The sequence below is a fragment of the Rhipicephalus sanguineus genome, chromosome 2 (genome assembly GCF_013339695.2).
Source record: "Rhipicephalus sanguineus isolate Rsan-2018 chromosome 2, BIME_Rsan_1.4, whole genome shotgun sequence".
NCBI classification, from domain to species: domain Eukaryota; kingdom Metazoa; phylum Arthropoda; class Arachnida; order Ixodida; family Ixodidae; genus Rhipicephalus; species Rhipicephalus sanguineus.
In genome coordinates this window covers 147,334,232-147,478,410 of record NC_051177.1, presented here as the reverse complement: position 1 = coordinate 147,478,410, position 144,179 = coordinate 147,334,232, and the positions used below count along the sequence as shown (strand labels likewise).

The window sequence follows — 144,179 nt, the reverse complement described above, 5'->3', positions numbered from 1 at the left end:
TCCATCTTTGTGATCATTATTCCCCCGATGTTATTGCTTTACAAGAAACTTGGCTTTCAGAGGAAAAGTGCTTTAAAATTAAAAATTACCGCACATTTAGATTAGACCGGCCTTCTCGCGGTGGCGGTTTGGCAATTTTTATATCCTCCAAAATTGCTCATAGAGCGAAAATTACATATCAGTTAATGACTTCAGATAGCGAGGTTCTAGCATTAGACATTACTATTCCGGGATACCTCCCATTTTCGTTAATTAATTCATATTTTCCAGCGGGTGTTCAAAATTCTGCCGTTCTAGATACCGTAGTTTCAAATTGCCGCAAAGATATTATATTAGTGGGGGACTTCAATTCTCACCATATTTCGTGGGGTTTTAAAACTGACTTGAATGGGAAGCGTCTGTCGGATTGGGCTAATAAGAATAACTTGATGTGTATCAACACCAGAACTCCCACGTTTGTGTATAATCAGTCTTATTCTGTGCTTGACCTGACTTTTTCTAGTGTTAATTTGTCCATCTCAACATGGTCTGCTATTAATTCTGGCACAAGTAGCGACCATATGCCTATATTTTTTGAGATGGTATGCCCAGTAACTTCCATGATTCGACCATCGGTTACGCATGTAAATTTCAGTACATTTGGAAAATTACTACGAGCGGCTATATCTAACCGAGCAGATGATAGGGAACCAGACGCTATCAGATTAAGTGACATCCTAAAAGAATCGTTGAATAAGTCCAAATTCACTATACACAGCTCCAAAAGCGCTTCGACCAACCCTTGGTGGAATGCGGACTGTTCGCGGGCGTATAGACTAAGAAAAGCTGCATGGAAAAAATTACTTTTCAACCAGTGCCCTCGCAACTGGAGTGACTATAAGTATGCCGCCGCGAGTTTTAAAAGAACCGTTGCCATTGCGAAGGACAAATTTGACAGTGAACGTTCTGAGTTTCTCTCAAAGACAGCAAACAGAAAAGCACTATTTCGCTTTCTGAGAACCAAGAAAGTTCTTCCAGTACTGAAAACCGTAGAATCTGTAGTATCAACACCAAGTGAACTGAAGTCCTTTCTCGAAGACATCGCTCAGGGCCTAGAGAGTCGCTTTACGACTGTTCTCTTATACCAACCCCAGACCCCTAAGAGGGGTGAGGATTTTGAGGAGGTCACAGCTGCTGAGCTAGTAAATGTGGTAAGAACGCTGCCTAATTCCGCTCCAGGTCCTGATGGTATCACGACGTCGGTAATAAAAGCAGTACATAAGATATACCCCCTTGGCCTACTCGAAATTGTGAATCACTCAATTAGAAATTCTTGGATCCCAGCTGATTGGAGAGTTGCAAAAGTTATTCCGTTATTAAAAAAGCAAGGCGCGGGGTTTACCTTAGATAATATCAGGCCTATAGCACTCACATCAAATCTAGTAAAACTCGTCGAGAGAATTTTACATAGCCGGGTACATCGCTGGATGTCAGAAAAAATGACACTGAGCCCATGTCAAATTGGTTTCAGGCGTGGTTGTTCCATTTGGTGTGCACATGTTGATCTAGAAAGTAGAATACAGCTTGCTCGATATCAGAAACAATATTCAGCTTTAGTAACCTTAGATATCACCAAAGCCTATGACAGTGTGGAGCATGTGAAACTGATAAATTCGCTTCAGAACTTAGGACTGCCAGAATACTTTGTGGCATGGGTCTATGCTTTCTTGAGGGATAGAGAATTTTATTGCTCGCAATCTGGTGTCAGTTCTTCAAAATATAAGCAAACGAGAGGCCTCCCGCAGGGTTCAGTGTTATCACCCGTATTATTTAATATTCTGCTATGTTCTATTCCCATACAGCAGAACGTGCAGGTGTATGTGTATGCCGATGATATCGCATTTTTCGCTACGTCAGCAGACATTCACACTCTTTACCAAACCCTGCAGAAATATATGAATAGCCTGGAAACGTGGCTAGAGGGTATTAATTTATCGCTAAATATTAATAAAAGTGCAATTGTTGTTTTCGCACAAAATGTACCAGTGCAAATTTCATTACTTTACCGACAAGCCGTGATACCTCAGGTCGAGTCAATTAGGTATTTAGGAGTAACCTATACCGACAAACTTGACTGGAGACCCCATATAGAAAACATGGCTACTAAGGGAGCACGCGCAGTAGGGATGCTGCGTAGGCTCAGCAATAAACGTGCCGGTTTGCGCAGAGACGTGCTCGTCATGATTTATTGCATGTACATTCGACCAATTCTAGAATTCGGCTGCGTTTTGTTTTCTGGCTCTCCGGCTTATAAAGTTCGACCATTGGTTTTGTTAGAACGTGAATCATTACGATTATGTCTGGGGCTACCAAAATTTGTTGCAAACAATATTCTATACGAAGAATCACGCCTGCCGTCTCTTATCAAAAGATTTCATATTTTAACAGTACGTACATTCCTAAAAATCTATGCTTCTCCACAGAGGAGGTCACAGTATGTCTTCATTAACCAGCAAGCCTCATTTTTTAACCACCAATGGTCTAGATTACGTTGCCCCCAGGTCATTTTTACACAGAGACTTTTGGACCCATTAAAAGTTCACCTCTGGGAAGTACAGATACTCAGCACTGTAGAAACAATTAGGATTGAATTTGATGATATATATCCCAAGAACGCGAAAAATTTACCATATAAATATCTAAATTGCATTTTGGAAGATCATCTGGCCACTTTAGAAACTAATACTGTGATAGCGACTGATGCGTCCGTTTGTGAAGAGAAGGCAGGTGTGGGAATTGTATCATTCTCTCTAGACTGGTCATTCTCGATTCGGTTACCGGACTTCACCCCTATTTACCAGGCTGAATTGCTGGCAATAGTCCTAGCATTGAGTAAATTGCCCCAGTGTCTATCAGCAGTGGTTGTACTAACAGACTGCCTCTCTGTCTGTTCTGCGTTAAGTGCACCTAATTTATCGAGTACCATACAGACGTTCTATTCGATGATTCCCAGGCATGTACGGCTGGTTCGATTAGTGTGGGTACCAGGCCATAGAGGGCTAGCACTCAATGAATATGCGGATGCACTGGCAATATCATCCCATGATGGCCCTATTTTGTCTGTATTGCCCACGTCAGCGTATGTCACAGCAGCGAGATTTGAAAAGCGTACCACGGCCAATAACTTCGATAAATCTCCTTTGTTTTCATCAGATTTCCCACAGCTAAAGTTTCCTTGGAAGAGCAGATGGTGTTCATCTAGGAAGGAAGAAATACAAATTACAAGGCTACGCTGTCGAGTCCCACCACTGAACTTTTACCTTCACAGGTCGGGTCTGGCTCAGTCACCGTTATGCCTCCACTGTAATGAGAGGGAATCTCTGGAGCACTTCTTTTTGACGTGCCGAAGATTTAAAACACAAAGAAAAAGACTACTAGAAGAACCCCTGCGGAAGTTGGGCTTGAATTTGTCACTTCCGGTGATTCTTTCATTTGGGGCAACCATATTTGGTTTTAGCCACAGGAGCGTTTTCAACGCTGTCTCTAATTTTTTACGAGAATCCAAAAGAATTGAATGTTGAGTGTAGCCTCAGTTGTCTTATATGCAACTGTATATATATATATTTTTTTATTGTTCTTGTTGTTGTTTCTATATAGGCGTTTTTTTTTTCTTTTTTCTCTTCTTTAAATCTTGCGAGTTTATATGTAAAGGCTAAACATTTCATTTCAGCTTTTTCCTTCACGAAGTGAATTAGTTTCCTAAGCAAAGCACCGTCCGCTTCATGGCCTATCCCCCGCAGTGGGTTGAGCCAAAGTACTGAGGAACCAACCAACCAACCAACCAACCAACCGAACGAAGCAGTCGGAGGGTGAAGCGCTCGTCGGGTCCTGGTCCCGAGGCCTACCCCTGTGCCTGGTGACCGATCGAGCCTGGCTCCCGTCTACCAGGCGCTCCAGCAGCTGGCGCCGGTCCGTTGTTCTCGGACCCGGGCGTACTCCAGACCTGGGCCTACTACTGGCTGTCCGGGACGTCTTTGCCACATCGGCTTTGCCGCACGCTCCGCTCCGACCATGCCTGTGTCATCGCTGCTGTCGGCGTAAGATGCAGCACAACTCATCGACTGATCCGCCCTCGACCGTCACACGGTGAAGTGATCACACAAATCTTGTGTAGTGCAGTGGGGGACTACGCTGAGGGTCAGACCTTGAGTCCTGCAAGAACGTGTGTCGTGCTAGTAGCTATAGGGCAGTTCTTCGCTGTTGCATTGTAACGCGCCAAGCTTCATCATCATTTTGTGGCATTAAAGCCTTATAACGTCAAGCTGCAAATGTCTTCGTCCTTCTCGGCAACAATTCTTTAAGTTGCCGTGATTACCCGAACCTTATCCCTCACAATTGGCGTCCGCGAGGCAGGACGAAGCCGTTTGCACTGAGTTAAAACCTTTGTAGTGAAGATGAGTGAGCAAGAGCTTATAACGCTAGCGGAACGCATGGGGCTTCAAGGAGCCGAGCTAAAGACGTGGGTAGATGCGCGGTTAGAGCGGGCTCATGAGGAATCTGTGCAAGCGCGTCAAGAGCGTTCCGCGGAAAGGCAGGCGGCGAAGGAACGTTTGGAGATAGAAGAGAGAACTCTTCAACTGCGAATTAGACTAGCTGAGGTCGAAGGTAGCCGAGAACCTGAGAGAAGTCAAAGCCACCCGTGCTTGATCAATCCTCACAACCTGATTCCAGTGTTTGACGAGAGGCGTGACGATCTCGATGCGTATCTCAAGAGGTTCGAACGCGTAGCTGTTGGTCAAGAGTGGCCTGAGGAGAAGTGGGCTACAGCGCTTAGTTTATGCCTCAGTGGGGAAGCGTTGAAAGTCTTCGGTCGTCTGTCGCCGGAAGACTCGATGGATTACCAGAGTACGAAAATGGCCTTGCTCCAGAGGTTTCGTTTCACAGCCGAAGGCTATCGCGAAAAGTTTCGGCAAAGCAAGCCGGAAGACGGCGAAACTGGTAAACAGTACGCCACGAGATTACAGAGCTTCTTCGATAGATGGCTGGAAATGTCGAAAACGGACAAGGACTTTGCATCCGTGCGCAACCTTATTGTAGCTGAGCAATTCCTGAATAACTGTCACGATCGCCTGGCACTTTTCCTAAGGGAGAAGAAATGCAAGACCGTAGAAGAGATGGCAGAAGCGGCTGATACCTTCTTGGAGGCCCAGCGGCAAACAAACTTGTTGGTCTTTCGTAACAAGTCCGGAAACATTACCAAGGAGCAAGATGAATGTACATATACCCAGCCTCCTCTTAGATGTTTCGTCTGTGATCGACCTGGGCACAGAGCATCTGATTGCCGCACGAAACCCCAACGAGTCTTCTGTGGGCACTGTCGAAAACCAGGCCATGATGCAAGAGCATGCCCAAACAACGGTGGGTCAAAGACGACGACATCTTGCATCGTGTCTACCGAGCAGAAGTCGGAGCTACCGGGATGCGCCAATGATTCGTCACAAGATGATTACGTTGCCAGTGCGCTCACAGAACTCACCGCAACAGCAACGCGAAACTCGCCGGTGTTACAGGGAGAAGTGTTTGGACATACTGTATCTGTCTTGAGGGATACTGGAAGCAACACCTTGGTCGTGCGCCGTTCTCTTGTTCCCGATGATGCGCTGACGGGTACTACCGCCACGATTTTATTGGCTGATGGTAGTTGCATCGAGGTACCGGAAGCAGAAGTACGGATTCTATCGCCCTATTTCAGCGGCAATGCGATAGTCAAATGCATGACGTCACCACTTTACGATGTCATCGTAGGAAATGTTGCCGGCGCCCGTGGCGCTAATGACCCTGACTCAACGTGGAAGGAGTCAGCGATCCAGAAGTCGGCGACTAATCAAACATTGAAGTCTGAAAAGAAACCCGAGGATGGATACGGGACAAATAGCACCACCATGGTTGGTGTTTCAAGCAAAGGACATCGCCGGAAGCTGACGACTGCTAAGTTTAGAAGCGTACAGGTGACACAGGAGTCATTCCGCCAAAAACAAGAGGAAGACCGGTCGCTGGATGGTTGTAGGGCGAAAGTCGACACCATCATACGCGGCACAGGAGCCATATACCACTCATTTATGTTTGAGAAAGAAATCTTGTACCGCGTTTACCACTTGGCTCCTGGTAAATCATTTCAACAGGCGGTGGTTCCAAAGGCGTTGCGTGCCCAAGTGTTGAACTTGGCACATGAATCTCCGATATCTGGTCACCAGGGTATCAAGAAGACGAAGGACCGAGTTTTGGAGTCGTTTTATTGGCCCGGTATACAAGAGGAGGTCCGAAGATTCGTCAAATCATGCGACGTATGCCAAAGGATATGTCCCAAAGGCAAAGTCGGCAAAGCGCCTCTTGGACGAATGCCTTTGGTTGACACGCCCTTCGAACGTGTGGCCGTTGATATCATTGGACCATTGACGCCGATTTCAAAGAAGGGCTATCGATATATTCTTACCCTTGTGGATGTCGCCACTCGGTACCCGGATGCGGTGGCTTTGCCCGCAATTGATTCGGCAACAGTAGCAGATGGGCTACTGGAGATGTTTTCCCGAATAGGATTTCCGCGGGAGATCCTCTGTGACCAAGCATCCTGCTTCACGTCAGGCCTGATGGAGGAAGTGAATGCTTTGCTTGCTATTCGACATTTGAGCTCGACGCCTTACCACCCGATATGCAATGGCTTGGTCGAAAGGTTCAACGGCACCATGAAACAGGTGTTGCGCAAGTTGTGCCAAGAGAAGCCGAAGTCATGGGACCGACTTCTTGCGCCTCTGTTATTCGCCTATCGAGAAGTACCTCAGACCAGCATGGGCTTCTCACCTTTTGAACTGATATACGGCCGGCACGTCCGAGGACCCCTGGATATTCTTAAGGAACTCTGGACAGAAGACCTAGAAGAAGATATCAAGACTACCTACGGATATGTGCTTGATCTTAGAGAACGTCTTCAACACACCTTGAAGCTGGCTCAAGAGAATCCTCTCTCCCAAACTCAAAACACGCAGAAGTATTATGACCGAACCTCCAAGACACGACAACTCGAAGTTGGTGACCGGGTTCTTATATTACTCCCAACCAGGGAAAACAAGCTTCTCGTGCACTGGAAAGGGCCATTTCTGGTTACAGGAAAGAGAAACGACCACGACTATTGGTTGGACCTCGGACACGCCACGAAACTGTTTCACATAAACATGCTCAAGCGTTACGACGAACGTCAACCACAAGTCGTGACTCAGGCGTCTTCAGTCGTCGTGGTCCAAGAAGGAAAATGTGAATCACCCCTGCGTACATGTAATGTGAATGAGGGCAAAGGCAGTAAGACACTCGGTATCGAACAACAACTCCAACGTGCACGACGTTCAAGACACCTTCCGCCTGGAAGATATCATATAGGTTCAGGGAATGACACTGTGGTGGATATGTGTAGGTTGCAGATGCAGGCGCTAGCCATGTACAGACCTCGTATTGTTTGCAGACTTCAGTGGATAGATCTAGTGTCGCAGTTCAACCGTTTGCCTACATTTGTTTGTCATAGGTCTTGTCTCCCGCGCACTTTGGACAGTTTTTTTTTTTTTTGAAAAAAAAAACTTTCGAAAGGGGGGGCTTTTGTCATGATGTGCGCGGTATGCTCATCTGGTGCGTTGTGTTTGTGGGTTTGTGCTGTGCCGTGCGCCGACGAAGACGACGATGAGATAAGAAAAGGCGGCATCGTGTCTTCTAAGTCAAGCCAAGCCATGGGAGAAGAGAGAAGTGGAAGAAGACGAGGGGAGCGTTCGAGAACGGAAACCGAACGAAGCAGTCGGAGGGTGAAGCGCTCGTCGGGTCCTAGTCCCGAGGCCTACCCCTGTGCCTGGTGACCGATCGAGCCTGGCTCCCGTCTACCAGGCGCTCCAGCAGCTGGCGCCGGTCCGTTGTTCTCGGACCCGGGCGTACTCCAGACCTGGGCCTACTACTGGCTGTCCGGGACGTCTTTGCCACATCGGCTTTGCCGCACGCTCCGCTCCGACCATGCCTGTGTCATCGCTGCTGTCGGCGTAAGATGCAGCACAACTCATCGACTGATCCGCCCTCGACCGTCACACGGTGAAGTGATCACACAAATCTTGTGTAGTGCAGTGGGGGACTACGCTGAGGGTCAGACCTTGAGTCCTGCAAGAACGTGTGTCGTGCTAGTAGCTATAGGGCAGTTCTTCGCTGTTGCATTGTAACGCGCCAAGCTTCATCATCATTTTGTGGCATTAAAGCCTTATAACGTCAAGCTGCAAATGTCTTCGTCCTTCTCGGCAACAATTCTTTAAGTTGCCGTGATTACCCGAACCTTATCCCTCACAATGCGACAGCATTTACGACAAACAGCGCTAAAAGCAGGATACTTCCACGGTCCATTGCTCAGACGAGGTCAGTGCTTCTCTGCAACACAAACTGAAATTTCTTTATTCACTGTCGTTGCTTCTCTACATTTCTCACTCTTGAGTTTCTTCAAGGTGTCGTAGACAGCATACCCTGCCATATACACCAATACCGGGATAATGTCCGTCATGTTTTACAGCGTTTCCTCGGTGACAACTACGTTGCAGCAAGGCCGTGAACAGTTTGCTTCTCTCTGAAGGTCATGCCATTCCTCATCCTCGTCACTGGCGTTTCTAGAAGTGGCGACCGTCGTACTTCTAATCACGCTTGGAAGTATATGTAGAATATTCTGCAGGAAAACTCACCCTGAGGTTCTGTGAAGGAGTGAAGTTGTCACACGAAATCGCGCGCAGCCATTTTCAGCGCAGCTCCGCATCTTGGAAAATCGAAAAACGCACACCTTGCACTTCAAGTCGCAATAGCTACTGCACTGAAGGACACAGCACTTGTTCGGTTTGACGAATTCAATGCCCCACACACGCTGCAGCACGCACGACGTTCTCACAATTCGGGAAAAACGGCACACTGCACTGACAGAACCGACGTACCACGTGTGGCAGCAAGAAACAAACTGACGTGCCGGTGTGCCGCCGCACTACTCGCCCTCCGTCATTAAATACAGCGCGCTTTTGAGTTGAAAGTTATCTCGCTAGGTGCTGATATTGCATTTAAAAATAACTGTCATAGGGTTATTGCAGGTTTCTGCCGCCGATTGTATTAGTTTATTCAGAAAAATGGCACGACTTTCTTAATGATGACCAGTGACACGTGTTTCGAGTTGTATCCATCCGCGTGTGAGCGGGCCACCGGGAACGGGGGAAACCGGATTCCCGCTGCCGTCGCCGCCTCCACTTGGTGACGTCAGCACTTCGAATGCGGAGAGCGCTTCGGCCTGGAGCTCCGCCGAGCTCCCGCGATGCGAGCGCGCTCACACGCCAGAGCGCGCTCCTCCCCTCAACTCACTCTCCGCTACTCCGCCAACTCCGCCCGCACCACCTGCTCCGGTTGCAAGGGGCGAGGAGAAGCGCGCGCGCCCGCAGCTGTTGCTATGGGAGAGGGAGTGAGAGCGAAGAGGCGCGCGGACAACGCCGGATGCCTGACATAGCCCGACTAAGAAATGCATTCGCATTTAAAAAAAGAGATAGTGTATTCGTAGCACATGATTTTCAGTTCCTTTTGTTAGTACCTTATGATGTATAATACCTATCAAGGAGAAAGGAGATGATAAACAGAGGTAAAAATATAACAATACATTGGCTTAGATGCCGAAACTACGGAATAATGAATCGCGTTACTTATTGCATGCGGCTCCGAGAATCAGTTAGCGTCAAAATAAGTCAAGTCTCAAAGTTCATGACAACCGGAGAAAGGAGGCGTGAGCGTGGCCATTTATAGCGGATCCAAACGGAGTTCATCTATGTATTCCGCAACGAACGGCGCACGATGTGACGACCCGCCGTGTATGCCCGCATTCCGTCCAATATCGCAATGCCCACGAACTATAGGTGGCGCGCCGTGCTTTTTCAAGATGGCGCCAGGAGGAGGGTCAACCCGTTTGTTAGCATAGGAACAGATAGGACGTGCGGACGTACGGACCGTGCCACTTTCACAGGATGAAGTCATGAGCTGCGCTGAAATGGATATGAGACTAAAATACTTTCCCAAAACCATGGAAAGTGCTAAGTACTCGCCACCTAATTATTTGCTGCGAAGTGAAAGGTTATATTTCAGCTCCGTTACCGTGCATAACGATGCTTTGCGAAATCCTGTGCGTGCTACATAAACCTGTATGAACTAGAATTGACGTATGAGCTGAACGGCACTCCGAGGTAGTACGTACCGAGCCTGCCTGACGGATTTGCCGCAGTAGTAGGCCGCCAGCGAGTAGCGCCATCGCTGCTGCGCGTGATGATGGCTTGCAAACATAAAAGTGTTCTGTGATAAAGCCCCGTCGTCATTACTTGCGCAGTCGAAAACGCGGAGTTACGTCTTCAACGGAACACAAGCATTTACCATGCCATTCAGTAACACTTGTGTCACAGCCATGCTGAGACTCTAGCCGTGTGTACTTCACTCGCATGTTGCAGGTTCGATCAGCACGATCGAAACATGAATATCGAAAAGAATAAACACGAACGCTTTTCGCAACGTCGAAAAAGTTCGCCGAGAGGCGTGGATTGTGGCCGTGACTGCACGTTCCATCGCTCTAACCATTTCGCTTCGTTGTCGAGCTCGAGCGTGTTGGCGGCATGCGGCGCTCCATAATATCCACAATAATTGTGATACATGCAATGCACAAGAGGAACTATGCTTTTATTTTGATCTCGCTCAAGGATATTATAGATTAAATACAATCAAAGTGACTTACGAGCGTGAAAGAACATTAACGCACGAGGGGACGTGAAGTGCAACTCGCTCCTCGTGAGTTAGCAGCTGGTGGTTCATCGTCGCTGTCACTCTCGGTGCTTTCACAGTCTTCTACGTCCAGTGAAAAATCCTCGTCGTCAAGATGGTTTCTTTCAACATCACTGCTGAAAGCAATCTGAAGAATTTCCTCCGCCGAACGACTTCGACCACTCCGCGTCACCACGTTTACAATTAGACAGACGTCTGGGCGCGGAGAACGTTTTGCTCTCCTCTCAGACCGGTCAACAAGCAAATCGCTTGCAGTGTGATGCCACCTATCAACAAACGTACAAAAACAAGCGGCGCAGCGGTGGCTATGAAACTGGCGAAGGACGGCGTGGATGGAAAGCGTTCGCTCCACGAAAGGCGTCGAGCAGACGCGTCCTCGAATGATTGAAACGTCGCTCGCACGATTCGTAACAGCGCTTTGCTGACAAAGGATAGAGGCCCTGTTTTAATGTATCGCCAACTTGAGATCGCTCAGTTATACATGAGCACATCGCGAGCCCGCGCGACCTCCCTCCCGCGTGCAGTACGTGTTATGGGACTCATGCACTGCAAGAAACACTGACCAATTATATATGCAAGTAAAACAGGGTGAGCTTCAACTGAATATGTCAGACGATAACATTTAACTCACCTACGTGGCTACAGAAAGCCTCGCGAAGCTGATAGTATGTGTACACTGTGGGCTAGCCTTGAAAGCGCGAGTTGCCACGTATTTTCACGAAAACTTCGCGTCTCGCAAGAACGAATCAGATTTCTCGTGTCGCGGAGGGCCCGGTTTGTTCACTGATGCAGGGAACATGCAAAGTCGTAGTGTTCCTTTCTTGCCAACGCGTTAACACTGAGGCTAGCACAGCCGAACAAGGGAGCGACTGCATAGTGCCGCCATTTTGTCGTCTACTAACCCTCCTCGAGAGGACGCTCCTGAATTCCGCTCGGTGGCGCGACAGTCTATGGGCATTGCGAATACATAGTTTTCACGTGACGTCATATCCGGCGTGCGGGACTTTTGTTGGGCAGTCGCCGCCATCACCGGGCGCCTACGAGCACACGCCGTAGCCGCAAAGCCAGCGTGCGGTTGCATCAGCGCACGTTCCGGCGGCATTTTCGCGGGCGACACTTGTGCACGAAATGGAATTTTTGCCCCGGTTACTTCGACGAGCTCGTAGGACCCACCAGAGTGCGTTACGAAGCGAAAATTGCCATGTGCAGCGGTGTGGACCCGTATACGCTGCGCGTAGGAAGAGACGCGACCACGGATGCCGAGGTACTGCGGTACTGCCACCAACGACGCACGTGGATATTATAAACTACCTGGTACTGTCAGCCAGCTACATTTCTTTGCAGCAAATGAAGTCTTACAAGTCCTTAGATGCGCACAATTATTTTACGAGTGGAAAGTTGCAGTCACAACGTGTCGTCGTGTTTGCCGATGTGAGTGTGTAAACAGCTTCTTGCCCAGGCCGCTTCTTGCGAGTGTGCGCGCTTCAGGCCCGTCGCAGTCTGTTGAAGGCTCTCCGTCCCCAGATACTTTACAGGACGTGACACTCGCTGCAGTGGCTGCCGCTTTTTTTCGCGGCACGCCTTGCGTCGGGCGTACCGCGCAGACAATGTTGAAGCCGCACCTCATTCACTTGGGTATCCTAGGTGAAGTGTGGGCGCCCAGTCCGGATTCGTTTCATCCATCAGTTGAGATGGTTTGCGTGCAAATTCGCGAACAGGCTAGTAGCTTATCAAGTGGCATTGCGCGTACGGAAAGATGTAAACTGCCCCATAATCTTAGGAGCTTGAGAAATCGGCGGCGCGCGACTCGCAGCCGTAAGTATACTAAGTATACTTAGTAGCTATCGCTATAGCGATAGCTTTATCAAAATAATTGAAAAGAAAAAGAAGTCCGTTTAAACTACTGCAATTAAAGTTTTACCTGTAATAAAGTGGCAACCACAGATGCGAATGTTGTCCAAGTTCTTCAAGTCTTCCCGATTTATGCGGGCCAGACAAACGTTCCGGCGCCTTTCTGAGAGAGCCCGCGTTCTCTCGCACTGCTTGGTGATAACCTTCGGCAAACAAAACATGCCGGTGCCTGACTCTCTGTGGGTCGGTTTCGCAGAAGTCTTGCTTCTGCTACCACAGCCGAACATCGCACGAATCGTCATGGCTGTGGCGCTAAGTACAACCCTGGGAAATGTGCGCGCCAGCTGCCGCAACACGGTAGGCCGGGTTATCCGCGTCTCGAAAGGTTCCCGAACATGGCGGCTGAGCAAAGCGGAAGTGGCTGTGGTGACGTCGCGTGACGTCCGTGAAAACTATGTATACGGACGGGATATGCATGCCAAGCTATTTTTCACATCCTTATTTGGATGGTTGCAGGCAGCAGATTTTGGTTAAAGTAGAATTTGTCTGTCTTGTAACATGCGCTGTTTTACAGCTGTTATGAGATCACAACAGCCTATTTTTGTGGCGTAGTTGTGCGGCGCCGCCGCAGCCGCCTCCGGTGTGCGTAAACAATGCAATAAGTAACGCGATTCGTAATTGGGGAATTTCGGCATCTAAGCCAATGGTATTGTTATATTTTTACCTATGTTTATCATCTCCTTGATGTGTATTGTACATCATAAAGTACTAAGAAAAGGAACTGAAAATAATGTGCTACGAATACACTACCTCTTTTTTTTATGCAGTAAATTCAGTCGGTTTGCATTGTCCCCGTAGCAAAATAATGCAATGGTGGGACTAAACTTCAAAAACTTTTTCTTGCTAAAACTAAAACTACTTCGATTAAACTTTCTGTGGACGAAGTTGTTATGATGCTTATTTTTTCTTTGACTGCATTTTCGATGGAGGCGAAAATGTCTGAGGCCCGTGTACTTAGATTTAGGTGCACGTTAAAGAACCCCAGGTGGTCGAAATTTCCGGAGCCCTCCACTACGGCGTCTCTCATAATCATATCGTGGTTTTTGGGACGTTAAAACCCAGATGTTATTTTTTCTTTGACCACCTTAGGGTGCGCCTACAGACGTCTGAAGGCCAATGTAGCGTTTTTTCGAAGTTCAGGATTTTATTTTAGAGCCTGTGCGCCGCACACAGGCAAAACAAAAACTTTAGGAGATATATTTTATGGAGAGTTCTATAAAAATAATTGATGTATTTGGTCTACAATCTTCTTTTGTAAAAAAATTCCCGAAAACGCTGCAATTTACTCAATTTTACCTACGCTAAGGAGTGAAAAATATAAAGCTACTCTAAGCAACTGTCTCATAATAAAATCGCGATGCTCTAAAAACACAAAAAAAACATGGCTGATCCCTCCGTCGTAGGAATCGGTATAACACGAAAGTGAAACATGTCCTCACAGAAGTAGTGTTTATTGTGTAGTGATATATGAGAGCTTGTACAATGTCTATTCGTGTTTGGCAGCTATAGCACCGCTTGACGTGGATGCACCCGTGTTGACAGCATATCTCTATCGCGACGACTAACGCCCATGATCATGATTAAATTTCGTTGTGGTAACTGACGGTGTGAGCATATATTCGGACACAGCGAATCGTGAATCCCGCGTAAGGATGATATCAACAAGCTCATAATCAACACTGGTACCCTCTATGCACTTCTTCAAAGCGTCGTCAATTAAGGAGAGAAACGGCACGGTGTGCGCTTTCTAGTAATGGGTAGCCGACGCCTGTGCTCATGCATACATTAACACACACTAACACACAGCAACACGGGAGGTAGAGGTTCGTAGCCTGAGCCGCAAACGCGTGCGTCCCGCTAGCCTCTGTCTCGCAGGCGCTGGTCTCGCTCCACCAAGGCACGACATTCGCCCGTCGAAACTGCGTCCTTTCTGCAACGCGTATTCCAGCAGTTTTGTTAGTCGGTGCTCTTGCAATCGAAGCAGTCGGCGGCGGAGAAATCCCGCTGGTGCATGTGTAAGCTGCACTACTCCGATGAGCCGACGCACGCTAAGACGCTAACACGAAGCGAAAGGTAAAGAACGTAACTGCGTCAACGGTGCCTCGGCGACGCCAGCTCGACCAGTGTATGTCGCTAGTATCGAGACGCTTTAAAGGGGTCATGAACCACTTTTCCAAGTAATGATCTAATGACCTTAGTATCGGAGTTTACTGCCTCCCGAATCGATTGCCGCAAAAATTTCTCGAATCCGTCAAGAATCAGCGGAGTTACTGGCGCACGCTCCCAGCGCTTTCTCTCTTTTCTCGTGCCGACGAGCGCACTCGAAGCTAGACAGGGAGGGATCACACGGGGGAAAGAAGTTACGTCAGTGCGCGTCATGAAACGCGATCGCTCTCCCGCTGTGATTCGCTTGCGCGAGAGCGGCTACCGTGTACTGAGGAGTGCGGCGCCGGCAAGTGGCGGCACCCCGCGGCAAGAAGCGCATCTGATCCGAACGCCGCTCTCGATTTACGTCGGCTATCGGCCAATAAGCATGCTATTGACTAAAGTGCGTTGGCGGGCTAGTTGGTTGTTCATGCTTAGTTTCTACAGCGCGACTGGACGCGGACGGAGAAGGAACACGCAAACACACACACAGCGCTGACTTTCAACTGGAATGTTTATTTTTCATATGCACGTGACGCTTATATAGACACACGCGAGCAGGTGCACACAAAACAAGAAACAAAAGCAGGACCCAAACGCGCATGTTCTGCCGCAATCACAACCAGTTGCCACCAACCTAGAGTGACGCATCCAGATATCTCTTTTCCTTATCTGTTAGAGACAAGGATGGCATGCTGACACATGTATCATTCATTTTATCTATTTCATACGCTTCAATAATTTCTCTAGTCAATCGATCTCTTGCCCTGTTGAGAATACTAGTTTTATCAAAAATGGGAAAACAGCCACATCTTTGGCAGTGAATGGCAAGGTGTCCGGAAATAACTTTCGTGACATTGTACTTATGTTCGCGCAACCTTTGATTCACACACCGGCCGGTCTGGCCAATGTACACACGGGAACATGACAGCGGGACGGAATAAATAACGTCTTTAGCGCAGGCAACAAACTTCTCGCTATGTTTAGTGGAACACGAAGCATTTTCTTTTTCCCTTTCGGCGTTCACTCGCCTGCAAAGTCCCTGCAGTCGCACGGGCGCGGAAAAAACAACGTCCACACCGGACCTTCTCGCAATCCTTTTCAGGTTGTGAGATACGGTGTGGATGTAGGGCACTACTGCGAGCTTTTTCCTTCGAGTACGCTGATCGCAACCGCAGCCTGCAAAGCTAGAGTGCTAGGCTTCTGCATCCGACACAAGGTTCTGCCTCCAGAGATTGTGGCCTTATTCGGCTATTGCCTACCTTCAGTGAACCATGGGGTTCGCATTTGTAAGGTAATGCGCTCTGAATGGCAGAGGCAGGTACGGCTGTACAGAGACCAACTGAGGCATCTTCTTGGACCGTCTTCAAGCCCCCACACTCGGCGGGAGTTCTCCAGGCTTACTAGCAGCTCAACCGAGTTCCTCTGGCAGCAGGTGCTCCCGGGCTTAAAGGGACCGACAACCGATTTTTCTCGACCCAGTTTTTTACGGCGCGACAGGAAGCTTACCCTTCGTAGCGTTTGTAGCTGCAGTGGTTTATCCTAAAAGCACGTAGTTATTTTATAAGCAGTATTTTTCGATCTGAAAGGCTCCAAGCACGCATGAAGGCTTGCTCCAGCAACGCTGAGAATTGATAGCAATGCCGCTAGCCCTTGTGAAAGCTGTTGTTGTTCTGCTTTCGCAGGAGTTACTGTACCTATGCTTAACCACCATTATTTTGAGCTTTCCAGCCATTTTTGAAAATAGCAAGCTGCTACAATGAGATGATGTGGCTTTATACACCTTCTAGGTATTTGTACAGCGTTGTGCGCGCCTGCGACCAAGGTTGCCTGCGCCTGTGTCATGGATGGCTTTTCGCGGCATGGGATCATTACGCCAAGCGAAGGCAGCGCCACTTTGTTGCATACAACTAACGCAGGCCTATATGCACATTTTTATGGAGTAATATCTTTTAATATAAAGAAATGAACAATATTACAGTACTAACAGAAAAGTCATCGAACGCGTACACCAATCAATGGTCACGTGACCGGCTTCATCGGACCGTGTATGATTTTGTCGCCAGAGGCGCCAAAGGTCATTTTTCGCGACTTTCAATGAAGAAATAAAAATATAAATCCGCCTCTCACGAGATAAACAGGGTTGGTTTGAGTCAATGCGACGGACAATCTTTCCATCAGTGCAGTCATCTCATTTCATGTTCTGGGCAGTTGTCGGTCCCTTTAAGAAACCAGGTGCAGAAGTCTCCGGTTCCAACGAATCCCATTCACGTCGTGGGTGACGTGACACTGCCGGAACATGTGCAACGCGTCCTCGGGTGTGGACCCAAGTTCGCCGTCGAACCTCAGAAGTCGCGTCCTGAACTGCTCTCCATGGTCAGGCAAGTGTCCAAGGAAGTTCCCGAAGCCGAGTTTGACAGGAGCATATCTGAAGGCTTGGATGTACTGTGTCGCTCCCGTCCTTCAGGTGAAAAACTTTCGTTGGCCAGTACTGTTAGGTACATGAAGGATAATTTTCTGTCTTTGTTATCCGCGGACAAAGAAGGTGGCTTCGCGGTAATGCCCAAGTCCGTGTACTTGACAAAAGCCTCGGAGTCTGTATCCGCCGTGTTCAATGCGCATGACGACGTGTCGCTGAGGAAACTTCGAAATGAGGCAGTAAAGTTGTGCAAAAGATATAATCTCGAAAGCCTAGCTTGATCGTTAGGAAATAGCAAAAAGTTGCAGTTAGAAATATTTTTTACAGCTAAAACGCATAAAAGTGACTGTCCTCTCCGTGTGATTTTGTCCGAAAACGACACATGGCAGAAGTGTTTGGCATTGTTCTTACAGAAGCACTTGAAGATGCTTCCTGTTGACGATCCTTATTTGGTAGTTAAGTCGGAGCAAGTTGTTGAATTCTTTAAGGTTAGGCAGGACCAGAACCTAGCCGTCTTTTCAATCGACGTTAAAGATTTGTTTTATTCACTTCCCCAGGCGGAATTGATGACATGTGTTGCAGATAGCATCGACAGGTTGGGAAGTGTCAATTTCCAGAACGCTTCCGGCTTGTCCTGTGATCAGTTTTTAGAGCTCCTTCACTTTTATGTAAACTCAACCTACGCAACTTGGGACGAACACATTGTGAAACAAAAAAATGGCATATGTATTGGGTCTTCTATCGCTCCCTGTTTGAGCGACCTATTTCTGGCTCACCGCAACAAGCTCCTTCGCGATCGTTTGACCAGTACGGACGTCGTTGACGTCTTCAGATTCGTAGACGACTACCTAATTGTTTCACGCCTTGACTCTAACAACTTTGACGCAGGGGTCGCTAGAACCCTGAGCATTTTTACTGACGTGTTGTCCCCTCTTTTATTGACGCATGAAGTCCCGAAGGACAATTTCATAAGATTTTTGGACATAGGGTTGTATTGCCATCCAAGAGGTGTTTGCTGGAGCTACGAGCCTAGAGGTAACAAGCCGGTGTTGCCATTTGCATCGGCGCACTCCAAGTTAGTCAAACGTGCCGTGATTCAGTCGTGTTTCCACAATTCTTTGTCCAAGTCTTGTGAGCATAAGATTGAGGAAAGTTTGTGGGGCCAGGCCAAGCGTCTGTGCGACTCCGGTTACCCCATGAGACTGTTGTCAGCGGTGGCGGAGTGCCTGAACAAAAAGTACAGGTCTAATCCGAGTGAGCATCAGAGTGACACTCGAAGGAAAAAGCTCGCAGTAGTGCCCTACATCCACACCGTATCTCACAACCTGAAAAGGATTGCGAGAAGGTCCGGTGTGGACGTTGTTTTTTCCGCGCCCGTGCGACTGCAGGGACTTTGCAGGCGAGTGAACGCCGAAAGGGAAAAAGAAAATGCTTCGTGTTCCACTAAACATAGCGAGAAGTTTGTTGCCTGCGCTAAAGACGTTATTTATTCCGTCCCGCTGTCATGTTCCCGTGTGTACGTACATTGGCCAGACTGGCCGGTGTGTGAATCAAAGGTTGCGCGAACATAAGTACAATGTCACGAAAGTTATTTCCGGACACCTTGCCATTCACTGCCAAAGATGTGGCTGTTTTCCCATTTTTGATAAAACTAGTATTCTCAACAGGGCAAGAGATCGATTGACTAGAGAAATTATTGAAGCGTATGAAATAGATAAAATGAATGATACATGTGTCAGCATGCCATCCTTGTCTCTAACAGATAAGGAAAAGAGATATCTGGATGCGTCACTCTAGGTTGGTGGCAACTGGTTGTGATTGCGGCAGAACATGCGCGTTTGGGTCCTGCTTTTGTTTCTTGTTTTGTGTGCACCTGCTCGCGTGTGTCTATATAAGCGTCACGTGCATATGAAAAATAAACATTCCAGTTGAAAGTCAGCGCTGTGTGTGTGTTTGCGTGTTCCTTCTCCGTCCGCGTCCAGTCGCGCTGTAGAAACTAAGCATGCTATGTCTCTTGCGACGTAAACTGACAGATCCGCGACGTAAACTGACAGACGCCCCGCCCACCGACGAGAGTGAGAACCAGCCTCTGTTTGAAAAGAGGGCGCCTGGGGAAACGGCAACTTCGCGCTCCGCTTGTGGCCTTTACGCGGCGCGCACGACTGTAGTATTTGGCAGAGCAGTTCATAGCCGTGTCAGCTTTCCGCAGGATGTGTTTTTTCAACAAGCCCAAGGGGTGCTTCATGACCCCTTTAACCATGACCTCCGATATCGCGCGTAGTCTCGGAGTAAGCGCTAGTAAGTGTCGATCGTGAAGCATTACTTCTTTTCACCTCTCACAGACGGCGGCACCGCCCCGCTCCGCCCCGCTCCGCCCCGCTCCGCTCCGCCCCGCAGAGAGCACCGTGCGAAAGAGAATGTGTGAGAGATATAAGGCGCGTTCGCGCCGTGTCCACCATATGCCGATCCGTCAGTCAGGGCTGCCCGCTTAGCCCCCTATTGTTCAGCATCTACATAGAATCTCTGTGCTTGGCAATAAGTGAAAACAGCAGCATTCACGGCTTTAGGTTGCAGGCATCAGAAGTCAAAATTCTGGCATACGCGGACGATGTCGCAGTTTGTTGCACCGACAAAGAAAGTGTTGCACAGGTTATCACTGTAGTAAAGAGTTTCACCAATGCAACTGGTAGTCTGGTAAATTGGGGAAAGTGCTTGGGTTTTTGGCACGGAGTGTGGTCATCTAGACCAGAATTTTTCGGCAATGTTTAGTGGGGGACGACACCTGCCAAATATCTAGGTGTACCGCTCGAATATTATAAAGACAGTGGTAACTATTGGCAAGAACAGGCAAGAGCAATTCAGTTGAAAGTGAATAGGTCGAAGGGTAATCACCTATCAATGTTCTCAAGAGCTACGGTTTGCAATTTATTCTTCGCGTCGAAACTATGGTACGTGATGCAGGTATTGCATTGTTCACGGGCAAATATACAGAAATTTCATCGTGTCTTCGCAGTTTTTGTGTGGGCCTCTAGTTGGGAACGATGCAGTCGATCCAATCTGTTAAGACGAGTAAAGAAAGGAGGTCTGGGTCTGCCACATCTTTTCATTCAGCAAATGATAAACAGGTGGTTCTTTTTCCGTAATGTGAGTGACCCTTTCCTGCGCACGGTGTGCCAACTGAGGCTGATCAGGGCTCTACCTGGATATGTAGTTGGTACAGATCACATGAATGGCGCGGTCTGCGGGTATCTCAAGGAGGTGATTCTAAGTATTCGCTTTTTGTCTCTTAGATTTTATAATGAGTATCTGTTCTCAGTGACACGTAAAAAGCGGTACAAAGATGTGTGTGATGCAATTGTACCCGTCCCTCTGTACAGGGCCATGCACAGTAGAGGCCAAGGGCAGGACGTGCTAAAAAGGGTTAAAAGAATGCAAGTGGCGCCTTCCACGAAGTCCTTCTTTTTTAAGCTTCACACAGGCACATTGCATGTCAAGGTATTTCTTGAGGAGCGTGGTTTTTTCTTACTTTGGGGCTCAGACTGCCTTATCTGTAATAAGCCAGATTCTATTGACCATGTTTTCTTGCATTGCTGGGAGGGCGTGTACTTTTGGGATGTACTACAGAGGACAATCAAAAAGGAATTCCCGTTAGATCAGTACGGTATCAGGTTTCTCCCAATAGATAATGAGGATGGATTGCCGTTAGACTTAATCATGTTAACCGGCCTCCACTGTCTATGGCGGGCTCGTATGGCGGGATTTTACCGCGATCCAGATGCAAGGCCCGCAAGAATGTACTTTCGAGAGTGTATGTCGAAATTTGTTGAATTGCAGAAAACGCAGCAGATTGTACCTGAGTGGTTATCGAGGGTGGAACCCTTGACAGTGCTCAATGAATTTTAAAATTAATGTCTGTCCAGTAGGACGGACACCATTTGTTATTTATTCTATGTGCTTGTGATGTAATTTATGTCTGGAAGCAGGCAATAAAGCAAAAAAACAAAGTTAGCTTAGTCGGTAGGGCGTCGGACGCTTGCCGTCACGGCCGCAAGGTTGTGGGTTCGATTCCCAGCGGGGGATCTTTTTCTTGGTTTTCTTTCTCGCCCGTTGGCGGTACATTTTATCAACGTCATATCCGTGACGGATGTACTTGGTGGACCCCGGCATTAAACACTTTCGTAATAAAAAGCAAGTTTCGAATGAATGCGTGAAATGGCCCATTTATAGCAACTTTTTTCTTTCGTACCTGGTTTTCCACCATATCGAGAAGTTCAAATGGCGCTCACGTGCCCGAAAAAATTTTGCCGCTCAAAATATTTTGGGGAAAATATGTAGAACTAATGTTTATATGTGCGTTATTTACTCAGATTGGGATTGGGAAGTGCATTAGAGAAATTGATTTTTGTCCAGCGCCCCGGCTGGGACAGTTGGTGTGGAATGACCCATATAGCATTGTCGTGCCTGAGGTTCTCAATCCAGTGAGTCAACTAATGCTATTTACTTTGAGCTCAGATATCTTTAGGCCATTACGTCCGGCATTATTTTTGACAAATAGTTCCCACGATAATTTCATTTAATGCTTGATTGGATTGGCACGTAGAAATATTATATATTATATATATATATATATATATATATATATATATATATATATATATATATATATATATATACACACACACAATGAAAGTTCACTGAACTGAAAATAGCTATGTTGCAACTTGTCATCGGGAGCTAAAGAAAACATCAGTTGTTGAAATGACATTCGAACGCTTTTAAGTGCAATGCTGCTTATGTAGTATGTTTTGAAAAATGAAATTATCTTGTTCTGTACTTGTGCACTCACGACTTCAGAGGTCATGAATTGAGTCACTGTGTCCAAAAATTTTTTCCGGTACATCACTCTGCTGGGCAGTGAAGGACTTCACTTTTTCCAAGTACAGTGCTTTTTTAGCTGAAATTCTTGGTGCTTCCTCTACAAGGGTCACTTCCTCCTCCTCCTCTCCTTCTTTTTGAGGTAGGACGCTCGCTACAATCTCTTTCGTAGACAGAGTGGCGCATGTGTGAATGCGAGAGTCACGGGTGACATAGTTCTGAAAACGCAAGGTGCTGTCTGCACCCAGTCTTTCAGAAAATTTCTGATCAATATGACGTGAGAGGCATTGGATGGTGTCATACAATATGTTCGCAGAACTGAAATTCGCTCTGCACTAATTTCGTTAAACAGAAATGTGTTGGCATTGGGTCCAATAGTGGCGGGGAATTTAAAAAAGTTCGTACAACTGAATAGTTCGTTCAAGTGGTATGGTACTGTGTGTGTGTGTACATATATATATCTATATATATATATATATATATATATATATATATATATATATATATATATATATATATATAATGTGTGTGTGTTGCCGCCTTATGAGGTCCCCCATTCCAATGAAGGGAGGCTTTAAGCCCTGACAGGTAGTAGCAGTTGCCAACCGATACAAGCGTATGCGTGTATTCGTGTTTTTACTAAAACTAATCCGTAACCTGCTGTAGTGATTTATAGGGCAACATGACAGGCGATAGCTGTCCCTTCCTGTGCGAAACTTGACGTTTGCAGGGTGTGCTTGTTGCCTGATGTGGTTGTGGTCACCTGATCCGTTGTTACTGGTGCCCAATAAAATTCCGCATGTGGATGCTCGATGCGAATGGTTTTAATGCCTTAAGGTGCACTTGGCTTTTCATATTACATGCTTAAGAACTACAATATCCGAAGGTGTCACACCTAGGGACGAAAAACAAATGTTGGCCTCCCCCCCCTTGAGAGGAATAATGCTTTCATTGACCATGCTTTCCACTGTGCAGTCGCTTTGCAGTGTATAGCATATTGTTGTAGTTTGCGCAACATTGCGTCTAGCATTTGCGTAAGTCATACCAACGCAAGTGATGAGTGTTTAGTGTATAAGCGCCTGTAGCGCTACGTCTATTGGTTGAATCAACTTTCCTTTGTGGACGTCTGATGTACGTATGGTGTGGAACAGCTTGCTACTTTCCCGTAGTCATTTGCGTAGTACTATAAATTGCCTCTGTTGTAATGCGAGAGCATTACTTGGCTCATTGTGCGGCCCAGCATGCTGTCTCCAGAAAGCTGTTACACATAAGTGGAACATAAATTACGTACATCATTCTCGAGAGCGTGTACGCGGCCGATCGAAACTCGAACTTTCGGAAAGTGTGCTTTCAAATGCTGAACGTTGGCATGCGATTGCCTAGATGGTGCCTAAGTCCCCGACAGCGCCAAAGGCAGAGCGAGCGGCTGCGATGCGAGCCCCGCGGCTTGCAGCGCGGCGGCATTCTGGCCTATCAGTGGTCGGTTACCTGCTTTAATTGATTACCGATTAACCTCCTCCTCCTTATGCTTTGCTACCTCAAAACGTGCGCCCATTTTTCCGGCAACAACTCTGATGGGCGAGAGAATCAGTGCTGAAGGAGAGAGAAAGATTGAAAGTGAGAGAGAAATTCTTGGTGAGGCGAGATTCAAACCCGCGTTCCCACCATCCAAAGGCAACCGTCGTAACCACTCAGCTATCCAGGCACGCTAGCAGAGCATAGCATAGCCTTGCACAGTACAGCATAGCAAGGGGGTGGGAAAGGGAAGTGACGGTGAGGAGGCGCCCATTTGTCCGGCGTGGGATGCAGGAACTCGGATGGGCGAGAGAACGAGTACACAGAGAAATGGAGAATATATATATATATATATATATATATATATATATATATATATATATATATATATATACGCGCACACACAGAGAGAGAGAGAGAAGGGAAGTGAGGGTGAGGAGTGGAAGGAAAGGAGGAGAGAAACGACACCAGCTCCGCTCTTTCCTCAGTCTTCGCACCACGAGTGCACAGCTGCCCTAATTTTTTGTTACACTTGAGCTTGACTGTTAGTTGCAAAGCATGGTGTCCTTATTTCTACCACAGTCTCATACTTTGGCATGGTTTTGGTCTATCGAGTAGTCATTGCCTGTACTTTTTGATGACCTTCAATTGCTTTCTCTGCAAGAGCGGTTACAGCGTCGATGCTTACAGTGCAGAAACATCTTGCAACACTTCTGTTTCCCATGACTCAACCATCCGACCAAGCAAAATGATATGCAACTTCCCAAACACACATTTAAAAAAAAATCAAGTGTACTTTCCATTTTTATTAACCTTAAAAACACTTACTGAAGTGTCAGATTCATTAAACATTGCCCATAATCAAATTTAGACACAGAAATACTTAACGTCTACATTCACTGTGACAGTACCAACACAAAAAACATTCACCAATAACCTCATTTTCGATCTGACATAGGACAGCACTTTTCAATCAGACTAAAGTACAGTAAACAGCCTAGGTCACTTCAGCATAACAATATCACCGTGACGCTGTTAAAAAGTGTTCACTCCATACAATCTCATTTTTCCTCTTTGACAAGAGCATGAAACTTTGGTATTTCAGCAAAGCCAATAGACATTACTATAAAATATGAAACCACTACTATCCAGCCACCTGAAAATGCACGCCTTTTTTACTAGTAGTACTCTCAACATCTGCTTCGCGCAAGTGATAGCTCTGCTGCATAAGACACACAAATCTAAGTGCAATTAAAATATTTTGGTTTGCCTCGTACGCAAGTTATTAAAATAAAACGGTGGTGGCCATCCGGTCTTGCATTTACAACTATGTAAAAAGAAAAATTAAATGGATGCTGTTTCATGACAACGGTACGAAAACTTTCCACGTTTCCTAGTGTAAATTAAAGCGATAGTCACGACATACACAAACCTACGTGCTATAATCAACAGTCTGATGTGGAATGCATCAAAAATCATTCACCTACTACAACACAGGCCTCACTGCAACGGAGACTAAGCGCGAGAAAAAAAAGACAATGCGATTGCAGAGAGACGCTGTCATCACTATAACATGATGCCCCGTAAAACACGTTAATAATGGACCATGTGTCCAAATGTGAAACACTCGCCCGGCCTACGAAGGAGGGGGAAAAAAGGAAAGCAGCGGCATGGAAGAACTGCTCAAACAAACGTTCCAACCAAATCAAGCAATGGGCAGTTTGTGACGCACTTTGCAACGAGCCCGCATTGTGGTGGCAAAGTGTCCCACCTTAGACGGCGAGGCTCGTGCAGTCGGCACGGCAACACCAAAATCCCTTTGCTCGCTTATCACAGAATATTTAAAAGAATGACTTACACATCGTACACGCGCATACATGTAATGTGTATACAACACGCTCACCGCCTTTGAACGCTTGACAAGACCTGCAATCCTACTTTGTCACACAAAGTTCAGGAAACCGGCATTGCAGCAGCTGCTCTGAAGCTACTCGCATGATACGCTTTGGAATGTTTCGAAGTGCAATAGCCGTAAATGTGCCGCACTCAGTCAGACATCACCAGGCGCAAGATTGAGTTCCCGCTGCGGAGTTGGGCTGAATGTACCGACGGTGGCAAGAGAGAGCAAAGGCATCCCCTTCCGTGCAGTGAAAAGAATGGACACAGAAAAAAAATGCCAGCTGCCTAAGCCCGTTGATAGTGTAGCCTTTCACTGCACCGAAAGCAAGTGCGAGGGGAGAGAGGGAACCGGGACTCTTGCTTCTCCCAGCTAAAAAGCAAGCTAAACACCGTTTTTGCGTAGCCTATGCGGACAACCTTAGTTCGTAAAAGCAACCATTAAATTAAAGCGAAATAAATCTATCTCGGAAGTGCAGAGTTGCCAACAACAAACAATCGCTTCTCTCCACGGTGACAGCTTGTAAGGCACCAATCAAGAAAGGAATGACTGCCGCGTTGGCATCGCATGTAAAGCGGTGGCACGAACGCCGCGTAACAGTACCCATTCCAAATGATGCATGCGAGTCGATTCTGCAGCGGCGCAATGCTTCGCAAGACGACACGACACGGAACATGGGTAAACAGGGAAAAAAGAAGTCAGAAACAACACACAACAACTGTGCATGACACGCTCCCGTAGAGAGTTCAGAAAGAAAATGGGGCGCAGCAGCAGTACAGAGCTTTTGTCCGACAGGCGACGACGAAGTCTGCTCCTCCTCTTCGATTTGGGCAAGTCTCGGCACGAGGGCCATTTTTTTGCTCGGTGGCAAATGTAACACTGACGTCTCGGCTCGGTGCGACTCGAGGTGGAGGTGTTCCGAGCCGGCGCACGCCGTGCACGGTGCTTTAGCCGCGACTTGCAGCGCGGGGGACCCACACGCAGAGGGGGGCCACCTGGGCGCAAGTGCGGCTTTGCCGGTTCGCTTCCTGGACGACAATGCCTGGTGTTTGCTCATTTCCACCGTTCCAGAGCTTCGTTTAGTTGTAGTCGAAACCAGGCCGACAGTTCCTGCCACTGTTTGGCAGCGGAGACGATGGCCAGGATCAGAAGAGCAGTCGTGATAATTCGTAACCTGCATACAATAATGAAATGAAGGCAAAAAACGGCAAAGATTTAGAACAAGCATGCAGTTGGTAGGTAGGAAGCATGGTATACCATAGGGTTAGTACAGAGTCTAGAGGAAAAGTTCCTCATAGGGCCCGTGCATTAACATCTCTCACCGCAGGAGCACCGCCTTAATGCAACGTTATAAAGGTTTCCAGCCCCTTAAAAGCCCCAACCACACGTACGCGTTATAATGCATCAGCGCATGCCATGTAGACTCGACGTCGTACCGTGTTCCTATGGAGGGAGAGGGCACACAGCTACACTCAAACCTCGATATAAAGAACACGGGTATAACGAATTATCGGTTATAACAAAGTAAATGAAGAATAGTGTTGTCATAAACACAGTGTTACAGATACATAATCGTTTATAACGAATTTTCAGATATAACAAAGTTATTTTCGTGGCAGATGTGACTTTAGTTATAATGAGGTTTGAGTGTACACGCTTCACGAGTTGCCGTGCGTCACCGTGGCAAAGGCAATCGAGACATTTGCCAGTATCACCACTCAGGGTGACATGAAAAGGATTGCCTACACTTTGTTTCTGACACAAAATAAGTCCCAATGAAATAAAGTGATGACTAAAGTGTGTCTCTTCAGCAAAACACAGTAGTAAAACCACTCACGAGATCGGGAGCCCCGACAGCCCCGATGCGAGCACATTTTACCTGTAAACAGGGGCACCGGCCATCTCAGCGAAGCAGCTCAATCCGCTTCCGTGTTTATTCTTCACATCGAGGACATTGAGAAAACTAATTGCATATATTAATGGACGACATTGCTGATTGCGTATATTAATGAACAAAGTGCACGTCAACACGCAATCCGGCCTCCTCGACTGATGCTGACGCGGAGCATCGTGTGCTGGCCCATTCTCTCGCGTACGTGTGTTTGAGGCTTTAGGCACTTTCTAGATTTGATGCAGCAGTACTCGGTTTCAATTGGCTAACCTAAGCCCATTAGCTATAAGCTGTTTCTTTTTCTATAGCTGTGTGCACCGTTCCTTGCTGCGTGCAGTTTCGTTGGTGTAGCATTGTCCATGCAGTTGACCTAAAGGATGACAATATCAAGATTTCCAACCGTATGTGCATGGTTTTCAGGGGCCAAACACACTAGCGATAATGTTTAGCGCTTCTCTGTTCATTGTCGCAAACGTCACTCGACATAAAGCTTGAAGCAGGGACTGCAAGCCGCGGACACATGGCTGGTGTTTCAACTAGCAAGGATGAGATATTTTACAGGCGCCTGCGTCCATAAGCTTTCAACTCAGTGTAGAGAGCGCAAAGGTGCCTGAAGCAGTGGTGTGTGCAAGTGGTGGCTTACAGATACATCACTGCAATAGAGTGCAAAACTTGGTGAATAGGCTGGTTTTCATTGTAGTAGCAGCACAGCAGGACATCAGCGTTAGAAAAAGAAATACACAGGGCACTACACCTGTCCTGTGTATTTCTCAGCCTTGTGTTCCCATCCCTTCTGCGCTGCTTCACATGCATTCGACACACATTCAGCCGCCACACACACCGACTAAACGCAATCGTTCATTCATCTCAGGTAAATGCATAATTAATGCATAATTAGTTGGTAGTTTCATAATATCTTATGCTTTGTATCATTTGCTGATCAAGCACAACATGCGACAGCTGGTCGCATTTATGGAATGACTGAAAATTGCCAACAAGTAAGAGGTACGAACACACTGAGCGGGCAAGCCACGAAGCGCCTTCAATCAAAACAAACAGCCCCATGTCAGATTTTGAGTGTCGACTGCCCATAAAGTATACTGCTACTTCCAAAATATCTGTGAATAAAACTATTTCGTCGAGGCAGTCCTGAAGAAGGGTATGCTCTTGATAACTCGGATAAAAGGTTTTGAATGCTTCATGTGAGCAAAGCTACTGTTAGTAATAAAGACTGCACTTATAAGCTGGAATTCGAAACTAACGTTACACAACATGACTGTACAGTGACGTTCCACACAAAGATTCATCGGAGAACTGTGTCACATGGAGTACAGTTGAATTGAGTGCATGTAACACAAGGTACAGACGAGGAACTGCAATTCAGACAAGGCGTGCAAGCATCCACAATCTCGAACCTAGCAGATATGGTGGCGCACTGAGCCAAGGTGCCTTGAAATGCTCCTCATTACTCACAGTAAGTTATATAAGTACAGTTGCCGACCGTTTATTCAGACGCTAAAAATTCGGACATACTCGTTTATTCGGACACCTTCACTAGAGTGTACTAGAATATTTTGAGTCACGCAACCGGCTGCCGTGGAGCGGCCCATTTTGTGTAGAAAATAGCGGCGGTGCTGCAGTCGACTACTCTTGAAAGTGTCCCCCGGCATCACAGGTGGCTGCTTGCTGGTGCGTTTCACAGGCGGTGAAATAGAATAAAAAGAATGTAGAAATGAATGCTCCATCGCAACTGTACTACATTAACGTGCCGGCTACAACTAATATGCGCCGTGCGAGCCCCTGGCAGACTCGAGTTCTTTTTTTTTAAGAGCAAAGCTCCTTAGGCCCGCACCCCACCGTCGCGGCTCCCTGCAACATAGATGCAGCAAAGGCGCAAAAAGACAATAAAACGCCGCGCACAGCACAAAGAAAATTAAAAATAATAAAAAAAAACAAGGTGCACGCGGCGTTCGGTGCGCGTTGCACAATAAACAAGGGGCGCGGCGCAAAGGAGCAGTTTCAAAACGTACATATTCGTTTTCGCCCCATTTCTAATGAGCTTTGCTCATCAGTTGTATTCGCACACGGAACTGCTTATCTCTTTTTTAAATATATTTTTAAGATGCGCAGAGTGATTGTACCTTGTCGTGCTGTGGTAAACGCGACAACAATGTAGTTCTAGCAAACACTGTTGTTAACCTGGCGTTTCTTGAAATTTGCTCTAAGCATTGCTTGAACTTGCATGCACACCGTTAAGCTCAGGGAATTGACGCACTGCCCACGACGTCAAGGGAACGGCGAATTTGGCTACCCTCTCGGCTTGCTCAGAAGCAAAGCCCACGATTGCGCCCCCGTTTCACTTTACGTTTCACCGCCTTCGTTCGCAGTAGCGACTGTTGAACATTCGTCGCGCGACGATGCATTGCCCTGCTCGATGCGACGTTGTTTCCTTTCACTGTGATCGTCAGATGCAAGCTGACGCCGTTTTGTCCGAGGCTGCGGCGCCGGTGTTTCCTTGGAGAGGCGACGGTAAAATTGTCGGCACCGCTTCAGGCTTTTTTCTCGGCACTCGAACTTCCGCTCCGTTAATTACATGCACGTAGTCTCTCTCGATGCAGTGAGGCTCAAAGTGATATTCACACACAGCGCAATCGGCACCGAGGAGCTTGTGAAGTCGGCACAAATTTCTTTCCCACACAAGTTGTCGCTCTTTATCATTGGGAGAAGAGTGCCTTGATGCGCTTTTTCTCCGCGAATCAAGACACACAAAACTGGAGCTTTACAAAGCGATATCTTGCGGCGTTGGTTCATGCGGGCATACAGTCTTGCACCCGGGCACGTAGCAGTGATTTAAACGCTGTCCTTTTTTTTTGTATTTAGGTCACTGATGCACGGCGCAACTCATAGACGCGAATGCAAGCGAGTCGGAGCATGCCAACTTTCCTCGGTGCAGCCGGGCTAGAGGGGAGACGCGCACATTTCTTCATTTGCGCGTCACGTCCCCGGTCGTATTCAAGATTATGCGATGCCAGTGCCGCCGCTACTTTCTTCAAAAGAGAGAGGACACCGGTTTGCAAGGCGCGCCGGCTGCGGTTGCACCACTCAAAATATTCTAGTACACTCTACCTTCGCAGCACCGCCACTCGTTCAACTGAAGTAATGTAAACTCGCAACCGGAAATTGGGACGCCCTACATTGCACCGTCCAATTTTTTTCGGACTCCAGCTGGCTGATCGAGTGTAACGTCATCGTCGTATGCCGTGACAAGCTGTCAGTAGAAAATTTGTGCTAAGTTGCCAGCACTGAAAGCTTGCACTGGCTATGGCTGGAGGTCATGCCAGTTTAAAAATCCATGCAGAAATTACAACTGCCAATCTCAAAGGCTATGTTTGTTGGCTATAAGCAATGGTTGCTGTGGCATGGCGCCTCGCCTACTGTAACACGCACGCGCCGCGTAGTGTAAACGACGGACAGCCCAGCGCGCCCTCCCGGTGCGCGGATCGGTTAACACCCCGAGAGCAGGCGCGTCCGGGCGCCTCTGAAATAAACGCTTTTTGTTACCAGCAAGCCGTGTGGAGAGTCGCTTTCTTTCGTGCTCCTCGAGCACACGACATGGTGTCAGAAGTGGGATCCTGCTGCCGTCTCTTCTAGCCTCTGCTCTCGTCGTCCTCAACGGTCTCCAACGACCACGATGACGGACTCCGCTACGGCAGCTACGAACGCCGCGACAGGCTTCTCTTTAAAGCCTCCTCAGCCATTTATGTTTGATCAAGCCTCCGAGTGGCCTGCATGGATCCTCGAGTTCGACGACTACCGCTTTGCATCGGGTCTCGTCCACCAAGAGCGTGAAATGCAGGTGCGAACTCTGCTCTACGTAATGGGTCGCCAAGCGAGACAAATTTTCAACACGTTCTCGCTCTCCACGGAAGACAGCAAAAACTTTGACCTTGTCAAGGCGAAGTTTGACTCGCACTTCGTCCAAGCGAGAAACGTCGTGTACGAGTCAGCGTGCTTCAATCGGCGGGAACAAGAGCCCTCTGAGACCGTCGACCAATACGTCACAGCCCTACACAACATGGCAGACAGGTGCGACTACGGTGACTTGCGAGATCGCCTCATCCGCGACCGCTTTGTACTGGGACTCCGCGACAAGAAGCTCTGCGAAGCCCTACAGATGGACGCTAACCTCACACTCGCCATGGCGCTCGCTAAGGCACGCCAAAAGGAGGCCGTGCACAAGCAGCAGCAGCAGCAGCTCCTTCAGGCCTCCGGGGAACCGTCCTCTTTCAAGTCAGAGTACACCGGTCTCGACGCCGTCTCCCACAATCACCGCAGCAAAGGCAAGAACCTGCCGCGACCGCATAACAACGCCACGAAATCAAATATTCAATCGTGCGACTACTGCGGTGGAGCGCCTCATTCTCGTTCTCTGTGCCCAGCAAAGACTGAGAAGTGCTCAAAGTGCAACACAACGGGACATTTCGCTCGTGTTTGCAGAAAAGTTCCGTCAAGAGACATCTCAACGCTCGAGCAAGGAACCTCAGCGATGTTTCTTGGGGCCGTAAACCAACCAGCCGACGCTCAGCACGACTCAAGGCTTGTCGAAGTCGACCTGAACGGCTATCCACTGATCGCAAAGATCGACACCGGTGCTCAAGTTTCTGTTGTCCCGTCTACGTTTCCTGGAATTCCTGAACATCTCCAGCCAGCAAGCGAAACCCTCTCAGGACCGAGCGGCAGGGCACTTCAGGTCGTCTGGAAATTTGACGCAACGATCACGTGGAGGTCGCGAAGGTCGAACCAAGTCGTCTACGTTGTGCAGCAGCTGAAGCATCCACTCCTTGGATTACCTGCCATCGAAAGCTTGGGACTCGTCAAGTTTCTGTGTGCCACGGAACGCGTTGATGAACGATATCCCGAACTTTCAGACGGTCTGGGTCTGCTGCCGGGTGCGTACACAATTCGCCTCAATCCCGCGCAAAGAGCTGAGCCGCTTCTGCCGACAGTTACACCAGAGCTTCCATGGCAGATGGTGGGGATCGACTTATTCCAACTTCGGGGAAAGAACTACCTGATATGTGTGGACTATCACTCACGGTACCCCGAGATTGCACTCCTGGCTTCCACCTCCGCAGACGCCGTCATTAACCACCTCAAAAGCATTTTCGCTCGTCATGGCATCCCTGTGACAGTGGTATCCGACAACGGCCCGCAGTTCTCGAGCTCGGCATTCGCAGAATTCGCTAAAGCATATGGCTTCAACCACACCACGAGCAGCCCTCTTCATCCGCAGGCCAACGGGGAAGCGGAACGCGCCGTTCAAACAGTGAAACATCTGCTCGCGAAAGCAGACGATCCGTACCTCGCCCTACTGGCCTACAGAGACACGCCGGGGCCGACAGGCTTCAGCCCGGCTAAATTGCTCATGGGACGCAAGCTACGCTCTCGAGTTCCTGCATTTCCTGCCCTCCTCGTTCCCGGAAACGTCGACAACAAACAAGTGACGTAAAGGGACCTCGAAGCAAAACAATGCCAGAGGCGAAACTTCAACCGTCGTCATGCAGCTAAGGACCTACCAGCTCTCTCTCCAAACACCAGTGTCTGGGTGCGAGACCTCAAATGCGAGGGGGAGATAACAAGCAGACACTCCCCACTCCTACTGGGTCCAAACAGAGCGCGGACACGTGCGTCGCAACAGAAAGATGCTCGTCCCATTGCCGGCCTCACAGAAGAAAGCGCAACCGCTTCCCTCCTCATTATTCTCTGACACTGACGACGAAGATTTCGAGCCGTCGACAGTCGCAGGACCGCTAGCTGCCCTCTACAATGGAGCTTCGTCCCAGCAAGGTGACCCGCTGCGGGCCGACAGCAATAATTCACTGCCCAAGCCAGACGATGCTGTAGCAGAGACATCGAGGGTTCCAGCAACCACCGCCCATTCCGGCCGCAGAGTCTTTGTGCCTGAACGTTACGGTGTAGTCACTTAAGGGAGGGAGATGTGGCATGGCGCCTCGCCTACTGTAACACGCACGCGCCGCGTAGTGTAAACGACGGACAGCCCAGCGCGCCCTCCCGGTGCGCGGATCGGTTTGCACCCCGAGAGCAGGCGCGTCCAGGCGCCTCTGAAATACCGTATTTATCCGCATAATTTGCGCCCTCGCATAATTTACGCACCCCTAATATTTAGCCAGCTTTGCTAAAAAAAAATATTTACTCGCATATTTTGCGCTCCCCGCCCCGCTCGAGCCAGCTCGCCGGCCGCGAGCACGGGGAAACTTTGAACGGCCGCGCCCCCGCGGCCCTCACCGAGCAGGCAAGCGCAGTCATACGCAAGACAGGCCGCGAGTGCGAAGTCCCTTCTTCCGATTACTTCGTTCTATTCTCCGGAAACCGCCGAGACCGTACCAACCGTACCCGAACACCCAAACCTGTTCACGGGTTGTCGGAACTGTTCGAGCGTTCTCTCGCCGTGAGAATGCATGCACGCGACACGGCACGGACTACTTTCTGCATCGGAGGCGTGCGAGGGCCAGTCGCGCCAACATTTCCCCTCGCTGACCCTCCTCCTCTGCGTCCGCGCTGCGACGCAGCCTTCGTTGATTTCGGAAGTTTAGGTTTCGCGATCAGCCAGTTGCGTCGTTGCGTTTTCACTGTTCTCTTGCGGTGGGCTACAATAACTATTCGGCAAAATTCAAGCTCACTGTTATAGAATTTGCCTAAGGAAACGGGAACCGTGCCGCAGAAGAGTTCGCTTTTTAATACAAGACCGGGAAGGAGATCGTTCCGAGGATCGACCGAAGCATGGAAAGTTTCCTGCCATTGAAGAATACCTTTTCAAATATGTGCGAGAGCTTAGGCCCACCGGTATCGCCGTGCCGTGGCACCTTGTTACTCCCAGCATTGTCGCGAAGAGCTTCAAGAAGACGCCTCAACGCACTCGACGGAACCAAGGACGGCGCGCTTTGGGAGGGCGGGGACAGCGGCCGCGGCGATGATTCTCAGTCGGACTTCTCAACCAGTGATTCTGACTAGACCATGCATGACCGAATCTGGCTGGTTAAAGTACGTGCTAATTCTGTTAAAAACCCTTCGTTTGTGCTATAATTTATTTTCTTCTTTAATGTATTATATCGCGCGTGTTAGGACTATATATTGTGCGTTATTTCAGATGTGCTCGTGAAATCTCCGTGTAATTTGCGCACCCCCTTTTTGGAGCTCCAAATTCGCGAAAAAAAGTGCGCAAATTATGCGAGTAAATACGGTAAATGCTTTTTGTTACCAGCAAGCCGTGTGGACAGTCGCTTTCTTTCGTGCTCCTCGAGCACATGACAGTCGCCTTTCGGCTTTAGCCAGTCGAGTATCCATTGAATGGCTACCACGGCCAAACAGCAGGCCAAGCAAAGCCACGCTCGGAGTCAGCTCGGAGTGATGTTTGAGAACAAATGCATGTACGACATGGACAAAGAGAGAACTAGTACACCATTAGTACACCATTAGTACACCATTAGTACTCTATGACTATACCATGAGCGCTGCAGAATGGTCCAGCCCGACGTCATTCACTTTTGGCATTCGAGGGGTTGTGTTGTCCGTTGTTTCTGCGGCTAGGCCTGATCTGCGTCTCGCGCTTTGTGTCTCGCCCTCTTGTCTGTTGCTTGGCGTACAAGGCCCACCCATTCCATCTGTGCCGTCGGTACTAATGAAGAAATGCAACAACTACAAGAAACTGGCGAGAGTGAAATAAGCAGCAATTTTTTGCCAAGTGGAAGGCGGCCGACCTCAATCCGATGTTGCTCGAGTTTTCGCCGAGTTGGACGATGATGAGATCGTCTGTCAGGTCCTCGAACCAGCGCAGGTGGATAGCGACTCCGATGATGCGCCGCTCACACCACAGTTATCAAATGCGGATTAAGCGCAGGTCGTAACAGTGCTATTGACAACCTTAAACAATGGCAAAACACAGGCTGACATAAAGGCCGACTTGGTCGTGCGTGAGCAAGCTTGTGTGCAGACAAGTTTTTCGGCCACTGGGCCAATAAAGGTGCCTTTTTTCTGGTGAATCCCTTTTTTTTCGGACTCTCGATGATTCTGACCTGTTGGCGGTTCCCGTAGAGTCCGAATAAATGATCAGCGACTGTAGCCATGAGAGCATTCCCAAAAATATTTCAACCACTTCGCAACGTGTCTGCACATTCATGGACATGTCTTCTTAAAGGGCCAGTAAACAAACCTGTGGTCAGAAATGAGTGATTGAGCGATAACTGCGCACTTGTACGATGTGAACATGCTGCTGCGAGAATTCTGCAAAATAAGTGTTGTGATAAGGAAATTACAGGGCATAGAACCACCCACTTCAACTGGTTTCGGTTTCTCGCTCGCCCTTGCCAACCTTCTCTGCAGCGAAGAGGGGGTAGGCGCAGCCCACTGTCCTGACTTCGCACGCTTCAGCAGTGTAACATGATGTCAGTGATTGCCATCAGCATGCAGCCAACAACTAATCAAGGCTTCCTCCACATGCCGCTCATGTCAGAGCGGTGCTAGGGTCACCCTAGTGGCGTAGTGAAGTAGCGCAGGAAATGCGTGGCCAAAACCACATCACCACATGGCCAAGGCACCGTTTCGTGGTGCAGAGGACCAATCGATGAAGTCAGTGCCACGTAAAGTTTCCCATAGTTCCCCATGGGCAACTTTACATTTCTTCGCATACAAGGAGGATTGGACAGGTGCTGGAGAGAGGCACGGGAATTGTTTTTCAAAATGGAGTGTCTGTACAGCCCGCAGCACAGTGATATTCATGATATGTAATTTCCCCGTATTTCTGAATGAATTTGCAAGCTTGTTGGGGGGATGTCAAAAAAAAAAAGTCGGAGCCTGTTTACTGGCTTTTTAGGCAAACTACATAAGATCAAACTGCTCAGAATCATTGAAAACTCGTGCCTTCGTCGTTTAGAGTGTCCTTTACACATACTCCAAGAGTGAGCAGCTTACACAGCGCAATGCTGCTTAGTCCTCACTACTTAAAGTTTCACAATATATTTTGTTTTGTACAAAGTAGTGCAAACCAAAGTTACGCTGCTGGTCTTTGGGAATCATCAAAAAATATTTAAAGCACTGAAAGTCAGAATCTGCATTTATCGTGGATTTTTTTACCACGTTTGCAAGTACCTAATGTTCCTGTTTGTGGACACCCATTTTTACCTTTTGAAAATGAAAATTTTCTCGCAATGCTTTTAGGGGCGAAGCTCCTTAGGGTGTGGGTCGTTCCCTCCTCTGTAGTAGTAGCAGTAGTATGCATGTAGCCAGCTCTAGTTTAATGAATTGCTCACTAGATCAGCAATTCACTAGATATCATGATTTACAAGACATCGTAGTGTTCCTTGATTTAATCACACTGAAAGACATACTTTGCGGGCGATATACTCTAGTGAACTTTCAACTTTTCATCTTAATGTACATGATAAAGAAATTATTTCTACGAAAAACGCAACGCACACCTTGAGCAAGATGTTTGGCTAAATGGGACCATGAGGCGATGCGAAGCCGGAGCACCTGCAGGATCGTGTTCCGTTGGCTTTCGTTGGGCATGCTACCGACCTCGCGTCGTGGAACGCGAAGAGGAACGCTACGTGCGTCGTGTCTTCCCTTTAGCCTTGCCGTTAATTCTCACAGGGCGAGCGGGGAACGCGGTCGCTCTTGCGCGCTTTCTCTTTCGCTCGGGAGCGGACACTTTCCCTGCATTTCACCGATCACAAAGCGGTGATAACGAAGGGAACACGTAAACCAACAGTACAATAAAAGTTTGATGTTGAATATATACACGGTGTTTCACACTCTTTATATGATGTACTGGGTGAATTTCACGGAAGAGTTTCACGGTTTACCGATGATTCCCTCCGGAGCTTCGCCCCACTCATCATCATTCACCCCGTGGATATGCTGTGAATTTTTTCTTTGCACTTGTGCAACCATTTAAAATATTATTTTGCAAACTGCCTCTCTTTTTCTTGCCTACATATTTTTCGATAGTGAAGGGTAAAATCAAAAACGCTGTCCACATATTTTTAATACATTCAAAAACTCTTTTTTTCAATACTACGAGCACTGCTACAGTTATGCAACTCCAATTGTAGCCTTTTCATAAATGGCAACAACATCAACAAGTTTTATCATACCAACACTCTCGTGGTCTGTGCTTTTCCTCTAAAGTCTGTATTAACTATGTGCATGGCGCCTTCATAAATACTACTGTGAAAAAGTATGCAAGTGCACATAGCATGATGGCATGACTGGAGGCATGAGCACTTGGGGAATTGTGGGGGGAAGAAGCACAAGGGCATATTCGGTCTTGCGTACCATTATTTTCCAAGCAGCCCATGGAAGCTCATATACCTGAACTGAAATGATAACGCAAATGTGCTGAAATATGTAATTAAATCCATGTTCCAATGGAATGAATCTGCAATTTGCGTAAGGAAGCTCACGGTGAGCTTACATTTAGTGTGTAATGGGCGATTACTAAGCAACTACTAGTTAAGTGCCCAACACTGTCTGCACCTACCTGGACTGTAGGAAGGGCATGGCGATGTTGGCTATGGTGGAGACGAGGAGCAGGGCCAGCTGGAGCAACATGAGCAGGACGTTGACAAGTTTGAGGCCCAGGGCACGTGCCTGCGAGTTGTCCAGGGCATCCAGGCTCACCAGCTGCTGTAGCTGCTGGTGCTGCTGATGCTCCATGCGGCTGATCTGCACAGAGCAGGAACACAGTGTACCGTTTATAACACAGTGTACCGTTACATCACGTGATGCGCATGCTGCTTTCAGTGGCAAGTAGCAGAGAGCTCTTTGGAAGCTTCACACCATAGAGTTTCATACAATAACCTAGAGAGGAAACTGGCGCTGCGATCGTTCAACCACCATGGAAATGATGGGAAGTACAGACTTCGGATTGGATTCCGTTAGTTAGCGAACTGTCTACGGATCTTTTTCTACAGTTTCAGTTTCATTCTTTGCGAGGCGTGGGCAGTGGGGTGCGTTGCAAATCACTCAAGCAGTGCCTTTGTTGTTCAAAGATGCTGAAGACCGCTAGGTTTCCTGGTTTGCTGCCACGTTGCGGCTTTACAATCTGTACTTGACAGTTTTAGCAAAGCGTCGTACACTCCCCGCTGCGCATAGATGTAGTGTCCCATGCCAGTGCAGGAAATTGCTTAGAGTTCACGTTTTGTGATAAGCGCTACTTGTCGAAACGCTTTCAATCGACTGCAAAACGACGGCGAAGCTAAGCAGACGCACCGTAACGCTCTTCTGACTCGACTTCACAACAAAACAAGAGATGCGTTGGGGGCAGACCACTTGGACAGACGCGCCTGGCATCGTAGCAGATGATACGTTAAGTGTTTCTCATGTAATATGGTACTGCTATTTCCATAAATAGATAATGCGTACTTTCAAGGAAAGACAAGCGTGTTTGTTTCAAGTGTTGTAAAAAAAAATAATTCATTATATTGTGATGCCAAATCTGGAACACAATTGCAGGGCAATGCATACCCTGGTGGTTGAATTTGCCCAGGTTTCCCTTCCATCTCACGGTCACGCAAACATTTTTCAATAAGTTTTACGCACAAAAAAATGAAGCAAGTTTTAATTAGAAATAACTTCATATCGCTTTGTTTTACACTCGGCAAACAAGCGTCGCGAATCTCAAGAACCTAATCCATCTGAAGCAAATCCGAAGCCTGTACTTCCCATCATTCCCATGGTGGTTGAAGTGCCTCTCAAGGAGCCCGCTTAGACACTAGCGCCAGATTCCCCTCATGGTATTATTGTAAGAAATTCTATGCTTCACACGAAGGGCGATGCAATGATGGCAGTAGCAATGTCATAGAGCCAACAGCGATTAACACGACACACGAGAAAAGATAGACACAGGACGATGCGCTTTTCATCATGAACCAACACCAACTCGCCCAACTTTTTATTATACTGCCTACAGCAACTGTCATAGCTGCAGCCTAACTGTCGTAGGATATTTATTAGAGCTGTGCGAATAGCAAAATTTTGGGTGCGAAGCGAATTCGAATATTGAATTGTGAGTGCGAATCGAATCGAATATTTTTCGAATATTTCTAGAATATTTCTAGAATATTTTTCGAATACTTCAAAGTGAAATTGCAGTTAAAGAGGATTCCTAAGCATATTCTTATGAGAGCAACAAGAAAGTGTTTCTTTTCGCTAGGTTGACAAAGCACTGGTGGGGTGGTGTTACATATTTGTCTTATCTAGAATGAGGCAATGTAGAGGCCGAATTCTATTTATGTACATCTTAACACAGCGCACACACACGAACACAGAAGAATAAGGAAACGACGACACGAGCGCATGCCCAATTATCCACCTTACTCTATTTATGTACATGATTTGGTGCAACTAAAGTGTAAATAGTAATATTCCAGCGCGAATCGAATAGCAAACAATATTAGAAAAATATTCGAAATTTCGAATATTCACAGACCTCTAATATTTATTTCAAGAAATCACAGTTTCGCCGCAAGGGTGAAGCAATGAATGCGATAGCAAGGAACTAATGCTATACGAAGTGAGGCTCGCCAATGGATACTCTCAGCTTGAACAGCGCTCCTGTTACAAAGGCGGCCGAAGCAGCGAAGGAAACTAGCGTGCTTCAAGTGTCGAGCTGTGACACTTGATAGTTCGCGCTCATCTTCTGTTTGTTCGTTTAGCGGCGTCTCTTGAGCTCGAGTGACTTTCGTACGCTCGGTAACATGAGCGCGGACATCACGGTGAAAGCGTGAAACATCCCTCTTCCCCTCACCGCGAGAAAACCGCGCGAGCAGACAACGGAAGGGCAAGGTTCTCCCTGTGCAAATATAAGAAGAAGCGAGCGAGCTCGCCGACGACTTTTAAATGCGCTCGTCGCGCTCCTAGCGCCATCTCGCTGGTAATGAAGAAATGCTTATGAGCGCCGGCCATCTCTGAGTCCGTCCAGCGGCAAAGGGTGTGTATATAACGCTCGCCGTTAGCTATGCGGAGGACCTGCGTTCCGTGGCGTAGTGGCTAGCGCCACTCGCTGCGGAGCAAGAGGTCCCTGGTTCGATTCCGCGCTTCGGAAGCATTTTTCTGAATTATTTTTCTTTGGGGCTTTTATATATATATACATACTTATACATATACGGTGCATGACGGCGACGGGGACGGACATTTTCCAGCCGAGACTGTCCATATAATTGCTATCGCAATAAAATTTGCATTGTATAAAAAGAAAAAATCACAGCATATCCACGGAGTGAACGATGATGAGTGGGCGAAGCTGCGGAGGTTCATCGGTAAACCGTGAATCTTCCGTGAATTCTGCCCAGTACATCATCACCGACGTGAGATCGGGCGTGTTTATACTAAAAGTTCGATGAGTTATGACGACTTGCAGCTCACTTTAATTTTACATGTACGCTGTGAATTTTCATTGTTTAGAAAACCATTGCTTTAGAAAACATCTGGCGTCTTTCGTTAAGCAGCTGGCGTCTTTTCGTTTTGCTTTAGAAACATCTGGCGTTCTTTCGTTTTGCTTTTACAAAACATATGGCGTCTTTCGTTGGTTTATTTCATCAATCAACGGCGTTTGGAACAAAATTTTTATTTAATCACGCACAGGAGAAATCTCACCAGGCACTACCTTGGAGGTAAACAATGGCTGCTAATGGGAATGAGAGACAGAAGAATTCGGCTTTTAGTTAACGCGCACGCTGCGAATTTTTTATTATTCAACAATGCACAGGAAAAATCTCCCACCGGCACCACCTTGGAGGTCAAAGCGTAAGACTGGTTACGCACTACGACTACTACGACTACGAGGGACGAATGGGTGCCGCCTTAAGGAGCTTCACCCCTAAAACATCCTGTATACATATAGTACCGTAAAAACAGAGATATAGGTCGGATCGGAATATAGGTCCACCCCCCCCCAATTCTAACTAAGAAAAATCGAAAAAAAGAAGAGTACATGGGACAGCCAAAGTATCAGAAGGCACCTTTACCTTAATAATAATAATATCTGGGGTTTTACGTCCCAAAACCACGATATGATTATGAGAGACGCCGTAGTGGAGGGCTCCGGAAATTTCGACCATCTGGTGTTCTTTAACGTGCACCTAAATCTAGGTACATGGGCCTCTACCATTTCGCCTCCATCGAAATGCGACCGCCGCGGCCGGGGTCGAACCCGCGACCTTCGGGTCAGCAGAAGGCACCTTTACCTTGAAACAAATGCAATATCAAATGGTGCACAGTGAAAATGCCATTTATTTACACGTGTTTACACCTAAGTTCAACATGGTAGAAAGCCAAAAGATGGGCTCAAGTATTATCTTCGTAAAACGTCACAGCCGTCTTGACAGCATTAATTTGGATGCACTTTGACGTCCCCAGTAGCAATCACGACGCGAGCGCGGCTCCCACTTTACTGCGCAACCTTCGTTTCCAGCTCTAGATACGCTGCGGTCTGGCACCGAAACAAAGTTTTTTTCTGATCACTGCATGTCGTGATGTGATCCTTCAGCATTCGCCAGTAGCAAATGCTTCTGTGATGCACTCGATCTGCCCGCTGATCATAGCCATACGTGCCACTGTAACCAGAGCTGCCGGCATCACAGGAAGCAACAAAGAAAGAGTATCCGGGGAGATTGGAGCAGTGAGAACACCCGTGCAAAGATAAACCTTCAGTTGTTGTTTGTGACTCACAGCTCCCACTCACGTTCCCGTGCGCTAGCATCCCAACACACCTTTCACACACTTAAGACAAGATCTCTTCCTGCCTTCGTGAACTCGATCGCTATTTTCTTGAACGCTAGGGTGCACTGTCATCGGCCAGTGGTCGAGAACTACTAAACAAAGCGACGCCGATGATTGCGATGGCGGTGGAGACGGTTTGACTTCAGTTGCCCACCAAGGTTTCAGTGACGTATTTCCGTCACGGAAATGATGTTGAAAAAATGTACACGATCAGACGGCAAATAAACACTAAAAGAAAAAGCTTCCATGAACAGGAGTCGAACCCACAAACTATCGGCCCGCGACAACAGATGCCAGATGCCAGGCCTTCGTGATTCGCTCCTGCAACGCGTCGTTGCTACGTGTCTGCCCATTCGGCGCGTTTCCAATAGCAGAAGTGCAATGTTGTCGATGCCTTAACACATCGCGAGGTGGCGACCTTAGCCCAAGCTTCGGCCTCACTCATAGCATTTATCCATATTAAAAATAGCTCTGCGATGCGCGCCTGCCTCTGTAACACCACGTTCCCCGTATACGCTCGCCCCGAGAAAAATCGTGGCCAGGCTAGAGGGGAGACACAACGCGCATTGCGTTTCCCTCAAGTCGGGCCGTGATGTTCTGTTTACTCTTTAACATGCCGGGGAATGGCGACCTTGGTCGACGCTCTTCTGGCTGTCGCAGCGCTTTCTCTGGTTACGCTCTCACTGTGAACTACTACAGCAACCACAAAGGTTTGTCTAATCGTTGATCATGGACGTTAGTCGTCAGAATGAAGATGTGCCACCAAGCATCAACTTGGGTGCATCGAAGTTAAACGGTGCTATGGCTGCTGAACACTAATAGGCATTGTGCAAGCTCTCTTGTATCAATGTACAGTAAACGTTCAACTACTTCTGTAAGGACACGTTTTACTTTCGTGTTATACCGATTCCTATGGCGGAGGAATTAACCATGTCTTCTTTTTTATGAAAAAGTTCGACCTATAATATCGGTTTTTACGGTATACAAGCATACAGAACGTCACGGAAACAGCAAGAATTCACATGAGGTGTTCCTATAAATGCTACCACAATAACTCGCGAACCATGAAACATTCTCTTTGAGAATGAACGCATAGGACTACGCAATGAGTGACACAGTGGAAGATGACAGGCATAGAACTAATTAATCATTAGACAACAGTATTACCGCTACAACAAGGACCACTGCAAAATCAGCTTGTTGTCTCACTCGTGTGAAGTGGCCTGTGAGGAAGTTCAAGCTAGACTAAAGCAAACAAAAAAAATCTTCGCTGTAAACAAAGTAGTATACCCTCTTTTGCTCACCCGGGTCTGACAGTTTTCGAGGAGCTCTTGGACGTCTCGCAGTCGCTCTTCGCTTTGGTACTGAACCTTCTCCTCCATGTCGGCCATTCCCTGCTTCAGGTTCTCCATTTCATTCTGATGCAGCTCGATTAGGTCGTTCATCTGCTCCTCCAGGCGCTGCATTGCCAAAGGTAAATCAGTAGACGACACCTCAACACGAAAAGAAGAGAGATGAAAGCATCGAAACAGGGCGAGAAGGCAGGTGCTCTCATGCTGAATTAGTGCCACACCATGGTAAATGTGAGCAGAGCAAATGTTGGGCTAACTGTTTCAGCTGGCGCTTTTACCTTTTTCCTGAGAACGTGAAAAATGAGCTGCCCGTAGCAAAAGCAAACACGCCTACTTAAATCACAGTAGCTAATACAACCCAATTATTGATCTTAGAAAGAATATCTTGAGGAGCTAGTTGGTTCATTTTAATGACTTGCTGGCTGGTGTGCCAATCGGGAGACAGTACAACACACAAGAGAGAAGAGACAGACAGAAAAATTAACCACATTTTCGGTGTCCCTTCTTGCATAGTGTAGTGCTCCCCTATTCAAGCATTTATTAATAATCATTTTATTGCTGTTAACACATTCAAAAGCACTGTAAAGCCCCATGCATGTTAATTTTATAATGCTGGATAATTATAATGAAGCTTCTTCCTCTTGCTAAGTTCAAGTGAATCCATCACAAAATATTTCAAAGTGCAGTGGCTGGCACACATTGCTCCCCATCACTGTTGTGTGTGTTGTGCCTGTTGTACACATCACACACAAAGAACTACTTTGTTGGTCCTATACAATGACTTGCAACTCCAATAAAGAATCAAGCAGGAACAATAGAAGATGGCTACCAGAGTAGGCAAAGGTTATGCTGTTTGGCATACCTCTCTATCCATTAAATTACGCGTACGTTCAATTTCATCTTTTGGTTATTTGAAGAGTCAGTTTTTGTGGACGCATACCGTTGCTCCTCACAATTCAGCACAGGCGTGACCGCCAGACATGTGGTCGTGCGCCAACCTTTCTTGCTGCCAAACAGGCATGGGTGTTGTCTATGTAGTGGCCAGAAATTATGGTACTCACCCTTTTCTACACAAGCGCCCATGTAGAGCCCTTCTGCATGACCCAACTATACCAGAGCACGAAAACCAGCTTTACCCCACAAAGAAAGATTCATTCTAAGATTTCTTCAAGTGCAGGAGACATATTACCAAGTTTTATTTCCAATAACCCTCCTCTACTTAAACGTGTGTGCCAGCCACTTCATAGTGAAATACTTTATGATGAACATCAGCCATCCAGCTTCACTTGCCGTCCAAGCCACAATGAAAGTTACGTACAACCTTCGAGTAGCGCAAGAAGGATGAACAGAAAAAAATTATGCAGGTCAAAAATGGCCGTGCGGGATGGTTGGTTGAATGCAGGCCAAATGACCTGCATTCAACCAACCATCCCGCACGGCCCTGTGATATCCTAAAATATGTGCACGTTCCACCAACAAGCCTTTCCATAGTGCTCGTTAAGTAATGGTCGCAGGGAGTATGCAGCGATAGTCCTCAGACTGGCCTGCCATAGATGCAAAAGTCACATGCCCCGGCGCATGCGACTCAGTACAGCCTCGTTAAAGAGCTTCGTCGGAACAACTTAATCAGGGCCAGGTGCAGTGCAGCAGAGAGCAGCCAAAGCAAGAGCCCACCTCTGTAACATCGTGCCTGCAAGCTGCTTGATCAGCGTGCCAGCACGAAGCTGGAACCAGGGGCATCTGGCAGCATGTCAACAGAGAGCACATAGAAAAAAATTGGCATCAGCTTTCGATTGACCCGATATCATTAAAGGGCCCTGCAACACTTTTCCAAGTGACCATCGAATGGCTTTATTAAAGGAGTTTATTGCCTCATGAATCGACCACCGCAAACATTTTCAGAATCCGCCAAGTACGAGCGGAGTTGTGGGTATTTGTTGCACACTGTAACTGCTTTCTCTCTTCTCTCGTCCTGACGAGCGCGCTGGAAGCTACGCAGGGAGGGATGGCACGGGGGAAAGGAGTTACGTCACGCACACGTCATGACTTTGAGCACTTTTTCTGTTCTTTTTTTTTCTTCGAATGCGCAGCTTACTTTCAGTGTGATTGCAAGGCGCACAGGCATGCAGCGTCCACCCACGGCGGTCACGGTAACTATGCAGCTCACGATGCTCAAATCAGGCAATTGCCGTGAATTTGGGTGTATGGTGCAGTCATTTGGGTATATGGCATCATTTGTCGAGAGAAGAGGGAACGATTTCTAGCTGACTCTGAGAATTAATTGTAAATTTCAGGCCGCGTGCTGCGCTATAACGTTTCGCGCGCATGTTCTCAGGAGCGTTGGCTACCGATCGGCAGCATTTTCTGACCATGTTGAAAAAGTGTTGCAGGGCCCCTTTAAAGGGGTCCTGCAATGTCATTTTAAAAAAATTGAGAATGCATCTTAAAGGAGGAACTAATCTGTTCCAGCAAAAACTGCGTATCTGAAAGTGTCTTGTATGAGTGTAGTTATCGGATATCAAATGCTGCTTCGGCCACTTAATTGCAGCCTTCCCTTACTCTATGTTATTTCTACTGTGGTGAAAGCTGTGCCGATGTGCTGCAGTGCTTACACCGGACCACTCGAACTTGCTGCTGTGCTCTCATATCACCTTTCAAAACAGATGGCTAGCTGGTATCTTGTTGCCGGAGTAATAGTATCTGCAAACTGGTACTGCTCTCCACTGGTACCCGTGGCAATTACTAGATTCAACTTAAAAGAATGAAAGTCCATGCTCTCGGTGCATCGCAACGTGTACAAGAAGTGGTGACTGATAAATAAATCACGGAGTGAGAGGGTGGGGGGGAGGAGGCTGCCGGTGAACACGGTGCAGGCTGTGTAGGTCTTCCACTTCAAAGACATCTACGTGTTCACACGTTTTGTATTTCGCATCGGATTAGCCTGTGACGCCCGCATCAACAGTGTTCACACACCACCTGCGCTTCACTTGTGATGGCACCAAACAAGAAAACTGCTGCACCAAGCACCACAGAAAGGCAACGACATTGACAGCACTTTTAGTCAAGTGAGAGTCACACCAGCAGGAAGTGGAACAGGTAGCATGCCCTAGCTCGTTCATAACGCATGCTACAAACTCTGCCTTTCGCATTCCAGACTCTGAGCATGTCTTAACTCAACTGGCTTTTAAAAAAAAGCCGGCAGATCCCACGCATTGTGGCAATCGATGTAATGCGAAGCAGTCGGCAAAGAGCTGCATACATTGTCTTGTGTGTCATTGAGGAAAATGCGTGTCATGGTTTTCATGTTAACTCCTATTTATGTTCGTCACACAGTAACGTCGTGCAATACCAACTTCGGGGTAGATCAAGCTAGCGAAACGGCCGCCAGCGCACCATGAGCCTGGCACGTAAGTCATGCTGTACATGACATACGTGTCATGACTTTCATGTTAACTCGTGTTATTTATGTTCGTTACACAATCTCGTCGCGCAATACCAATTTCGGGGTAGATCGAGCTAGCGAAGCCGCCGCCAGCGCCCCATGAGCGCCACCTCAACATTTCTCCAGCACTACCATGAAGGAGAAGATTTTTTGAACAGAGGTCACAGGGGACGAGACGTGAATCATTTTCAAAACTGAAGAAATGAAAACGCAATCCAAAAAGTGGGAGCATTTCGATTCCCCGAGAGTAATGAAGTTCAACTAAACCTTCTCCAAGAAGTGTATGGCTGCTGTGTTCTCGGACTCTTGGAGGAATTCATAGAACCTGGCATGACCATCACTGCAGCCTCGTACAGCATGACTCTTGAACGTCTACGAAGGGCAATTCAGAACAAGGTAAGAGGAATGTTGTCATCAGGCATTGTCCTTTTTTTTTATGACAAAGCGTGACCGCACAGTGCAGCTGCAACAAAGAAGCTCCTACAGTGTTTGTGGTGGGAAGTGTTCGATCACCCACCATACAGCCCGGACTTGGCTCTCTCTGACTACCATCTCTTTGCTCACATGAAACGCTGACTAGGAGAACAGGAGTTTGACACAGACTGTGACGTGCAGACCGGCGTACAGAATTGGTTGAGAGCACATTCAGCTGACTTCTACGAGGAGGGTATAGGAATGTTGGTGCCACGCTAAAACAAATGTCTCAATCGAAACAGTGGCTATGTCGAGAAGTAGTTGGTATGTGTAGCTTGTCGGACCTTTGGGCCCTTCTCTGCAGCACGCATGCTGGAAACCCTTTGAAGCAGGCGCCAAAATAACACACGCTGCATTGGCCCTGCACGTGCAATGTGTCAGCGTTGGCTAAAAGCCACAATGGACAGACGCTGGCTAATAAGAAGTCAGCAGAGACGTGGCCGAGGGCTTTTTGGGCCAGGGGGCCAGGCGATACGAAGGTGGTTGCCCGACACGTCGAGCGGTTCCTCTGTGAGTGCTGCAGAGCAGGGTGGAATGCCGGTTCGAAGTGTCCGCTAAAGTGAGTCGTGGGTTCACCTTCCATTTCCAGTTGAGTGTGAGTTTGTTTGCATACCGGCCTTTTTGTTTCACGTTGCATGTTCCCTTGTTGACCGCAAGTCTGCAGTGATTGTCTGTTCCGGGCCTTTGGTCCTTTCCTCGTACGCGTTTGTGCCTTGTTGCGTTGGCGTTGAAGGGTTTCTGATATTGGCTTGCGTCGTGAATTAAACCGGTCCTTATTCCTAGCGTTGCTGGCTCTTTGTTGTATGGACTGCAGCTCATGGACCCCCCTGAGTGGAGGCCAAGGCCTTCATCTGGCGCCCAACATTCTTTTCTCATGTAGTTTTTCTTCCTTTCTCTGGAGCTGGCTTCTGTACCACGGGGACCGCACACATAACGAACCCGCCTCAGTCGGCCCATTTCCAAAGTGATTTGCATCACTCCTATCTCAATGCTTTTGCGTTTCAGTAAAGTTACTGCTCGCAAAGGTGGAAACCCTACTGACCCATTGTCCAGAACAATGCCCAACAAAGTGATACAGGACACGTCCGCGCAAGATACGCCTGGCATCGTCACACAGCTGACTGCGTTGCTCGAACGCCAGGCACAGGTTACACCAGCAGACGGTCTTCGCTTGCAGCTGGCCGTGCCTACATACAGTAATCCCTCGTTATAACGAAATCCCTTTACTTAAAATATCGCTTTATTCGAAATTTCTTCCGGTCGTGACCCAAACGCATGCATATTAAGGCGCATTACTCGAAGCGCGCGATGAGCTTGACCCACTTAGAACGAAGTGGCGAGCGGAGGAGTCGCCGAGCGGTGGCGACCCTTTTGCACATACAGTGTCAAATTAATGCCGTCGACGTCTCAAGCAGGCCCAGAACAGTCCACAAGGGTACCAAACCCACGACTGACTACTGCCTAGTAACGGGTACCAAGCGAATGCCCAGTGTTCCCAGCTGTTTACAGCCGCCGATGGATTTTTCGGACTCCAAAAATACGGACTTCATGGATGTTTCGAACTTCATCGATGCACCACGAAGGTTTCTATAGCACTAATACATTTTCGCAACCGATTTTTTCGGAAGACTTTATGCTCTAAAGTTCGATTTTTCGGACTGAATCACTCGTTTTCAGCCACACCCCTTGGTTTTGAAAGCCGCCATGTTGGATTTTCCGCTGGCTGAGTGAAGTTTGTTGGCTTGGCTTTCAGTGGCTAATTGTGTGTCTTCCAAGATTGGCAGTGCGCACAATTTTGCAGTTTCAGAGGCCATGACCGCTCTTCCTTGGGTGGCAAAATGCTCTAGAGGACGCAGCTTTTCTCTTTCAGTCAGCCTTATCATCATCATCAATACGCCGGTAGGTTTTTTTTTTTTTTGTGCGTTTGTTTTTCCAGTTGTCATTCCACACGTCGTCGTCCTTGTGGTGTGTCAGGTGTGTCTCAGACGTTGTGCGCGTCAGATTTTTTTCTGCCGTCGCGGTGGTTACGGCGCTTGGCTACTGACCTGAAACATTTGGGTTCGATCACGGCCGCGTTTCGATGGAGGCAAAATGCTGGAGGCTCGCGTACTGTGCAATGTAAGTGCAGGCTTAAGAACCCCGCACCGCGTCATTGAATCCCATCAACCAGACAAGACGTGACGTGCATCTTTTTGTGACCGGCGTCAAATTTTGTGTGCTTGGTGCCATGGAGCCACCAACTGTGCCGCCCGCATCGGTAGGCGGCAGCGATCGCCAACGCTCTGATGACGTTACGTCAGCCCGAATACAACCAAATCTGCTCGTCCCCAAGCGTAGCATGAAGCAGAGCATGACTGGAGATTTTCTAGGCTGCTCTAATTCAAGTAGACTTCATTTTAATGTATTAACAACTTTTTTAGTACTATTTTGCCATCCCCGCCAGGTCCTTAAAATTGGTCGGCGACTGTACTGCGGAGAGAACGGTAGCTGTCAAATTCCACAGTGCAGCGCACCAGAACTATTAATTTCGGCCGTAATTGCACCGCCGGGGTCCCCGAAGATTGAATCTACACGAAAATAAAGTTTTCCTGGTGTTTTGCGACGAGAGAAAACGATGGTCTCTTGGATGCAGAAAAGTGGCCAAAAGACCACGGGCTGACTTGTGCCGTAGCGTGGCATGGGGTGCGCTTTGTGATTGGCAATGTGATAGTGGTATTTAGAGTGCTTTTTTTTTCACCTGAATAAAGTTTTGCTTCAATTAATACATCGCCTTCAGACTTCATCACAGTCGTAGCGCCATTAAAGCTCGACTGCTTTAGCTATTCTCGAGTGGTCGCTTATACGCTTATATCGAAATGCCGCTTATAACGAATTTTTTCGCCGTCCCGCTGACTTCGTTATAACAAAGGATTACTGTACGAGGGACACACGGACAAGAAATCGGTTGCAGAATTACAAAATTATCGCGACGCGCAAGCTCTCACAGATGATAATCTCTTGTAGCGCGTTCTGCCCGTCGCCCTTTCCGGGTCCGCCGCACGTTGGTGTCGTCGCCAGTCTTTCCAAAGTTGGTCCCACTTTGAGCAGCTGTTCCGCGCCGAATTTCTGCCCCCCACATGAAAGATGAACTTCACAGCCATACGCAAGCGGAGGATGAAAGCCTCCAAAAATATATACGGTCCTTACTAGAGCTTTATGAACGTGCTGACCCTTCGGCATCTGAAGCAGAAAGAGTGACTCGGGCCTTCAAGCTAAATGTTTCAAGTAAAGCAGTTTTAATTTTCACTCTGGTTTACACTTCATGACTGATCAGACCTAAGAAAAAAAAATACCCCTTGTAAATGACAAGTCGAAGCTTTCACGGCAAAGGGGAGAGGATACAAAGAAAGGCAAGAGAAAGCAAATCAGCTCACCTCGTACCTGTACCGCTCCTCTTGCAAGGCCTGGCTGAAGTAGGAACACTCGTGGTGAAGCTGGTTCTGCAATGTGATGGCGAACAAGTACTACAGTAAGTATTACACAGTTAGCTCTACGAGAACCAGGTATACCATCACTCATACCTAACCAATTGCTACTCAGACCACCGGAGGAGCACTAAAAAAATGAAGCTAAGATAACTTGGATACATTCACAATTACTGCCAATGCACCATGAATTCCTTGTAACAAAAACTGCGAAGGCAAGGGCCACCAAAGCAGAACGTCTGCGCCACCATTAAAGGTCTCCTCACAATGTTTAGGTAACGCAAAGGCAGGTAGAGGAAGTGCAGCAGCAACTGCTCCTGTTAGGATTAAGAGCACACCCTTGTTGAGAACTCATATAAAGGACCCTGTGCCCTTGTTATCATGAAAACTACTTTCAAGGCCTCTGCATTATTGTTATTCTGAAAACTCATTCAAAGGCCCGTATGCCCTTGTGAAAAGACATCTGAAGGCCTGAGTGCGCTTCCTGTTAAAACTTTAAGGCCTGTGCTTTTTTATTGTTAAGACCCCTTTAAAAACCTGTGGACCCTCGTTGTGGTGAGAGCCACCCTTCCCATCAGCAGAGGCAGAGTCACACGTACTCAACATGCGGGGCTCATAACGAGCATGCGATAACTAGCCCACAGAAACTTCATTTCCGCAGAACACAAAGCATTCAAACAGCCTTCTGAAATGTGCCATGCAGAGAGCAAATAAGGAAAACAAAAACACTTGTGATGCAAGCTTCACAGGGGCACCTAGCCCTGATATCAAATAGGGCACGAGAGCAGTGATGCTTACAAGCGTTGGTCGAGGCCACGGGAAAGTGTTCAATGCTGGGAGGGTAGCTAATGTCATCACACTCCAGTCTTCCATCATTTCATTAGATTCTACCTCTATTGTATTCACAGACAGAATCATCTAAATGATTTTTTTGTTTTTTGTTATTGCAGTGCAAAGCTTCCTGGATGTCGAATTACAGCTGAAGCTTCTGGTGAAGCTTGGGGAAAGACCCTTTAAAAGTGCCGCTCGTTCTCTCGACTGTTTTTTTTTCAATGGCTTGCTTTTATGGCTCGTTACTATGGCTTGTCACTATGATAACCTTTGTTGCTAGCACAACTCAAAGCCAGGCACAGGAAGCAGCTGCCGCTATAAAAGGTGATATGGAGCTTTTACTTTGATAGATATTCATAATTTCTTTATCTTACTCATTTTAAATGAGGCATGCGTGCTGTATGCCACAGCTTCGAGCATATACAGCTATGCTACTGACTACTGCAGCATAAATTAGCAAGTGCTTCCACGGAGGATCAAGTGCGCAGGCCAAAAAAAAAAGCGCCTCACCGCTCCAGTACAGCATGTACGATAAATATACTGTCCCTCAGGACTTTAAACATGTCAGTGCTTTAAACATTTCCTCAACCGAGTTCCTGATTAGCGTGCATGACAAAATCGGGAACTGCAAGAGAAAAGACGGAAGCTTTGCGCCGGCACTGTGTCACGATTAGGAGCTTTGTGTTTAACACAAGCTTGTCGGTTCACTTTTTTTTTATGCCTAAAGAAATGGCATAACTGATTAAATCAAGCTTTAAAAAGGAAAGATCATTTGGTTTCCATACAAGATCCTTTTTTGCAATAGGGCAAAAGATAGAAGTGCCTGTTTAAGTGTACACTTATGTGTATCTCTTGGTCATGTTTCGTCCAGACCAGGTAAACCTTCCATCAAAATCTTGATTACCTTTCTTTTTTTTTTAGACATGACAAAAACACATACCGTGCTTTCTATCTACTGCATGCTGTGATTTTACACACCATTCTAAAAATAAAACAGCTTGAAAACGAAGAAGACCACGTGCTCAGTTCTAAAAGCAACTGACGGTTGTTCTAAATACAACTACCTGCCAGGAGCCCGACAAAGAGATGCGAAAGTAATGCTCTACGTGTGCACAGAAATGAAATAGGCAAAAAAAAAAGACGACCGGGTGAGAGAGGGAGAGAGATCAAAGCAAGAGGAATTAGCACGAAGAGATACCGAAGTTTCCAGCTTGCAGGCAGAGCCGAAAATGAACACCTGCAGGACAGAGGGAAAGAGAGAAGGGAGACAAGAGGGAAAGAGAGAAGAGAGAGAAAAAAGCACACTTTGACAAAGGCAGCAATCTGAAAGCAAATGCGCTCCACGAGGGCACAAACAAGAAGTCAAAGCCACTTACAGTTAAACTTCGATACAACGAACTTCAATACAGTTATTAAAACTCGATTTAACGAAACCCAATTTTACAAAGTTCCTGATCTAACGAAGAAATTTCAATTCCCCGGCAAATAACGATAGGGTTCAGTGTTGTCATCAACCCAAATTAACGAAACGTAATGTGGCCACCTAGCCCGATTTAACGAAGTTTGGAACTGAGTGAAAAAACGGTGATTTGCTTTCAACTTTGATTGAGACAGGTTTTTCTTCCAGCTCGAACGCTAGATGTCTTAAATGCTATTGAGTTGAGACATCTAAGTGCCTTAGTCACGGTCATAGTTTTACCTTGATGAGGCTGCACGCCACTCCCATGCACAGAACAACGAACTCGGCAGTCAGCAGCGCTCTTATGTACCGGATGGTGCTAGAGGCGGCAATGGATGCTTTTGTTATTTTGCGGTTCATGCGACAGATAGCACTGATCATCTCGTATATTTCTCATGTGGCCCGTCCTGACAATCACTGCGTTTGTTCACGGTGTCATCACATATCAGTACCCTGTCATAGACCCCCGTGAGCCGGCTCAAGACCTGGCCTGCATCGCCCAGACATGGTGCTCCCGTATATATGTGGGCCACAGACTTTTTAGACATGCACACGTGGGTTGCCAGCAAAAACAGTGCAATAGTAGCTTTTGGTTGTCACTACGTTAGAATTTAATATTTTTATGGATTGAAAAATGCCTTTCTCAATTTTACGAAAATCCCGATTTAATGAAATAATTTGAGCGTGGTGATCACTTAGTTAACACTTTTGTGACCGCACCTATTCCCATCGATAGTATGTTATCGATGACTTCAAGATCAAGTTTTGGCACTCTCTGAGCGGTTCTGGACAGCTAACGCAATACAAAGCATAAAATAGCATGTTTTTTATCAGTTTTGTTTGCGAGTTTGTTTTTTCCACCACAGGGAGATTTTTAAAGCTCGTTCGCAGTCGGGTAGGTGAGCGCTCGTTGTTTCGGACTTCGCGTCGACGCCGCTTGCCGGTGCTCCACAGAAACGGCGAATTTCGACGGATTCCGATTAATATGAGCGGTAATCTCTGGATGATGGTAGCACCACAGACACAGATGACGACTTCGATTCGCCAGGCTTCAGTACGGACGGCAAAAGTGCGTCGAACCTCACCGGAACATCAGCAGCTATCCGCCGTAAGTTTCGTCTTCTCCTTGGGTCGTTTTATCACTGCCGCGCGTCGATGTAAACGTATCCGGTGTGTTCTAAAAATAACAGCTATTATCTGCAAGGTGTTAACTTCGTTCGGGCGGGAGCATTTGGCGCTGGCTGCAGAAAGAGCGCAGTTCTCTTCGCGAAGACGGCGCGGAGCACACTTTGACCCAACGCTCCGGTGTGCTGCGCGGACGCGTCTTCGTGTTGTTTTTTACCGCAGAAGTCATCAGAGAGATATGCAACCACACAGATAAATATTCGTGAATGCATACTTTCGAAAAGCCAGCATACAGTGAAAGGGACGGATCCATGGAGGGAGGTTACTGAAGAGAAGATGAGCAAGTTCATCTCACTCCATGTGTATATGGTAATCGTTAAGCCCCGCGCTTGCATTGGTGTTGGTGTCGACGACACATATTTCCAGGCCTTCGTCCACCATCACTGATGCCGTGTAAAAGGTTCAAGGCTTCTTGAGTGTCTCTGATCTGAAGAAGACGACCGTCGCATCCCACGAGAATCTTCACCCCGTGTCTTCTCTATTGCAACACATGAAACGATTTTTCTACGCTATCTTTTAACCCCGTCGGAACCTTTCAGTGGATGAGAAAATGGTGAAATGTGAAGGTCGGTATGGTATTCGGCAGTATATGAGCGAGAAAGAGGTCAAATGAGGGTACAATTATGGATCTTTGCAGATTTGGAACAGGCTACACTGTTCATTTCAACAAATACACAGGAAAATTGAAAAATACCAGAACTGCAAACTATGCTAGGAAAGTTGAACAGAAATAAGAATTTTTTTCCCGAAACATGCACAGCCAGCCTTTGTTTCACCGCGTCGAGAACCTGCATCGCGCGGTGGCATTATGGGCACTAGTGCCTATATTCTTGTATTTATGCAACTAATCTGTGCACTTACAGAGCTTATATTTCCACTATTATTCTACGAGGGCTTTGCGTTCAAAACGTATATTTCGATTTTTTTGAAATGTTTAACCATTGCAGAGTAGCATTGATGTTTTTATGAATCCTTCTTTCTTTTTGATGCATTTTTCTTTGTTTCATAATTTTTTTATTGAATTCGAAATAAATCCGTTGTTTGGAATTAATACTGTTGGAAAGATCAATTCTTCCTCTATTATTTGATACCCTACACGTTAGCATCAATTATATTCTGTGGCAGGAAAAAAATATTTCCTGGACTAGCCAAAAACAACCAATTTTTCCGCGGTCACGAAAGTGTTAAATCGAGTTTGAACTGTATAACGAAATGCTCAACATAATGAAGCCTTTCAGTTTTTATAATGTCACGTTCATAGAATGCAATGTATCTTTGATGTCAATATAACTGAGCGTGTTTATATCTGTGATTTCAATGTAACGAAGTTTCCCCAATTCGAGGCGGCGTGAAATATATGAGGACACAGAAAGAACCAGAAAGGACCAGGACAAGACCAGTGTCGTCGTATTTTTTGCGCTGTTTCGAACCCATGAAACCTTATTAACAGAACCATACCCTTTTGAAGTTTCAGTGAAACAGCAGATGAAGACCAAGCCAATAAAGTGAAACTTCTACTGGCACCAGCTGTCACATGGTTGACTTGCACACGGTTTTCATGAAAGCGTTTTTAAAATCGCACACCGCACGACAGAGAGCGACCACGGAAGCGGAGGAGCGTGTTTCCTGGGGGCTTCATATTGCCACGAGTGCTTCTTTTGCTATTTTTATGTAACCAGTCCGTTGCACGTATAACTACTGCCTTGCGCAAGCTGCACCCAAATGTCTGAGAACCTTCCAGATTATTTTAGAATCTTCTGATAGGCTTTCATACATTTCTGTATTTCCCAGTCTTGCTGCAGCCTTCTTCACCGTCGCAACCACGTGACAATATTCTGGCAGAAGCTGCAGGGAAAGCATGCATTTCAATGCTCTTCCATCTTCGGAACGGCAGAGAGGGAGAGCGTGTGGCGGGAATCTAGGCGCATCATTATTGTGCACTATTCCATCGTCTCTACTCAACATAGTTCCATATTCTCTGCCGTGCGTGCGGTGCGTTCACATTAGACTGTGCTTTTAAGGCAAAAGTCTTATATGTTCCTATGCGAACATGACCTTGAGTGAAAACCAGCGCGTGTTAGAAAATGTCACATGACCACTCACGTGCCTTTTGGCACTTCTTTGCAGCGTTTGCATGATTAAAAAATGAAAAAAAAAAGCGGCATTTACATGATATAAAGCACACAGCCACAAAGGATGGCTATCACCTTCGAGTAGTTTTCATCAAAACCATAAGGGACCCATGAGTTTTCTGTTATCACCACGTGTCAAGTAACCAGCATAAGTAGCCGCAGAGGCAGTAGCAGTAAACACTACGAGCTCTCAGTTTTCTTGCAAGCAGTCGCGATCATTTAGGAAAAGGAAAAGGATGATGCTGACAAGGCCAGTATCTTGCATGAAACCTTGACCAGCCAGAAAGAAAACATCACTGCTTGTTTGGGGACTTCGCAGAGCTCACTCTCAGCGATCTAAAACTCAAAAGAAGCTGTTCTGCCCTCGGTGAGGAATAGAATAAATTCCCAGCGAATGCAATCGGAAGAGGAACGTTTACCACAAATGAAAGCTTTTTTTTCAGTAAGGGCACTGCTGCAACAAGTTTTAAGCCGTAGACCAACATTTGTTTTAATTAATTGCCCACAGTTGGCAGCCACACCACTACCAGCCTCAAAATTTATGCGGATGCCCTGAGATAAAGCCAACTTACAAGAGTTTTCTTAGGCCAACGCACAGTGGCAACTGAAATTCGCGTGTTGCAAAACGTAAAACGCGGTCACGATAAACGGAGGCGCCGTAACTCGGGTTTTGACGAGGGATGGGCGAATATTCAGGCGTTTCGAATATTCGAATTCGCTTCGATACGAATTTAGATTATTCGAAATTTCGAAGTATTCGAATTGAACCAATATATGTATACATTTCACCGCACATAACCCCCTGTAAAGGTGGTTTCACTGCAGCGTCTAGTTGCTGTGCTGTGAAACAACCCATCCAGGAGAAATCTGCACTGCCGCGAAGCCACACTTTAAGGTTAAATGTACCTATTTTTTAAAGTTTAAAAGCGTTATATGGGCTTATATGTGCTAAGTATAGTAATTTTTAAATTGTAACGTATTGCACCACTTATAACTTGCACCCTACTGCTATTCAAATCTTGATACTATTCAAGGCTGCTTCCACTTCATTTCAAACCACAAAAAGTGACATTCACTCATACCTAATTCTAATCCTTAAAAATATTGTGCAAGGGTCATGACAAAAATGCTCATTTTTCTTAACAATATGCAGTAAATACTATTCGAACTATTCGATTCGAAATTATTCGACCAAATCACTATTCGCTTCAAATTCGCATCGAACCTCAAATTCACTGTTCGCCCATCCCTAGTTTTGACCAATTATTTCATGTGACTTTAAAGCACAGCTCTTTTATTTTTGCAACGTGTGACAGTTTTCGATGCAGCACATTCACCGGACTGAGTGGAGAACAAGTGGATCGGTTCAGTGAACAGATAGCATTGTCGTCGCACCACTCTGGTCAACACATGAGGTTTTGATGACAAACCGCTGTGGGAGAATAGATGTGACAGCTTCACTTAAGCCATATTACCGCTGTGCCTTGGACCTGCATTTCTTTCAGTTTCACGCATGATGTGTGAAGAGGAATTCGTCGGTGCGGGGCTCAGATAACTAGCCTGCGATAACTAGCACAAAGAAGCTTTATTGCCGCAAAGTGTTCAAACAGCCTTCCGAAATGTGCCATGCAGAGAGCAAATAAGGAAAACAAAAACAGTTGTGATGCAAGTTTTACATGGGCACTTGGCTCTGATATCAAGTAAGACACAGGCTACTGAGAACCTGAGACGCAACGACAGCCGCATCTCACGTTCATCAAAATTTATTTGTTTCACACTGCTAAAAATACCTTTCTTTTTTTCATACTGCCGTGATATTAGAACATTCTTCCAGCACTTTCTGTGTTAAAATTAACCTTTTGGCAACTACGCTTTGCATAAAAGGTCGAATTTCCATTTGACGAAGATTCAAGATATTGATGCAATTTGCCCATTTTACTGACTTCGTTATATCAAAGCTTAACTGCACATACCATACAGACATGTGTAAGCGCCACACCTCAACTTGGCAGCCCATAATTCAGGAAGAAATATACGGTAAAAGCTTGTTAATTAGAATTTCACGGCGAATACAGAATTATTGAAAGTATCAAGAAAACAATAAACAAGTGTCTATTACATCAATGTATTTTAATTTTCTTGATGAATAGCTCAATCCAGTATACTTATTTTGCACAACAGCAGTGTAAACGCCCCAAGTTACATCATTTAAGACTTCAATCACAATGTGACCGCGGCTCAAGACCCTCATGTCTTAAGCCGAAACGTACTCTGAACCCATCCCTTATTATGCACTACCACCACCAACACCACCATGCGTACGTGGCGATAATCTTTTCACTGGAAAGATAGCCAGCAACTGATCATCCGTCCATCACAATGCAGCATGCAAGTTGTGTGCCAGCATGCGGATCACTGCTGAAGCTCTTCATCTTCAACAGCTTCCACAATGTTTGAGTTTTATGACATTGCGTGCACTTTGCCCGAAGTCGAAGCAAAGCTAGTCAGTGCCGCATCAGCCGTGGCCGCTGAAGACACGATCATAGTGTCCATGCTGTTCTGAAGGCACGCGTGTGGCCTACGCCCAGAGTTGAAACGAGACTGCTGAGCTTCGCATTTGCTGCTGAACAAACCTGGCTCACTAATGCACAATCATGGATGGCTACTATGCAGTTTTGAAGGCACGCGGCGAAAACTAAACTATTGCTTGTCACAGCTTTGACCCCAGTCGCTATCAATGCGATCATGGATAGTGCTCATGCAGTTCGTGTGCGCTGAAGCCTTCGTCGCCAACAACGTGATTGTAGTAAGATTGCGGATGGCGACCACGCCATTCTGAAGGCCCATGGCCATTTCGGTTGTTCGCGAATGCCGTTTTCGCTCCTTTGCATCGCACATTTGCAGCGCTTCATGCTTGGCGTGCTCCGAGGATTGTCCGAATTCACCAGGTTGTGGTCAAATATGACCAAATGAACGACAGTTTGACACCAATAAACAATACATATGCTTGCCAGGACCAGATAACATGTATGAATTATCCGATTTTCCAAATTAATGGGGGCCAGATTAATTAGCTTTTACTGCACAACCAAGAAAAAAAAAACACACTCCAACTGATTGGTTCTGAGAAACGACATACAGTAATACCTCATTAATTGAAGCCCTCTGAATGTGAGTGAAACATTTGTTAGATTGACAATCATTCTCTCTCTCTGTGTGTGTGTGTGCGTGTGTGTGTGTGTGTGTGCGTGCGTGCGTGTGCGTGTGTGTGTGTGTGTGTGACCGTGTTTTGGGTGCCATCAGCCCTATATAACACAACTTCACATCCATGAAACAGAAACAGGGAATCTCTTTACTATAAGCAGACATTTTTGCTGGTGTGGCCATGGGACCGCTGGAGTGCTGCTTTGAGTATGCTATGTATAGGGATGAGAAAATGAGGTCGAAAAGCTCCAGAAGCAGAAAGAAATCAAAATAAGATGGGCAATAGACTCGATCAAGATTTTTGAACGTGGGACAATGGTGAAAAACCCGCAACTTTCTATATTGTGAAGTGAACCCTTGTAAAAAGCTATCCAAGAACACCAATTCATAAATGATAATGGAACTATAAATCCAAGGCGTGCCAGTGTTTATGATCAAGAGCCACTTACAGATGGATACAACTCTAGAAGGCACCAGCATTTCCTCATCAAAGGCGTGCACTCTAGACTGATGTCATTAGCCACACGGCCAACGACTCTCCGTCCAGCTCACGAGCAGGACTATTTCTTTAGTCACGGAGGCAATCGGCTTTCACACTTCGATCACCTAGGCAAGGCCTCTCCTGCCTTCTTAGATTGTATCCAACTATAGCATGCATGCACCCTTTCACTAAATGCACTGGCAACAGCAAACACACCTTGAGGGCTTCAATTTCCTCTGCCAGGCGTTGGCATTCCTCCCTCCGCTCAGCGAGCTCGGCAAGCAAGGGCTCGAGCTCGGCCTCGGGTACCAAGCTCTGACCAATCGTGGAGGCGAGAGGGGGTGGAGCCACGGATGGGCTGGCCATGCCCACAAGCAGCGAAGGCTGGTCCTGGGAAGGGGCCAGTGGCGGGTGACGAGGGCTGGCTGTGGCCGCTCCCGACCCCATCCCACCACCAACAACACCCGGGTGGTGTGATGCCATCTGGCTCGACTCGGACGTCAGGCTCGAGCTGTCCTCGTCCGACGCATACTTGTTGCTGCAGCCAACAAGTGCCATCCACCACAAGGCATTAGCCATGACAAATGAGTGACACTAAAGGTACACTAAGGACAATGACGAATTCAGTTGCATCAGTAAATTAAACTACCCTTCCATAAAACCAAGAACATCTCGCTTACCACAATTACATGTGTGGTAAGCTAGAAAACATTCTAAACAGGCACTAACACCACAAAGTACAGCCGTGACATCACAGACCGTGACGGCACCCGCTAGTGCTTACAAAAGTGCTTACAAACACTGTGTTCAAAGAAGCCGGAGAGAGCACATGGCAAATTTAAGCAAGTTTTATTGAGATCATGTGGCCAACACACAAAGAAAATGCTGAAATCAATGACGTCACGCCAACATTCAGGCGGTGGGGAGGTTAGGGCGTAAAATTCAAAAATAAAACTGTGATCTCCATTTTCTCCTCTAATCATGAACCTATCATCACGAATTGAATGGTAACAGGGTTCTCATAGAACAATTAATAAGTCTGAAATGATTAAGTGTCTCACTTAAATGTCTTATCGCTAGTAGCTGTGAAAAATTAAGGTAAGGATACTTACAGGACAACAGTGATCGCAATGTGCACTGCTTGCTGTGCAGTTAAAGTGGAACGGCAGCCCACAGTTAAAGTACATGCGTGTCGCCTCAAAAGGCCAATAACTTCCAAGCCTTTGTGACATCAACAGGCTAAAAAAAATTGATTGAAATGATAATCTTTCGGTCAACTATTGGGTTTAATGTCTCAAATTAACAGTGTGGTTATGAGAGGCAGTGCATTAGGGTTCCAGATCTCTGCACATTTACTGTCACCCTTTGTTTATTTTCATGTGGTAACAATTGTCTGTAAGTGTTTCTGCATTCACCCCATTGAAATGTGTCCGCAAAGTCCTGAAATAGAACTTTCGGCCTTGTGCATGATGGTTAATGCCACTGCAACACATATGCACAAGAAATGTGGGCACTCTTTATTCAACATGCGCCGATGGCAGAGCGCATGCAAATCTTGGCAATAAAAGTGGTACAAAAGTATTAAGAAAAAGTCTAGGTTGCAAAAAAAAAAACGAAGAAAAAAAACACTGACCAAAATTTCTGGGCGATTGCAAATGATCTTAGTGACCACAATAAATCAGCTGCAAGTCAGTCAGCAAAAGCAGAAATGGTAACATACTTAGCGAAGTGAGAGGTAGATGGCAATAAACATCACAGCGTACGTCCTACTATGCGCGCAAACCAGCGTTACCAGTAATTTATCCAGTTCCATTTTGTGGATTTCTATGGAGCTAAGTTTTGGTTCATTAAATCAATGAAATGGTCGATGAAGGTGAGACAACAGCCCTTACTCAGTTGAAGAATGCGCCACAGATGCCAGGCCTGACAGTCCACCCTTGATGTTGCCAACCACTCCACTGGCAGGCCATGCAAGAAACAAGTACAAAGAAATAAAGTTAATCACCACACTGTGAATTGAGGCACCTGACAAGTTAAAGGGGCCCTGCAACACTTTTCCAGCACGGCCAGAAAACACCACCAATCGGTAGTCGAGGCTCCTGAGAACACGCGGGCCAAACATCATAGCTCAGCATGCCGCCTTGAACTTACAATTAATTCTCAAAGTCAGCTAGAAACCGCTCGCTCTTCTCTCAACAAATGATGCCATAAACCTAAATGACCGCACTGCGCCATAAACCCAATGTCCACGGCCGTTGGCTGGTTTGAGCATCGTGAGCTGCATAGTTAGTTACCCCGGCCCGCCACGAGATGGCGTCACGTGTCTGCGCGCGCTCTCGATCACATTGACAGTAAGCCGCGCGTTCGAAGAAAAGAAAAAAAGAGATAGCTGCTTAAGGTCATGACGCGCACTGATGAATGGACGTAGCTTCTTGCCCCTTTATCATACCCCCACTCCTGCGTAGCTTTCAGCGCGCTCGCTAGTACGAAAGGAAAGTGCTTAAAGCGTGCGACAAATCTCTGCAACTTCGCTCGTACTTAATGGATTCTAAAAATGTTTGCGGCAGTCAATTCGTGAGGTGATAAACTCCTTTAACGAAGCCATTTGATGATTACTTGGAAAAGTGTTGCAGGACCTCTTTAAAGACATACTGTGGGCATTTACACAGACTTCATATCCCTCATCTGTCACTCAATAGTACACAAGTAGAGTCACTGCATTATATGATGATAAAAAAAGGAAAAAATAAAAAAGAATCATTGGTATACTCGATACATCAGCAGTCCCACAATAAAAGTTTAATATACGAAGAAGTATAGCCCCACTCATTACAGTCGATGACTCTGGTAGCATAGCTCAACACATTTCAAAGTGAAAGTGAGCCCTGTTACAAGAGGCACTGATGTAAGGGAAAATTTGGTATAATAGACATCCTTCACCTACATGATCGGCCACCCTATCCCTCCCATTAATTGTATCTCCTTCGTAACAAACACTGGATGTTTGTCGCGGCATGCTTCTTCCTTCTCTTTTTTCTCCTCCATGTACAGTGAGCACAAATTAGGCCGACGATGATTATATCAGTGATTCTACTGTATATTTATATATGCTGCACTGTAAGCGATAGGTTCAACGCATACGTTAAAGGGCCCCTAAACCACCCCCGATAATTTTGTAACATTTCAAGTAGACACGCGCATCGAGTTCAGAAGGCAGTCACGATAAACAATGCCAAACGCAGCAGTGCTACGAGTTGCGGGCGCCCCAGCAACTCCAAGAAACAATCCCTTCTCCTCTACAGCTGTTTTGGCAATCCTCAGCTGCTCAGCGTTCGCCGTGACATCAACATTCTCGTCTGCTCAATCCACAATACCTGTTTGTCTGTTTGCAGGTATGTGCGCTCACCACTCTCCCTCCTTGCACGTTGAGGAAGAGCACTCAGACAGGAGGAGAGACAAGCCGACGAACGGAGCATAGCGAAGGAAAGAGCGAAATGAGCAAGGGCCTCTTTTGCATCATCGAACGCGTGTAACTCTGCTATTACGGCACGATTTCGAAAAATTCTCACGGCTACGTGTTTGTTTTAGACTCGTGCACAGCTGCAACACCACAACTGAATTTCGACCTCTGGGTGGTTTAGGGGCCCTTGAAGAACTAAGAACTAGATACATATGAAGCATAGGCTATGTCTTAGTTCCTTTACATCTTTATTGAAAGTATCGCTTGCAGAACACTGTTCCATCACATCAAAGAACTGACCAGCCAGCCACCACACATTAGTGGATTTTTGGCTTCGCACGTAAGTTCTAACCCCTGTGAGTCTAACAGTGAGAACTCGCAAAGTACAAAGAAAGGAAGACACAACACAAGCACGGCACAAACACAAACTGTTTATACATACGCATCCATGGCAACTTGCTCAGTTAGCTATCGTATTTACACGATTGTAAGTCGACTCGAATGTAGGCCGACACCCCTAAAATTGCACACAAAAAAAAAGAAAAGCGCGAGCGCATTTCGCAAAGGAAACTTATTTACGATGTCGCTGAAGAAAAACTCGAATTCCAGCATGCAACGGTGGCTTCAAGGCAGTGCTCTAAAGCCATGCAGAAAAGCTAGCTTTGCGGCAATACGCGGGGATCATCTTGAGAAAATTTTCCGCAAATCGTTCCGTAGATAGAGCCGGAACATAAACATAATGTCATAATCATGCCAAAGCGTGCCTGATTTCTCGTTTGTTTCAGTTTCAGTTGTAAGTCAACCCTCCAGCGTCGACCTACTATCATGTAAATACGGTACGTTTCGGTAAGGTTTGTAAGACTGAAGAAAGGCTGATGACCGTAAGGCTACAAAATATAACTAGGGCTGCTAGCCGCGAAGTCGTACGACGACCTGTCATCTCACCTGATGCCTTGCCCTACATTCTGCAGGACATCTCGCGGCTGCCAGGAGGAAGACGCCGTGGCACCGTGAGTCTCCAGCTCACGTTTGCGCCTGATGTATCCCTCCAGCTTCCGTTGTAGCTGGGAGATGGACTGGGCACATTTCTGGTTCTTCTTCTCAAAGACACTCTTGATGCGCTGCATCTGCTGACGGTCCGCGTTTGCTGCCAGCTTCAGGTACTCGTTCACATTGTCTGCGCAAACACGCAACTGGTCCTGAGGCTACAATTACACGGTACACCGATCAATTAAAGATGAATTAAACTCTGAAGTTTTACGTGTCGAGACCAACTGAACTTGCAACCTCGCACTCAGCAACACAATGGCATAAGTCTGTGAGCTATGATGGCGGGCCTCTCTGTTCTGCGGCAGCAAGGGCATCACTCTACAATGCATAAATTGAAATCCACAAACTACTAAACCAAAATCTTTGCAAGGCCCGTCCAGGTGCTATATAATGCAAGCACTTTCTAACATCGAGTGCAACATCCTTACACCGTAGAAGTCATTATCATGATTACAACTTGTACAAATCCTCACTGTGCCAATGCCTGAACTCTATGACCTCACTCTTGTGACCGTGACTGTCACAATGTGACGTATCCTAGGTTATTAAATCTCCTTTTGCTGGCACTCTAACTGCACTGCCTTTTCTGCATCGTATCGGAGACTCGACGAACCAACCGTAGTGGACTCTGTGCGTTTCAGAGCTGAGGAGCGTTGCGTCCTTTCCTGAGTGTCACTCATAGGGTAAGTGTCATGCAAGCCCATCTCCATAAAACTTGCACTGATCCACACCCGCTTAATCATGTTGTGCTCTTTAACATGCAACATGTTGTGCTCCTTAACATGCACCACTGAGCCGCAACACCAAATGGCAGGTCATGAACAGTAGTATAGGTGGGTTAAAGTGGGTGTTGCTTTCTTCGCAAATACCTTAGGGTGCAGGAAAGACTACAGACAAAGATGGTTGCACAAACACAAGCATTCGGCTGAGATAAATGTGCAGAAATCACAATTGCTGCAAAGCATCTGTGATGTGTCTGTCGCCTTCTTGCGTCTGGTCAGTGCTTGTGTTGTGGGCAACGTGACTTGTCTGCTGTCATTCCTGCGGCGTAGGTTCATCACGAAGCAGTCACGTACTATACTCGGTTACAACTTAGGAAAAAAAATGTCAGCTCTGCCCACAGCCATCCCTATCCCTCCCACAAGGAATTTGCATATGTCCTCAACCGATAGCGCTTACTCACTTTCATGACATAGAGCACTTCTCAAGAGTTTCAAATAGACAACTTTCCCACACAGGCCCATGTTTGCGTTGCCGGTTTTGGGACAGAAATTTGAACGTCCTGGTAAATTTGATCAAGGATTCTGACACCACAGCTCAGCCAAAACGTAATGTTTTAAGTAGTAACGATGAATCTTTAACTCTCAATAAGCGTAGTAATCAGATTAGCAGAGGCAAAGTACTTACAGTTCGAGCAAAAACCAGCTAGCACAGCTGTCTTTCACAGGTGAAGGGCAGGCACACCGCAGTTCGCGGAGCTGCCGTTTTTTGCTTAGGTTGTAACCAAGTATAATCTGAACCATCGGAACTGCTAAGAGACCAGGTTCCTCACCGTCGCGGGTCGTCTGCTCGGCCTTGATGAGCTCCCTAGTCCGTGCGATCTTGTGGCTGATGTGCTCCAAGGCTGCCCTGGTCCGGTGGAGGTCGGGTGTGTGGGCCAGTAGCGTGTCCACTTCGTCTGCACTGGATGCAGCCGCACCGCCTCCCGCTTCTGCCGCTGCTGCACCGCCATTGGCCAGCAGCGAGGCACTGGCCACTATTGCAGGCCCCACCCCCTCCTGGCAAAAGAACAGATGATACAGTGGACGCTTCAGCCAACACTGACTGGAGCCACTAGAAAGGTTTTCACGTGTACTATAAAAGGTAGGCACACACACACACAAAAAAAAAAACACAGACACAAAGGGAACGAAAGGTACACGACAAACCCCAATTTTTTCTTTTGTTCCTTATTGTTTCGAATAGGAGCCCCAAAGCCCTTTGCATGTGCTTGCTTTGGGTCAAGCAGGAATTAAGTTTTCGAATAGGGTCTGCGGCGCTTTGGAAACTCCCCCTATTCTAGGTCACTCTAGTCTTGGCCAAGAGTCGTCGCTTCAATGGTTGCCGTCATGTTTGTTTGACACAAAGCTTTTGGGGCAGGCTTTGGGACTCCCGCTACACGCAAAACCCAAACGCTGTGTGGGCCTTGCACATGCGCAGTGGCCTCGACGCTATTTCTTTGGGGCCCCTATTCGAAAAGTCCCTATTATCTATACATTTCCATTAAAGAAAAGCACTTTTTAATAAGAACAGCGATGTGGGCGAGTTGGTTTATATTCAAAGTGAAAAAAAACAGCGCGAAGCATAGAAGTACAGAAATATAGGTAAGAGAGGACCGGGGAAGCGAAAGAATGACAAACACGAGCACTGGGCATACAAACACGAGGCATTAATACAGAATTTTCCTACACTTTCCCTGGCTTCTTTGTCAATTTGCTCCATACAGCATTAAGAAACAAAAAATCAAGCTACTTGGCTGCCTTTGTTCTTGTTCCACAATGAGGGCCTTGACTATGGCAGCCTTGATGCCTCGAGAAATCATACAAGGATTTCTTGGCCAGCTACCTGTTGCCAACTCCGTGTACGACAGAACCCCTGCAATTGAATTTGTTGCCACAACGATAACCAGTGTGGTTAACACTAACGGGAATAATCTTGCGTGCACACACACAAATATCCAAGGAAGTTGGCTAGAGTAAAGCCGCTGTCAGTAACTTAAGGTTGCAGTGGCTATGAGACTGACTCCTGCCTACTTTGACCACCTGCTTGTGCAGCTGCTTTTCAATCACAGTGCAACCTTTTTCGCAAAAAAGCAGACGTTTTGTTCCTCTTGTGACCGATGCATTGTACATGGTGTCCTATAACCTATCCCAGGTTTTAGTTTTCAATGCTTCGCTCTCACACATTCACTCCCGCGAAATAAGTTACAAGTTGCTGCTGTGTACAGCCATTTGACATTTTCTGGCAGGAAGTGTGTGAGCGCATGTTTTACAGAGTCAGGATACATGCCGGTGCCTGTAGAAGCCACCAGACCATGCTTACGAGAAACACTTCGTGTGATAGGAAGTAGGAAAGATGCGTTTAATTTGACATGAAGGTCTCCAAGTCGGGGCATCCTAGGATTTTCCTATTACTTAAACTTGATGTCCCAGAGTGCCCCAACAAGGCAACACAGAAGCTATAATGATGACATATATATCCAGCCAAAAACGAAAAAACGCAGGAAACAGTGAAGGAGACAGGAAAGCGGCTGGCTTCTTCATCGTTTCCTGTGTTCGTCCATTTTTGGCTGAATATATATTTTCTAAATTCAACGCACCAACTAGCCCAACAATGCATTAGACTAGAACACCCAAGCTATCATGACGTACACTTATTGGTAAAGAAGAAATTTTACATCGTGATATCACTGTAGTTGAGACACTGCAGCTGATAATCAAACCTGTGACCTTACCCTTAAGATCACTTCATCATAACCAATGAAGAATCATGATGGGTGCCCAGTATCTAGAAAGGGAATAATAAGCACCAACATGCAGAGGCTCACAGCTCCAAAACAGTGCAACAGGGAATATTTATGTTCACATGCAAAATTGTGCACATGAATGACAAAGAAGCTTGGTGCCACTCGTCCACACGATATCCTTACGTAGAGTGCCTGCAAATGATGTCAGCCTGCTAGATGAAAAATTGCTAGCAAAACATAATCGCTTGTAGCTCCAACAAGCACCAGGGAGTTATGTACAGTGCTGGGCAGTATCGAAGATACATGTATCTTCGATACTATCTTAGATACTTTTCGGGTATCTTGTATCTGTATCGCGATACGTCTCGCAAAACAAGTATCTGTATCTGTATTTCCGATACGTTGAAGAATGTATCGTGTATCTTAAGATACAAGATACTGCGACCGCACCACCACCGTGCGAAGCAATAAACTTTGGCTGAGCTCGAGCTTCTCAAGCTGATACTGCTGCTACTAAGTCACCGGAATGAAACTAAAGGCAGTGACATTATTTTATCTTTCCGCAAGAGGTTTCCAGCGAGGATAGGCGATAAGCTCTGAGCGTCCCTATATATTGGTTGAGCAGAGTTACGAGGTGGCGCTCGCGTCGTCTCGACAGACAAGCGCGCGAACGTCTGCGCCCAGCCGAACTTTTGTTTAATCGTTTTTTTTTTAGTTTTGTCAGTTCCATGACACTTGGCACTTAGCCACTCTCCTGTGCCGCGTCTTTCAATGCGTGCGGCGTCATTCGCACACATGCTGATGCCACTGTAATGTCATTATCGAAGTTCCTCTTGTGTGAGCCTTCGTTACGAAGTCTGAAGAATGCAAAAATGGTGGGTTGCTTTGCCTCTCGTGGCTTTCACACTTAGGCGATTTGAAGGATCTCGTGAATGTAGAGAGAGAGAGAGAGAGAGAGAGAATAAGGATGAAAGAAAGGCAGGGAGGTTAACCAGGGCTGAGCCCGGTAGGCTACCCTGCACTGGGGAAAGGGGGAGGGGGAATAAAACTTAGAGAGAGGGGGAGAGAAAAGTCACTGTTGCCGTCGACGTAACGGTAGTTCTGCGCTTGACATCACAGGTGGTGAGTCAGTCCCGTGGCTGAAACTAGAGCAGCGCATTCGTTGCTTTATGTAACTTGTATGTGTGGTCATATGCAACCAAAATCTTGTCGACGGTGAAGTCATGGTGGTGCTGCTAGTGTTCTCAAGCAACAGACTTCTGAAGGCTTGCGAGAACTGGAGTGATTGTGTCCAGCAGTTGCAACAGCTTAGCACCAACGGTAGCGATCCTGGATTTAACAGAACAAGCATTCACCTAACAGGCGCTATCTTGGCTTACGTCTGTTTTTCTTTTATTCAAAGAGTTTTTAAAATCATAATTTCATTGTTAGCAGAAGTTATTTCTTAGCTGTCCTTCTTTTCTATCCCGTACATTACCTACGTCTCTATAATGTTTTTTTTTTTTCTGCCGGTCTGCTTACTGCAATATGCCTTTAACGCGTGCTGCCAATGTAAGCTCTCTGCTTTATTCCTAGTTTTAACTGTCTGCGTCATTTCTGCCGCTGTTCTTCTTCAAGTGGAATATAAGTTTATATACTTATATTCCACTTGAATTTACTGTTATCTAAAGGTGATGTTGAGAACAAATATATAATAATGTGGGCGCGCCTGGAGTATACAGTAACGATAACTCTGCTTATTGCTAACTAAATTAGGAAATTTGAGTTTGCATTACAATAACGTAAATTATTAGAAGCCATCTTAAATACGTTGGCAAATATATGCGAGAAACACTGTTATGCCATATGCTCCGTTTTTCTCATGAGCGTCCCAAAGAGTCGTTTTGCGCCATTTTCCATAGGCACTGAATTTAATTATCGTAGCTATTAGGGGTTACCCGCCGCGATGGTCCAGTGCTTATGGCGCTTGACTGCTGTCCCGAAGGTCACGGTAGCCGGATTTCGATGGAGGGAAAATGGTAGAGGCCCGTGTGCTTATATGTAGGTTTTAGAACCCCAGGTGGTCAACATTTCCGGAGCCCTCCATACAGCGTCTCTCATAATCATATCGTGGTTTTTCGACGTAAAACGCAACAACTATTAGCTCTTAGGGGTATCTCCTGTATTGTGTTTCTCTACTTATTCGCTGTGTTTGATCCGGAACCACTTTTCTATTTTACTTAGATATATTTGTTTTCGTTGTTTAGGCTTCCCTGAATCCTTTTACTGTTGCTAATCGCCAGGTAATCGGATGTATAAGTGTCAATAATGCGAATAGCGGCGGTGTCCTGCAGCGCTTTGCGCAACTGTACAATGCGTCTGAAACGTTTCTGGGTTGCACATGTTCGTGGTGACGTACACCTGTCCGATGATCCGTTATTGCGAAAACTGTAATATGTTTACCGGCAAGGTAGAACTCCACAGCGGTATTTGCACCATCGTGCGGGGGCTTCTTATAGAAGTTCATATGGCTACTTGGCAACCCGCTTTCTGGTCAGCAAGCAGAGCAGCGACTAGCTCCCATCAGTTACAAAAGCTACAAGCAAGAACCGCTATCAGCGAAATGTATAAAGAGCTGTCATGTTAAGCGGCTAAAACAACACCAATAAGTTGTTTCGGAATGAAACTGACATACCTTCAATAATTACAAAGCTTTTGATACACTAAGAGAGTTTTCATTCAAATGAAGCACAATTGGTCGCACTTTTCAAGCGAACAATTGTGTGCATAGGCGTTTAATGCTGCATTGTATATATATACATATATATCAACAAATTTGAGAATGTATCGAAGTATCTTAAGATACAATTGGAATGTATCGTATCGGATACAATCAGTGTTGCAGTATCTTGTATCTGTATCCCAAATACTTCTCGTCTGAGTATCTTGTATCGTATCGCGATACAATTTCAAAGTATCTTTGCCCAGCCCTGGTTATGTACAGTACTTGCGCAGTGAAACAGGACAATTTAGGGCTAAGTAACGCACATACTTTCATTTCCACCAACTTCAGTTCGGGTCGTATCGGTGTAGTTTCGACTCGAACACGTAGATCAGAGCCAACATTATCTTTAGAGACCAGATTCGTCGCACCATGACGTGGTTATCTCGAGCAATTGCGCATACCAGTCGTAATAACAAAAATTTCATGCCGCGTCTGAATCCACGAGTTCTGTACATGTATATGCAACAAGGACATTTAGTGCTACTAGCTTACCGAACAATTTTACGTGGAGTACCCATGAACATCTCTGCATAGAGGGAGTCGCTTCACTCCGATGAGTCAAAATGCCACCATGATTTATCATATGACTGCAGCACCTTTGACCGTTCCATAAAATATGTTTCGCTAATATAAATAAATATGTTACCAGAAATAGGTTACCTCCCAGCCACTTGTCATCTCACACTCATCCTGTGTTGCTCTCGCAGTTAGGGACCCCCAACTTTCATACGACGTTGGTTTGGAGAGAGCCCAAATTCTATCAGAGCTCTCCACAAACAAACAAACAAACATCAGATAAGGGTTGTAGTGCGACGGTGTAAAAGCAACATGCACTTTTATGTCTTCATTCCCAAAACGAGTCACAACCCAAATCACCTTCCCATCTCTGTTGTCAGCAGGCATCACGGATTACGACACATTCAAGCCTGCTGCCTGTGATTTTAAGAGCTGCATAATTAGCCTTGCTCTTTTTATATTTTTTTTTCCACTCCTTTCTGCGATGCCTGTACATCGCTGAGTGTAAAATAAATGAAAAGACATAATGAACCAGACATACATTTATAAGCAAGAAGTTTGTATATGTGGGCCTATACCATATCCCAGTGATAATCGATGACAGAATACTCGCGGCATGTTCCGTACAACAGTGTACCGTATGGTACGTGTGCTTATCACGTAAGCCGCTTGGCCACTTTTAGCACAAAGATAACCACAATGCGTTAGAGCTTCTGTTGAACAATGCAGCTTGAGACGCTTGCAGCAATGGCTCCTGCTTACTTGATCCACTGTCTCCTAATCTGAGACACCAAGCGGAATTGAAATTGCGACTGCAAGCTATGCAATCATCCCAAATTTTCACCTTACAAAACAATCAAAGTAATCACAGATGCTTGCATGTGCACAAGAGAAAGAGAAGGCAAAGAAGACCAATCTAGCTTAGGCTTTATGATTTTAGTCGAGGCATTGCTCCCAGAAGGGAAGAAAAAAAAAATAAACAAGCTGGCTCTACATGTCAAGTCATACATGTCAGGACTGATGGAGGTGACACACCTGCAAATGAAATGTTGTGCCTGAACTCTTGACAACCTCGTTAACGAGACTAAAGCTATCTGAAGTGTAAAGCCCATGCCCAATAGTGACCTGAATGTAGGGCAGATTACATATCACAGTGACTGCGACTAGAAGAATCTGGTAAGGGTTAAGGACCATCTCAAACATGTGAGGAAATATCGAGGGAGGAGGTAGAGGAGTAAAAAGAACAAAGCTGACCCTTTCCCAGTGCTATTCAATGCGGTTTTAAGCCTGTAAGGAAACACTAAGCCAAAACAAAAAACCAATATAGACCTCAATGAAAATGTATTGGTGGATTACTTGGGTGGTCATAAAGGTTTGATTATAAATAGGAGACATTAGAGTACATTCTTTTTCTTTTTGTCAGTCATGCAACTGATGCAAGTGATACGATGCAACAACGTTTCCATATAGTAATCGCAATTGTCCTGCTATTCGTAGTGATTTGGGCCAATTTCACGAAACAATGTTTTTGAGAGATGGCATGTTAGGTTTCATGTAGCTAATCTTCTGAAATCAAAAGAGACAGCCCCTACAAGGTGAGAATGACTGAACTAATTTTAAGCAGGCAATCTCAAGATCTATGACATAACAGGAACATGGTGCAGCAAACCTTGTGGCACTGCACCCCCCACCCAACCATGCTCGGCACCATTTCCAGCAAGTCAAGTCCCTTAACCAAGTAGATAGACATGTTTGGCATCTACCCCCCCCCCCCACTCTCCCCCTCCGAATTTTTTTCATTTTGTATGCGTCTATATGTGTGTGCACACACAAACACATGCACAAACATACATAAATGAAGGTCGTACCTCCCCCCCCACAAAAAAAAAACCTTTTCTGGCTGTGCCAGAGGGCCTACGTCAGTTTTTAATAGGTAAAAACATAGTACATTGTCCTTTAAGAAAACCAGAGACATAACTTGCCAATGTTTCGGGAAATTTTGTTAAGCCATTGTGGGCAAAATGCAAATGCAGACTTTGGCGGGAACTTGAAAAATGAAACTTTGACCTTCATTTTCTATTTTAATAAAGAAGGCGTAATGTCGTAATTAATGACAATAAAGTGCTCAAAGAACAATTTAAACAATGAAGAAATCTAAACTGATTATTGTTTTACCTAGCTTTTATTTAAAGGACGCTTAAAAAATCCTGCACCGGGCTAAATTCGGTCAATCACTCCTGTGAAATACAGAATAGGTATTGAAGTAATGACAGGAAATATGATGGTGGCCTGTGAAGTTTATTTTAAATTCTTGCTTTTTTTTCCACAGAAACATACACATACTCTAACACAACCAAATCAAGCAGAGTGCAATTATCTGATGTCGAGCAAATAAGTGTCAAATGTAATCAAAGTTTGGAAAGTATGCTACACTTTGAGGATAAAAGAAGCCCAGCTTACACACTAATGCCCATGGGTCAAATACTTTCACAACATTACAAGACTCGAGAACCAACTCCTTGCTAACCTGAGGTTTAAAGCTAGCTCAAAATATAAAAACAAAGTGCAGCTCTGAAGATATTATTCAAGCTTACCAAATAAATCTGTCGTGCTTCCATGATGCACGTGAGAGCAACGGCAGAAAGCCAACCACACACTTGCAGCCACTAATCCGCAACTAAACGCTCCACATTTTTGTTGCTAGTTCTAGCAGTGACCAGCTACGAGGCATTCCCAGCTGTTCTGTCAATCATTCCCCAAAAGCCAGGCTACGTGAGAACCAAGGGACTGTGACAGCTTTGGGCTAGCTTATCATAACAGCCCACTTTCGAAAACAAGCTCTAAACATTTAGATTGCTTAGGATAGGCCAGGCAGACCTCTAAGGGCAGCATGCGGCAGCAATTTAAAAAAAACTAATAATAAAACTTTAGTCGAATGTTTCCACTGAAAGAAGTTTACTGCTGAAACTGTCTCACATTTAGTATCTTTTTTTTTTTTTTTGTACACACAAGCCATCTCTGTTTGACTACCTGTGCCAACTGACACCTTCAATTACAACCCTTGGAAATAAAAAAACAATATGTGTTACGTAAATGTATTCAACAGAGTTAAAATCTTTACGAATGCAACATAGCACAGATTTCAACACCCTGGAGGGCTCCAGATAAGATCATGCGCTTTGTGTTCAGTAATAAACACTTTCATGCAGAAACAGCCACCTAGTGCACAACAAAGTTCAAATTAGCTGCAGAACTGTTTCACTGACATCAGTCACAGTTTTCCCACCGTCCTGTTCCCACTACTTTTGTCCCATCTCTGTTTAATTTGTCTATGACACTTGCTTAATGAGCATGCTTCACAAATGGACACAGAACACATAGATTAATTGCAGAGAGCTGCACTGCAGTGTCAAGCCATCATTACTCTTTCACATGATGTGCTGTCAAGCAATTCGTGCAGAGCGACACAAAACTAGCTCGCCACGAAACTGAACTGCTAATCACAGACATTGCAAATTGTTGCGCCACCATACTATCACAGCTTTAATGTGTCCTGCAGCAAACATCAGAAATATGCATAAATGAGTAGGCAACACTGCGGAGGCTAGGCAAGTAGTGCCACTGCAGAAATCTCACCTTGTGAGTTTTGTGGTGCATTTCTGCAAAACATATCCTCCCTGTGTTTCCTTTCCATCTATTTCTCTCTCTCTCTTCTGCAAAACAACTATACTTTGTATACTGCACCTAAGACTCTTAAATGCGTTGTTACATCAAACAGTGCATTAATGGACACATTATTCCTTCCAGTATGCAACATATGTACTACGATTCAGAAGCCTTGACTGTTGGGCTGGTTGGTGCATCACTGTGAAGTCGGTGAGTGAAAAAAATAGTATAGGAAGACAACATTGTGGACAGGACTATCAGGCATGTGCGTGAGTTCTTTATCTATCAGTGCAGGTTGCACTGATAGATAAAGAACTGTGCTATTTTGCTAGGTGTCAGTATCTCCGAAACTGTCTTTTTACGTGTGACCTTTGTCTACGACGGAAAGTATGACTTTTAAGGGCTCGGTTTTTTTTTTTTTTTGTTAGACAAAATATTAATGAGAACTAACAGACAATAATGCCAAGGAAAGTATAGGGGGTGTTATTTGTTATTTTGGATATAAATGTGAAGAAAGTGAAGGGGACGAAAAGATGACTTGCCGCCGGCAGGGACCGAACCTGCCGCCGCAGCTCAGTGGTAGAGCATCGGATGCGTTATTCGAAGGTCGCAGGTTCGGTCCCTGTCGGCGGCAAGTTATCTTTTCGCCCACTTTACTTTCTTCACATTTATATCGCAATTATTACAAATAACACCCCCTATACTTTCCTTGGCATTACTGTCTGTTAGTTCTCATTAATACTTTGTCTATGACATCACACTCTGCTCCCTTAGAAATTTTTCAGTAAACACCAGTTGTAAGTGAGCGCCTGTCCGGTCCACAGCATTTCTTTCCTGTACTGTTTTATTTTTTTCGCTCGACGAATTCACAATGCGTACAAAATTTCTGTTGTAACTGCAAGATGTGTGCTGTGCTTGCTTGTTGCAGATATGAGTAACTTCCATCATTTCATAGTCTGAACTTAAATGTCTACAATGCAGTAAATAGCCATATTCTGAGACATAAAAGTATGAAATTTTGTGTGCGTCAACTTATGATACATGCCAATAGATTTTTTTGTGCATACGAGGCACTGATTCTCGGACATAACAGGGTTTGTGCAGAATATTTGATTAAAGATTCAATGCCAATGCAAGTATTTCAAGTATATTCTGAAGAGCAAAATCAAGAAGGGCTGACTTATTCAAGCATTTTATAAGTATTTTATGAATCTTCAAATTTCGTTCTTCGTAGCTGTGATACCTCTTTTTTCAAGCCACTGCCTATGCCTCCTCTTTCTATGACTGTCCTCGACAAACTGCCTGCCTCGTCTAATAAGAGTTGTGTCATCTTTCGCTTCGGCATCTTCACATAAATTTGTCGGCCAATTCTCTCAGACAGTTGAATGTTTTCTGGAGTTTGGACTTTTCTAGTAGTATTTCAAACTTCAAAACATGCCCACTCCTCGTTATTTCTTTGTAGATATTCCTTCATCCTTTTTCGCAAAACACTCACTGCATCAGTGCGATGCCTGCCACATTAAAATCTTCATCTCCTTTACAATTTGGCAATTAAGCAGCCGACCCCCGTTGTTTACAGCACCACAGGTAAGCCAATTAAAAATAAGAAATATTTTAAAATAAGGACAGCCGTACTCCTTCCAGGGCTATAATTCAAAAGGAATGCCAACAAAGATATGTTGATAACATAATGTTGAATGCCACCCAGCACTCGGCAAGCTTTACCTCGTCCAGTTCTTGCTTGCCAATAAGCCAAGTGCACAGGTAAGGGACAGTATTCTGATCCCTGTCAAATTCACCTTCCTGTCAGTTCTGATTGTTCAAGAGCGCTGCTACACCTTCGCTGATTGGCCTAAAATACCACCAACACAGGTCACCTCATCAGCACACTTTCTGCTTCTCACTATTGATTTGCGCCCCACCAACTCCCAATTGCATGCGGTTGCACACGAACAGGCGAACACTGCTTTTCAAGGAATTCAAAGGAGCGCATTCACTTTTGAAGAGTTTAGAGGGCACTCAAACTTTTTTTTTTGCTGCATTCCAGAATCTTCAAGGATTTCCAAGGACGAATACAAAAAATGAAATAAAGCCCCTCAAGCCTTTGTAGCATTGCTTGCGTACGATGAAATGGAGCGCAGCAATTGGTTAGACAATATTCTTATAGGCATCCGATCCGAGTATTTGTACGAATTCAGCGGGCACCCTACAATCTCGCTAAATGGAGTCATCTGCTCCCTCTTCTTTGTCTTCACGAGATCTCAGTCCCTCTTCTATTTTATAGCAGCTGAAGCTATATGTTAACTGCCATATTGCTGGTTCGTTTTGCGTTCAAATTTTTGCATAGAGGTAGCATTTCACGGTGGCTTCAGTGTACTAATACCATGTCTGCAGGCAGTATAATCGTCAGTTTCATCAACAACGAACTCGTGCGGACAGTTGTCTGCTGCTATTTATCAATTATACTACAACGGAATGCAGGAGCGACGAGACGTATCCTCAGTACAAACAAGGCATCCACTGTTGCCATGACGGATGGCACCATTGCTCAGTCACAGTGGAATCAAAGTCGAGTGGCAACCTGCTGCAGACACCATCCACTCATATTTACATTGACAAAGCCGGCAAATGATGCTTAGAAACATGGTGTAACACCTACTCAACTAGCAGTGGTTTCCCACATCCTTCGTTATTCTTGTGTGGAATGCCAAGTACAGAGAGCAGTACTCAACACTTCCTAATTTTTTTAACCCTGCCCATACTGCACTGAAGGTAAAGGAGTAAAGAGTTACTCGCAGGTCAATAATATAACTAAGAAACTAAGCCCAAGAAGCGTGCTCCTACAAAGTCGTGACATCGTGAACAACTCGAAAGATCATACGCTTAGGAGTGTAGTTACTCCACTAGTAACTTTTCTTGTGGTTAAAAGAGCACAGGACGGAAAGGAATGAGCATTGTGTCTGTCGTCCCCTTACGTCCTGCATTCTTTGGTGCACTCGAAAGGTTACTTCGGAAACAGTCTCTTTCATGCAACTAATGCCATTTGCACTGCTGGTGCGCCGATAAAAAAAAAAATGTCAAACCAAAGCCAGATACGACCAGAAATTCTGTGCTTGATCTAGAAGCAACAAAAAAAAATTAATGAAGAAAGGACAAGCAAATGAAAATTTGGCATGCCCCAAGTGCCTGCTGCTGCTACGTGTTAAGTACGAGGGAAAAAAAAAAATAACTTTGCTCGCTACCCATTCACACGCACAGCCTACCATCTGTCCAATGCCAAGAACGACTCGACCGGCTTCAGGCTCAGCTTGCCTTCAAAGCTCTCGTCGGAGGTGGCGAGAGCGGACCACTGGCTAGAAGAAGAGAGACAAGGCGCGCCAGACAACAATTTGGAGTGATGAAATGAAAGCGTTGGACGTTACCATCTCCTTACGACACAGGCAGAACGACATGACGAAACAACTTGAGTGCATTGCTAACAAGCAAACTCGGCTGTGCGATGACATAATGCAAATGCAGAGCAAAGCACACTACTGTTCTTTTCATTTTTTTTAGTAATTTATGTTCTCACTTTTCATATTAAGCAAAACTTACCTGAGCTAACCAAAACTGATCTATAAAAATTTAATTTTGAGGTTCTATGATTAAAGCTTGTTACCACAATAAAGTTGTTACCAACAAAGTATGAGTTGTAACCACAATTGAACCCCAATATTGATGCTACAGTTCATTGATCTATACTAATTAGCACTCTTTTATTGCCAAGTTACATTGGTCCAAATTGGGTAATGTACCTACTGTGTGCTAAACAGAATGATCTAAGCTTTCCCTTGCTATGCTAAACTAAGCTGATTAAGAACCTGCCACATTTAACCTATTGTGCCACAAAAAATCTGAACACTTACTTATCGCAGAATGAAATCACCTCGACTGGCTGTTAATTAAGCACTTCAACTGCTTTATTACTTCACTCCGTACTTATATGACCTGTTCTCCCACTCTGGCAGCAACCAATGCGACAGCTAGCCCTAACATTGCGCCCAATGTCAGCTCTGCCACAAGACATCTGGGCACTGCTTATGCGTTGTTAAACAGGCTGATTGCAGCAATGTAGTCATTCATAAGCTTACTGTATGTATTGAGCATTGACACATCGTATGAATCTTGCACAGAGCACATTCTAGTTAAAAATTCAATGTAAACTTTGGGGTTTGGGTTTCCAACACCAAGACATGATAGTGAGGCATGCCATAGGAGGAGGACTCCGTATTAATTTTGACCACCTGTGGTTCTTTAATGTGCACCCTATATCTAAGTAAATGAGTGTTTTTGCATTTCCCCCACAAAGGAAGGCAACGCCCAGCACGTGAAGCTGACCAGATGCTGTGACATGAACCACAACTGGTGCCACCATTAGTTGAAGCAGACATGCAATCAAGAGAAGAGCGGGTGTGAGTCGGGAAGAGGGTCTCTCGGAAGCAAGGAGGCCCGCCCCACGTACCAGCGTTGTGTTGTCGGCCACCATGTCGTCGTCAAGGGAGCCCGCAGAGGAGCCCCGCGCACGCATCGGCGGTGGGCCGTGCTGCAGGGGCGACAGGGGCCCGGGGCTGTCAGCAGTGGGCACCAGCACCCGGTGGCCCGGCTGCGGGCTCTTCTTGCGTTTCATGCCGGGTGCCTCAGGGGCCTGCACACAAACAAGAGGAATGGGGAGGGCCGCCACATGTGGTGTCAAACATGTGGTGTCAGTCACATCACCCCTCGCAGTGCCACAGAGGCATAATGTAGCTTCACATCCAAAAGGTTGGGTCATCCAGTGGTCAAATAATGGGCAATGAGACATTACTGAGAGACACTTAATGGGGGCTGAATAGAAGGGTGGTGATGATGAAAAAAAAGACCGCTCAAAAGCAAATGCCCGGAATTTTAAAAAATTGATTAATTTCTGTTTTACATGCCAAAAGCACAATTATGAGGCATGCGAGGAAGAGAGAATTCGGATTAATTTTGACTACCCAGGGTTCTTTAACATGCATCTAAATGTGGGTATGTGGTTGCCCTTGCATTTTGTCCCCATAAAAATGCTGCTGCCATGGCCAGGAATTGAACCCGCATCCTCCAGCTTAGCAGTGCAACACCCTAGCCTTTATGCTGCCACAGCAGGTAAAGGCAGGTAAATGCCCCAGAAATTTTCTGTAGACTTTCCTGCCTACTCCAACAAATAAGTCCCAACAATGTGTTGCTACACGACTTAATTACAATTAACACTCTTACATAACCAATGAAATCAATTTGCAACTTTCAAATGACAATTCTGTTACATGCAGCAAGAGCTTCGATGTGCTGCATGTTCTCTAGAAACAGCCGCAATTGTTTGCCTTGTGGTGCATGATGGTACTACAGGCGAAACAAGCTAGTAGCCGTAATAATTATATCTCCTATATCATTGTCAGCCACCTTCCTCTTCAGTTGGACACATTTTCGCTTTCCAGCCGGGTCTTTAACCCTTTCGCTGTCACTGACGTACCTGTACGTTTTTGCGCCCCCCCCCTCCTCGCAGTGTCACTGACATTACGGTATTTGCTCCATTGCGCGTTCAGAAATTCGCACCTAAGGCATGATTTAGCGTGAATCTACTGGTTGCACCATCTGTTGAATCTTTCTGGAAGTATGTATTTTCGCCCCTCGATGTGTTGGTACGTATATTGAAGAGTACGGATTAACTGTGCCCACCCTTCTTTGTAGAGGAAAGAGGGTGGGGGCATGGTCGCCTCTACGCGCGCTACTCTCTCGTGATAAGCGACCACGCGGCGCGTATACAATTACGGTTACAGGATTTGTTTTGCCATTGCCTTGGGTTTCCAGTATGTTTTTCTTCTTTTGCACTTGGTTAGCGTGTCTGCTATGGGGCGTAAAGTTCAGAGGTGCGCACATTTGCCTCTCTAACAGACCGAAACACGACTCCATCGTTGCTTTCACTCTCATGCTGCGGCCTCGCTTGCTTCTATAAGCAGCGAACAGGGTGGTTGTAATTGTTATTCCACCCCTATCTGTCATTATAACTTCACAACATGCCATTTCTCTGCGTTTCAAGCTTCCCTGATATTCCCGAAACCAAGCCGACAATGGGGGTGCGTCACGGCCAGAAACACCTGACAGCGCAAGGGTGAATCATCACTTCACTACTGGTATGACTCTTGCCTCTTCGCACTCTTTCATTATGTACCCAGTCGAATCAGCCTGACTGGACAGAACACTAACTGAAATGGCTTGAAATATTTCTCTGATGAAGTGATTACCTCCGTTATTCTTTGATACTTCACGCATCCGCCTTGGCACCCTTACTCTTGTGCTCTTCAAATGTCAGACTTCCATCAAAATCCCTGTGATTTCATATTGTGCACAGGTCGTAACGACTGACTCAAAAGCTCGTTCTTTGATTTCACTGGCATTATCTTCCATGCAGAAAAAAACAAGGATGTTAAACAACCTATTCAGATGACCAACTAACTCTTACTCATATAAAAAAAATCTCTGAAGTATTTCGTCTTATGTATCTCAACTATACTTTCATTCTGTTCTACTCGCCCTATTTCATTTGCTTTTTTTTACAGTTGTGCACTACTTCTACGCTTTGTCTCAATTGCTTTGCTTTTCTTTGGTAATTTCTTGATTGCATTGCTGTCTTTTATTGCCTATATTTTTCCTGCTACTTTCGCATTTTTCGCCATGTGTTCCCTTACCTTCCCATGTGAATGGGACAAAAGTCTGCAAAAATTTTTTTCATATAACTGCGTCATTATGTTTATGCTTACAAGTGACAGATAAACTGTTAAGCAAAAAACATTGGGGGCTTATTTTGATTGATAATATTTGAATATATTAGTTACACAGTACTGCATACTGCTGACAAAGTCAAAGCAGGAGGAGACTTATGCACAAAAAGCAGAATTATGTAAGAATTCTGTTGCAAAAACATTTTTAAAAAATCTCCGAGGTCTTAATTCAGTTTATAACTATGTGACTTCCTTCTGTACATATATCCCTTGCAATTAGCATCATTTTACTGACATAAATCAGCTCATTCTGATCTATAACTAAATATAAAAACAAAGTGAAAACAGTAAACACTGACATTTTTCACATAACAAGGCAGAGAGGGAAAGGAGAGCTCTAAGGAAATGCACCGCATTGGACTGTCACACAAAATAATGTTTATGGTTAAGGATTGCTTTTTTTTTTATTTGCGAGCGTGAAAGCGTGTATATCCACTCCGTTTTCAATTAAAACTCTCTTACAACTTGGTCTATTTGTTCCAGCACAAGACGCTAAAACAAAATGAGACTAGTGACCATAGAATAGCGCTTTCCTGAACTTGATGGCTGAATGTAACTCTACAACGTTGAATCTGCTATATTATCTGAACTGTGTGCGTATATTTTATGTTTTCGAAGTGCTTTATGTTGCACGTGCAAATGACTGCCTAAAGTGTATTCTCCATAAGACCCGAAACTAGATTATGGCTTTGCAATTAAACAGTGCTACACAAACGTTCTAGTTACAGTGTAAGAAATACAATTTCAAAACAGAAGTGCATCAGGAAGTTTATAAGTGTGTAAAGAGACTTCATATTGCCGGTTTGTGGATGGCAGGATGCCCCACACTGTTTCTGACAATGTAATGACCAGATCGAAAAAGTCTTAGCATATCAAAATGAATGGTGTGAAAAAAATGAACTTACAGTCTCGTTATTTCTCTCATCTCTTAAGGGTTCGAATCCTGCAAGTTTCAATATGGTCAACAGTGAGTCATGTCACATATATTCGTCATGTGCGAATCCTAGTAGTCAACTGAATTTCCCCCACATTTACTGTATCTCCTCCAACACACTGTTGAAGAAAAAACAAAAGAGTGACGTATGACAGACTAACAAAAAGCAGATGAAAGACACTGAAATATGGCACCCAAACAAGACAGACTTGCATGAGAAGACGGAGGATTGAAGCGATGAAGGATCGTTGGAAAAGGAATGCTATCTGAGCCAACGTTTCAAAAAAGAGACTGCTTATTCAGAGCAGCATCTGCTTTCCTTAGCAGTGTCTTTATGCACAGTACTCACGGATTGAAATGCGAGAATTTAGGGCTAAGTAACGCACATACTTTCGTTGCCAGCATTTACAGTTCACGTCATATCGGCGTAATTTTGACTCAAACACTTGTTTCAGAGCAAACATTATTTTTAGCGACCAGATTTGCAGTGACGTGACGCGGTTATCACCTGCAATTGCTCACAGCAGTCACTATACTAAAAAAAAAAAAAACGATTTGGTGTTTCGATCTCCGTGTGCTGCACACCAAGTTCACACCCTCCCTACACTGAGAGTGGGGGAGAGGGACCTAGGTGCACTAAAATAGACCGCTTGCTAAGGAAAGCAGATGCTACCCTGAAGAAGATGAGTCTCTTCGTGGAAACTTCAGTGCCAGCAACGTTTATTTTTCAATGAATTTTCATCAAAACATGGCATGTGTTCCCTGTATTGTCGATTACCCTATTGTTTTTTTGAAAAATCGACATTCCCAGCTCACCCAATAAAAATTTTATAACAGGTTCATCAACTTTGAACAATGCTTTCGAGAGACGAAAAAAAAAAAGACACGTGCACACTTTTGAGAGCCGGCATCGCCACGTTACAAGGTGACGACGATAATACTTTTGGGTGGAAGGCAAGGCCGTGCTTTCTGGTCCGACAACAGAAGCGTGGCCAGCCAATCTAATCAGCGTTTCTGCCAACGTGTCATCCGCACACTGTGGTAAACAAACAAACGTTGCACTCGAGGACTCGTATGGGGAAAGCGGACTGTACGAGATGCGCTATCAGTTCAGTGCACATGTACCCCACGCAGTGGATATGGCAAAGGGGCATCAGGGAGAAAAATGGTTTCACTTGTATCAGTAAACCACACTTTTACAATATGAAAAGCACCGCTCTTGCCAGACTATCACTAAGCCAAGACACTAAGCTTACCAACACTATCACCAAAGCAAGATACTTTGCAAGCCAAAAAGCATGTGAGAAGGAAATGCAGCCAGCGACGCCACCTTGAGGTTCCCGCGCCAACTCGGCATGATGTTGTGGACTTCGACAGCGTCTGCTAAAGCATACATAACCCTTTATTAGTAAAAACGAATTATCTCTTGTCCTAAGGGAGTGATAGACATAACATGGTAAATTTCAGGAAATTATGCCGTGTCAACGGGGCCAAAAGGTGAAAAAAAAAAAGAAAAGAAAGAAAGACGTCTAAGTTTGTGACTTCAAACTGGTATTCGAGTGCTTTGGCTTTTGGCACTAAATTCATTAATGAAACTCGTGGCACCTCGTTTTCTTCTCTAATACTGAACATGTCATTGCAAAATTAACGACAGTACAGTTCTCAGAGAATAATTTACTAATATAAACTCATTAAGTTTTTTGCTATAGCGTCCCTTAATTTTATATTAACATTGGCATTGTAAGGCTAAACGTGCCATCACTGACACTGTCATGGCATCATAACAGACAGCTAACATGGTCATAAAATGCAATAATAAAATTAATTTTACGAGTACTGTGTGCATTTCTTCTGGCTATGCTCTCATAGGGCAGCAGCAGCAATTGTAGGGGTGCTATTGCAGAGCGATGCCTTTTCCAATGTAAATGCTTTTCGTGCTTGTCCAGTGGTCAGAGTGACAGTCCATCCGCTTTATCGATGGGATCAGCTGGCCGCGCGTGGTGGATGATAAGACTAGCATAGCGTAAAGCATCACTCCGCGATATCATACCAGGAGTGAAGCGAGCCACTGCATAATGACGTGACGAAGCATTCACCTAATAGATGCTAAAAATAGCCCTTACAAACGAATATAATAAGTGGCTTAATACATACTAACACTTATAGGTATACATTATAAAGTTTACAGGGCTTGGACCTTCCGCTAACACACATGTGCGAAAACAGCACTGACTGTATCGCATAAGCACTCCTTTGAAGATTCTTTTGAAAAATTCTCACTTTAGAGCCAATAATGTGCCCAACCCTTGGAAATGTTCAGAGGTGTACTGCACATTGGTTCCTGGCAACTTTGGCATAATAGCATAAATTAAAACTTAGATACCTTGTGAATTCGTAGTTTCAAAGCAATGCAAAAATAAAGGAGGGGACAAAGAAAATGAAATAAAAAATGAACGAGGAAAGAATACACGCAAGCGTTACATGTTTGAAACTATGGAAAAAACGCATAAACCGGACCTCCACTCTTCGTCCATATTCTATCAATCGTTTATTTGTTGTATTGCCCACAAATCCTGAATATCGACCACCTTGTACAAAGTGTTTAGTTTGAGATTTGTAAAGTCTAAAATGTGACAACCACACATTCAAGCTGATGCGCTGAAACCTATAAAACAAAAAAAAAGGACAAGAATGCCAAGAGGACAGGGCGCTCCATGAAATAGCCCAACCATCTCGTACAGAACTGTCCATTATATTCTCAATTACATACCTCATATTCCTAGCATACTGGGCCTTCTCATCTAGCATTCTGCCCTGCCTGCCCCTCCCCCTCTATGTGAGGTTCTTTTATTTGCTTTTTTTTATGTGCTATGTAGATTGTGTCAGCTTAGGAAAACGCACTTTCTTCTTTCTTATGGTCTGAACAGCATGAAAAGACAGACAAAGTGCTGACCTGTAACTAACACTTATTGTGTACTGTACACAGTATATTGAGACAGAAGGATAGAACGAAGCTAGAATGAAATCTTGACAACATTGTAACACGACTTCATACAAATGCTACAGCTTAGCCACACAGGCTGAAAACCATCTGCACCCTCTTAGCAAAAGAAAAAAAAAATAATTGAAGGCCTGCTTCTGAGGTTCAATGGCAGGCTTGTTGGTGATTCATAACATCCAAAGGCATAGCACATCCAGGATGGGAGAAAGCGAAAGACACGTAACAAACATACACAGCGTATGTGTGTTACGTCCTGTGTATATGTGTTATGTGTCTTCAGATTTGTCCCGTCCTGGATGAGCTACCTACCCCTCTGGCTGCCTCAGAGAAGGCCTACGATCGATCAACCAATGAATCAATGCATTTCAGCAAGTGGCGATTAAGACTTCGATGTGCGGTTAACGCAACTAGCCTGAATCAACGTTCTAGTTGAGTACCCGTTCTTCGTTGAAAATACACACAAGAGGAAATTGAGTGAGTGACAACAGTCAGGTACTCACACACATAAGCGCCATCCTAGCCATCAGACTGTATCTCAGCACATCCATGGTCAAAGCGATCACTCCCAGAGCCACAGAAATGTGAGCAGTGAGTCAAGCTCAGCAGCCGTTCAGTCTGTCATCGTCGAGATAAAGCCACCCTTGCACGGGTGATAAGGGCGGAGGCGGCATTTCGGTTGCTCAGCGGCGTTATATAACTCCTGTCAATCGCTTGTCAGGAAGCGCCTCCCTTTCCTCTGTCGTTTACAATTTTTCCTTTTGTCTTTTCTGCTCCCATGCATAGACGGCCTTGACAATGCTCCTTCCTGCTACGCGCTGCTGGCTGTCAGGCTTGGCTTATCAGGGTGATGCGTTTCTATGCACAAGTCCCGTATAAATTTAGCTTCAACACTATCGTATTTGGCACGGCGCTAACGCAAAAAAAACGTAGAGATGTCGAGTTTTTGCATAGCTCCAAGCTCCACACCAAGCCAATAGACAATGAAGCTAAGGAAAGCATGGTAAAAATCGACCGTTATTTTAAACTTCAATGTAGAAATAATGAAGAGAGGAGGATGTAAGTGGTCAGAAAAGTAACATGCCACTGAAGAGTCGAGCCCCACATCTGTATCATGTGCATAATACCTCACCAACTGAGCTACAGCTACGGCTGGCCCATCGTCTGCTTTCTTATGTATTTGTTTCATATCTAATTCTGAAAGCATCAGCCAGTACCACTCAGAGCCATGGTAGTGGGTGCAGGACGCCATTCAGCCACAGGCATAACATAAAAGATGAACTTTAGGAGCATGCCGACAGGTCAAGAAAACCTCATGTTATCTTACGGCACACTGTAATGCCACTTAAGCACTGTGGGTGATATTAATAAATACATAAAGTAGAAACTCGTTATTCATATCACTAACAAAATTTACAAGATGCAGATGCTTAACAAGAAACATTTAACGACAGTGGAATGGCTAAGGGTTTACACTCTCTCAACGTGATGCCCCATATTTCGCCAGTCTAACAGCACTTAAGTGGTTAATAATTTTATTTCACTACAGCCCAGCAAATGGCCATGTGCTTTATGGGAATTAGAGCATGTTAATTTGTGAATTAGCGATATCTCTTGTTTACAACACGCAAACATCTGGGTTCAATATGGGTACTGACACTTGCACTGTAAGCGACACACGATCCATGCCTCACCCCTTGGGGTCAAAGTTTACACGTCAGTGCTTTTGAAAAGCACAGACTTGTAAAATGAATCCATGTACTCATTGGGCTACAGCAATACCAAGGCAATTCAAGCTTACTTCATTTGAAAGCATACATACATATTGCATATGAGCATAGACAGAAGCAGATATCTTTTGAAACCTGCAACTTTTCCTCAAAAATCAATGAAAATCTTGAAATCAAACAGCATCAAGTTATGAGCAATAAAAGCAGACACCACAATTACGCATCTTAGTGTTCATATTGCTGGAAACCTTCCTAGGCTTAAACTCAAAGGGGAACCGAGATACTATTTTCAAAACCTGAGATGCACTTGCCTGAAATGATGTTAAATCAATACATTAAGATATAAGTTTCTGGGGGAAAAAATGTGATCGGTGATATCACAAACCCAATTTTTACTTTTCTTAATGTGCCATAACTCATCAGTTCATCTGTGATGGAGTACCATTGGCAACAGCGCCCCGCCTACGAGTTGTTTTTATTTTCTTGTTACCATTGGACACCTATGATAATGTTTTGAGGCCGGTGTTCGATAAATGGGTCAGAGATGCGAACACTGTGGCTGTTTGCCGACCCCATAACATTACGGAAATAAGCAAATGCAATAGGCTGATTCCCTTCAGTTTGAAAAGCTGCGTATCAATCTATTCCTAGGTTGTCACCAACTGCGTAGACCTATGTCACAGAATTGTAAACAAAGCCTTCATCCAACATTACTTCCCATTTGAATTTTCCACACTTAGGATTGGCCATGCGTTTTCACGGTAAGTGCTTCACAATTCACTGCAAGCTTTGCGACAAATTCTTAGGGTGATGTGCTCAAACCCGTTGCACAAATGGAACAGGCTCTTCGAAAGCCACTTTAGCCTCATCCATGTACAGGTCTATATTACCAGTCCCAGATAACTGTGCTTTTTGATTTTCCTTCTTTTTTTATTCTGGGCATTAAGTGTCGAAACCACAAAACATTCATGAGACATGCCATAGTGGAGGACTCCTGCTTAACTTCAATGTGCACCTAAACCTAAGAACAATGGAACTTTTATGCTGCCTGTGCTAATGCACGGTAAATTCCAGAAACACTGTAACAACACAACTGCTCAACCAATTTCAAGTGAAAATTTAGGAACTGCAACTTAAGATTGAATATTTTTTATAAAAACTGTTTAACATCAATAGCTGCCTTCAACTACCCCCTCTCCCAAGGCCCTTTTTCAGCAAAGAATTAAAAGAACAAATTTACAAATCCTAGCTCTACACCAAGAACAGACAGGTAAGGTTTGTAAACTGCACCTGATAATTATCAAGCAAACAAATTCAATGTTCAAATTTACAGGTCAAGTAAAAAAGGCTAAAAAGATGAGAGGGTTTTTGAAAAATCCAGCTCATAAGTTAGCTGCAAATTTCAGAGCAGTGTATAATATGTCAATTTCACCCAATTTATGCTTATATTTTGCTGAAAGTTAACCCAAATTTTTTTATTGTTAGGTTACTTGTAAGTTTGACACGTACTTGAGTTATTTTTTTTCTTTTGCAGTTTTCAGTAACTTTTGTAAAACCTTTTAAAGTAAAAACTAGCAAAATGAACTCGCATTTTCAACCTCTTAATTCGGCTGTGCATTGCAAAAGAAATGGTCAAGAGCTATTTCCACAATACACCGCACTAATGCAGAGCCATCAACAGCCGTTTGAGGTTACACACTGCTTTACATCAATGTACATGTGTACAAGAAAACAATGTTTGCACAAAAATATAGTAGTCAAGCATTTTGTGGCCACTTTCTCAACATACACAACGTGTGCAGTTGTGGTTCGTACTTGAGACAGTTGGGTCGGTACTATAAGAACTAGAGGGGCTCTGAAAAATGTACCTGAGGTTAGTAACATCTGCTTTTAGAAGAAGAATAAGATCTCTAATCAACAGTTTCAATTTGCGTTCAATAAATTCACTTTTATAATTCATTCCTGTGGATTAGGGGGAACATTATATATAGAGCAAGATATGCACCACCAAAATTTGTTGCACAGACCCTCCAAAGGACAGAAGTATCAAATGGCATTATCAATTAGCAAAGTGAACTACACAAAATAAATAACTGTCCTGTTTCTAGCATAACTATAAACTATGACAGTGGCAGCATTTGTCTTTCATAAAGAGATGACAAACATTTAAGAAATGAATCAAAGCAATACGTTTTATAGGAACGTCAGTGCCACAAAAGTAAGGAGTGCAAAATGATTAATACAAACACCCGGAAACACGGATTCATGGTCAGAATGTCAAAACGTTAAAGCACAGGATAATCGACCACCATTGGCTAACGTTACTATTTCCTTAACAATGCCATCATTGCAATGTGATAGTACACTTTTTCATTTGATTCATGTCGCACAGACATAACACATAGGCAAGCACGTATGACCATAAGCACTGCAATTTTTAGTGAATATGTCCACGACGAAGTATACTGTTGCAGCTTGTGACTGCTTACATGACACTGCTCCAAGCCGTGTATTTATACACCTAAAACTTCAGTAAAAACTAAAGCCTAACTATTTCATTTTCGGCTGTCAACACAAATGCATCGTCACGCTATAAGGGATTGGCTTTTTCATACATATTTTTTTCTTTATTTCTAGGGTTCACTGAGCATTTGGGTATTTCAGCAGAATGAGACAAGCGTTTTGCTGCTGCTTCTGGGGAGGGTATTGGTGATTGATTAATCAGTAATATCCTGTCAGAAGTTCTTGCCGGGCGGCTAGCCAGAAAAAAAGGGAAGATACTACCAGCCTCTTGTCTTACAAGTGGCTGTGGGATAGGGCTTTTGCAACAGCGTTTAACTTCCCTACGATCAGCGACACTGCCGTTCGTGAATGGATTTCCGTGAAGTTTTCCGTCGATACAGCCGTCCTCCGAAGCAGCTCATCAAGAAATACGATTACAGCCTTCGCGAGCGTCGTCGCACAACAAAAGTTTTTTCTCTCAAAAGAAACTCGGAACGTCGCCAGCTAGACTGTCGTTAAGCGCGCGAGATTCCTAAACAACCAAACCTCCTGCTCCATTCTATCGCACTGGGCGAAAAAAAGAAAACGAAATAGAGAGAGACGAACCGTGTTGCCGAGATGACGAGCAGGCCACAAGTTCTCGAGTATCGACTTTGACTCAATGACTCACGCGATCGTGTCGCTCGGAAAAAAGCAAAAATAAGACGGCCCAAGCGACAGAGAGAGAGAGAGAGAGAGAGAAGCACTTGAGGAACTGCGCCAAAACGTCGCGCGCAGGACCCCTCCAGATCGACACGCCTCGGAATAAGCTTTTTGGAGGACGCGCTCGCGACATGCCTGTGCTAAGGGCGTTGCAGTGAATGCGTGAGTAGGGGTGGTGGACGGATGGAGAATCGGAAAACACTGCGGCACCCTCCCCATGAAAGGCGCGTCCGCTCACCCTCTTCGTGTCTATTTTTTTCTTCGCTCTCAAAAACAGGGTGCTCGGCAGTCGGGCCATCCGTAAAAAAAAAAAAGAGTTGCGCGCGGCACGGCTGAATGAAAAGGTCAGTGCCGGAGCAATTTTGCGCTCAGAAAGAAACGGGACGTAAGGTTTACTCAGGTAAAATCGGCGGACATGACGGTACGGCTGATGCTCTACCTCTCATTCAAGGCGTTCGTTTCTGTTATTAGGACGCTTCGAATATGCGAAATACAAATGAAAGAGACCCGACCACCGATCAACCGACTGACCCACCCGGCAACGTACTCTGATCGGCGGGGGCGTCGAGAGAAACAGCAAGCAATGTACGACGAGTGTCCAGCGGTGTCCAGTGAAATAGGGCTGCTTACCTCGTAAAGAAAAGCGACGAAACATCGGTGGTTTACGTGAGAAAACACACAGCGCAAGAGTTTTTGTTGACACACTCGCAAAGCAGCGATGTTACTCGGCCATCACATAGCGACCGTTGCATCGCCTACCGGTCGTTGCGGGAGGCACCAGTTCGGGAGTAATTCAATGCTGCGCGCGCGCAGTAGTTTCGCAATTCTAATCTTTTAACGAGCTTTAGAAACATAAAGGGAAACAAAATTTTACAACCATAAACCCCTCGTTCCCCTCGCACCCGTGATCCACCCAACAACGGCTGCTCCACCGCAAGGCTTCAGCGAGAAGGCCCATGGGCCCAGCTACTGGACCGCTTCAACGACGTCTGGAACAGCGGACAGCTCCCTGCGACCTGGCATACTCCAATTATATTTTATATTGCCCTGCAATCATTTCGCAAGAGTGTTACGCGCGTAATTCACCGAAAGTATACACAGTACCAGTGAAAGTCGTGACACTGAAAGAAGTTCCTAAAACAATCTCTAGAAAATATATTTTGTATTACAAGTATTACAGTGGAATTGCCGTTCTATTTTTTCAGCAACTACCGACTTATTCCATCTTTGTGATCATTATTCCCCCGATGTTATTGTTTTACAAGAAACTTGGCTTTCAGAGGAAAAGTGCTTTAAAATTAAAAATTACCGCACATTTAGATTAGACCGGCCCTCTCGCGGTGGCGGTTTGGCAATTTTTATATCCTCCAAAATTGCTCATAGAGCGAAAATTACATATCAGTTAATGACTTCAGATAGCGAGGTTCTAGCATTAGACATTACTATTCCGGGATACCTCCCATTTTCGTTAATTAATTCATATTTTCCAGCGGGTGTTCAAAATTCTGCCGTTCTAGATACCGTAGTTTCAAATTGCCGCAATGATATTATATTAGTGGGGGACTTCAATTCTCACCATATTTCGTGGGGTTTTAAAACCGACTTGAATGGGAAGCGTCTGTGGGATTGGGCTAATAAGAATAACTTGATGTGTATCAACACCAGAACTCCCACGTTTGTGTATAATCAGTCTTATTCTGTGCTTGACCTGACTTTTTCTAGTGTTAATTTGTCCATCTCAACATGGTCTGCTATTAATTCTGGCACAAGTAGCGACCATATGCCTATATTTTTTGAGATGATATGCCCAGTAACTTCCATGATTCGACCATCGGTTACGCATGTATATTTCAGTACATTTGGAAAATTACTACGCGCGGCTATATCTAACCGAGCAGATGATAGGGAACCAGACGCTATCAGATTAAGCGACATCCTAAAAGAATCGTTGAATAAGTCCAAATTCACTATACACAGCTCCAAAAGCGCTTCGACCAACCCTTGGTGGAATGCGGACTGTTCGCGGGCGTATAGATTAAGAAAAGCTGCATGGAAAAAATTACTTTTCAACCAGTGCCCTCGCAACTGGAGTGACTATAAGTATGCCGCCGCGAGTTTTAAAAGAACCGTTGCCATTGCGAAGGACAAATTTGACAGTGAACGTTCTGAGTTTCTCTCAAAGACAGCAAACAGAAAAGCACTATTTCGCTTTCTGAGAACCAAGAAAGTTCTTCCAGTACTGAAAAACCGTAGAATCTGTAGTATCAACACCAAGTGAACTGAAGTCCTTTCTCGAAGACATCGCTCAGGGCCTAGAGAGTCGCTTTACGACTGTTCTAACCCCAGACCTCTAAGAGGGGTGAGGATTTTGAGGAGGTCACAGCTGCTGAGCTAGTAAATGTGGTAAGAACGCTGCCTAATTCCGCTCCAGGTCCTGATGGTATCGCGACGTCGGTAATAAAAGCAGTACATAAAATATACCCCCTTGGCCTACTCGAAATTGTGAATCACTCAATTAGAAATTCTTGGATCCCAGCTGATTAGAGAGTTGCAAAAGTTATTCCGTTATTAAAAAAGCAAGGCGCGGGGTTTACCTTAGATAATATCAGGCCTATAGCACTCACATCAAATCTAGTAAAACTCGTCGAGAGAATTTTACATAGCCGGGTAGATCGCTGGATGTCAGAAAAAATGACACTGAGCCCATGTCAAATTGGTTTCAGGCGTGGTTGTTCCATTTGGTGTGCACATGTTGATCTAGAAAGTAGAATACAGCTTGCTCGATATCAGAAACAATATTCAGCTTTAGTAACCTTAGATATCACCAAAGCCTATGACAGTGTGGAGCATGTGAAACTGATAAATTCGCTCCAGAACTTAGGACTGCCAGAATACTTTGTGGCATGGGTCTATGCTTTCTTGAGGGATAGAGAATTTTATTGCTCGCAATCTGGTGTCAGTTCTTCAAAATATAAGCAAACGAGAGGCCTCCCGCAGGGTTCAGTGTTATCACCCTTATTATTTAATATTCTACTATGTTCTATTCCCATACAGCAGAACGTGCAGGTGTATGTCTATGCCGATGATATCGCATTTTTCGCTACGTCAGCAGACATTCACACTCTTTACCAAACCCTGCAGAAATATATGAATAGCCTGGAAACGTGGCTAGAGGGTATTAATTTATCGCTAAATATTAATAAAAGTACAATTGTTGTTTTCGCACAAAATGTACCAGTGCAAATTTCATTACTTTACCGACAAGCCGTGATACCTCAGGTCGAGTCAATTAGGTATTTAGGAGTAACCCCTACCTATACCGACAAACTTGACTGGAGACCCCATATAGAAAACATGGCTACTAAGGGAGCACGCGCAGTAGGGATGCTGCGTAGGCTCAGCAGTAAACGTGCCGGTTTGCGCAGAGACGTGCTCGTCATGATTTATTGCATGTACATACGACCAATTCTAGAATTCGGCTGCGTTTTGTTTTCTGGCTCTCCGGCTTATAAAGTTCGGCCATTGGTTTTGTTAGAACGTGAATCATTACTATTATGTCTGGGGCTACCAAAATTTGTTGCAAACAATATTCTATACGAAGAATCACGCCTGCCGTCTCTTATCAAAAGATTTCATATTTTAACAGTACGTACATTCCTAAAAATCTATGCTTCTCCACAGAGGAGGTCACAGTATGTCTTCATTAACCAGCAAGCCTCATTTTTTAACCACCAATGGTCTAGATTACGTTGCCCCCAGGTCATTTTTACACAGAGACTTTTGGACCCATTAAAAGTTCACCTCTGGGAAGTACAGATACTCAGCACTGTAGAAACAATTAGGATTGAATTTGATGATATATATCCCAAGAACGCGAAAAATTTGCCATATAAATATCTAAATTGCATTTTGGAAGATCATCTGGCCACTTTAGAAACTAACACTGTGATAGCGACTGATGCGTCCGTTTGTGAAGAGAAGGCAGGTGTGGGAATTGTATCATTCTTAGACTGGTCATTCTCGATTAGGTTACCGGACTTCACCCCTATTTACCAGGCTGAATTGCTGGCAATAGTCCTAGCATTGAGTAAATTGCCCCAGTGTCTATCAGCAGTGGTTGTACTAACAGACTGCCTCTCTGTCTGTTCTGCGTTAAGTGCACCTAATTTATCGAGTACCATACAGACGTTCTATTCGATGATTCCCAGGCATGTACGGCTGGTTCGATTAGTGTGGGTACCAGGCCATAGAGGGCTAGCACTCAATGAATATGCGGATGCACTGGCAATATCATCCCATGATGGCCCTATTTTGTCTGTATTGCCCACGTCAGCGTATGTCACAGCAGCGAGATTTGAAAAGCGTACCACGGCCAATAACTTCGATAAATCTCCTTTGTTTTCATCAGATTTCCCACAGCTAAAGTTTCCTTGGAAGAGCAGATGGTGTTCATCTAGGAAGGAAGAAATACTAATTGCAAGGCTACGCTGTCGATTCCCATCACTGAACTTTTACCTTCACAGGTCGGGTCTGTCAGTCACCATTATGCCTCCACTGTAATGAGAGGGAATCTCTGGAGCACTTCTTTTTGACGTGCCGAAGATTTAAAACACAAAGAAAAAGATTACTAGAAGAACCCCTGCGGAAGTTGGGCTTGAATTTGTCACTTCCGGTGATTCTTTCATTTGGGGCAACCATATTTGGTTTTAGCCACAGGAGCGTTTTCAACGCTGTCTCTAATTTTTTACGAGAATCCAAAAGAATTGAATGTTGAGTGTAGCCTCAGTTGTCTTATATGCAACTGTATATATATATTTTTTTTATTGTTCTTGTTGTTTCCATATAGGTTTTCTTTTTCTTCTTTTTTTTCTCTTCTTTAAATCTTGCGAGTTTATGTGTAAAGGCTAAACATTTCATTTCAGCGTTTTCCTTCACTAAGTGAATTAGTTTCCTAAGCAAAGCACCGTCCGCTTCATGGCCTATCCCCCGCAGTGGGTTGAGCCAAAGTACTGAGGAACCAACCAACCAACCAATATTTTGTGCGGCAGGTATCTTCACAATAACCGAAGGTTGGACAGTGCCTCCTTTATGCTCAAGGCATAACTAGCTGAAACGGGCCGGGCCGGGCCCAAAGCTTTCGGGCCCGGGCCGGGTACGGGCCACATTTAAGAACACCGGGCCGGGCTCGGGCGGGCCGGAGCATGGCATTTTCGGGCCGGGCCGGGCCCGGGCCGGAAAAATCGGCCTGTGCAGTGCTCTAGTGCAGAGTGCATTCGATGGCCTGCCTCACCTGGCGGTCGAACAGGCACTAGCAACCTTGGGCGTCGGAGGCCGCATGCTGTGCTTTGTGCAGGGCTTTCTGTCTGGCCGTTTTTTCCGCGTGCGAGTCGGCCGAGCTCTCAGCTCTCCACATCCGGTCACGTCAGGTGTGCCACAGGGCTCTGTACTGAGCCCCTTCCTATTTAACGTCGCCTTGGCACATCTGCCTTCTGCCATCCCTTCCGGACAGCGCTACCCGATCCACTGCTCCATATACGCTGACGACGTCGCCCTGTGGAACTGGGGCCCCACCAGGAATCTGCGCTCTGTCCGATCCTGCCTCCAGGATGCACTGAACGCCGTGGTCGACCACATCGCCTCTGTTGGCCTGGCGGTGTCTTCGGCCAAAACGAAGGCCCTTCTTGTGCACCCTAAGGCGAGAACGCACAGCCGCGTGGCGCGTCTCACCATCGATGGCTCCATGATTCCGTGGGAGACTACAGTGACCTACCTTGGGCTCCGTATCGACCACCGGCTGTCCTGGGCTCCCGCCATCAAAGAAGCCATGGGGATGGTGAAAAGAGTTCAGAAGGCGGTGAAGTGCATCTTCCTGTGCGGCCGCGGCTGCGCACCATCTTCGTCTTCATGCCGCAGCTGCCGCCCACGCGCCTGATGGACGCCCTCTCCTTGCCCGGCTGGAAATCCGACCAACATCTCGAATGGGCGCACTGCTACAGGTCTATCGAGAAGCTGTAGGACCTGTGCCTCCAGCCATGCGCCCTCCTCCGCCGACAGTGAAACCATTGACAGTCACTACCGATCTAGGTCGGCTCTCCAAGCGTCGCTCACCCACCTGCGCTCTCCAGCAGGCAGTCGCCTCCAAGCTAGAGGAAGAGCTGGCTGGTAGGCTTACTGTCTACACGGATGGCTCCGTACTCCCAGCTACAGGCTCCGCCACGGCCGCCTGCGTCATGCCAGCCCTTGGTAGAACGGCCTCCTGTCGTCTCCCCTTTGATGCCTGCTCTACCGCCGCAGAGACGGCCGGTCTCCACCTCGCCGTGGACCTCCTGGCAGCAGACCCCCCATGTGTCCCGTGGCTGTCGCGTGCGACTCACGAGCCGCACTGCAGGCCGTCGCGAAACCGGAATGGGCTGGCTTCGGAACTCAACTGCTGGTCACCAAGCTGCATGCCCTCCTCGCCAGTGGCGTCGATGTCTCCCTGCATTGGGTCCCATCTCATGTGGGTATTCAGGGAAATGAGCAAGCAGACGCACTGGCGAAGGAGGCACATCACTCTACCGTCGCTGTCTGCCGTGCTGTGGTCGCCTCAGACTATTCGAGGCTGACCTTGAGGCGGCTGTTGCTACGCTGCCACCCCGACGAACGTGTGGCCAGGCCGGAACCTCCGGCCCGGCTGCCTAACAGGGGCCTCTCCAGGAGGGAGCGGTCCCTTCTACTGCGTCTACGCATCGGCTGCTCCTGGCCTGCGGCACGACGTCATCGGCTCGGCAGAGCTTCGTCACCTGCGTGCAGTGCGTGTGGGGCAGACGAAACAATTGATCACCTGTTGTGTGTGTGCCCAACGCTTCAAGCACAACGAGCTTCCTTGCTCGCCGCACTCCGTCGCCAGGGTATTCCCGCGGCTACACAGAGGGACCTCCTTTTCCCTGCAAAGCACCACACCCAGGTTTTCAAGGCGGTTCTTCGCTTCCTTGAGGACACTGGCGTCCTCGGTCATGGACAGCATTCCTCCTCTCCTTCTCCTCCCTCTTCTCATCTTTATCTCCCTTTCCCCCTTTCCCCTACAGGCGCTGAGCCGTGCTCCCAATTAGGGTTGCAGAAGTTGCGCCTTTTCCTTTCCTCAACCTCTCCTCCTCCTCCTCCTCGCAAGGCTTTCTCTCAGCGGCCACACACAGTGTTCTCCGCATTTATTCGCGAGATGAATGCATGTTTTGCCGATGCTACAGTGCGAACAGCCAGCATTGATGAAGCCGCACTCACTCTTACAAATATGAAATTAAATAAAAAACAGGAACAGACTCCACCAGGAGTAACAGCGCCAGGGCTGTGCAGAGATACTCGTAAAAGTATTCCGGAATACAGATATCGAAATACATAAACTGGAAGCCTAAAATACAGATACTAAGATACATTTGCCTTTAACGTAACGGGATATTTCGGAGATACTTTTGCAATAAGACAAAAAAAGTATTCCGGAATACAGTTACAGTGATACACGTATACTGGAATACTTTTTTTTATTTGAAGGATGCTCATACTTCGCAAAGACACTTATTAGTGCAGCATAATGTTGTAATTAAAGTTACAGCGCATCGAAACGTTCAGTTCATTTATTTATTTATTACAGTACCTTCAGCGCCATTAAGACATTGCAGGGGAGGGGGTGGATAAAGTACATAATTAGTAATAATGACATAATTACAAGTATCAATTGCAATAAAATACACTATTTCACAGCAACAGTAACAAGGATTGGACACCGAAATCGACATACTTGGTGAACAAACTAAGCTATGCTAGAGATAGCACACTTTAAGCAAATCACTCGTATCACTAATGAACGCCAGTGAACTGAGAAAAAGCACACATTTATTTTGAAGATCTGCTTTGCGGAGAAGGTTGCTGTGTGAGCATCTCAAATAGGCTGTCTTCTAATAGCGTCGGTTCAGCCTCAGCACAAGACTACGAAAGAAAAAAAGTCTGTCTACCGCTGAAGGCGAGCACAAATTCGTGTTATAGTGAATACATTTCGCCTTCATAGCCGGATTGCCCTGCAGCGTGGCGATATCTCTTCTCGGGTCATCTAGATACCGAAACGCTTCCGCCCTTACTTGGGTTGCTCTGACTGTTCAGAATCTGAAGTCTGTCCCCATCTTCGGAACCCTAAGCCGTCTGACCCTGTCGGCTTCAATGATGCTGTCACCACCACCGACGCTACCAGCATCCATTTCAGAAAGCCGCAACAGGCGAAGTCGGTTCCGGCGGTGGGGGAGCCTGCTACCACAAAGACCGTTTCACGCATGTAATCAATTAGGAACGCACCCTGACATTGGAGAGGTGGCTGAAAGCGCATCAAAGATAGCCATCTTCTAGTCACTTCCGCCGCGACTACGGGAACTGCTTTTGGAAGTGCCGCCGCTTTGAGAACTGAACGCACGCGAAGCATTGCACAGCCTGTTCCAAGGCGGTATCCGCGCGGGGGGTCGCGAAGTAATGGCTTGCCACCCGAAAAAAATTAGGCGTGCTGCACTGACCTTGAGAGACCGTGACTTTCGTCGGCAGAGGCCGACAACACTGCCCCTGCGATTCTGCCGTCTGCGGCGTCGCGCGCTTTACCACATGGACCATTCTGTGCTTGAGGGGAAACCATCGCCGCCCTATCTGTCGGCGACCTGCGGCGCGCCTTTGCTTGTCTTGGCACAAACAAGAAAAAAAAAAACGCCATTCCCCCATTGGAAACACGCCTCAACACATTTCCGACACAAAAAACAATGTAACGAGATACCCGTGTCCTGCATAGTATCGCGATAAAGGCGATACATCGTAAATGTATTTCACTACTGAGATACAAATACATTTTTCAAATGTATCTCGATACAGAAATACAGATACTCAAAAGTATCTCTGAAATACTATCGCGATACTCTTGTATCGCGGTACTGCCTAGCCTTGAACAGCGCAATGCAACGCACGATCGCGATTACCGAGTCGCAGCATGATCGCAATACCAGTGAACGAGTTGTCTGTACTTGTGTCTACAGAACAAGTTGTCTAAGCTTGATGCAGAGGTGGCGCCAGGATTTTTTTTTTTGGGGGGGGGAGCTAGGTAGGTGAAATGTGGGGGGGGGGGGGGCGCACCCACGACAAGCGTTCTTCCTTCAGGGGTTCAGGCTGGGAACCTACAGACCTTTTCACAGACGGCTCCCTGGGTGCCGCCATAATCCTCTCTGGACTGCACTAAACAGGCGTGACTCTCCCAAAAATGCACTGCCGAGGTTGTGACATCAGCCTTTGTACTCCCGCGCGCAGCCCAGCACGGCATTTTTTTCTATCCTACATGCATACAACTAGCCGATCACCTCCGCGACCAAAGAAGTCCCGCTCACGCACGCTCTGATGTTCTCCGAAGGCGGAGCCACCGGCCGTCCGGCTAATGACGTCAGTCCGGAGTGCGCGTCCATTGGTGCAGGCTTGCGTGCATCCGACTTTCAGGAGGAAATGCCGCGGACTTCTTTGTTTGCTCCTGGGTGGGCAAAGGAGGGGCAGGCGGAAATCTGACAGGGGTAACTGCCCCACCATCCCGCGCCGCCCCAGACTTGATGTGCCGAAGCCATCCGCTGCTAGCCATTGTCAAGACCATTTTGTTTTAGTTACGAAAGGTAGATTTGAAAACAAATGCACACGGAACACACACACACACACACACACACACACACACACACACACACACACACACACACACACACACACACACACACACACACACACACACACACACACACACACACACACACACACACACACACACACACGAGGGTGTCCCAAATATCACGCAGCACGATTTCAAAAAAAGTCACAGTTTCGCCGCAAGGGCGAAGCAATGAATGCGATAGCAAGGAACTAATAGTCTCAGTTGGAACAGCGCTTCTGTTGCAAAGGCGGCCGAAGCAGCGAAGGAAACTAGCGTGCTTCAAGTTTCGAGCTGTGACACTTGATAGTTCGCGCTCATCTTCTGTTTGTTCGTTTGGCGGCGTCCCTGAGCTCGAGTGACATTCGTACGCGCCGTAACATGAGCGCGGACATCACGGTGAAAGCGTGAAACATTCCTCTACCCCTCGCCACGAGAAAACCGCGCGAGCAGACAGCGGAAGGGCAAGCTTCTCCCATGCGCAAATATAAGAAGAAGCGAGCGAGCTCGCCGACGACTTTTAAATGCGCCCGTCGGGATCCTAGCGCCACCTCGCTGGTAATGAAGAAACGCTTATTATCGCCTGCTGTCTCCGAGTCCGTCCAGCGCTAAATGGTGTGTATATAACGCTCGCCGTTAGCTACGTGGAGGATCTGCGTTTCGTGGCGTAGTGGATAGCGCCGCTCGCTGCGGATCAAGAGGTCCCTGGTTCGATTCCGCGCTTCGGAAGCATTTTTCTGAGTTATTTTTCTTTGGGGCCTTTATATATATATACATACTTATACATATACGGTGCATGACGGCGGCGACGGCGACGGCAAAATCCAGCCGAGACTGTCCATATAATTGCTATCGCAATAAAAAGAGGAATGTCGTTACGCGAAACACAAGTTACTAAATTTTTCATTAATGATGTTTCGTTAATTAGTACTAATCATGTTTCTAACTCGACAAATACTCACCTAATCATTAAAATGTCAGTGGGGGATATGTAGGCATGTTCAAATGACATCTAACTTCGCTATTTTGAACAACGTATTAATTGCGTGCTCGCTTTTTTTTTTTTTGGCTAACAAAGAAAGCCCGCGAAATCTGAAAAATGTCACGTGACTAGGCTGCAGCGCGCATCAGGAAGCAGCGCCCTCAAAAAAGATCACTGTGAGGTAGCAAGTCAAGATACGCTCCCACCTTTTGCGGGCGGGAGCGCAGTCACGTGTTAGTTTTCATATTTCGCGTACTTTTTTTACAGCCGACAACAGGGCCGTAGCCAGGGGGATTGAAGGGTTGAACCCCCCCCCCGAAATTTTTCGATTTTGCATGTGCATACATATACACGCACACATACAAACGCGCGAACATACAAAAAGGATGGCCCATCAGTAGCTGCGCTGGGCTAACCCCGTGACGCCTGCAGTGTCTCTGTAAGACAGAAGTGCCAGAAAAGGATCCTCTGCTTTCCTGAACAACTCTTTGACCGTGCGAACCATCCTTTCAACTTCCCGTTAGACTGCGGGTAGTTTGGACTTGAGGTGATGTGTTGGAAGCCATAATGCTTCGCAAAAGTTGCAAATGCGTATGAAGCGAACTGCGGTCCATGTCGCTTCGTACAACTTCGGGAATGCCGAAACGAGCGAAAATGCTTTTGACCGTATTGATGACCGCCTCAGAGTTCCTGCTTCGCATGTAGATGACTTCAGGATCAGGGGCGTAGCCAGAGGGGGGGGGGGGGGTTCAACCCCCCCCCCCCCCGAATTTTTTCAGTTTTGCTGGTGTATATCAACGTTACTATATATACACGCGCACATACAAACGCACGCACGAACATACATAAAGTATGGTTGAACCTCCCCGAAAAAAAATTTCTGGCTACGCCCCTGTTCAGCATGGCGAGAACGATAATCAACTACTCGTAGGTTACTATAGTTGCGTCCTCTGTGACTAAATAAGTACATTCCTACTTCTTGCCATGGTTGCGCTGGAGTTTACGTTACAAAATAACCAATGGCTCACTTCGTTGCGCTCGTGTGGCTGAGCAGTGCCTGCAGCGACTGAATCTTTCTGGTATTTGCTGCGAAAGTCCGTACCACCACACGGAATTCTGTGCTCTCAGCCGGCATCGGCTAATTCCCTGGTGGCCTAAGTTAGAGCGTATCCTTTTGCAGCGAAGCCGGGATGACAAAACGATTGCCTTTTAGCAGGACGCCGTTGCACAAAGAGAGATCACCTCGATGGTTAGGTGAACTTGCTTTTCACAACGCTGTACGACAGAGCTTCTTCGGCCGTCAAGTTGAAAGACGCTAGCACGCGTCGAGCATGAACACCTATGCAGTAAAGAAGCGTTCGTACCCGAACCTCGTCGGTAGCTCGGTGCATTCCTGTAGCGTAGACATAGTCCTCGAACTGCTCAATCCAGGTGGACCACGCACTTGGGTCGTTGAAGTCGAAGCTTGGTGCCTGTTGGAGTCCAGGTACCCCGGCAAACGCAGCGTCGGGCAGGGGCGTAGCCAAGGGGGGGGGTGGTTGGGGGGGTTCACCCCCCCCGAAATTTTTCAGTTTTGCTTGCGTATATATACACGCACACATACAAACATACGCACGAACATACATAACGTATGATTGAACCCCCCCCCCCCCCCGGAAAATATTTCTGGCTACGCCCCTGGCGTCTGGCTTGTCCGCCATTGCAGAGAGCGAACGCCGAACGGTAGCCACTTCTGACACCGTGTACGATACCGGTAGCTGACAGACGCTAGGCGCGCCTACACAAGTGACTCCGAGCGTGTTCGTGAGACCTACCCGTCGTTGTTGAACGTTCACACTCGCGTTATACCGTTGGCGTTGCGCGGTTGGTTAAATTCAACCGAACTCGGCAGATTGTCAGAAGTTCGGCGCCTGTAATTCACGCGTCGAGAAGGCTGCTTTATCACGCCGGAACGGACGTCTGTGCATTTTAAGCAAGCTTTGACATCGTTCTGCAGGTTTGCTTTGTTTTTGTCACTTTATTAGGGTGATATATATTTAAGCCGCGAAATATAACTGGCACTTAATACATGCTTTGCAATTGCAACCTTGAAGTAACCACCTTCCGACTTTGTGCGATTTTCTAGCCGCGTTCGCGCAGCGGGTTTTATACGCCTGTCAAGTCGATATCCTCATTAAAAGAGAGTGCAAGCATGACGCGAGAGCCGAAAAAGCGAGGCGAGTAGTTCATCTTGCTTCACAGTGGTTAAAGCTCAGCTAGCTGTCTTCATCGGCGGGTGATTCTCCAGCGGCACGGATGACTTGACTCTAACCTTCTCAGGAAACAGTGCCATGGCCGTATAATTTCTTTTCTTCGCACGCCGCAGAAGTTTGTTCACGAAAGTACACGGCTGCTACTGTAAGCTGCCATATCAAAACAACAATCATATTGTGACGGAGGCGAGATGACGGTTTAATGGACATTTACACAAGTGAAGTGGCATGGAAACAAGATGGCTGAGAAACCCCACGCGCAAGCGCTTCTCGCTCACTCGTCGTCTTCATCTTCGGAGAGCACCGCTCACATGACGCACCGTGACATCACTCTCCCGCGGCGGAAGCGCCGTCACGGCGCTTGGTATGGCAGGCTTCTCGCTCACTCGTCGTCTTCATCTTCGGAGAGCACCGCGCTAGCTGTGCGTCATGTCCATGACGCACCGTGACAATATTGCTACGGTATGAGCCGGGCTGTGGTATGAGCCGGGTATGTGGAGGAGGAAGACGAAGTGGTCTGGTGCGGCCTGAGGATTTAACTCACTCTTTCTCTTCCTTTTTTTTTTCTATCTCTTTAGCATTCAATTGGGAAACCGCAAACACAAATAATATTCTCGCTTACCTAAAAATTATCTCTTTAGAATTATCCTTTTTTTTTTCATTCACAAATCCTACTGCCGCACGATTCGTGGCCGATCCCCCGTGGTGGGTTGTGCCATTCCTCTAGGAACAACCAACCAACATACTCCATCTTTACGTCTGATTGCCGTGTCTCATTTTCATCCCGTAAATAAACACAGTCAAACTTTATCCAACGGTAACGGTATTGTGGTGGAGGTCCGGGGTAATCAACCGAGCAACACGATCCTGCAAGCGCCCGATCTACGCCGAAGCCGCCGCCTTGCTGGACTGCCCCCGCTACCACTGGCGGTTGAGATGTCTCACGGCGAAGACGGAAACCGGATCCCCGCAGCTGCAGACCTTGCACCAGCCCCAGCAGCACCGCTAGTGCCAGCTTCGGGCGCGCCTGGTCCCTGGTTGCGTCAGGACCTGAGAGTGCCTCGCACATTCGGTGGCAAATCTGGCGAGGATGAGGACGACTGGCTCACATACTACAAACGGGTGAGCAAGTACTACCAATGGGACGCGGCGACCCCGCTGTCCAATGTAGTATTCTTCTTGACAGACACAGCGCATCGTCTGGTATGAAAACCACGAGAATGCCCTCACGTCATGGGATCGCTTCGTGTCCGAAATAAGGGAGTGCTTCGGAGATTCCGTAGCAAAGAGAAAGCAAGCGGAACAAACGCTGCTGCAGAGAGCCCAGATCCCGGGAGAGACGTGCACGACCTATATCGAGGCTATCTTGAAGCTCTGCAAGACCGTCAACCCTTCTATGTCAGAGGAGGACAAAGTTGGCCACCTACTGAAGAGCATTGCCGAGGATGTATACCAGTTCCTCATCGGCAAAGAGAGCCTTGGCACATTCCGACGTCATACGCTACTGTCGCACATTCGAGACCCTCAAGATGCGGCGTATAACTCCCAAGTTCGGTCGCCTACCGAATGTAACCACCGTTGCGAGTGTTGACGAACACACGCCGTTTGATCTCGCGTCGACAATACGCGAGATCGTTCGAGAAGAGCTCACTCGACATGCTCGCCTGACGCCGTACGAAGTTACACCCGTGCCGCATCCCTCTTACCGTCACGTGTCAATTGCCGCAGCAGGCGTCGATGACTACTACAGGTCGGGCTCACCACCGAGGCCACAGCGCAATAATTACCCGGTGCCAAGGTACGAACACCGCTTCAGTTACCCCCTTCAGTCGACTCGGCCAACACCTATCAAGACCCGAACGCCACCACCACGTCAGCGCAATGCCTTCCAGAAGTACAGTGCGTACCGCCAATCTCCTGTGTGTTACCGTTGCGGCGTCACCGGGCATATATAGCTCGGTTCGGTCGTCGACAGAGAGAGCCGACCTCACGGTATGGTTCCCCATCAGCGTTTCCTCCATCGGCCACTGGTCACAACAGTGGTCATCGGCCCGCCTATTTCAGGAGTAGCTCATGCGGACAGAGTCGCCGTAGCAGTTCTCCCGCTTCCGACCGTAGTTTGACGCCTCCGTCGGGCCGAATGCATCGCTCGCCTTCACCGGGACGACCTAAAGGACGACCGGGACGACGACTGTCATCACTAGAGGCCGGATTTTTAGGCACAAAAAAAAAGCTCGTTTTAGGCGCCGAAAATAGGGAGGCAAAACATTGTTTTAGGCTTCCAAAATCGTAAATATAGGCACAATAAATTTTCACATAAATGCAGATAATTTCAAACGAATACGTGCGCGACCTCTATCTACGACAGGAAAACAAAAATCTTATTGCTCAGGATGGGACAAAGGCGCCAACATTCGAACATAGCCTGCTTTGTCCCGCACGGTTCGCCCTCCCCTGTTCTGCAGAGTGAGTGAAGTGTCCACTGTCGAATCAACACACTCCTGAGTGTTTTTCCGGCACGACTAAAATGTGCAGAGCAGGAGCAGACAGCAGACCACTGATCTCCACTGGGAGGAGCTGGATGGCGCATCGAGCACGCGGGCGTGAAGCAACCGGAAGCCGCCGTTTTTGTCCCGGAAGAGAGCTTTTCTCTTCTTTTTTAAAGAAATACCTGCCTGTAGCGCAGTAAACTGTACGAATCGACCGGAAAGGTCGTCAGGGAAGACATTTCACGCGTCAGTACCTCAAAGTTGCATTACTTTTTGCGCATTTTGTACGTTGCAGCACTCCGCCGTATTCGGACGGTGTCGGCACGGCGTCTGTCATCTTTCGTGTGGCGTTCGTCGGCGTCTAAAGTGAGGCGTAATCACAGAGTTTGAAAAAATAAAAACGATCATAACAACAGCTGCCACCCGAGAATATTTGAATTGCGCGACTGAGACGGACAGAAGACGCCAGCTTCCGGGACAAACAGGGGACCTTCCGGTGGCTCCACAAGCGCACGCCTCGCAGAGCGGGGATGCGCCGTCCAGCCTTTTTAATGGAGGTCAGTGGAGCAGACAGCCAGATTGCTAAAATACCAGGAGGGAGGGAGTCCTCCTATTGGCCGGGTCGAATTGCGTAGAGCCAATTTCTCCCCTGTCAGTGAACCACTGGCGTAATCAGGCGAGGGGGGTGGGTTTCAACCTCCCCCTTCCCTAAAATTTCCAGTTTTGCGTGTGTGTATATATACGCACACATACAAACCCATGCACGAACATATAAAAAGTATGGTTGTACCCCCCCTCCCCTGAAAACGATTTCTGGCTACGCTACTGCAGTGAACACCTTAAAAAGTACAGGGGTGGTCAAAAGTTCCCAGGCGGCAACGCCCGGCCGCGGAGCAGCGGCTCGCTGTTATCGGGGCGCTGCGATCGCAATCACGCCTTGGCGCACGCTGGCGTCGAGCGTGTGCGTGGGGGGAGGGGGCAGAGGCTCCGGAAGTCTATCGCGGCAGGGGGGGGGGGGGGCTCGAGATAACCGCTAAGCCACGATTTCCGGCTGGTCACAGGATAACGTTTAGAGCCATATTCTAATGTGCGCACACAAACAAGTGCGCACGCGCGAAAAATACACACGTGCACGCACGTTTCTGGTTTGTTTAGCGTACGTGTGACTTTACAGAGAAGATTTGTCAGCTTTAGGATGGGCATCTCAACCATTACCATTAGTATCCTTTCTTTTTACTCTGCTAACTTTTTCTATTAAATTGGGAGCAAATTTCTCGTAGTAATTTGCATTTTCTGAATAAGTAAGACATCTTTCGCTATAGTTTATGCATATCCATAGCAATAACGCAACTCCAAACAATCCTGTTGGTTGTGTATACGGTTTAGGTCACGATGTCAAAGGTTGTCTCTATAATTTCACTAAGGCTGCACAATAAAATATATGCATACTTGCTACTTAGCTGCTTTGAAATGGCTGTTTCCTCTACCGTTGCTTATGACTGATTTTTTAAATATTACCTTAAATGAGCAAGAGGCTTGTTTTTTTAGTGTATTTCTAGCGTCACATCAATAAAGACGTCATTTCCCGTCTTCAAACAAAAACAGTCACACATAAATTAGAACGATTTACACCAACAATGTTTATTTACTAAAGTGAGCCGTCACAATAACAAACATGATCTGTTTAATCATGTGACACACATCATATGAACAACGGAAAGATGCACTTCATTAAAAAATTTCCATAGGGCAAGCGTCCCCCTTCATGCATTTAGCTCAGCACTTCCGTACGCAAGAAAAAATTAATTGCCGATAGTATGTCAACTGAAGTTATACAATGTAGACGAATGCAGATTTAATGATGCAGATAAGCACAAATGGTATAAGTTCGAACAAAAGGTAATGTATCATGGACTCACAAATAGGTGTTACACATTATTCTGTACGATGACATAGTGCATTACGGAAATGGCAACAGCTAGAAATATGCGGAATAGGGAAGGAAACAAATATACATCTATATTGGACTGATAATCAAATGCGCCGGTGCGTCGATTACAAACACAGGACACTCAGTACTCGACCATATAACTGGGTTGCGAAAAAAAAAACAGCTAGCATGAACCAAACGTTGCTGAGCGTTCGGCCGTTTTCGTTATAAATTCGTTCATGACTTTATCCAGAGATAACTTTCCTGTTCTTTCCCGGTGGGTGTGCAGGAGGAGAAGATGAGTGAGACGGGCCTGCGTCATGCGACTGCGAAGATATGTCTTCACTCGCCGGAGCGCACTAAAAGAGCGCTCTCCTGATGCCGCTGATGCGGGTACAGTCAACAAAAGCTGCACAAGTTTCACAACCTGGTCCCAAAGATTCCGAACTGTTTGAGACTCGGACCTCAGTTGTTCAGCCACATCTTCAACAGTGTTCACACCTGCCCCAGAAATAACTGTTGGAAGGAGTAGAAGCTGTGCCGAAAGCCTGTCTAGATCAAAATCTGTGCTGTGGACTCCGAGAGCCTTCTTTCAGTGCCTCCTCGGTTAATCGCTGTCCACGTGTACTGTTGACGATCGCGCATTCAAGCTTTGCTAGATAGTCCATGCCTGTTTGGTCAAACCGATTTTTTACTTCGGATGTCACGCAGTCAACTGCCGCAAAGTACTCTTTTCGGAGCTTTGTCTTTGCATCCAATACCACTGGAGGAGCAGGCTTAATTGAATGCTCAAATCGCGTGGGCGGTTTTACGCGTGTGGCGACCGCGGTTTCACTCTGATCAAGGCCCAACCTCATGGCGGCATTTTGTGTTTCTTCAAAAACTCGATCAAAGCCGTCCTCTGTTCTCAGGTTCGCCATGGTCTGACACAGTGCTTTAGCTGCCTGTTTGGTTCCGGTCGCACTGTACTTGGGACTCTGAAGAGCCCTGGCAAGTTGCTCGCATGGGCCAAACAGTTCTTTGGACATGTTTAATCCGAATAGAGTATGAAACTTCTGCAGCTGCTTTTCGTACCCTCTCATAATCCCTCTCCGATCATCTATAAGTGATCCTGGAGTTTGTAACAGCTCCTGCATCGTAGCCTGAACCCTTTCATAGTTCTCGGTGAATCGTTTAACTGAATTCACTCTCACTGCCCACCTCGTTGGACACAGTGGTAGAAGACTGCTTGCCTTTGCAGATATTGCGCGTGCATCATCAACGCATGGAGGAAGAACGATGCCGCTGTACGTGGCCTTCCGTTTCGCAGAAGTAAGGATTGCGTTGGAAACGTCTTTCACGGCGCATAGCGCATCTGCAACTATTACGCTGCTACGGCCGACTTCCTGGAGAGCCAAATCTAACGAATGACTGGCGCAGCGCACGTAAATTGATTTCGGCTGAACGTCGACGATCCTCTTTTGAACTCCAGAGAAGCGCCCAGACATGTTGGCTGCACCGTCGAAGCAGTGACCACGCAAACGACTCAAATCGAGCCCTATAGACGCACAAGCATGTCCTTTACAGCTAAGAACAGCGTGTTGGCCTTAGAGTCTGGGGGGCTGTAAACTCCGATAAACTCTTCATGAACTTCCAGTGAGGCATCTTCCACCCAACGCAAGCAAAGTGTAAACTGTTCGTCCCCCGCCACGTCCGTGGTCCCATCAGCGATTATTCCAAAAAATGGAGTCACTTTAATGTCTTCCAAGATTTCGCGCTGTAGTGTGTGAGCCATGATCTTGATGATTTCATTCTGAATGTCACTATTGCTCAGCCACTTGTCCCTTCGGCTTAGCCATGTCTTAAGAGCAGGTACGTCTTCACAGCGCTCCTGTAATACGTCCACCAGGTTGCCGAACTGCTGAGTGTGTCCTAGAAGGGCCTGACCGGTGCGGCAGAGGTAGCGAATGGAACTCACGATAACGCGAAGAGCTTCCCTAGACTCACGTTGCTGCTTAGCGCAATTGCTTGTGAGGAGCTCAACAACACGTGCCCCTTTGGCTTTACTCAGCTGCTGCTGCTGTACAGCATCGACATGGTAAGTGCTTTTTTCGTGGCACCGAAACTTCTCAAGGGCGTTCTTCCAATTAGAAAAACCATTCTGCAGGAAGCTAAGCTCCAGCCCGGGCCCAGTGGCTCTCCTTTCTTTGAATGCAACGCGTGACAAAGCACCATGTCGCGCTCGGCGTCATAATGGAGCCATGGAAACTTCACGAACCATGCGTGCTGGCAGGACCTGTTACATTTGCCCCTTGGAAAGACGTAGCTCTTGGCTGGTACGAACTTGGTAGGTGGCGGTGCGTCTTCTCCACGAGGGCAGTAAGCATCCGGTGAACATGACCTAGAAGGAGCCGCCGCATGTACGAGGTCATCCGCAGCATCAACGGTGGCCGGGTCCACAAGTACTTTCTGCATTTAGAAGTAAGAACAACCTCCTCAAAAGACGAAGTGGCGACGCTGCGCGTTGCATGGATGGAAAAATGTTATTTCGTCAGAAAACAGTTGGGGACGAAACAGTTGGGGACGATGGCCATCAACCCAAGGTTGACGACGACCTGTGTGGCCCACTCCACGACCCTTGTCTGGACGACTGGGTCTGAGCTGGTCAACACGGCCTCCCACTGCTCGAGAGAGGGATCATGCATAATATCCGCCGGTGGCGGCACCGTGCTACATTCCCACAGTATATGGTCATAACTTGCCACTGCCTGGCACCATTTGCATTGTGGCTTAATCTCCTCGGGGTATATTTTGCTCAACACGTATGCAAGGGCGTCCGCAGAACTTTTTGCAGGGGGGTGCATACGCAGGGGGGGGGGGGTCATTCAGCACTGGCAGCGTTTCTTTAACTGCCGTGACATGAGAGGCAAGATTAGTCAGTAGTTTGTAAGTTGCGAAACTGAATGGCAAACCTGAAGGCCAGGACCTGAGTGTGCTAATCCAGCTGTGTAGCTTATCGCAACTGCATAGAAAAATATTATCCGAAATTCCAAGGGGGGGCAGCTGCCCCCCTTGCACCCCCCTCCGGACGCCCATGCACGTATGGGTTGGGAAAAGATCGCGTCTGCAGTTTTCTCCAGACGCATTCCTGCGCCTTAGTCAACCGCTTGTGCGGGGGCGGATAAAGCCTACGCTCTAGTTTATAATGATTGGTAATGTCGTGAAAGGACACCAGCCCATCTCTCGCGGATCTCCCCGGAACGAGCGGCTCACCTGCCCGGCTGACGAAACCTCGAGCATTCAGGTGAGCCGCCTCGTTCCCAGGGTTTCCAGAGTGTGCTGGTACCCAGACAATTTCTATTTCTCGAATTTCTCGCCCCGCGGCTCGGTGCAGCAGTCCTGCGGCGGTGACCGATATTCTGCCCCTCGCCAGATTTCGAATGGCTGTGTTTTCGAATCACTTAGAATCAGGTCAGACTGAGAATTAGTAATAGCTATAGCGCTATTGCCGCTTCCTCAGCAGTTTCTGAGGAGCGGGTTTTGAGGCGACCAAGCGTCCCCGCCTGTCCACCACCACAATCGCAAATGCGTCCTTGTCCTTATATTCCGCGACGTCTGTATAGACTGCCGATTTGTACTCCCCATATTGAACACGTAAATTTCTGGCTCTTGCCTGCCTGCGTCCCTCATGGTGGATCGGATGCATGTTCTTGGGCAAAGGCTTTATGTACAAGGCCTTGTGTAATTCTCGCCGCACCTGAGTTTTAGTGTCACCAGCCGGAGCCTCGGCGCTAACGCCAATCCTTTCCAATATATCCCTGCCAGTTTTCGTTGTCGAAAGCCTAGCGTGCTGCATCACCAGGTGCGCCGTTTCGCGCACCTTTTCGCGCTCTGCTGCTTTCTAGCCGCCTGTCAAACGTGATTAGCTCGGAGCCTCAGACGAAAGAGACTGCAAACGCGGCGTCTTGATGCTCCACCAGTATACCAGCTCAAGTGACGAAAAAGACGCTGACTTGTCTCCTACTGCCCTCGCGCGCGACAACGCGGCGTCTCGCCAAACATCTCCCGCCCCATGTGCTGTCGTGCCTAGTGTCCCCGGGCAGTGGACAGGAGAGGCCTGTTGCTTGTGGGGTTACTTCGCCGTGTTTGAATTCTGTCGAGCCAAGTGACCGCTGGTTCTTGTGCCTTTGGTCCTGGCGCCCTGTCCCTGGCTTTGCCTGGCTTCGCACGTTTCGTCGGTGCTCTGCGTAATCCGAGCGTCGGTGAGTGGTTTCTTCTTATTCCTCTTTTCTGTCTAAGTGACTGTCAAATCGTTTTCGTGTGTACAGTATATCCAGGCTTATGCGTAAACACATATTATTTACAACTGTATCTGTACTAGCAACATCGCCGTCAACACCTCTGAAGGTGGCTGACCAGCGAAGCTGTGTTGGGCACCCATGCCGACCGAGAGCGCTCTGTTGGTTACGATTCCGAGCAGAAAACCAGCGATTTTCCACGCAGGAAATTTTCAGCCGTCGTTTTGGAAGACAGGAAAAATAGGAATCTATGGGATATTTCAGAGAATTTTAAGAATGGTGAAATTTGTCTATGATGACCAAAACACAGCGGTCGCTGTGCGCTTTTGAGTTGTGCGAACGGTTCTCGCGCATGCAGCACGCAAACCCTTAAGATTGGTTTCTGATAATTATATGGAGTGATTTCTATTTCTTTCTCAGTGTTAGACTCGAAACCCACTTATGAACATTACACTTAGAGCACACGAGTTAAGAAGGCCATTCTTTTTAGCGCAGGCGGTACTCATGATTTTAATAGTCGTAAACATGCAGGGAAACATGCCGGGTTGTGCAGGGAAATATGCTGTGACAGTTTGAAGCACGAAATAATGCCCGAAATAATGAATTTTCATGTCCCAGATTGGGAATTCTTGGGCGTAGTACGGAACATCACTGCAGAAAACACTATCACGCGGAGCAGAGCAGATGACATGGAATCTAATCGCCGTTTTCACTCGATCAACGCAAACACACACACACACACACACACACACACACACACACACACACACACACACACACACACACACACACACACACACACACACACACACACACACACACACACACACACACACACGCACGCACGCACACACACGCACACACACTAAAGATTGTTTTAAAAAAATCTTTTATCCTCCGTTGGACGAATTTTAGTTGCCGATTCACAGATTGCGCGCACAACTCTTCATGGAGAGGCTCGTTGGTAAAGGCACTCTTTTTGCCTTCACCCTCCACCGCTCGAGCCGGCGCCTTTGTTTACAAATATGCCGTTTGACTTTTTTTGTCATTGATGTACAGCTCCTGCTGTTAAGATCTGCACATCTTAGTATTTGATACTCTCTCAGTTTGTGGCTCTTAACGTAGGCGGCTTCGCACGTTCGTTGTGTTTGTATTCCGGCTGTTGGTTAGTCGTTGCATGAAATCTTTTGTTTTGTTCCATTCGAGAGTGTGTATTCTCGTACTGCTACCGCTGACTTTCTCGGATATTAAAATGCGAACCTGTCACTGCCGACCGTCGACCGGAGCTCGCTGAAAGATACATCACTGCGTGGCACCGCGGCCTGTGACAATATTAGTGCCAAAGGTTAAATTAAAAAATAGACCAGTTATTCAAGAAAGGTTGAAAGCTTATTTGGGTTTTCGACAACTATATCTTTTGCAAAGAAAATATTATCAACAAAATTGCGAGATCTTTTGATGATTTGCACGATTGAATTGATGTACAGACAACTTGTCACTCATATTGCACAGTCGTGTAGAGAATGTTCTGTACATAGTTTTCAAGTGACGTCCCAGACAGGTTCTCTGCGCCGTGTACTCCAACATAGCAGCCACCGTGACTTTTCATCTCATTAGAGAGTGTCAGTGCAGAGAAGGACAGAGAGTCTTTCGGTCTCCGCGTTCTATTGTGCTCTCCCCGCTTTCTTCTGTTCGCCAGCCGCGCCACGGGGGAACACAAAGGCACGCGAGGGGGCACCAGCGCTAATCTGATGTCACGGTTTCTCGCTCAGCGAGTATCTCAACCGGCCTGTACTCCAAGATGGCAACCACGGTGACGTCACTTGAGATAAAGAAGTAGAGTTGGGCTTAATTGGCATGCGATGCGTAGCTTAGACAACAGGTGGAAAATGCGAGTAACTGAATCGATACCGAGAGACGGAGTTTGGAGGCAAAAAAATTAGGTGGCAAGGTGTCCTGCAGCAGGCATCCACAAACTGATGATGATGAAGATGAAAGGATAAGAACAGCAGATGCGATAACTTTTATGCTCATCTTGCCCAACGACACTTTTAAAAGAGTTCCTTATTTTATGATTCAATATCGAGGTCACGCTGATTTGGTTATACCAGTTACGCCATGCAGAGCTGGTGTTTGGCCAGTAACAGATTGAAATACCCAATCGCAGTAATATGGGACATTCTTTGTATTCTGGAAGCAAACTTTAATTACTATGTTATTCCAGCATGGGGCTGTGCTTAATTTTTTTTTTTGCAACGCTGTTGAATTGTATAATACAACTACGCGTTGTGAAGTTAGGCAGAAAACGTTAACATAAGATGGTTTTCAATGAGACGGGGATGTAGTGTCATTTTCTCCTTTTCACACGATATTGAATATGAAGACGCTCGTTTTTAGTTATGCGTTTATGATTGTCTTGTTTTGCAGTTCTGAAGCAGCCCTAAACGCAATGGAAAGATACTTGATTAAGAAAAGGAAGGCTCCTGATATTGAACATGAATCTTCGCCCTGTCCATCCCCCAGCACTTGATGGCGCGGGGTCAAGGAAGCGGACTTACGGTAAGAATGCATATACCTTTATTTCAAGAAAAAAAAAGCGGCAATATTGTTTTCAGTTCTAAAATATCAGTGAAAATGGCAAGCAAATAGACCAGCAAAAAAAAAAAGTTGAGAAAATAACAAACTTCAGTGTTTTTAGGCCTCTTTATGGGTGGCGATATTTTGGAAATTCATTTTCTTAGTTCTCGATTTGTATTCGACAAATCACTATCAAAATTATCAAATTTGGAAAATGTATTATTGCCTGCTATATGGTGCGGGCCGAGGTTTTATTCTTTTTTCATACCTCACAATAAAGAATGCTGCTAGGTCGCCTTGGATTGTGGTAGCTAATGAACCGTTTGTGGATGTTCAAACCCAAGTGCCCTAGAATCCTGTAAAAGTTGCAACGCGCAGCGTCGCCACTTCGTCTTTTGAGGAGGTTGTTCTTACTTCTAAATGCAGAAAGTACTTGTGGACCCGGCCACCGTTGATGCTGCGGATGACCTCGTACATGCGGCGGCTCCTTCTAGGTCATGTTCACCGGATGCTTACTGCCCTCGTGGAGAAGACGCACCGCCACCTACCAAGTTCGTACCAGCCAAGAGCTACGTCTTTCCAAGGGGCAAATGTAACAGGTCCTGCCAGCACGCATGGTTCGTGAAGTTTCCATGGCTCCATTATGACGCCGAGCGCGACATGGTGCTTTGTCACGCGTTGCATTCAAAGAAAGGAGAGCCACTGGGCCCGGGCTGGAGCTTAGCTTCCTGCAGAATGGTTTTTCTAATTGGAAGAACGCCCTTGAGAAGTTTCGGTGCCACGAAAAAAGCACTTACCATGTCGATGCTGTACAGCAGCAGCAGCTGAGTAAAGCCAAAGGGGCACGTGTTGTTGAGCTCCTCACAAGCAATTGCGCTAAGCAGCAACGTGAGTCTAGGGAAGCTCTTCGCGTTATCGTGAGTTCCATTCGCTACCTCTGCCGCACCGGTCAGGCCCTTCTAGGACACACTCAGCAGTTCGGCAACCTGGTGGACGTATTACAGGAGCGCTGTGAAGACGTACCTGCTCTTAAGACATGGCTAAGCCGAAGGGACAAGTGGCTGAGCAATAGTGACATTCAGAATGAAATCATCAAGATCATGGCTCACACACTACAGCGCGAAATCTTGGAAGACATTAAAGTGACTCCATTTTTTGGAATAATCGCTGATGGGACCACGGACGTGGCGGGGGACGAACAGTTTACACTTTGCTTGCGTTGGGTGGAAGATGCCTCACTGGAAGTTCATGAAGAGTTTATCGGAGTTTACAGCCCCCCAGACTCTAAGGCCAACACGCTGTTCTTAGCTGTAAAGGACATGCTTGTGCGTCTATAGGGCTCGATTTGAGTCGTTTGCGTGGTCACTGCTTCGACGGTGCAGCCAACATGTCTGGGCGCTTCTCTGGAGTTCAAAAGAGGATCGTCGACGTTCAGCCGAAATCAATTTACGTGCGCCAGTCATTCGTTAGATTTGGCTCTCCAGGAAGTCGGCCGTAGCAGCGTAATAGTTGCAGATGCGCTATGCGCCGTGAAAGACGTTTCCAACGCAATCCTTACTTCTGCGAAACGGAAGGCCACGTACAGCGGCATCGTTCTTCCTCCATGCGTTGATGATGCACGCGCAATATCTGCAAAGGCAAGCAGTCTTCTACCACTGTGTCCAACGAGGTGGGCAGTGAGAGTGAATTCAGTTAAACGATTCACCGAGAACTATGAAAGGGTTCAGGCTACGATGCAGGAGCTGTTACAAACTCCAGGATCACTTAGAGATGATCGGAGAGGGATTATGAGAGGGTACGAAAAGCAGCTGCAGAAGTTTCATACTCTATTCGGATTAAACATGTCCAAAGAACTGTTTGGCCCATGCGAGCAACTTGCCAGGGCTCTTCAGAGTCCCAAGTACAGTGCGACTGGAACCAAACAGGCAGCTAAAGCACTGTGTCAGACCATGGCGAACCTGAGAACAGAGGACGGCTTTGATCGAGTTTTTGAAGAAACACAAAATGCCGCCATGAGGTTGGGCCTTGATCAGAGTGAAACCGCGGTCGCCAGACGCGTAAAACCGTCCACGCGATTTGAGCATTCAATTAAGCCTGCTCCTCCAGTGGTATATTGGATGCAAAGACAAAGCTCCGAAAAGAGTTGTTTGCGGCAGTTGACTGCGTGACATCCGAAATAAAAAATCGGTTTGACCAACCAGGCATGGACTATCTAGCAAAGCTTGAATGCGCGATCGTCAACAGTACACGTGGACAGCGATTAACCGAGGAGGCACTGAAAGAAGCTCTCGGAGTCCACAGCACAGATTTTGATCTAGACAGGCTTGCGGCACAGCTTCTACTCCTTCCAACATTTATCTCTGGGGCAGGTGTGAACACTGTTGAAGATGTGGCTGAACAACTGAGGTCCGAGTCTCAAACAGTTCGGAATCTTTTCGACCAGGTTGTGAAACTTGTGCAGCTTTTGTTGACTGTACCCGCATCAGCGGCATCAGGAGAGCGCTCTTTTAGTGCGCTCCGGCGAGTGAAGACATATCTTCGCAGTCGCATGACGCAGGCCCGTCTCACTCATCTTCTCCTCCTGCACACCCACCGGGAAATAACAGGAAAGTTATCTCTGGATAAAGTCATGAACGAATTTATAACGAAAACGGCCGAACGCTCAGCAACGTTTGGTTCATGCTAGCTGTGTTTTTTTTTTTTTTTTCGCAACCCAGTTATATGGTCGAGTACTGAGTGTCCTGTGTTTGTAATCGACGCACCGGCGCATTTGATTATCAGTCCAATATAGACGTATTTTTGTTTCCTTCCCTATTCCGCATATTTCTAGCTGTTTGCCATTTCCGTAATGCACTATGTCATCGTACAGAATAATGTGTAACACCTATTTGTGAGTCCATGATACATTACCTTTTGTTCGAACTTATACCATTTGTGCTTATCTGCATCATTAAATCTGCATTCGTCTACATTGTATAACTTCAGTTGACATACTATCGGCAATTAATTTTTTCTTGCGTGCGGAAGTGCTGAGCTAAATGCATGAAGGGGGACGCTTGCCTTATGGAAATTTTTTAATGAAGTGCATCTTTCCGTTGTTCATATAATGTGTGTCACATGATTAAACAGATCATGTTTGTTATTGTGACGGCTCACTTTAGTAAATAAACATTGTTAGTGTAAATCGTTCTAATTTATGTGTGACTGTTTTTGTTTGAAGACGGGAAATGACGTCTTTATTGATGTGACGCTAGAAATACACTAAAAAAACAAGCCTCTTGCTCATTTAAGGTAATATTTAAAAAATCAGTCATAAGCAACGGTAGAGGAAACAGCCATTTCAAAGCAGCTAAGTAGCAAGTATGCATATATTTTATTGTGCAGCCTTAGTGAAATTATAGAGACAACCTTTGACATCGTGACCTAAACCGTATACACAACCAACAGGATTGTTTGGAGTTACGTTATTGCTATGGATATGCATAAACTATAGCGAAAGATGTCTTACTTATTCAGAAAATGCAAATTACTACGAGAAATTTGCTCCCAATTTAATAGAAAAAGTTAGCAGAGTAAAAAGAAAGGATACTAATGGTAATGGTTGAGATGCCCATCCTAAAGCTGACAAATCTTCTCTGTAAAGTCACACGTACGCTAAACAAACCAGAAACGTGCGTGCATGTGTGTATTTTTCGCGCGTGCGCACTTGTTTGTGTGCGTGCACATTAGAATATGGCTCTAAACGTTATCCTGTGACCAGCCGGAAATCGTGGCTTAGCGGTTACCTCGAGCCCCCCCTGCCGCGAAAGACTTCCGGAGCCTCTGGAAAGGAGAGCGTTGAGTTGCAGCAGTGAAACTTCGTTACGTTGTAATCACGGATCAACACGCTTCGTTATATTGAGGCCGCCCCCAGGGGCGTAGCCAAGGGGGGGGGGGGGTTGGGGGGGTTCAAACCCCCCCCGAAATTTTTCAGTTTTGCTTGCGTATATAGGCACGCACACATACAAACGCACGCACGAACATACATAAAGTATGGTTGAACCCCCCCCCCCGAAAAAAATTTCTGGCTACGCCCCTGGCCGCCCCTTTCAGTTTCGCTGGTGCAAGACCGCTGACTTTTATCTCATAAGGGCGCACGACGCTGCTCCGTGGTCCCTTATGGGCTGCAGCAATAAGCGCAGATTCTGTCTCAATCACAAAGTTGACACTCCTGTTTGACAGCGATTCAACTGGTTTAAATTTCGCGCCGTGAAGCGCTCTGCGACCTGGCGATAAAAAATAATACGTAGCTTCTTTTTTTTTTCTTTTTTTGCTGCTGCTTTACGTTTTACCATATGACTCGTAAATGATGATTATTCATTTTGAAAAAGTGTTTCTCACCGTGAACGTGCCGATAGTGACGCTTTTGTAACTTGTTTTAGGTTACGCTGCACTCTGCGGAACAGCTGTCCAGCTGTTCTCTGCATGGTTCTCTGGGTCCTCCGCTTTGCATGCGTCAGCATTGTTTGGCTCCACAGTTTCGGTTGTTGGCGAGCTCCAGCAAATGGACCAGAAAGAGAGCTTTCAGAGGTAATCGGTTTGCTACCAAGAAGAGCGGTGAGAAACCGGCACGAAGTGCGAACGTTACGAGACTTGGCGAGAGGATCGGGCGGGGATCTTTCGATGCAGACAGCACGCGATGCACAGTACAGGGATGCAACAGCTGCGCCAATTTGATACAATTCCTTATTTTTGCGCCAAGCTGAGCCAAAACCGTGAAACTGGTTAAAATTGCGCCTCGCTGCGCCAAAATGCCCTACCAGTTTAAAATTTTCCCAGTTGCGCAAATTTGATCAAGAAATGGAGGCCGCGTTGGTCATCTGCAGCGTGGGCATCGTCATCTAATACAGACGCGCAGACCCTAACCCTAACCCCTCGCGAAAGAAAAAAAAAGAAGTCAGTTTCACCTCAAGGGCTTGCCTCAACGCCGCCTCACGGTGTTGAGGCAAGCGTCCCCTCATGGGAGGCCTAGGCCCGGCCACTTAAACCTGCTGGTTTCCCTTAATAAAGTTTATTCCTCCTCCTCACCTCAAGGACGAAGCAATGAATGCGATAGCGACAAATTGTAATGTTATACGAAGTGAGGCTGGCAGGAAACTGTTTTGCATCCGCTCTCGCGTAACTCTACAAAACGTTGGTGTAAGAGAATACGGCCGCTCCAGGGAAAGATGCTCTTTCTGCACAGTGTCTTCGCACTGAGAGCGCAGCACGTAGCAGGATATACGAGCCGTCCGCTGATGGCTGCCGAGATAGCGCGCGCGCCAGCGATCACAACCGCGACCTTAGAATCAAAGTTCAAAGTTGCTACTCGAGCGACAGCCTCCCCCGCCCCCCACTCGCGTCTTTTCATGCTCGTTCAAGACGGGCGGGGCGTTTCCTCTATGCTTTGATGGCAGGCTTCCCGAGCGGAGTGGTGTTATCGCATACGCCCTCCGAGCGACGAAGATGGGCTGGCTCGTTTGATATCTGCTTCAGTCGCGTTCGGCGCCCGCATTCGCGTGCTTTTACGTGCGGTAGAACATGCTATGCACAGGAATATGTTATCACTTTGGACTTTATACAGGAGATGACGGCAAAAACTCGTCGAGAGTGTCCATATAGTTGCTATCGCAATAGAAAAGGACAGTAGTTCTCACATTTCCTGATGCCTGTTTTATTGCGTGCAGAACGCTTTTTAAGCCACTTTTGCCGCAGTACACTGGTGTCCTGCGGAAAAGCATAGTGAGATTTAGAAGGGGCTATTAGTACTAGCTGTCAGGGACACACATTTTGTTCCTTAATTACTCATTCGTGCATGCGCCGTGTAATTACGAGTACTATTATGATCGCTGACGTCTAAAAATTATTGGCGATCATTTGGAGCTGCTGTGTATGGCGTTTCTGTGGCCTTGAGGAACAATAGACAAAAGCATATGCCAGTTTTCTTTTTTCGCTACCCCCACTTGCTCCTGCTTTACAAATCTCCCAAATTTCCTGGTTGCCAGGTTCGCAGGTCCACATTAGCATTTCCAGTGCATGTCGAATTATTTGACAGGTCCTGCAAATGCTAATGTGGACTTAGTCATTGTTCGCACCGTGGGGCGGCTCAACACATTGCTTTTATTGAAATAGCAGTGTTCACGTGCACTGTGCACGAATTAGCTGATGTTGAATGGTTTCTACATATATTTTGTTTTCTTTTCTTAAAATAAGCCTTCTTTTTTATACTGCTCCAAATTTGGGATTTCGGGCTAAAAAATGCAGGGTTCTTTTCGTAACCTGCTCCAAATTTGGATTTTTGTGCTCCAAAAGCAATATTTTGCTGCTCCAAAAATTGCTCCAAATCCTATTTTGGGCTTTTGCATCCCTGACAGTACGATTGGCGACCATCTAAATATCTCCGAGCTTCTCCCGCTGCTTCTTCAAAGATTTTGTTGGGTGTAAAAAGTTTGACAGAAGGGAAGTAATCATAGAAGAAGCTATCGACACGCGACGCTATTTGGCGACTTTTATAAACACACCCACAGTGAGTGTGATGCTCTCAGTGTCAACATACTTGTCATGCGACGCTATTTGGCGGCTTTCATAAACGCCCCCGCAGTGAGTGTGATGCTCTCAGTGTCAACATACTTGAAACATCATGAAGCAACGCAGCTGAAGTAAGTAACATAAAAGTTACAAAAGCTGCAGTAATGGTGATTCTGGGCAAAAAGCTAGAGGCTCCTCGGATTGTTCCAGGCGTGTTTTGCGATGTTGTCCTGAAGGGGATGGATAGATAGCTTGTTGACAGCCTGACAGGATAGAACTGACAATTCGCAACGTGTGTAAGTTGGCTTTCCAGCAAAAAAAAAAAAATTAGGCAGATCCCACGTACCGTGGGAATCAATGTTATGCGAAGCATGCGCGGGATGGTGACTGTGGCGTAATTTTTCACATCGAGCGAAACGTTACGGAATGATGCTAGAGAAATGTGGAAGGGGTATAGGCACACTCGTATGTTGAAGAGTCGCATATGTATTATATAACCAGTTCTTTACAGTTGCGTAACGATGCCAACAGCAACATGGGTGTTACCAACACCAGAAGCGGTAAGCTGATATGTAGTGCTTATATTCTTCAATACAGGATAGCGCGAATCCGAACCGGACAAAGAAGGAACACATATGCACAGGACAGGCGTTACTCGCAACTAAGCTTCTTTCAGGAAACTTTCCCTAGATATACGGTACGCAGCCGAGTGGCACGCGCAGGCGCACTGCACGTACGTTACAGTCACGGTTGAAATTACAGTTGTGTTACATTTGTTATGCTTATATTTGTCCGTTATGACGGAGACCGCACGTACGTTTCACGAACCTGCGTGTATGTGTAGAATGGGTTATTGATATTTCTTGAACAAGGTCATCGTCACCGTGATCAGTGAGCACCAGCAGCTGGACCGCACTTTTGTTATCGGATGTGCAGTGAAGTGCGAGGCATCCTGGATGCCTCTTACGATGATATGATCTATGAAGCGTGCTGTCCTGGACGTGGCAGCGAGGTCTTATATTGCCCTGTCCACATCCAAGCCGCCTTTCACGCAGTAATAAGGATCAGACGTTGTTGGGTCTTTGATAAGTCAATGTTGAAGTCACCGGTAATGATGAGCGGCCTGGTTCTATCGGCAGATGTGTTGTAGGGAATTGCATTGACCCCGTTTTTTTTTGTTTTTTGTTTTTTTTGTAATCCACGTGGTCCACGTTGCGGAGCATGTTGACGAGTGGATGGTAGGTGAGCGCCTTCCAGGGGTGTTCTGTCTTCAGCTCCGTCACTTTCCTTGCGTCCGCCGCTGTGGTGTAGCGGTTACGGTGCTCGGCTGCTGACCCGAAAGTCACGGGTTCCATCCCGCCCGCGGCGGCCGCATTTCTATCGAGGGAAAATGCTACACGCTCGTGTACTGTGCGATCTTGTGCACGTTAAAGAATACGAGATCATCAAAATTAGCGGAGCCCTTCGCTATGGCATCTCTCATAATCATATCGCGGTTTTGGGGTATAAAACCCCAACAATTATTATTATCATTTTCCTTGCGTGTAAATTTGTGTGTTCGCCGTTACTGTGTTCGTTGAGACTCTGTATCACCTGTGGCACATACCCGCATAACATCAACCCTGATATGCGGGTATGTGCCACACGTGACTGAGAGAAAGGGTTTCATGACGTATGCAACAGGTATTTTGTGTTATTCAAGTCGGGACCAGGGAATCGTGTTCGTCATACACTGATCCCCTGCTATGCTAATTTTGGTATATTACAAGTTATGGAGACGACCAGGAGAGCGCACAGACGTAGCGGCTAGATAGACAGATAGATACGTCGATAGAAACGGCCAAAGTGCCTGAGGTTCGCTAAGAAATGCTTCGTATTTAATATCTTCCAACCAAGAACTCTCGTTCGAAGAACGATTTTTCTCGCTCTAAGTGCGTTCACCCCTCCACATTCCAGCGAAGGCTCACAACACCACAAAGGAGTCTCAAAAATTAGCCTGCCGCGGTGGTCTAGTGGTTATGGTGCTCGACTGCTGACCCGAAGGTCGCGCGATCGAATCCCGGCCGCGGCAGCCGCAATTTCGATAGAGGCGGAAATGCTTGAGGCCCGTGTACGTAGATTTAGGTGCACGGTGAAGAACCCCAGGTGGTCAAAATACAAATACAGAACAAATAATGGGGAACAAATAATCACATGTGCTCAAACACTCGAGAATATTCCAGAACTTTGATATGTACCAGCTTGATGAGTCCCTCCACCTAGACTGTAGCGCTGACGAGTCGTTCCCCTTCGCAGTCTGTGATCACATGTCCCCTCGACTACACTGGTTTCAAAACTTTTCACTGCTCCCACGGCGTCATATCTCAACACTTCGAAGACCGACGGTGACTACCTCATAAAGTTCACTTCAGCATCATAACTTCTTCCTTCTGACTACCTTCCCTCCGTCGCCGCGCGCTTATATGGGGTTGCACCCGGAACCGCGAATCTTCGACATGACTGAACTGCTCATAGCACAGCGAATGCTTGGGGAAAGGGCGAGCTCTTTCTCGCACATTCGTCCGTGGCGGCGGACGCGCCGTGTTGATTATAGAATCCGCCTCTTCACAGAGGTCTCGTACTGCTGCCTAGCAGTACGAGACCTCTGTCAATCCTTCATTTCATTTTGGGTTTTATCTGCTTACTGCAATTTCCTCTCACGACACAGTTCCTATTTTGTGCAGGCGCAATGTCGCCTTGCGCAGAAAACTCTGCTTTCCAGGGGGGTACATCAAATGCTCCCGCCAAAACCAGTTGGAACTAATACTCGAATAAAAAAAACCTAAATGGATGGCAGAATCTCTATAGTAACGACAACTACTGATGAAAGTTCATCAATGTAATTCCATTCACTGGCAATAACAAATGAGAATATCAGGGTATCATTAAATTTCCTTTGCAACATTAAGCGTAATAAAAAGCTCTGACTTGATATACTATTAGTATTAGCATTGAAATAACAACGCATGATACTTGGAAAACACAGTAATTTATTAAGAGTGATGCAACATATTTACAGAATTGATCAAGTGATAAGTGGTTTAATGTAAAATTGTCGCAAAGAAATGCTTGTATGCAGAATTGGTCAAATGAGAAAGCTGGACCATAATAATAAATCACAATAGAAAAAAAAGCTCCACAAAAGCTCACACATGCAGACTGCAGATGCAACAACATGAGCTTAATATGAAAAGGCCATGTCGTATCGTTTACAAAGCAACACATCGGTTATGCACCAGTTACCTAGATGAACAAAAAAGTAACGAAGGCATAGTTGTAGGAGGGTAGCGAATTGGGCGAGTTGGAAAATGCTCATTTGGCTCAAATGCTGAAATGCTCAGTCCGTGTTGCGTTTGCGCTAACCATCGTGAAGGCATAGTTCTTAACGAAAAGTAACATTGCACAGTGATTTTGGACCGAATAATTGGGTCACTATTTAAACGCTCAACTACCATTTGAGACATAAAAAAAGAAATTAACTCAGCCTGAATTGATTTCGCAATGCTCTAATGTGTTTCCTATGAAGAAAAAAAATATTCGAAGCCCTTCCAATAGTGTAATGTGAAGATGGAAGACAGTGAAGCTGTGGCTACTGGGTCTGGTGTAGCGAATATTGCTACAGTGGATTTATATACTATCACTATTTACTATATTGAGCGAATAAAGAGACGCACACTTAAGGATCCCAGTATTTCTCCTGCGCAAGACGCATATTATCTATTCAATGGCGGTCTCAATATGAAATTCTGTTGTACATGAGAAACCCTGTTGTGTCGAAAGTACAAAAATGGCGTTACATTCATTTTTCATGCGAGTGGTCTTGTCTTTGAAGCAAAATTATTCATGTCATTCTGCCATGTCGGCGAAATCATACACCTTTATGTTTACTTTTATGCCATGTCCATTTTTGTGACACAAGAACACTGGATTAGTCTAGTTAATTGGCTCGCCGAAAATTGTAGTGCTACGTATCTTTTGTCCGCAGATACGATCTGCAAGAACCAAGCCATATACGGCGTCACTATAAAAAAAAGTGAAGCAAAGATGTGTTTGCTCAGCACCTGCTCCCCAACTTTAGCACTGTCATGTACTTGAACACCATATGTTCAATCACCTGCCACCGTTTGGTTTTCAAGCAATTATGTGCACACCCCCACAGATAATGTAAATTGTGTGATTTTGTGGCACTGCTCTCTGATCATGGCAGTGTCACACAATAAGCCAAGTAATACATTCACATTGAAGCCGCTTTGGATACATTTCCGTTTCACTGCAACATAAATTACTTTTCTGCAACAAAATACACTGACACTTTAGAAAAACCACATGTACTTAGCGTTTCTAGTGCACTTACAAGCATAAATTTGCATAAACATTATTATAGGCTGCAGTCACTAAAAAATACTAGTGGTGTATCTAATATTGAGCATTTACCATCATTGATTTCGGGCATGAGTTTTTAAACAGCGTATTTAATGTATAAGAGCTCCTAAATGTTGTCCCGTTACCAGGTAACACATAGTCATAGTAGACGTTATGAATTGCTGCAGTCTCACTTAGAAGGTACATCCCTACAGCTTTTAATACAGGAGGCCTCAGCTAGTTCTTAATATTATGGCACAACTCAAGTTTTGCAGGAACATCCTGTGAACTCCTCTCGAAGTTTAACAAATAAGAGCATAGAAGTGACAGGTCTGCCAAAAAATTAGCATAGCTTGCATTGGAGGTGCATGCTAAAGAGACAGCTGATGGGCACCTACGTAGTCCTGGCCTTCGCTGTTTTGCAAATGTTTCCTTTCTTCCTCTATTCCTCTTTTTTCTTCTGTCTGTTTATTCCGTCTTTATTTCTATTTCTCTATTTCTTTCTTCCTCTTTAATCATTTTCTTTTCTCTCTCTCTCTCTCTCCACACACACACACACACACACACACACACACACACACACACACACACACACACACACACACACACACAGCCAAGTGGTTAGGATGCTCAGCTTCGGCTTGATAGTGCGTGGGTTCGAATCCCACGTCAAGAAGAATATTTTGCCAAAAATTTCTCTTTTTCTTTTTTTCTCTCGCTCTGTACTCGTTCTTTGACCCACCAGGGTTATTACAGGCCATGCTGGAGAAATCAGCGCACAATTTCTAGGAGCGAAGAAGAAGAGGCTGAAGAAGAGGATGTAGAGAGCATGTGCTGCTCCATGATGATGATCATTTCTGTTTTCAACAGACAAATTTCGGTGAGCTTAAACAGCTTCGCTGTTAAAGAGGTGAAGCACTGATAGCAATAGCAATGCACTAGAAAGCTGCATACAAAGTAAGGTTTGTAGTGTTACTACCGCTCTACATTGTACTAGTTGTATTGAAGTAGATCAGTGCTACACGTTACGGCAGGGTGCGCCACTCACGTTGAAAGAAGACGTATCATTACACAGACAATTCCAATGGCTCTACCATTTCCAATTAAATGGTGTTTGGTGTTCTGGTGTTATATAAGAAAAGGTGCTATGCCTAAATATTGTTTTATCGTGTAGAAGTGCTAGGTTCTCTAAAATCCTGGAATGTAGAAACCGTACGTTGCCTCCAGTTGCAGTCGTGGCCATGGACAAAGCAGCAGGTTGCCTCCGCAACTCCCAACCACTCCAACCATTTTCTGTTGCGGCCACCTTCAGCAACGTGACCCTGCTTTTCTGAGTAGTTCTGACCTTCTTCATTACACAATATTTCAATACAGAAATAATTTAGCATGGTGTCATGTGCACAAACACAAGAAAGGTGCAAAGTAAACATCATTCCATCACTGCAACATCATTCCATCACTGCAAACACTCGCCCAGACCATCATTATTACATATCATTAGACTACCATTATTACATATACACAGCTGTCGGCCTCCTTCGTAGGAATGGTGCTATGTTTTCGAGTTTAATTGTAAGTGAACTGCACAAAGGAACTGGAGTGCAGAAAGCACAGTTGTAGAAGCTCATCAGCACAAATACACAAGTTTTCAGACAGTTAATAACATATAGTTCGACTCGTCAATGAAGAATACTGTAAATAAGCACTATGAGTGTAATCGAAGAATGCCTCTATAATTTACTGTATGCATAATACTGCTCTAGTGACAAAAATGAAGCAATGCCACTACTACTAGACCCGCAGCTTTACTGTTACCCTGAATAACTCGGCACTGTTACAGTGCTCGCAAAGAACCAGTCAAATGTGCCTCTGCAAGAAAAACTCCGAACAGTAGAACTTGCACTGAAATCATCATTGACATTCATGATGATGTATGTGTTTTTTGAGGCTATCTTTGTGTTTGAATGCCTGAGGCCATGAAGGGCATTTGTATGACCGCTCACTCGAGTGGGTAAGCAGGTGACGTTACAGCGAGCTGTTTTGTGAGAAGCTGTCAGGGTATATGTTGCACTTTTATGGCCGCTCGCCCGTGTGGGTGCGCAGGTGTTCTCTTAGTGTACGCCCAGCTGGGAAGCTCCGGTGGCACAGGCTACACTTGTAAGGTCTCTCGCCTGTGTGAATGCGCAGGTGATTCTTGAATGTCTCTCTCAGTGAAAAGCTCTGTGGGCAATGGTCACACTTGTACGGACGCTCGCCTGTGTGGGTGCGCAGGTGCTTCTTCAGTGTGCAGTTTACTGAGAAGCTCTTGGGGCACAGATGGCACTTGAAGGGCCGCTCGCCCGTATGAACCCTCAGGTGTACCTTTAGGTTACTCGACTGATCCGTTATATAGTCACAGACGGTACAGTAGTGGAGGCGTACCTGACGTGGCTTCTCGCCATCTGTAGCTGCTGGAACGCTGGACCACAATGCTGCGCAAGAGAAACAAGACGGGTTACTCAAGTACAGGTTTTCGTTTCAAAAGGAAATGAATTGATATTCCAATGTATTACACAGCAACCAGACTTTACGGCAATGAGCTGTGCTGCAGTGGGGAAATCTTGATTAATTAAAAACCACCTAAGCTTCTTAATTGTGTAGTTAAATCCAAGTACAGGAGTTCTTTTGCATTTCGCTCTCGTCGAATAGCAAGCCCTGTAGTCTTAATTAGAAAATGCCAAAGAAATGAAATCTGAAGGATGCAGACTGACACTCATTCAATAAAAAAGCTTCGAGGGCAATAAAAAAAATAAAGCACTGCTGGTCAACATTCTAGATTTGCTCAATTTACACATACGAGATTGCTAAAGGACCAAGTTAGTGAAGTACACTTCTATTGTTATGTAAAAAGAAATGAAATCTGCAGGATGCAGACTGACGCTCATTCAATGAAAAAGCTTCGAGGGCAATAAAAAAAAAATAAAGCACTGCTGGTCAACATTCTAGATTTGCTCAATTTACACATACGAGATTGCTAAAGGACCAAGTTCGTGAAGTACACTTCTATTGTTATGTAGACAATTTATCTGACAATCTCTTGCCATCTACTGTCCTGCTAAATTAATAATTATGACATCTTTTTGTGCATAGCAATAGCATCTGGGGTATTACGTGCAAAACCACATTATTACCAGGCACGCAGCAGTGGAAGGCTCTGTAAATTTCAATCATCAGGTGTTCCTTAACATGCACTGACATCGCACAGTGCATGGGCCTCTAGCATTTTGAATCCACCGCAACCGTGATTGAACCCATTATTTTTGGATCAGCAACCTAGCACTGTAACCACTGTACCACCCAGGCGGACTCATTCTATGTATAAACGTGCCCTAAAGGCTCTAACATCGCAGAATGTATGCTACCCTGTAGAGCATCAAATAGAACAACAGAAGCAGAAATTGCTCTTATTTATTCAGCGTTAAGGCTACAAGTACAAAGGAAAGGGAATTTTAAGGTGCAGAAACTTAACCGAAGTGAAGAAAAAAATCAAAAGATCAGAGTTTAGAAATACCTGGAAAAATCAAACACCACATTGCAGTCATTTCTTTTTTCTTTACCATTGTACGAATAATAAATATTGCTCGTAATAAACTTTTAAAAGCAATCAATTACCTTCATTTGGAGTATCTAAAACAAAGACCTTCCATGAAGTGAATATAGTAGATGCTATAGTCAGATATAAGACAGCGGCATTTCTTCCTCAAAAGTGGTTGAATATCAGCCTGCAATGATGGGTGTACACTCCATATTGACGTCATGAACCAAAAGACAAGTGAATGCACCGTCCGACACATACGAGACTATTTTTTTGGTCGCAAAGGCAATTAGCAGTCACACTTCGGTCCCTGCCCTGAGATGTACCCAACCATTTAGAGAACAAAAATGTAGTCGAAAGACGACAGTCTTCTGCCGGCCGTTTCTGCGCCATTTCAGCGCAGCCTAAGAAACACTAGGGTCTTTAGAATTACGTATCTATGTATTTTCTAGTAAAGGAGTACACCACCTAATACTTACGTATTGACGTTGCACCTCAGATACGCGTAATATTTGCTTTTTGATCGACAATGTTCACAAGTATGAACGCAGCTACCAGTTCAAGATGGCTTGGCGTTCAGCAAGTGCTTAAACTTTGGCCGGATGGCTGAGTTGTGACAGACAGACAGACAGACAGACAGACCGACAACAGACAGACAGACCAAAATTTCTGCGTTTAAGTTCCCCAAGAAAGACTATCGTCTTTAAAACATGAGCATATAAATATTCTGCACAAGGCAAACCACTGAAAGGACGAGTTGCAAAGATGCAAGACAATCGCAAGATACAGCAATCAACCGAATGGAACACCACATATTCAGCGAAATGTGAACAGCAGGGGTTCATGATGCAATGTCTTCCGTCCAAAGTTGACTTCAAGGTCCTTTGACATTTGGTGTCTTGCACCTAAGGGCAGGAAGAGAGGACAGTGAACAGAATCACACATGCAGTTTTGAATTGCAGTTGCAGCTTGAGCAAGCTATATAATGGTCATCTCAAACAGTGGATGCATGCAGAATGCAAAAAGGATACAGTCGAACCCCGCCACAATCAACGCCGCTTAAACGAAATTTCCGGTACAACGAAAAATTTTCGGTTCCCCGTCAACAGTCCATAGGAGTCAATGCATAAATATGCTTGCCACAACGAACACTTTTTCTGCTGCCGTTCCGCTTCAACGAAACCTAACGATGCAATTCCGAGCTCAAAAATTTAATTTGCCGTGCAATGAGCACAATCTCGAACATTTTGGTGCATTTTAGAACATAAAAATATGTCTATAAGGTCTAAATTGCGTGTTGGCACCACCAAATACCACCGCCGCTGTTGACTGAGCATGGGGGCCGCCATTGCTTGATAGCGACGGTGATCAGACTACCCTAATTTCGCAGCTGGTTCTAGTTGATTCTTAGTCGCATACGATCCGAAGCTCAGAGCGCTTCACGGCGCGAAATTTAAACCAGTTGAATCGCTGTCAAACAGGAGTGGCCAACTTTGCGTTGGTAGTAGCTGGTGGTAGAGTGATTGAGACAGAATCGGCGCTTATTGCTGCAGCCCATAAGGAAGCACGGAGCAGCGTCGTGCTCCCTTGAGACAAAAGTCAGCGGTCTTGCACGCAGTAGATATTGGTTGACCAGCGAAACTGAAAGGGGCGGCCTCAGTATAACGAAGAGTGTTTATCCGTGATTTCAATATAACGAAGTTTCACTGCTGCAACTCAACGCTCTCTTTTCCTTTGCAGCGGCTGAGAGGGATAACATGCAGCTGATCCGTGGCACGCGCGATCTATCTGGCGAGCGTACTATTCTACCGTCTTCACGCAGCGTAGTCAGTGACTCAGTGTAACTAGTTCCGCATTCTATGCCGCGTGTGCCGTGTGTCAGCGCCCGATATGGTGTTTCTGTTACCTCCGTGTACCAAGTAACAATCATGATTATTCCTATTGGCAACAGCACTGAAGCGACTAAACCCAAGTAGTTATTTTCTTATATCGTTCAGGCAGGCCCGTAGCCAGGAATCTTTTCGGGGGAGGGGGGGGGGGATTGCTGAAAGCCTTGACTATTTGAGAAAAACGCCTATTTTCATTGTTTATTTTCCATAAAACACCATGTGTCGTCAAATTTTCGGGGGGGGGGGGGCGTTTAGGAAACGGGGGTCACCAATGCGGCTGTATCTGAGATATGTATACTGGCGAGAAAATGAGACGAATCCGAGTTAAGACTTGTTGAACCAAAGCATAGCGCCAATCGAAAATCGTGACGTCGTACCGCGTCTTGCTCAATTCTTTGGACGTATGCGCGCGATGCATCGCAAAAAGAGAAAGACATGTGCAGCGATTGGTGTATTTCTAAATTCTGCGCTAAATGCAGCTTCACTACTGGGAAACCTGAAAGAGTGAGTAGCACGGGCATCCAGTGATTCCCGTTCGTAGACAGGGGCGGAGCTAGAAAGAAATTTTTTTTCGGGGTGGGAGGGTTCAACCATACTTTATGTATGTTCGTGCGTGTGTTTGTATGTGTGCGTGTATATATATACGCAAGCAAAATTGAAAATTTCGTGATGGGGTTGAAACCGCCAACCCCCCCCCCCCCCCCTGGCTTCGCCCCTGTTTGTAGAGTTCCTACTGCTCCGTTTAACAAACCGACGATATTTGAGGTATACGCATGTAGGGTAGAGCACTGCACGGGCTCGGGCCTACCCGAAAACCCGGGCCCGGCCCGGCTAAAATAGTTTTCACGGCGGGCCCGTGTCGGTCTCGGGCCTGAAGCTCCGGGCTTAGGGCCGGGCCCGGGTTTGAGGTGGCGGGCTCGGGTCGGGCCGGGCTTGGACTTTGCTCCGTTCTTGAAGGGTCGCTACAGTGAAACACTGAATCGGTTTAGACCGATAAAGTGTACTCTGAGAACCCGAACGTCATTAATTTCACCATCAATGAGTTCATTAATAAATAAGAAAATCAAGGTCAAAGTACCATTTTGAAATTTCGCGCTGAAATCTCCGCACATGACGTCACGGATTTCAAACTGCATTCGTCGCTTTTTGGGGACATTGGCTCAACGAAATTTCCAGAAACCTGGTATGTTAAGTCTATGACCCCCTCAGAGGTCAATGTACTTCATCTTTACCGACTCTAAACTACATAGGGCTCGGTAGATGCCGTCAGAATCTATGACGTCACGGCGTTTGCTGCGTGAATTTAAAGTTGGCATCGTTACCTGCATTTTCCTGGGAGTTTTCTCTCTTACCAAGAGTCTTGTCGCGGCGAGCGTGGTACTTTTGGAATGGTAAAAGAGTAATTTACTGATAATAGAAAAATCGTTTTTCTCTTTAATGTGCCTTGTTCCGCATACGCAATGCATATATATATGTCCCACATTTTATCTCGAGAAAACGCTTTTTTTTATGTGGGGTAAGCTATTTGGAGAAGTTTTATGAGGGATAAGTGCTGAACTTCCTTTGCTTCTTGCATATGAGCTACCTGATGTATCTGAAACGGGCGAGCTATAGAAGTAAAAAGACCAGGCGCTTATATGTGACATCTCGCTATTCCGTGCTTTATTTGCTTTCGTTATTATTTTATATCCCAAATGTTACTCTGTAATCGCAGTAATAAATGTAACATAATAAAATTATACCTATGAGATGTCACCGCAAGAGCGAGCACAGAGCTCTAAAGCGGGGAAACATTGTTAAAAGTTAGAGCCCGCCTCTGAAACGAAAGGACTGCACGTAGTCTTGATACATAGAATCCCTATAAAGGCACATTCTTTTTCTGTGACTCTGTGACGGCTCCCAGTGGTCATGTGGCGCGAGATGGACATGCACAGCCTGCTTTGTGTGCCCACATTTTAACGTCTGAGCTTTCGTCTTGTTCCGCCATATCAGGGGTCTCAAACTCACCTAAGCCAACGGGCCGCATTCACGAATATTTACTCCGGCAAGGGCTAAGATAATGACGAAGGTAGGAGAGTGGGAGGGGGGAACAGGTTTTAAAACTACCGTCATTTCACAACAGACCTTTCCCATATCTCATATACGGGATCATTTTGAAGGGGATTTGGTGGCAGGAGTCCAACAATATATCGATCCCCATTGTTGCAAAATAGTGCGGAACGGAGCAACTTGGAGCGCGCCAGACTCTATCGAAGAACAGGAAACCGAGGGGCATCGAGGGCACGTGCACGTGGCCGGCGCAGCAACTCCGGAGGTTCGGAACTGCAGTGTGGAGAAGGGAAAAGAAGAGTAGCTTGCGAACGGATCCTTCTCCTGAGAACAACGAGCGACAGTTCGCCGTTTGCGAGATCGCGCCAGAGAAAGGCCCGCGCTTTCAAGAGTGCATGAAGGTAGAGCATGTCGAGAACGAGGCCTTGGCCGGTCTGGAGTTAGGGACAATTCCGAAAGACGCTCCTTGCGGGGACGAGGTTTGTTCCAGCAGCCCTAATGGGGTCAGTCAGGAGCTGGATACCTTCCTCGTGCCTCGAAAGGACGTTTCCGAATCGTCAAACGTACACACGGATAGCGTGGTGGCTGACCACAGCAAGGACGCGACGCTTCAAGGGTTCGGCGATACCGTCGGTGAGGGCCCAGCTTTAGATTTTATCAGCGCTGAAACAGCTAATTTGGTCCGACAGTCCGAGGTGGCGGAGAACTCAAAAAGTATGAGCGGGATAGAAGGTGTAGCACAAGCACCAACGAGCTGCACAACTCCGCAAGTCACGACCCAACGTAATGATCGAAGCATCGTGGGTAAGGTTGTTTGCCGAAATCGCAGAAAAAGAAAGAAGCGGAAGCGTTCGGCGGACGTTTCGGAATCGTCAAAAGCAGACACGGTTAGCGGGGCGGCCGACCACAGTAAGGACGCGACGCTTCAGGGGTGCAGCGATACCATAGGAGAGTACCCAGTTTCCGATTTTGTCAGTGTTGACACAGATAATTTGGACCATAATAAAGTTTATCCATCCATCAATCCATCCTTTGTTGTTATTGCGCTCCCCATCGAAACAGAACTCGTGCTGCAAATCACTTTCCTTGCTACAATGTCTGCTACAAAACGCCCTTCATGATCCCCATTGTATTTGCAGAAAAAATGGCTACAGTATACCACTGCCGAACAAACATTCATTGTATCCAGTATGTCCGCTCAACTGTTTGCACCGTGAGCCTCTTTTTACAAGAAATTACTGTATGTTAAAGGGACACTAAAGAGCAACAATGAATTGGTTTAGATTGATAAAGCGATTCTCGGAGAACTCTTGTGTAATTTATTTCACCGCCATAGGTTTATTATTAGAGGAGAAAACCAAGTTCAAAGTTTCTTTTTTAAATTTCGCGCCGAACTTTGTAACTCGTGACGTAAAAGATTTCAAAGAGCATTTAACGTATTTTGGCGCCACTGGCTCGACGAAATTTCCACAAACTCGTTATGTCAAGTCTCTGGCCCCCTCAGAGGACAATGTACTTCGATTTAACCGATTAGGAACTACGTAGGGCCAAGCGGGCGCCGTCAAACATATGTGACGTCACGGCAAATGGTGCGGGAATTCCAAGGTGGCGTCGCCACCTGTATTTTCTTTTTGCGCGTTTTCTCGCTTATTAAGCGTCTTCTCGCGGCAAGCGTGGTGTTTTTGGTATCGTGGAAGACTACTTTACTAATGCGAGAAAAATCGTTTTGCTCTTTAGTGTCCCTTTAAAGTATAATTGTTACCGAAACATGCGCCAACAAAGCGTAGATATTTGTCACCTAAAACACCTTGCTGTCGATTCCATGTTCGGGCAACACCACCTAGATTACTGGGCCGGGCCTCAGTCGGGCCTGATCTGTGGTCGGGCCGGGCCGGGCCGGGTAGGAGAAATTTTTTCTCGGGTTCGGGCCGGGCCCGGGTCTCATTTTGAATCACCGGGCCGGGTTCGGGCGGATAAATTTGAACGAGTTCCGGGCTCGGGCCGGGCCCGGGCCGAAAATTACGGCCCGTGCAGTGCTCTAATGTAGGGTTTCCCGGGCACAAGTAGAATCATGTTAGGGAATTAGCAAACTCGGTTTGCGACATGCGCGCTACTTTTTGCTGGGCTTTATCGACTTCCTGCTTGTTACGGCAGCGAGTTCCGTCAGGTTGTTTCCACCTTCAGATGTAGCGACGAAGGCGCCAGAGAAGCGCCGGTGGAAGGAGCAATCGCACGCTCGAGGCGGTACGCCTCAACTGCACGGCGCGGGTGTCAGCGGCATGTTTCCGAAGTGTTTTAGAGATCTTTAGTTAATTATTTCGATTACTTATAACAGGCCCGTGGCCAGGGGGGGCTAGGGGCCCGGGCCCCCTCCCCGAAATTTTGGTGAAGTAGGTGTTTTTACCAAAAATAAATAATGAAAATAGGGGTTTTTCTCAAATAGTCAAGATTTTCAGCAAGTGCCCCCCCCCCGAAAAAGATTCCTGGCTACGGGCCTGACTTATAGGTTATTTCTGTTAATTATTTTTAATTATCTTTTATGTTAATTATCTTTTTAGACATGGTTCGTATATTTTAACCCGGTTTTGAGCATTGCTAGCCTTGTTTTAGGGTCCGCCGCGGTGAAAAACACCTATCATCATCATCATCAGCCTGTCTACGCCCACTGCAGGGCAAAGGCCTCTCCCATGTTCCGCCAATCAACCCGGTCCTGTGCTTTCTGCTGCCACGTAATACCTGCAAACTTCTTAATCTCATCTACCCACCTAATTTTCTGTCTCCCCCTCACGCGTTTGCCATCTCTTGGAATCCAGTCAGTTACCCTTAATGACCACCGGTTATCCTGCCGACGTGCTACGTGCCCGGCCCATATCCATTTCTTCTTCTTGATTTCAACTATGATGTCATTAACCCCCGTTTGTTCCCTGACCCACTCTGCTCTCTTCCTGTCTCTTAAGGTTACACCTATCATTTTCCTTTCCATCGCTCGTTGCGTCGTCCTCAATTTAAGTTGAACCCTCTTTGTAAGTCTCCAGGTTTCTGCTCCGTAGGTAAGTACCGGTAAGATGCAGCTGTTATATACCTTCCTCTTGAGGGATAGTGGTAGATTACCATTCATGATTTGATAATGCTTGCCGAATGAGCCCCAACCCATCCTTATTCGTCTAGTTATTTCACTCTCATGGTTCGGCTCTGCGGTTACTACCTGTCCTAAGTAGACGTACTCCTTTACAACTTCCAGTGTCTCGCCACCTATCGCAAAGCGCTGTTCTCTACCAAGATTGTTCCACATTACTTTAGTTTTATGCATATTAATTTTCAGACCTACTCTTCTACTTTCCGTATCCAGTTCAGTAATCATCTGCAATTCGTCTCCCGCGTTACTCATCAATGCAATGTCATCAGTGTCATCAACACCTATATTTATGATTTATTTTTGGTTAAAACACGTACTTCACCAAAATTTCACGGGGGGGGGGGGGAAGGGGCTAGCCCCCCCCCCCTCCTCATGGCTACGGGCCTGAGCCACTGACCTCCATTAAAAAGGCTGGACGGCGCATCCCCGCTCTGCGAGGCGGGCGCTTGTGAAGCCACCGGAAGGGGCCCTTTTTGTCCCGGAAGCCGGCGTCTTCTGTGCGTCTCAGTCGCGCAATTCAAATATTCTCGGGTGGCAGCTGTTGTTATGATCGTTTTTATTTTTTATTTTTTCAAACTCTGCGATTACGCGTCGCTTTAGACGCCGACGAACGCTACACGAAAGATGACAGACGCCGTGCCGGCACCGTCCGAATACGGCGGAGTGCTGCAACGGACAAAATGCGTAAAAAGTAATGCAACTTTGAGGTACTTACGCGTGAAATGTCTTCCCTGACGACTTTTCCGGTCGATTCGTACAGTTTACTGCGCTACAAGCAGGTATTTCTTTAAAAAAAGGAAGAAAAAATCTCTTTTCCGGGACAAAAACGGCGGCTTCCGGTGGCTTCACGCCCGCGTGCTCGATGCGCCATCCAGCTCCTCCTAGTGGAGATCAGTGGCCTGAGCCAAGCATTAGACTCTCCGTGCTGGACGAAAAAAACCTCGGGCGGGCATATATGCATTGGGCAAGCACCACTAGAAAACTCTGCCCGGCAAAGTGGATAGAAGGAAGAAAAAGAGGAGGAGAGGATTAAGGAAAGGAGATGAAAAGCGGAAAGGAGGAGGAGAATAAATAAATAAAACGAAATCAAATTTCTTCGCCAGGAAAAATTCTGTCCGTCGTGTACAAAAACTACCATCATCGTGAGCGCAAATAGCTCGGCCGGCACGCGCTACCTTCGTCCTCTTTTTCATCTTCTGCTTCGCTCCAGAACACGCACGCCGATTTGTACGGCGTGGGATACAATAACTCGGGTGGGTGAGGGCTCGGGTATAGAGGGAGAGAAAGAAAGGAATAGAGACATAAAAGGCTAAAAAGACAGAGAGAGAGAAAGAGATGGAAAGAAACAGACACACACAAAAAAAAAACAAAAAAAAAACAGAGAACAAGACATAAAGAAAAAGAGAAATAGAGGGAGAGAAAGGAAAGAAAAAGATGAAGAGCGCGAAAGAAGTATATACAGAGAAATAAAGAAAGAGACAGAAAAAAAAGATAGAAAAACAGAGAGAAAGAGAAAAATAAAGATAAACAAGCAAGGCCGCCGGTCTCCGCTCTTCCCGGTTCAGGCTCGGCACCATTAGTGCGAAGGTGCGTTGAAGGGACACATAGAAAAGCGATTTTTCTTGTATTAGTAAATTACTTTTTCACATCTTTTTTATTGTACCTTTCAAATTCACGTAACAAAAAACTTCGCAAACACTCATTTGGTCCCATAGCCTACTGGCCAGTAGCGGGACCAATTGTGTGACATGCCTACATAATTGCGCAAGCAGTTACAACAGCGACAAAGGTCAACAAACTGGATACAAATATTTAAAAAAACACATGATTCAATTATACAGGGAATAACAGCACAATAATAACCACTTATACAATTGTAATATATACTTAGAAACTGCGCATGAAGTGCTTCACGGCCATTCAAAAATTATTCGCCTCTTTCACATCAGGATCGGTATGGCATTCCAAATGAGAGCGCCGTGAAATTCTACGAGCCTTCGATCGATTTCTGGCAACCGGTAAATTAAAGCAGCTGTTCGCTGCAGCTACAGTGCGCAGGTAACGTAAAGGTGTTTAATGGGAATGGGTCACCATAATGTTTTATTATTCTATGCACTATCGAAAAGAGCAGCCTCCGATAGGGGAAAGCGACAAGAAACAGAGAGAACAACGCCTTCGCCAAATCACCAGAGCTAGCAGGATGCCGCAACTTCCAAGAGAAGACTACAAGATAATTGTTAGACCACGAGAGGGACTTCGCGTCAGCGACCACGGAGCCGCCCGCATTGCCAACAGCGTCTACCAAGCTGCCGATATACCCAGAGAAGCTCGAGAGCAAGACACGATCTGCCCCAACTACCAACAAAACATTATTGTGGTGAGCAATCCAGTCGAAGAACACGCCAACAGATATCAGCGAATTGCCTGTATCAAACTAGGCACACAGGAATTTGAAGCCAGCGCCTATGAAGCAGCCCCAGAAAACACCTCCAAGGGAGTGATCCGGGGAATACCGCTAGACGATACCGCCCTTGATATCACAGCAAACGTCATAACCCCCAGAAACCCAACTGCGCTCGTGGACAAACGAATGGGCAACACCACCAACGTGATTGTACTATTCGACGGCTACCGAGTCCCAAGCTACGTGAAATATGGAGGGGCCCTAACACGCTGTTCTTTGTACAGAAAACAACTGGATGTGTGCTACCACTGTGGACGCTTAGGGCATAGGGCAGATGTTTGCCCTAACCCTAACGACAAAATCTGCCGAGGATGCAGGATGCCAAATCCTCCTGAAAACCACGAATGCAAGGCCAGGTGCCAGCTGTGCGACCAAGACCACCCCACAGCAGATCGTACCTGCAAGGCAATGTACAAGACTCCATTCCTAGTGAGGAAACGCCGTTGGGAAAGATCCAGACAAGAACAAGAGAACACGTCCTACGCAGCACAAGAAAGGCCATCTAACGCCAACTCTGCGAGCGACCAATCGGAGTCCTTCCCCAGGTTGGCGCACGAGAGGAGAAGCCGCTCAAGGTCCAGGAACAAATCCAGGTCGAAGTCACGCTCCCAGTCAAGGTCCAGGGAACCCCAAAGCCCCGGCGCCGATGCATCGTTCAGGGTGAGCTGGGCAGACAAGGTCAAGGGGGCGAGCGCGGAGGCTTCTTCTGACCAGAAAGTCGCAAAACTAGAGGAAGAGTTAGCACAACTTAAACAAATGATTTTGCAAAACAATCAGACAATTGTCGCCATGAGGGAGGAGAATAAGAAATTAAGGGAAGAAATTTACAAGTACAAAAACGGCAAGCTGCAATGCAGTGACGCCACAGTTATAACAGAGGATATTGTAACAAGTATGGAGGAGAACATTGATTCCCCTCTCCCAAAACGTAAGGCTGTAGAGAACAACGGCGAGGGTACTAGCAAACCAAAGAAAACCAAGACCGCTAACATGTTGCACGAACGCCAGGAGGAATTCCAACGCGTCGATTTACGAATAAGACAAATTGAAGAAGCTATGAAAGCCCAAATTGAGTCAATGAACGAAATTAAGGAGGCCATGGGAGCGCAAATCAAAGAGTGGAGAACGGCTATTATGCAGCAAATTAATACAGTTATACAACAACAGGAAATTCACCAGCAGCAACTAGATAACTTATCCACTAGGGTAACAGAACTCGAACGGTGGACTTCTGCTACAGGCCTACAAGCCAGCGGAGTAGCACCCATTAAAGTAACTACCAAAGCCCCACTCTTAAAGCCGGCTATCATGACCCCGGCGATTCCTAAGCATTCAAATTCGTAACTGCCGCCATGGACAGAAGCAACCAATATGCAATATGGCAATGGAATTGTAGAAGTTACAGGAACAAGAAAGCCGTTCTACACCAGTATCTTAAAGATAAGGATAAACCAGATATTATCATCTTATAAGAAACGCACGGTCTCGCTAAATTGTCAGGCTACCAGTCTATCGGCAGTGCTGAGGGGGAGACTAAAGCCCTTACAACCTTAGTGCGGAGGGACCACACGGCAGTGCAACACAGCACACGAGTTACTGATATAGATAATATACTAATTGAAATCATACCCACAAGAAAAACAGCGGACAGTCTCTTCGTCCTAAACGTGTACAGTAACCCGAAATTCACACGACACAGATTCCTAACACTCTTTAAGCGAACTCTTACCATCGCGGGCGACCGAGTTGTGATAATCGGAGGTGACTTTAATGCTCCCCATTCCACGTGGGGCTATAAACATGTTCACCCCAAGGGCAGGCATCTTTGGCTCGACTCGCAGCAGGAAGGTCTAACCCTCATCACTGACCCTACAATGCCCACTAGGCAAGGGAATAGTGTATGTGGCGATTCCACGCCCGACCTCACTTCTATAAAGAACACGCAATCAGCTCGATGGCTTAATACACACCAAGACTTTGGGAGCGATCACTCCATTATTGAAATACAGCTTATAGGAGGCCCCACCAAATACAAGGGCAAACAGCTTAAGCTCGTTGACTGAGCTTTTAGTCCTGTACTCCTCCTATTGAAAGGAAATAAATTGATTGATTGATTGATTGATTGATTGATTGATTGATTGATTGATTGACTGACTGACTGACTGACTGACTGACTGACTGACTGACTGACTGACTGACTGACTGACTGACTGACTGACTGACTGACTGACTGACTGACTGACTGACTGACTGACTGACTGGGTTAAATTCAGAAATATAAGAGAGGGCATCACAGAAAACATTACAGACATTGACCAATGGACAACCAATCTAAGAAAGGATATTTCAAAGGCAACACAAATGGTCCCACCGGAAGCTCAGCTTGAAGTGATGGACAGCCGGCTCTTACATAAGTGGGAAGCGAAACAAGGGCTGCAAAAACGGTGGAAAACGCAGAAACATGACAGAACACTAAGAAAAAAGATAGCCACACTAAACAAGGAAATCGAACAATATGCACAACAGCTTTGCCGCCAACAATGGGAAGAAACCTGTACAACTATGGACAACCAATTGAGCCTAGCCAAAACATGGAACTTACTCAGGCACCTCCTAAATCCAGAGGACACAAAAACAGTGCATAGACAAAATATGAACAAAATTCTGCATGCATATGAAGGCACAGAACAAGAGTTCCTCAAAGAGGTCGAACTTAAATACATATCCCAGGCGCCGCCAAGCGCTCACCCCGAATACTTGGGAGTGCCGAATACTGACATCGATGAAGAATTCAGCGAAGCAGAGATAAGAGCAGTTTTACACAAACTCAATACTAAATCGGCACCGGGCCCTGACGCCAATACAGATAAAACACTGCGGAACTTAGATGATACGTCTATTGGCAAATTAACAGACTTTATTAATGAATGTTGGAGACAAGGCCACGTACCGCCACAATGGAAAACGACGAAAGTCGTTCTTATACCCAAGCCTGGTAAGCGCCTGCAGCTTGAAAACCTAAGACCTATATCACTAACATCCTGTGTAGGTAAGCTGATGGAACACGCCTTACTCGCCCGACTCACTAACTACCTAGAAGACAACGACCTACTCCCATTTACAATGATAGGATTTCGGAGGAATCTCTGTGCACAGGACGCCATGTTACAATTAAAACAACAGATCATAGATGACCCTGGGAGATCAACTCGAGCCATCCTCGGGCTTGATCTCAAAAAAGCATTTGATAATGTCACCCACCAAGCCATACTGAATCATGTCAGTACCTTAGGCTTAGGTGAGAGGACATACAATTACATCCGGAATTTCCTCACGAATAGGAAAGCAAAAATCATAGTAGGGCCGGGACCTCACATCCGAAGAAATATCCATGGGCAGTGCAGGGACGCCACAAGGATCGGTGATATCACCTATGCTATTTAACTTGGTCTTAATTGGCCTCGATCCCTAGCAGATTACTCAAGATCGAAGGATTACACCATACAATCTATGCAGATGACATTACTCTCTGGGTAAGCACCGGCAGCGATGGGTTAATTGAACAACGGTTACAGGAAGCGATCGACACCGCAGAACAATACTTAGAAGGTACTGGTCTTACGTGCTCAGCCGAAAAATCTGAGCTCCTACTATATAAACCAACATTAAAAGGCCGACCTCCCAAGCACCACAGCACACATACATACTCAGACATACAACTTAAAACACAAGATGGACACTCCATACCCATTGTCGACAAGATAAGGGTACTGGGGTTAATAATAGAGCCTAAAGGCACCAACGGGGAAACGGTTCGCAATCTCGAAGCGAAGGTGTCTCAAACGATGCGCTTAATCAAAAGAATCACCAACAGGCACAGTGGCATGACAGAAGCCAATGTCATAAGGCTTATCCACGCGTTTGTCATTAGCCAAATTACGTATGTGGCCGTGTACCCTAGATGGTTCGCAGCAGAAAAAATGAAGCTAAACAGCCTGATCAGAAAAATCTACAAACAAGCTGCTAGGACTCATGCAAAGCACAAGTACAGAGAGGCTCCTAGAGCTAGGTTTACATAACACGCTTGAGGAACTGATAGAAGCGCAACGTATTGCACAGTACGAGCGCCTCTCTAAAACCAAGACTGGTCGATACATTCTAGAGAAACTAGGCATCACTTATCACACACAATATGGCACCAAATGCGATATTCCTCGAAACATACGGGCTAAGCTCACAGTCCCACCGTTACCCAGAAACATGCACCCCGTACACCACGCAGGCAGAAGGCAAAGCAGCAAGAACCATAATAAAGAGCTTCGGAAACAACAAAGAAGCGGTCTTCGTAGATGCCGCTCGTTACAAACAAAAACGCTGTTTTGTCGCAGCAGTGGTTAATCACAATAAACAATGCAGCACAAGTCTGACAATAAAATGGACACTAACTGAAACGGCGGAGGATGGCCATAGCCCAAACTGACGCCCATTATATAATTAGCGATTCACAAACGGCAGTTCGCAACTTTGCAAATGGCAGAATCTCCCCTGAGGCACTGCGTATTCTTAGAACAGGCAAAACAACCCAAGACGACAGATGTGTCTACATTCTATGGTTCCCAGCCCACACAACCGACCCCACGGGAGAGGTCAACCCTAACGAGGCTGCACACAACGTAGCTCGAGGACTCACTTTCCGGGCTATGACAGACGTTGGTCCCTCGTCAGAGTCTTGATGTGTGGGAGTGGGAGGACCGAACGACTACATTCAATGACATTACTAAACACTATAAACTGCAGAGGCGCGTTTACCCACCACCTCACCTTAAACTCAATAGGTCGCAGTCTGTCCAATGGCGACAGTTACAAACCAGGGCATATAAGAATGCCGCGCTACTACATGTTATATAGCCAGATATATACACGACCGATCAGTGCAAAGATTGCGAA

The 144,179-nt window shown here is 46.3% G+C and overlaps 2 protein-coding genes and 1 long non-coding RNA gene across 7 annotated transcripts in view; 1 reads left to right on the top strand and 2 right to left on the bottom strand.

Annotated features, from left to right (window-relative positions):
- Positions 1-18,223, top strand: part of LOC119381959 (uncharacterized) — a 45,429-nt gene extending 27,206 nt beyond the window's left edge. Inside the window, exons 6-8 of the mRNA XM_049412949.1 lie at positions 16,004-16,333; positions 17,110-17,340; positions 18,206-18,223. Of these exons, the coding sequence (XP_049268906.1) occupies positions 16,004-16,333; positions 17,110-17,340; positions 18,206-18,223 (579 nt within the window). The remainder of the gene's footprint in view (positions 1-16,003; positions 16,334-17,109; positions 17,341-18,205) is intronic.
- Positions 18,224-24,493: 6,270 nt separating this feature from the next.
- Positions 24,494-91,723, bottom strand: LOC119383784 (transmembrane and coiled-coil domains protein 2). 5 transcript variants are annotated; one of them, XM_037652083.2, is made up of 12 exons: positions 91,609-91,718; positions 83,018-83,055; positions 79,781-79,963; positions 66,381-66,606; positions 64,724-64,955; positions 62,211-62,276; positions 60,535-60,856; positions 53,056-53,094; positions 50,976-51,041; positions 43,599-43,754; positions 38,054-38,238; positions 24,494-26,778 (listed from the first exon to the last, which is right to left on the bottom strand). In XM_037652083.2, the coding sequence occupies exons 1-12, from the start codon at positions 91,631-91,633 to the stop codon at positions 26,658-26,660; spliced, it is 1,659 nt and encodes a 552-aa protein (XP_037508011.1). In that variant the 5' UTR covers positions 91,634-91,718; the 3' UTR covers positions 24,494-26,657. The 5 variants fall into 5 exon arrangements, with proteins under 5 accessions (XP_037508011.1, XP_037508014.1, XP_037508013.1 ...); XM_037652086.1 differs by lacking the exon at positions 83,018-83,055 and having other exon boundaries at positions 91,609-91,723; XM_037652085.2 differs by lacking the exon at positions 53,056-53,094.
- A 33,007-nt stretch (positions 91,724-124,730) lies between these two features.
- On the bottom strand, positions 124,731-128,159 carry LOC119383783 (uncharacterized). Its single transcript, XR_005181734.2, has 2 exons — positions 126,704-128,159; positions 124,731-126,661 (listed from the first exon to the last, which is right to left on the bottom strand). It is a non-coding gene; the product is annotated as an uncharacterized LOC119383783 (long non-coding RNA).
- Between the last annotated feature and the right edge of the window lie 16,020 nt (positions 128,160-144,179).

Bases quoted from the DNA above. Each gene is read 5' to 3' on its own strand.
- LOC119383784 (XM_037652083.2), bottom strand. From the start codon at position 91,633: ATGTTTCGTCGCTTTTCTTTACGAG. The intron at 79,964-83,017 runs GTAAGTTCATTT...GTTTGTGTGCAG, and splicing joins ATGAGAGAAATAACGAGACT to GCCCCTGAGGCACCCGGCAT. The intron at 66,607-79,780 runs GTACGTGGGGCG...TTCTTTTGCCAG, and splicing joins TGGCCGACAACACAACGCTG to GAGGGGGTGGGGCCTGCAAT.